The following is a 132,930-nucleotide window of genomic DNA, read 5'->3' as shown; positions in this document are numbered from 1 at the left end:
TTCATAGATGATAAGAAAGCAATCTTTTAAGCAAATCAAAGCAAGCAAAGTACGGGAAAAGACCGAAAGGGTCATTCCCGTTGGAACGAAATGTAGTTTCATACCGAGGCCACATTAATAAAGGCATGTTTCTTCTTCGTTATCCGAAAGGGTTGAGAGGGGAGAGCGTGACATCATCTCATTGAATGATAACTCACATGGCGGGATGGCCGTCTTCTAGGGCGTAATCTAATCTCAACAGCGCGAAAAAGATGAGAGAAAATGTTGAGAGGTAAATATACAGCGCCATCTCTTGTTCAGGCGCACGTCAACCTAACGATTCCTCCCCAGCCCTCACTCGCAAAAACAATCCACCAATCAGTGAAAAGTAACCGGTCGCACTGTTCTTTTGCCTAATACTCATGCCGCACGCCCTCAGCCTCCGATTGGCTATCTGTTGGCGACTGTAGTTACAAACAATGATCTTGCATGTGCGTGCACTTCGAACTCTTCACAGCAGAATTGCTTCAAGGGAACGCACCTCTTTCCAACATCTCGGCACTGTGTAAAGTCAGACTTTCTGACATAATCAACATCCGAGTCCACGAAGAACGTTTTTTCCCCCTCTGGACAACAAGGGACACATCCAAGCACCAATCTTATTCTGCACGGCATGCTAGACGACATGGTGCCCTATTTCAAGAATCTGCGTCAATATATGCTTACGTCACGGGGTCGCAGAGGAGAAGTGTTATGAAATGAAAGTAGAAGAAAAAAAGAAGACGAGGAGGACAGGATAAGTAGCAGGAAAAAAAGAAGACGAAGAAGAAGAAGATGAACATAAAGAAGAGCAGGAGGAGGAGAGGAGGAGGAAAAGGAATGTAGAAGGAGAGACGGCAGAATAGCAAACATTAAAATTAACCTTTAACTTAAAAAGCTCATTTAGTACTGTTCTAATGGACCTGTACATTAAGCTGATGGTAAAGATAACGCCAGTCGTGATCATGTGTCGCAAAGCTGTTACCTCGTAACATGACAACAGCATTTGTAACAAGACATTATTGTATACAACGAAATGCAATTTTCCATGTAGAAGAAGAACACAGGTCATATGCTCGGCATCGTCGCTACTACCACTTTGCCGCAACCTAACTGGGCGTGACGCACACAGCATCAAACCTAGTTGTCAGCTGTTCTCCCTCAACAACCAAAACAATGTGCGGATCACTTATAACCTGTAGGGATAAAGACCGTATTAATACCGCACTTACGATCGAAAAAGGTCTTTCTTGGAATCATCACTGGTATTTCTTTACTGTGACGGCGTCCACTCCAGAGACCATTTTCAAGCAAGGAGCGATATGACAGCGCACATATGCTGCGTCATATTCTCGCTAATCTATTTCGTTTTTATCACGCACGCGAATATGTGCCATTCCGGCTTTCTAACCTTAACCGTGACATTGTCATCTCGGAGGGACAAAAGCTGTCAGACCTGTGAATGGAAGGCGTTGACACGCCGATGCCGATGTTTGTCATCTTCTCCGAGTGCGATCATCGCTCAACATCTCTTCTCTCTGTCTCCGCTGCTAAAATACAGTCAACACAATGATTTGCCCCTCCAATCCCTTTTGCAAGCTGCCTGTAATTAAAGAAGGGAGGGAAGGAAGAGGTATAAGGGACAAATACCAACTGTTCCTTCCTACCAATTCATCACTTTCCCTATTCATGGCGACTCATCCACCTCCTAACAGAGCATAAGTCTCGACAATAGGAAGAATCTGTTCTCCCGAAGATCAGAGTGTTTGCTCAATAGTTAGAGTGACATTTACTTAATACATCTGTGTGATTAGTAGATCAGTATAGATAAGCTTGTATCTTTTGCCTTCTTCTTTTCTTCCTCTTTCTTCTCTTTCCTCCACCTTCTTCCCCCATGTCTTATATTCTCTTCTTTGACATTTATCCCCGATGCCACTTTCTACTTCATCTCTTGACTTCCCTTAGACTTGCTTCTTTGTTCTTCACTTTTACTTCTTCTTTATTACATTATTTTTTCCAGCGACGCCCTGCACTTCTCATATTTCCTTTTCTCAATCCCAATGTTTCGTCCGCCATCTCTTCTTCTTCTGTTTCCACTCGTCCCTTTTCCCTCCTTGTTCTCTGTTATGACTTTCTCAGCATCTTTCTTTTCATTTTAATTCATCTTCTCCTTTAAATACTCTATTCTTCCTTTTTAGTTTTTGCTTAAACTATCTTCTCTCTTCAATTCAATTCAATTCAAAATGATTTTATTTCCATATAAAGTAATATAAAGTTATATACATAACGCTTACATGAATACATAACGTCAAAAGGAACTTTCAATCACGTAATTTTCAACAAAACATGAATACAAGTATCATAATGATATTAACGCTGGTTTGGATAAATAAACAAGTAAGCAATACAATCATAATTTATAACTTTACATGGAAAAGAGGAATTCACAAGAAAAGCATAGCCTGTAAAATTTGTGAATTACTCTAGAAGGTGAGGGCATCTCAAGGTCCGTCAAGGACTCCATGTATAAGATTTTGATATCCTGATGTCAGGCGAAATAATCAGGAAATAAAAAAGATTATGACAAGGACAAGAACAAAAGCATGGACGGAATAGACAGACAAATTAAACTAAAGATAGGCATGACAAAGAAAGGGAGAGAAACAAAACAAGACAATGTCTGCATTCTGTTATCTTATTCTCCTTATCATCATCATCATCATCATCATCATCATCATCATCATCCATTTCCTCAAATTGGTCCTTTATATTCCAACCGCCTTGTTCTCGCTGTCGCTCTTCCTTTCTTTGCATATATGTATATATATATATATATATATATATATATATATATATATATATATATATATATATATTCTTCTTATTCTTCTTCTTCTTCTTCTTCTTCGTCTTCTTCTTCTTCTTCTTCATCATCATCTTCATCTTCTTCTTCTTCTTCATCATCTTCTTCTTTGCTTCTGCATCTACTCCTGCTCCTCCAACAAAGCTAAATAGCGCGATAAAAACGCGATACACAGACCTAATGTTCAAACGTTTAAATCTGTTTGCAATGTGATATTATGATTCTCAATTTTTCAAACCTTTGTGTATTTTTGTATAATTCTTTTCCTCAATTCTCATTTTGATTTCTTGTGTTAATTGTATATACTTTTTATGTTACACTTTGCATACTTTGTGACTTTTTTCACTTTTCTTTTGGCGTTCGAATGTAATTATTATGGCTTTTATTTGTATTTCTCTTCATGGTATGATTTCTATGTTTTTGTTATTTCACGGCCTTGCTGAAAAACAGCTTTTAGCTGATAGCTAGCTTTTTACCGTGGTAAAATAAATAAACTCAGAACTCAAACTCAAATGGTAGATGATAGTCAGATAGACTGATGATGTTCTTCTCACCTCCCTGTTGAGACCAACTGACAATTATGGTTTTGCTGTGTATTGTGGTGAGAATCGCCGTGCTTGCAGCTATGGTATAAGCATAATTAGTAGCAGCAACAGAACAATAATTAGTTGGCGCGATTTTTTCATTGTTGTTGTTTCTGTAAGTACCGGAGGATGTATACACCAAGAGAAGTTGCAAGAAATTTTTATATTGTCCAAAAGAGAGAGAGAGAGAGGTGGGGAGAATGAGTTACAATACAATACAATAAAACACAATACAATACAATATAATACAATATAATATAATACAATACAATACAATACAATACAATATAATACAATATACAATACAATACAATATAATACAATATAATATAATACAATACAATACAATACAATATAATACAATACAATACAATACAATACAATACAATACAATACAATACAATACAATACAATACAATACAATACAATACAATACAATACAATACAATACAATACATTACAACACAATACAATACAATACAATACAAAACAATGAATGTTTGATACGCTCTTCCCACGAGGCTCAGGGCGCTTGCAGAATTACAAAACTTGCAAGTAAATGACCATGACGAGAAAGAGAATAGCAAAAAGAAGAAGATGGTGAAAGATGAGGATAGAGGTATAAACAGAGCGAAAGGCATTTAAAACAACAACAAAGATAAAACTTAATGAAAAACAAACAAAACAAAGAATACCTGAGCTCGGTACAGAAATCCAAGGAAGGGGAGCCAGTATAGTAGGTTAACTGAAATGGCTGACTTGAGCAATCGGGTTTTACACGAACAAACACACACATACACACACACACACACACACACACACACACACACACACATACACACACACACGCACACACACTCGCGTATTTTCCCTCTTTTATTTTGATCTCTCTCCTCTCCCCCCCCCCCCCCCACCTTCTGTCTCTTTTCCTTTCTCTCTCTTTCTCTCGCTGATCCCTCTTGCGTCAAACTATAAACTCAATTCATGCGAATACTTTTACGAGTTGGAGGAACGTGCGCCGAACTTCTCCTATTCATGCAAACCGGGGCAGACTCGCTATTATTTCACTGCGCGCGAAGTTGACATACGCACTTTCGATGTCCTTTTGTACGTTATTATCCTTCTTTATGAAAAAAAAAAAATCAGGACCATACCCATACTCGTGTACGTTTATTCGAGTAGTAAATTCATGGTGTTTTTTTTTCCACAGACATAGAATAAAATACAATGTACTAAAGTAAAATTTCAATAGTATACTGTAAAAAGTGATTTAAAAAAACCCCGCACCTTATCTGATGTGAAATGATCTTCTGTATCATATTCTTCACGACAGACGTATATGATCATAACGCGCCTGGGTACACAAGGTATACACCAATATTGTCAGAGCAGCGGTGGCATAAAATTTGCAGAGGCAAATTTTTGTGTTTTGTGTCGTTGTTGTTGTTGTTGTTGTTGTTGTTGTTGTTGTTGTTGTTGTTATTGTTATTGTTATTGTTTTATGTGGTCGCGTGTATATCTTCCTTTTTGGTCAATTTTCCTGGCATACCCGGCCAAATAGTGTCTGTGCCATAAATGTGCTATGTTATATAGTTTATATGTTTGCATTCATCGTTTATAGTATCAGCATCATATCAATGAGTAAATGTACAATAGTATATAGAAGAATTTGATATGAATATTATTTCATTGGTATAACAAATTGGTGCTGTCGTTGTTTTATTCTAGTGTTCCACGTCTTACAAGCTTGGCTTTTTAGTGGAACACTGTTTTCCACCGTTATGATTATTTACTATTTTTATTGCCATGACAAAGTGCATTGTGTGTTTTTTTTATGACATCATTCGTAAATATACTTTAATTCAATTCAATTCAATTCAATTATAGTTTATTTCCAATCAACGAAAATCAAAACATAGTACAAAGTATACTGAGTAAATGTCATGAAATGATATTGTTCAAACATTTGCAAAAGATTCATGTAGTATACGAGATAAATCATATAACAACATATATATATGTATATATACAATGATTAGGAGGAACAATGCATATATACTTCTTGGGCGTGCGGAAAATAAATTTGATTATGGAAAATAGTGATCCACTATTGTATTTGAAAAAAAAATGCCCTTATCAGACGAATGAAAGACAAATCGACAACTTGTACCGCTTTGAATCATGCATGTTCTCTTTTTCTTTTTTCTTTTTTTTTTGATGATGGAAATGAATAAACTATTGAATTGAATTGAATCGGATTTAAAATTATGATGAGGATGATGATGATGATGATGATGATGATGGTGATGATGGTGATGATGGTGATGATGGTGATGATGATGATGATAATGATGACGATGATGAGATCTAAAATGGTTATCTGGTTACTGCAGTAGAATGAAGAATATCCGTCTGACATATGGAGCTATAATTAACTCCAATTCAAGATTTGAAGACTTTTTGGCATGTGCCTTGACTTTTGTGCCTTGATATTTTTGTTCATCGACCCCTGATCCAATACGAGCATTACCCTCCCCCTCCCACACACCCACACTAAAAAAACAAAAACAACGTTCCGCTACCCCCTATGAAATTAGCGTATAATCATATAAATCTTATAAATAACGTGTGGTATTTTATGCGCGTTTACCGCAACAACCACCAGTCCACATTATCATGTTTTTCCCCTGATAAAAGACTTTTCATCCAGCAGATTTCTATGTTATTGCCAGGCTTAATTAATAGCGCAGATTAATAGCGAGTCGGAGAGCATCCAAAAGACATCATTAGCCGCGGGTTGTGTAACCACACTTGTAACCACAGTCAGCGTTCGCTCATAGATACGTAGCTCGCATTTACGAACTCGTCGCCGACATGCGCACACTCGCGCGCACTTATATCGCGCGGCGCGCGCTTCATCTCTGACTCTGAAAAGGCCGGGTGATGATGAGGAGCGCGGGGAAGGAGAGTGGGGTTGGAGGTCGAGAGTGCGCGCGCGTGGAAGAGGGAGGTGTGTGTGTGTGTGTGTGTGTGTGTGTGTTTGGGATGAACACACTGTCGGAGAGAGATCCGCGATTGCGATTCACACAATAATAATGGACACACTTAAACTACGATTGCTGGGGTCCGAGCTCTACGTCTGCAAAGGCCGAGCTGATTTGCAGCGGAAGACTAACCCTTTGCTTCTTCTTTTCAATCTTTAAGGCAGACATCAACCGCACTGTCGCAAATTGACAGTGGCGAAGTGGTCGGGGGGGGGGGGGGAGGGTAGGTGATGACCAGAGAGAAGGGGAAAAACTGCTTTGGCAGTAAATGAGATCGCCGACAATAATGTGTCCATATGGAGCGTGCAAAGATAATGGGGATTCACAAATGAAACAAAAATGGAAAAATACACGGAGCGTATATCTTTTCCGGAAACTTTGTACCGTAATGATTATCGTCCATCATCCCATCCTATATTGTGACCACAGTCCAAACAATGATGATGATGATGATGAGGGGTGGACGTGCTGGTGTCATATGGGGCTATACCAACCCCCTATCTCTCTCTTCCCATCTGTTCGTTATACTCTAATAAGGCTGATGCGTGCTCGCGCTGACAATTCGGTCAGTGTTGGTTTTGTAGAGGCCGTCAGAGGTATAGATTATGGATATCAATCTAGCAACGATTACATGCGATCTTGCTCATTATTCTGATCTGAATGTTGACGTATTCAATCAAGGTGATTAAACTGTAAATGCTAAAATTCTCCAGCTACTTAATACGTTCTTCTACGGACAGGTCCAGTGGAATGCAAGAAAGCCGTACATATACATGGACTTTAAAGAAACACACCAATCTATGAACACAACTTGGAGTGGGTGCTGTTGTTCGGATTGAATTTATTCGGCGGGGAAACTGAATAGCTGAATGGAAGTGCATTTCGAAATTCGGAACTCTGTTATGATTTAACGATGATTGATGACGATAACAATGATACTAGACGAAAAATACACGGAGTACAAACCGTATTTACTAGTTTTTGCACACGCATTGGCACGCAGATTGATTTACTGATGTACGTCTTTCAGAAAAGGCAAAATGATAGCATCTAGATCATCATTTGCAACTGGATTCCGTCATGAAACAATTTCATCAAAACGACCGCTATGACAAGGAGTGTTCGAGAGAAAGGACCAAAAATATGTGTCACGGTAGATTGATGGTGATACTTATTATTTCGAGGGACTTCCAGCCTAACATTTCAAAAGGATAGCCTAACACTTCAAAAGGAATATTACATTACTTTTTTGGATAAAATTTGAAAGCGGTTATTCCATCATCAACAACTGCAACATGGGGGATGGTCTTGAAGAAAGGAAAGGTCCACTTTCTACGTTAGAGTGAGTTACATGTCCTGAGCAAACACGATGATGCAAAGTATAATTCACCTGATTATGTGCCTGAGAAACTTAACTTGTAACCCTACAGCGATTATAAAGATTCGGACACTACATCAGAAAGCAAGAAGTCACAGACTTTCGCCCTTCTTCCTTCCTCGATGATACAAAATAAAAAATAAAAGATCAATTTGCGCATGTACACTGGAGACGCAAAGATTACCGTAATTAGGACCAAAGTGCAAAGAGACATATCATTAATAAACTCATAGATGACCATACAAGTATCACAAGCGCATAATTATCGATGTTGCTTTCTTTGCAATATAGCTTTCGTTGTTATAGAAAGTTGGTTGCTGTAGATTTTGTTTTTCATTCATGCGATCAAGAGAGAAACGGAAACTGCATACCAAGTATTCAGCTCAAAATTATCTGACTAGTTTACTTAGAATTAAAACGTTTGTTCAACCAAATATGAAAAGATTTGAGTTTTTCCTCATCGAATGTGGAGGGGGCTTGTCGCAAAGAAGTTCGAACCTCTTGTAGCCGGATTTGGTTTCTCGTCTATGCTGCTTATATGCTTCAGTTCAATTCAGTTCATATCTATTTCACTTTCTACTAGAGCGTGATTTACATCACTTTCTTTGGTAACAGAGAATAATGTAAACAAAATAACCTGAAATGAAAGGAGAATACAGTAACTGTGGAGCCTTATAGTATATGCATTGTCATGAAAACTGAAGTGATCAAACTGAAGAGTGTATTTCACCCTAGAGTGTGCATAGAGATGTAATGGTCTATGCAATTCTCGGGTGTCCGTGAGTTCCATTCATATTACATTTTCTCCAGCATGTCTACGGTACCCCAGTCTTGGAAGTTTATTCGTTTTGTTCCACGACATTTCCTCGGTGGACAATTGTTATAGCTATATGCTCTTTCATGCGGTATCATGGTGCATTTCGGATGCTCGCTGATTCATTTCTTGAGATTGGCACTGGGGAACTTCAAGAGTTCGTCTTCCGTATCATAGCTACCTTGGAAAACATAGAGCTCATGATGATTAGATAGATAGATAGATAGATAGATAGATAGATAGATAGATAGATAGATAGATAGATAGATAGATAGATAGATAGATAGATAGATAGATAGATAGACAGATAGATACAGTAGATATTCTGGCCGTGTATCAGATGTTTAGCAACTACATCCGTTTAGAGTAATGAGATAAACTGAATTGAACATACACGACAACACTTTTGCTCACACAAAAATTATGATAAGAGAGGTTGTGTTAAAAATCATTATCACTACAACTTTTATCTCGCCAGCTCTTATAGCCCTTTGGAGAGTCTCGTTTCTATCGAAGAGGACGCCCTTCGAATGAGTATGTGATTTTTTTTTCTGTGTTCCACGTACTGATAAACTTTAACCCAGTCCAGTTCTCTCCGCTCGATTCACCTTTCAAAGTCCACATCACTTGTTTTTAGAAGTATTTACTAACAGTGATAGCACTTATTACTGCATTACAAATATTGCAGAATAGCTTTCCATTAAGAGTGGAAAAGTTTACTCACTCCTTGCCAAGAGCTTGTCGCAGGTCATTTTTTTCACGTTATTTTCCTGTCCCTTTGAAAGTGTTAGGTATTCACCAAAAGGTTTTTAAAAAATGTCATGAAACATGCATGTTTGGCACAGATCAAATGCACAGGGCCTAAAGCCGTCGCAGCTCCTCTAACCCTGTATGTGCCTTGATTGTCGGCTGGCACAGAACCCCCTATAGCGTCGCACATAATGTCCAAAATCCCTGGCACAAAAAGGGTTTATCCGCCACCCTCTATGAGTATGCCAGTGGACATGCATGGATGTAATTTTTTACGATTAGTATATGTATATATGGCTCGGTAACATACTATGAAATATACGAAATTCATACAAACTTTTGCGTATCTGCGTCGGAAATTTATATCCCCTTGCGCTGGATATGGAGATCGTTCCACCTTGAAACACATACACACAGACAGAATGCGATGTTACCCACTGGAGTATGTACATGACGTACAGACGTAATGGAACTGGAGTGATGTTGTCTAAAACCGATCAAGGGGGTCATTTCTGACAAGACAGTCACACGGTTAATTGAGACAGAGCACTGCATGTTACCCAGCTTTCTCTTTACGCATGCGCCGTGTTTGCTGGCTTGCATTATAATGACACCTGCGTGAAAAGAAACTGGAAAAGTGAGAAATGCGCAGCGAAACCTTTTTTTTTTTCATGATAATTTCATCCTGGTACAAGTAGCAGAGTAACTACAACGTGACTTGTTTGCATTTTTGTTGAGAGTTTGTCTTAAATTCATAGTATGCTTGACGTCTTACATGGTGACAGCTAGATCAAACTTCAATTCGAAATTCTTCCAGAACTGAGTTCATCCTCGAGCTGTCTGGCTTTCTGCTCTGTGCAATCGAGCAAAACTTTTCGTCATAAAAAAGGAACAGCAAACGTACAAAATTCAGAATGTTGCATCTAGCATTTAACGTCTTAATGGTTTCTGACTTATGACGAGACTATAGGCGATGTCTGGGCGAAATAAGTCGTCCGTGTCGCCCAGGCACTATCATTAAGGGTTGAAAAGCAAACATGGCGTCTTAGTGTATAATGACTTTATGTGTGTGTGCGTGTATGTGTGTGTGTGTATGTATGCATGTGCTCTGAAGATAGGTCATATAGTAGATTGGTGTATATCATGTCTTTGTGTCTGGACAATGGAGAAATAAACACACACGAAGGGAGCCAACTCCCATAACATCTTGAGGTAATACGCCCACTTCGAGTGCTAGCTGTCTCCTCGGGTCGAGCGGGGAGGCGGTGGGGTCTACGTGCCAAGTTGCTTGTCTTCCGTAATTAAGCCGTCGCCTTGGTGCGCTTCACACGGGCTGACTTCGGCTTAGATCTCGCGACCTCTCAGGAGGAAGGGGAAAAGGAAGTAGGAACCTATGGTGTAGACTCAGGGAATGGAAGATAGATATTTCTTGTCATGATTTATATTGACCGCGTTATGTCTCTCTTGGCTTGATACACATTTTTTTTTTCTGGTTACTGAAAGCGGCAGCTAATAATATTTGGTCAGTATTAGTTTGTATCTAGGTGATATGCAGTCTTTGTGTAGATCAACTTTTTTACTTCATTTTCCAGAATCTTTGTTCGTTTTAATTTTCTCCCTATCTATTTGTAGGTGTTTTTTATCTTTGTTTCGTTTTGGGTTTGTTTTCGCTTTTACAAATAAACTGTCGAAATAAAAATTAAAAAAAAGAGCAAACACCTCAATCACCTTCAAATTGTCACCGTTGGTTGGCCGTGGTAAGAAATTGTGAGCTGCCCCTTGAAGATGTAATCACTCAACTGTAACATCATCAAGTTTCCTTTGTCTTGAAATCCCGTTTTCTCGCTTTTCCCGTCATCTCTTGTGGTTTCTTGTACCTCCTTGACCTATGCGATGAGCTCAACAAATTCAGTCCACCTTGAAATACAGAGACAGCTATCATGAGCACACTTCAGAGTTCGTTTGATCATTTGATTGTCTTTGTAGCAGGTCATCTATTGACGAACAGCAAACATCGAGAACAAACAAACAAAAGTATCGTGCCCAAAACGTTTCTCCTGTTTTCAACAAGGTCTTTTTGCATTTACTGTACACAGTTCTATAAGCATGCACAATTTTAACTCTATAAGCATACAAAATTTAAACTTTGACCGTACTCTATGTGGACAATAACAACGCAAATGTGATGTGAGAAGTTGCGTTATCAACGTCCATGGAAACAATGATGAATATATAATAACTTATGTCTGGAATATGTTAATGAAGATGTTATGAATTCCTACAGAAAATCATCTATATATCCGTATTCTCTCTCTTCTTCCCCCTCCTCTCTCACTCACATTACAATGTAATTGATTGATTGATTGATTGATTGATTGATTGATTGATTGATTGATTGATTGATTGATTGATTGACTTTATGTCATCAAGGATAAAAAACCTGTTTTCACCTGTTAGCTGGTCTTCAGCAAGGCCGTGAACATTAATACAAAGCGTGTGTTTACAAACAAAGTAATGATGAATCAAATGTAATCAGAACGTGTAACATGAAAAGTATATACCGCGTCCATGTCAGGATATTTGTTTTGTTTACGTGCCTTCTACAAAGATATACAATACATTACACGAACAGGATTCAAATGGCATGTAAAACGTTAGAAAAATATCGCTTTTGTCAGCATTGTAAAACGTATAAAATATCATACAACATATCTTATACCAATATCAATAATCGAACATCAATGTATTGGTATATCTCGGTATATTTAATCTGTGAATGCAACTAATTCCACTGAACTGATAACGGTGATTTATTTTTTGTGTTTTGAGGGTACAATAGAATAACACATGTATAAAATTCTACGAATCATTTGGTAACCAGATGATATAAAACACAAAGGAATTTTAATAACATGATTTGATTTGATTTGATATGATATGATATGATATGATATGATATGATATGATTTGATAACAAAAATACCCACACAAACAATTGGGCAGGTGACTGGAGGGTGTGTGAATACTCCTCGATTCACATCCTAATGCACATACACACACGTTACATTCTTTCTCAACGTGCTTGGAGTTCATTGAATTTAATTCATTTGCATTTGGTATAAAAATGCCTTGACTATGTATGATATTCATTTCATTCTGTTTATATGAGCCTATCCCCTGCATACTTGTTCCTTAATACTCAATGTTCACATTTAAAAATCCCAAACATACACATATAAAAGTAAGATTAAAAGGTTTTCTATCATCGGGCAAAATTTTAGGTATTGGCCTTGTTTTGCGTTTTTTATTTCAAATTTGCCTGACAATTCCAAAGGCTCTGACTTCAACCCCACATTCCATCCCCACCCCTCCCTCCCTCTCTCTGCTCTCTTTCAATACATACGCACATACACAGACACACAGACATACACAGTCACACACACACACACACACACACACACACACACACACACACACACACACACACACATATATATATATATATATATATATATATATATATATATATATACATATTACATGAATGCATACATGTGCATGCATATTGATACATTATTTCAGAATAGTCATTGTAAGGAACATGTAAAATTCCACAAGAATACATTCATTATGCATATTATCTTTATAAATAACAAAAGACAGATTTTAACATGTTTCTTGTGCTTCCCTGCATTAAGTGATTTGAAAATGGCTAAGTTTACACGACGAATTATAATTGAATTTGCAGATCAGTAGAAATAAATATATGTACACACACACACACACACATTATACATATGTATTCGACATATATCAGACCTTCAACAACTGAATCCGTTTGATTTGAAACTATCAGACAACTCTTTTGCACACATAAGGTGAGAGTGATAGTGTTAAAAATCAACGTATAGATAAACCAGAACTGACTAGACAAATAAATACAGTCACGGCTCGTAAATCAACTTGTGTGACTTACTCAGAGGGTCTAAAGATGAATAAGTTCCAAATAGATTTTTGCTGCCATTTGACATTTTATCATTTACTCGGTGATTGTCAAAGATTGCTATATAGGGTTCGCAGATTGTCTTATTTCATTTGAACCTACAGTCACCTGATGTTCGTAAATTTGCAGCAGATCTCAACCATGAAAATGGTCCAAACTTTCGTGATAGATGATTCTGATTGGCCAGAGAGGAAGTTTACATCGGGTTTTTGAAAGTGGAAAGTTGTTCTGAGCGTTGCTCTATTGCCCATACATCACGGGTAATACAAACAACAAAACAACATTGTCTAATCATTCACTGTATGTAACTTTGCTCATTTATCTTATGTTATTCGAAAGAAGACGCAATTCTCTTACCGCTAGTTCCTCCTCTCATTATTTGACAAGTTTGAACTCTTTTCCTTAAACTTTATCATTCTTTCCAGCGAGCATATGATGAGTGATATTTGTAAGGGCCAACTTAATTGTCTGTTCGTGTCTCTACACTGCAAAAAGTCCGGTGTTAAATAGTGAACACCGAGCTGGTGTCAAATTTCCGGTGCTCATTTATGGTGTTAAATTAAAACCTCCGGGTGTCATTTCCAAATTTTAAACTGTTTTTTGAAGAGTTTCTTAGTAACTGCACTTCTAGTTGATTTTTAATTTAAACAAGACGATCATGAATTTTATATTGAAATACTAGATTTTTGAAAAAATGTGAAAATAAGTTTACACCAAAGTAACACCAGCTGGTGTGGTCTCTTATTGAAGCCGGACGGGTGTTCAACCATTGATATTAACACCAACAAATATCAGCGTAGGAAATCCTCACTCTTCTTGTTAAACTTCACCAAGAGAATGCAAGCAAAGCAAAATTATTTCTTATAGCTAGCAATGTTTAGATTGTAATCCAGGTTCAATCGTCGTTGTATTTGTAATGATTTTTCGAAATGATATTGATAATGAAAGTGGCCTCTTATAAAGCGCTGAAGTTCGTCAAAAATGATGCTTACGGGGCAGTTACATAACCAACATGAACTACACATCATAAAACAATAAGAAAAATGAATACAATAACATCCACGTGGGATGGTTTCTCTCTTTAAGTATTATTGCTCACACCCTCTTTCTGTTTCTTTTCATATCTGTTTATCTATCTACCGCTCCGATTTTCTAAGATGCCCCTAATCATATGCTTCGTTCTGACCCAGTTCTGGGGCTCTTTGATAATTGCTCTGTTTTATTAATGCGTTTAATCTATCAAATTGCTCGCGTTTTGCCATTCATCTCCGCGTTTTTGACGAAAACGCGGGAGAAATGTAAAGCCAACAAAACGCATGAATTTAACGTGTTGGTCAATTAATCATGGTTTTGATAATGCGCTAATGTCACAATCTGGACCGCTGCGTGTTTATAAATAAGGGATGAGATTAGAATTGCGATAAGAAATTGCTCCACGGTAAGAAATTGCCCGAACGGTCCTGCACCGTGTTGAATTAAAAGCAAAATGTATAAATTCGTACTGAAAAGCTTCGCAGACTCTGTAGCACAAGTCGAAGAATCCAGACCACATCTATTGGATGTTCTGAGTGAGACGTCGAATAATTTGTGTCTGTGTCAGTACCTTTTGCCGTGGATTGTTCATTGGCTATCATCCAGAGATACAGCCTTGAGAAAAGAAGAAAGCTGGACCTGATGTATTCCTCTATCGTGCATTTAGTAGCAGCAGTTCTGTTACGCCACTCATGAGGGAATACAAATTGGTGAAGACTATCAGTGACCAACCGTGGCTCATATGCTGCTGTTTAGCTCGTCTTCGGGATTTCACTCGTTCTTTCATTTTTTCCCGACCTTCTGCAAGAAGCGGACAATAACCTTGTCAAGTTCACTTATTACTTGAAGTCTCTGGAACTCACTGGATCTAAATGCTTTTGTTGTCGGTGCTATATGTCAACTGAATTTAGTTGTTCTTTACAGACAACAACGACTAACAATTATTCTAGTGATTTTATTGAATGTCTACACGCTGTTAAATGACCCCTGCGAGGTACGAGATCATGTCGTACTGGTATCTGCTTCTGCTTCATCGTCAAGCGGGCGACGAGCCGATCGCAGTCTTCACAGCAATGCGGTGTGACTTCAAACGAGCAGTAACAGGTTGGCTTATTGTGTATGGACTATCGGACAAAATGTGTTGCGGCGGGAAGCCCTTTTCAATCCCAGGCAATTAAGGCTTCTGTCTGTAGTCATCTGTAGTAGTATGGAAGTAGAGGAAACGCCTCCCGCTCCACTTTTTCTTCTAGAAAAATCACTGTTATGATTTTTTTTCCGCCAGCCACCAGCCATTCGCGCCGCGCGGGGCTAAAAATAATATGTACCATGCCTACAGGGGCTGAGCGGCGCGCTGACCCGTCTATTTTACTACGCGCACCTCTCCCGGCGTGGCGTTATGAAATCGCGAATATTAAATCGCAATTGTGCTATTTAGAACTGGATTAGGCCACAGAAGTGCGTCGAGTTTGGAAGTTTTCCCCCGAAGCATCCGCGAACCACTCCTACTGATGCTACACTTGAACGAAACCGTCGGCAAAATGACACCACTATCTGGGCTATGATAGCGTGAACTTTGGCAAATGCGTTCCCATTGTGCTGCGGTGATTTTGTTGAAAATCGAATCCACCCTCTCCAATTTCCTGTCTGTCTGTTCCCCTCGTTCTCTTTTTCTCCTTTTTCTCTCTCATTCACTCTCCCACCCTCGCTCTCTTCCATTCTTCTCGTCTGTCGTTCGTCTTTGCTTCCACTCTGTTCCATTTTATTTACACATCTCCACCTCATGCCCGTTTGCCCCCTTTAACCTATTTGTGATATAATAAGTCAAATGACTTCTTTCACTGAACCGCCTAATTTGCATTCTGATATTCGTTTTGTCTATTTATATGTATATCAATTACTTTTCCGATATATGAAACAAGCATGCACGTATAGCCTCCAAGCCTCAAGCTTGTATAATGGACAGTTTATTGGAATTGGAAGTGAAAAGGCATATGTTCGTGCAAAGTCCAGTTTTGACAGGGCTTATGATGTCTTAAATCTGGGTTTGATTAATAATGATGAATAAAAGAAATGTCATTTATTTCGGGAAGGCTGGGATTTTTCTTCTGGATAAGTTGATACTACACATGGTAGGTAAACTCTCTTTACTTGAAATTATGACCCTGTCGGTTTGAGTGAATCAAAAGGGAGATATTCCGAGCTTGCCTTGTTTCGCGACAGATGTTATCTTCGATTTCAAATGCTAATTCATATTTCTATTGGAAACCTTTGTGGCTTATGAAAGTCGGTGATTTGTCATACTTTTGCTGACCGACTGTCAGAGACTGGCCATTATGAATCCTCTTATTGATGTACCCAAGACAAACAAACAAACAAACAATGATGACATTTAGCTTAAGAGCTTCGAAACGTCCGTGGCAAAGTTCATTATTTGGGACTGGGCCATTTTCAATGATGTGCAAAGGAAAGGGCCCTTCGGGGCAGAGGGAATAGAACAGTAATAATACAAACAAATTGTATCCATTGCCTTATTTTGATGTTTTGTCGTTTCTTACGTATGATAAAATGAGGACAACGTCGTCGAACAAAGACTTTATGTGTGTTAAACAGATTGACTCTTGAACACAGACAGGCTAATTAATCGAATCTGATGGGATATATGCATATATATAGCGGTGCACAAGAAATGCAATACACAGTGTTCAGCTTGTTGGAAGTGTTCTACAAGGTATTATCTCTTCACAATCTTACGCTGTACGTAACGATGTGCTTTTTATTTCTCTTGTTGTTGTTGTTGTTGTTGTTATTTTGTCCTTTGTATTGACAAATTGCAAACGTGATACACATAATCTTATCAAAACATGTTAGTGCATTGGACATTAGGAGTGTCTGAATCAAAACATGGTAATCAAGAATAATTTTCTTTTTAATTTACGACAGGAAAGATCACTCTTCCCCCGGAAAGTCATAAAGCATTGTTTGAAAAGTAACACGTGTTTTGAAATACACCAATCTGAATAATCCTGTCTTTGGATGAATAGAACTTTGTTCCACAAGGATAGGACCTGTAACAAAGATTGCGTGATATAACAATTCCACCTGTTGAGCGCAGTTCGCTTATCACGCAAGGTGCAGAGGACGCGTTGCCCCGACCAGGCCTGGTGCGGATCGATCGCAGAGATCTTTATTACGCCTCGCGTCTGGGTTTGCCGTCCGACGCCGCGCGATCTTTGCAACCACAATCTCTTTGTTCCCGAAAAACATTCCAAGTCTTAATTGAAATATAGAAGTGGCCCAAGTCTCCCTGTTACCCTTCTATCACCCGCTATAAGCTCTAAACAGCGTCCGAGTCATAATGTTTGCCCTAAAAGCCTGTAATTTTGCCTTGCAATTGTGTATTCTAAGGAGAAAGTTGTGCCGATTTTGTCGGCCATTGTGTGCGAAAGCAGCGTCATGGGTGTGCCGACGGGAGTCCTGTCATTTCGACACCCCACCGTCCGTGCAAGACCCACGGGATGGGTCCCCCCACCTTTGATTGAACACTGTTTTTTGATCATCTCGCCAGGTGGGAGCGATGCTAGATTTGCCTAATTTTATTTGGTTTTCCTCTGAACCGGGCACGGTTTTGGGCCTCGTAGCGAGGTTTTCAAGCCACGCCCGGTTGTTGTGATTCGAGGCGAGGGGGAAAAAGGGAGTGCCCGGCTGCTGGTTAGTTAAAACTCATCGCTGAAATCTTGGTGTTTCAATTTATGCTTGATGAAGAATGAATTGGTAACGAACAAAAGAGGCGTCAGAGTCGTCCTCGTCGATCTGCTCGCCTGGCTGACTGGATGGTCTCGGTTGGTCGCCAAATCTGCGTCGACAATAAGCCAAATGGCAGGCCTTGCCGTCTCCCATGAGCCGTACACAACCCGGGCCCTGTCGTGACGCTCCGACGCTACCAGAGCGCGAGGAAAACCCAAAAGGCAGAAAGTCTCTTGGGTCCACATGTGCGATTTTCGGGTGTTTTGTGGCATTGTTTGGGCCACCAGCCGGGCGGCCGCTTCCTAGCGGCATTAGAGTGTAGAGCAACCAAACCAGGCTTCGGCCGTGATGCCGTTTTCTGCAAACAGCGTCTGGATGGACCAACCACTCATACAGTCACTAACTGGTGGCTAATGCCACAGCCGCGCAAGCGACACACGCCCCCAAAAACATTTATCGTTTTGTTATTTATTTATATTAATTGAGCTATTAGAACAAGCAGTGGCAGGCAGCCGACGATCCATCATGTTCCCCGCTTCACCATTGAAATCAGAACACACGATCGACTTTTGTCCAGGGCGGGCGTCCGGCTAGAAGCGCACGGTTGGCCGCGAGCAGCAGCTGCGGTTCGCCCGTCAAGAGTACGGCGAGCAGCCAGAGAGCTCGCTAAAAAGGTCTGCCAGTTGATATGCCACATAATAATCATCGGAGACACTTATTATATTCAATTGGGGGGAAACAGAGTTCTTTGTTCGACGCTGCACCGTAGTTTTGGGCTTATTACGAGCATATTTGCCGCTCATTACGCCGTGGTGTGACTGAACGGCGAAAAGGCACAGGTTTTATTGAAAGCCAGATATATAAACAAGTGCTCGACGCAGACTGACTCACAACTGAGCTGCCTTCACCTGGCTTTTGCAGGTCCCACTACAGCTGCAATGGACAGACGTCTAGCCTCCCCCGATTACATCAGCCAAGAGATGCTTCGAAACGCTCTCTACGGCAAGTGGTGCGACTTGAACGGCCGAAGTTTACCGGCCGACAGCAACACCCTGGCTCGCCAGCTACTAGAAAAGAAGAAAGGTAAGTCCTAAACTTTTTTTTCTCTCGTCACACATTTTAGTACCTTTACCCCGTTATCAGAGAAAACCGTCTTTTAAGCAAAAATGACTGACACATGATAGCCTAAATTTCTCAAAACCACTACTTTTTATTCCAAAAAGAAAATATTCTTTGAAAAAGTCTTATGAATTTTGTCAAGTGCGATTTCCTACGATTTTGGGCAAATTTTCATCGCTTTTGACGAGTCAATGGCATGTCGACACCCCACAGTTACAGAAAAAAAGAAGCATATACTCAGTCCAAAATGGCAGTTACCTCACTGTTTTTTAACCTACGGGAAAGTAAAAACAGCCGTAAATACGAAACAAACTATTTTCCCCACCTGTTGCCACAAATTAAAAAAAGTTTCCTTGTGCCGAAATTTCGCCACCCAAGGTTGTCGAAAATCGTCAACCAGCAGACAATGGTGATAATAGTCGTCGTTTTGTCTAAGTAACTTTTTAAAAGTCCATGAGTATATCCATTTCATGTATTACCGTGTTTTCTAGACAGCCTGAGTGTGAGTTTCTTCTTTGGTATCCACAGCATGCATGGTAGCAGCGTTCTTTAAATGAAAGAAATGATATACAAAAAGTCATCATAAACTGTTTATATTGTACTTTGGCACACTATTCGCAACGAAGACAAGACCATGCCTCTAACAGGGGGCAAAGAGGCGACATTAGTAAAATATGTCCTGTTTGCAGACTGGGGATCTACCTATACTCAGAAATGAAAGTTAAGGTGGCGCATGAATAAACCGGGCAGAAGAGCATACTTTTTTATGTTTGGTAGAGTTTTGCAGGCAAAAAAAAAGAAAAAGAAAAGAACAGGAGAGATAGTTTCTACCCGAGATCGTTTGTGTTTCTCTTCTCTTGGACGCGCATGCAGTCGCGCACACTTTCGATGTGACCCCTCCCACCCGGTACGTGCATTGAATAAAAGCTTTGAGATCAAGTGATGCGAACAGCGAACAAATCAACGCGTCCAAATCGGCTTCAAAGTATATTTGAGAAAGCTCCCTGCTTTTTTGTTCCTGGTAGTCGGGACGAATAATTGTTTCTGAAAATGAAGTCAATGTAGCGGCTCCAAAGCAGATACATTATTCATGTCAAGGAATAACACGCCTCAGGCGTCCAAAGCGACGTAGTCATATCTTATGGTCGTTTAAGCAAACTTATTGTAACTGATATGGTCTGGTCTTTTTCACCTGTAATAATGTCCGCCTCGATCCACCTGCTGCCCAGGCGCAACGTGCCATTCCCTATTTTTGCGGGCATGACCAAAAACCTGTATTTATATTGTAATGCCGGCATTGCAGCGATCAGATGTGAGTGGGGAAAGGGGAGCGTCTTAAGAGATGTAATCTACGATTACGCTCGTTCTTCTCGCAATGTGAATTAAATTAGCGGGAGTAGCGTATCCTGGAGCAAGTTTGCAGGGTGTTTGTCGTACAACCGTTATCTCCCGACCAGTTCAGTTCCATAAGTCTTTGTCTGACAAATCCGAACATCAAACTCAGCATATTCTGGAGACGAGGGTGGAAAGGGCAGCCAGCCTTACTAAGCCTCTTGTGGTGGCGGTCCGAGTTACATGCCTGCACCTCCGCCCTACCCAACTCCGTTGAACAAGTTGTGGGCAGACACAGCGCTACTGTGATAACAATTTCCAGCCATATAAAGTTTTACGACGGCAATGTGATTCATCGCCCGTCCTTCTTGGCTAAGATTTTCGCAGGCAGAAATTCGGGGCGTGGGAGGACAACGACAATGCCGCGCCAAAGCAGAGGGGCGGGGAAGCCGGCATTGGATTCGGTGGTAAAACAATATCGTTTTCATTGCCATTACTTCAAAACAAAGGAAAAATGTTCATGGACACCGGGAGCATATGGTATCTAACTTTAAGCTGTTGAATGCAAATTGACTCCGCAGCCATGAGTAAAGCCAAATGTACCCCAGCGAGGCCATGTGACTCTAACCCACATCACTTGTTACAGTACAACACGTTTGTTCGCTAGATGCGCAACAGTCGTGGTCGCCACAGATGCTGAACTCAAATAATAACTCGTGAGTTGTATCATGCTGGTGATACGTTCCTCGCTGTTAAATCCTGAGCAATTCTTGATTACTGACAACTACTAAATATCTAGTAGTCCTGTATTTTGCTGTCTTAAAAACGAACATTTTTAACCTGCAAAATGATGTGCGTTTCGTTGTTATTGTCGTAGTTGCTGTTGTGGATCCAGTTAAGATTGGCGTTTATATGGACCTGATGATATTTCACAAATTATTGCACTGTTCGTTCAGGGATTTTTTGTTTGTTTGTTTAACGGTAGATACGAAAAACAATTTCTTCAGAGAAGATGCATCGGAGATATCTCTTTCTTTTTCTTTAGATTTGTATTTTATTGGGATGATGGCTAGCACCATCCGGGTGTTGGGAAGCTCGTCGATGGTTTCACTAACTTTCTTTTCTGTTGTTTTGAAAGCTGTAACAAATTTGGAAAAAAAAAGAAGAAGGATAATGAGGAATATCAAACTGGCAAATATCAGTCCACTCAAGTCCAATCAAGTTCTTTAAAGGAGAGAAGCTTAACTCTTAAATCTATTTCAACAATTACAACTTATACCTTATGCAATCGCTTTGTTGCATAATGTTTGATATACCATGAATATATATATATATATATATATCTCCTGCGCGTTGAAAAAATGAAATATGCGTGCATATATATTCTAAAATTGTCTGTCACTTTATGTTCATATAAGTTTATGAATTAATCCGTTTATGAATACTGCCAATGAATTAATCCGTGTTGGCCCATTCTTAATGAGTCATTTGCCATCTTCATGCCCCTTTCCACGAGAATGGTTAATTTCAGCGCTTCAAAAGAAAGAAAAATAGTCTTTTCACTGTTTTTAAATCAACTGGCATTACATACTTTTTTTCGCGAAGCGCAGTCTCAAAATATGTCTATCCAAAGCCTACTGTTTTCATATAATTAGCTGAAGCGCTAACGCCCGCTGAACATGACGTCATCAATCCCTGCATTCAGACCCCTTAGCACTTAGGAGGCACTCATCACTGCAGAATAGTATTGCAATATCTTTCCTTTTAAGAAAGAGGACCGACAGAGCGACTTTGCAGAAAATAAGGATGCTGAGCACAGCGGCAATAGATACAGAAGCATCTTTACAGGTGTAGGCTACCAAGACTTGTCTTGTGATATTAGTTACCAATGTTACGTAATTACAATGACGTCACGCGTGTTCTTACCACTTCAGAGCAATTTGTGTCTAGTGGTTTGGAAATCATCCTTTCAAATTTCGAAATCGTATGGGAGGTGAGGTTTTTCGTGAGTAATGGTCTTCAAAGTCTTTTGGTGCGAACTTTTATTAATTGGCTGCAGCACATCATTTCTTCATATGACAGAACAAGATGACGTCACCCTACATGTTACGTAATATGATATATAGATATGACCATAATTGTTATTCATTTTTGTACATGAAGGTTGACCACAGGTGAAGAATAGAATACATCTGGATCAAGCGGTTTTTTCTACTCTTTCGGAATTGAATAATTAAATACATGACGAACGCATTTTCTCATGGTCTGACACTTGCTGGTTTCCACACGAAATTAGAGTTGGCAAGAGGAGTGACGTCACCACTATGGTTACGTAATACTGTACGGTCGAATTGACAGGCATTACTCAAAGAAATGTTACAAAAATCAATCTACACATGTGATCAAGGAAACTGAGCAGCAAAGTTGACCAAAACATTATTCTCTGGCGCTTTTAGAATTAACAATTTTCCCGATAGCATGGTTCGCTATGGAGTTCTCGAATAGTCCAACTAATTGTTATTACGTCACCATAGTTGTTACGTAACACCGTGTCATTTGTCACACTCAATATAAGCCTGAATCTACAACGCAATACCCTTTCTACGTGTAAAAGCGATTTTAAGACACAACACTACTGTAAAATATATTTTTACGGTTTCTTTTTCCACAAATATCATGGAAAAAGCGGGTTTCGACCAGTAATGGATTCTGAAGTAAGTGAAGGCACATGTCATGACGTCACCCCAGTTGTTACGTAATCTCCTACCCGCGTAACCCCTCCAAAAGTATATGAATGTGTGAATTTGAGTTTTTACGACATGTTTATTGTACGAATGATTCTGTATCATCGTTTTCTTGCCAATTTGTTTCAATTTCTAAAATCTCTTCTTATTCCTTGGTTTTGTCACCATTTTCCATAGTTTTCATATGAGAGGCATGGTACCTGTGACGTCACCGTCATTGTTACGTAATAACGCATCACGAAAACCATATCAAAGGAACGTGGTTGGAATTGTAGATTATTGTCATAAGTGTAGACCACTGGACGTGATCTGAATTTTTCTCTTTCATTTTTTTTATTACATTTCTTGTGTGTTGAAATTCCCCGCTCTACCCCATTTCTGCAATATTGCAATATCAGTGCCATGATACTTGTGACGTCACCATCATTATTACGTAACATGAGGTCAAGTAGCCTATGTCAAGTTGGTACATATTTAAACCTGACGTATTGACGTAGGCGTAAGGGGCTTTCGATCACTTGTTTTATTTCTCATTTGTTTTTTAAATCGCAAGAATTATTCTTTTTTGAAAGTACGCTGCTGTTCTATCCACTCTACAGTGAGTAGGAATTCAGAGCTATGTGAATGATGACGTCACCACTATGGTTACGTAATACTAGGTCAAACAAAGTCAATCAAAACCCTATGGGATTAAATGTATTACAGTGACGTACGCGTAGGATACTCACATTCCAGACTATTAATCACTGCTCATTCTTAAATCAAAGTTTATCATTGGCAACATTGACTCGCGTGCATATGCTCTATAAGCAAAAAGAAGATGTAAGCTTTTGACTAGGTAACAGTGACGTCACAAAAGGTAGTTTGCTGTTTTTGATTACGTAACATGCGTTACTACAAAGCTATGCGCAATAGATTTCAAGGTGATATCTATATCACATGAAATCAATCTATTTTTCAGTGATTTTTTCCTGGTATCATCTAAAGGATTTCTTTGAGTTTTTAAGTGTGTTGGAAAGAGATAAAAAGTCAAATCTAAGTCTTCATTGAGATGAGCCTTGACTAATTCAAATTAATAGTTCAAATTCGACATGCTATGATGTGGTATAACCAGTCGTTGCCTTTGCATAATATACAAGGCTGTGTTTCCCGGTTTTTTGAAAGGAAATGAATCTGATGTTTCAATTCTATGCTCAAGAATAAAAAATGTAAGATTTAGAATGAAAAAATTTCTAAAAGTGGTCAGTTCGACAACCTTTTTTTCATCACATTTTCATGCCATTTTACAAACTTTGTCTTATATAATTTACTTGATTACGTAATACGTGTGAGCCATTAAGGAACAAGTCAGTGTGCTCCCGCTTGCAAACTGTATTTTCATCATCCCATCGAAAGTATTTCAAAATTATTCCAATTCTACTTGATGTGAGCCGGTCATCTGTTAAGCTGTCTTTACCATAAAGACATGACTTCGTCACCCTCAGAAGTAAAGGTCGGAAATGAAACAAGTATTTGGGTTATTCACCCTCACTGATTACGTAACACACAATAGATACAAGCAGAAATATTTTAAGAGGTTGATTGGTTTGTAGGTATCGCGAGACTCTTCAAATATTTTCCACTTCAGGCGATTTCTGTCGTAACTCTCGTAGTAGCGAGCTGATTAAAATTGTATTTTAGAATAGAGGAACTGCAGTGGAAAGTGACGTCGTTGAGAAGTCGTGATCACCTGTTTGTTTTACACATCAACACAACAGCTCGTGTTGTGAGTGTTACACCACATCAACCTCCCACCTCAGCTCAAGCTGCTTGAAGTCTAATATCTATCCTTTATCATCCTTCTTCCCTTTCGACGTACCAAATTCTTGAGTTTGGATCAATTCCACATTCGTGGAATTAGTAAGTAATATTGTATAAGAGTAACATTCTTCAACCCTGGTAATTTGAAAAGTTACGGCTTGAGCGTCACTTCATATAATCATTCAATTCTCTTAAAATTTATAGTAGCACATGATTGGAGTTTTGATCTTCGTGATGAATGATTTTACACCTCCGACCAACTTACTTTGAACGTTGCATTTCTTTAAATTAATTCTTCTTTTGTTTTGTTTTTTACATTTAGCTTTCTTGCAGCTTAGAAGCAACAAAACAAAGACAGTACCATTTCTATGTATTTTCCCTACAATACATCGTTGCAACAAACAGTTTGAATGGAACATTAACAAGCTATGCTAACGTGGAGTTTGCTACAGGCAGAAGAGGCGCGAATACGCCTTGGGTCACATTATCATAATTAATTCCATGAAAAAGTGCGATATCGTCCAGATCATTACATTGGTAACGTCCATGAAATAATAGCTCATGAATCGGGACGATAAACAAAATAAATCGCGCAAAGTGAAAATCGCATTTGATGACATGTGGGGGGAGAATCTCTCTGATTATCCTAAAAAGTTTTTTTTTTTTTTTTTTTTAAGCACATTAATATTTTTTCCTTCTTCTTCTCTGGATGAGTAGATGGTACGTGACTTGTCGGGGGAGTAAACAGATACGAAGTCCCAACCCCCATCTGGACTGTAAAAAGAGCGCCAAACAAAAAAAAGGCAAAAAAAAATCCCCAGTCTCCATATGCCGTCTGCTGGTGCCGGAGTTTCCCGAAACAGATGGTTGAAGCAGTCGCTACAGTGACACTGCCGATTCTCTCTTCTGCTCTCTCTTCCTCTCTCCCCTCCTCTTTTTCTCTCACTCTCTCACTCTCTCCCTTTCTATCTATAAGTCTCTCTCTCTTTATCTATCTCTCCCCTTTCTCCTTTTTCTTTTTTCTTCCTCCCTCTCTCACTTTCTATTCTCCCTCTGTATCTCTTTACTCCCCTCCCACTCCGTCTCTCTCTCATTTTATCAAACTCTCCTGCCCCATGTGCCCTTCCTCTCTATGACGATCCATTCTGTCCCCCTGCTTTTGCTTCTTTCCTAATTACTCTGGGGTTGTGTGGTTTTTTTTTTTTAGTCTTACACATTTGCTGCCCCAAATTCCCCCCAATCTCCGCCTTGCACTTTTTGAGATTTCCAAGATTCCTTTCCTCTTTCCTATGTTGCGTTGAGAGTGGTTGCAAGTGTCTATCACTTTAATCCCATGTATCGAGAGAAAATAAGAGAAAAGAGAGGGAGGGAGGGAGAGACCTTTGGCTCTTTCCGAAGCATCAGTGACCACAGATAACGAGCATGTTCTGATTTCATCACTCAGAATATACCGGTGGTGAATTTGTTCCGTGCACAGAGGCTTTTTATCCGACGTTCGTTTTCGATCGAACAGATTTTGCATAAAGGATGTACAGTCCTTGCTGTTTAGGTTGATTCCTTCTTTAATTTCATTACCATCTCAAAAGAGTGCGTATTGCGCGCTAACGACCAATAAGATGAGAGATGTAATCAGAGGCGCGCGGCAGTAGCAGCAAACAATCGCAAATCACCGCACCGGCGCGGATGAGACGTGTGGGGAAGAGCCGTTACAAGTGCACCGTACTCCCTTCGTCAATTTGATGTAATAAATGCTTATTACTTGCAAATATTCTGTGCTATGGAGAGAGTAGCAGAAAGGGAAAATAGAGAAGAGAGGGGGACACGGTAAAGGTGATAGAAAGGGAGAGGGGAAAGGGGAGAGACAGAGGAATAGGGAGGAAGACAAGCGAAAAGAAAAAGGAAGAGGAGACGTATGTGGGGTGCTTGACAATAACGCATCATATTAGTGAAGCGGGCTGAAACACGAAGATGATTTCTTTTGTTGCTCCAAACGGTCGAGTTAATGATGCGAGACTTATCACAAAACAAGGCGTTGCTGCCGTTCAGTGCTTACAAGTCTTGTCAAAGAGACATACTACACAGATCGCCTCAAAACCAACGACTTTTTTGTTTTACGTTTAAATTACCGGGTCCTTTTACATTTTTTTTTCTTCTGCTTTTGTCGCTGATCGAAGTGATTTTTCACTTCGCCAATGTGTGTGTGTGTGTGTGTGCGTGTGTGTGTGCGAGAGCAACTTGACCGCGCGTGTTCATGTGCGTGCGAGGCATTGAGCGCACGCGCGCTCTATTACTAAAGCAAATCGACTTGTTCCCTTCCTCCTTTCGTTTGATGATAGGAACTGTGAGGAATAGACATTCTGTTATCTTATTCTTGTCATTTTTTCATTTCTCTCTCTCTCTCTCTCTCTGTACGTGAGTGAGGGTGACCGCCGCGCCGGGCCTCCGGTTCTGCATCGGCCGCACGCAAAACTGCTCCTCTACAAATCGCTTTCTAACTTACTCCACCCACCTGCTAAACGACACCACACATCAACTCGCTGCGGTCAGCATCGGATATCCATAAACTCATAATTTCTCCCTCATGCCTCTCCCTGAGCCCCCCCCCCCCCCCCCCCCCTCCTCCTTCTTCCCGGTCCAGCATGACCCATCAACATCGATTGTTTGCTCCCACACACCTCTATCGACAAACCCACAGATAGAGCGGCTATCTATCAGTGAGTGTTACCCTTATTCATTGTTTCGACGGACGCGTTTTGCCAACGTCACGTACGAACATTAGACCTACATGTTTGCTCTATCAATGGCAATTGGAAAGGGGTGTGCCTAGGTTGAATAAATACGACAAACCTACTTCAGTTCTGAGCTCCTGTTGAAGTAAGCCCGGATAGTAATGATGAGAAGACAGATATACGAGAGAGTGTGTCAGTAAAAAAAAAAAAAAAAAAAAAAAAAAAAAAACTAGGTCTCTCTGGTCAGTATAGGTGGTATTGCCATAAAAAGTTACTCGTGGAAGAAAACGAGGTTGATGAGAAATAAAGAGGGACGCAATCTCGAGCAACCGGCCAGTGCACGACATCTAAAAGGAGAAGAAGAAAAAACACACACGAACCTCTGAATGCTCTCTATAGTTTGGGACGGGCACACCATGTGCGTTTACGTTCAGCTCCCTTAACGACAATTATTTAGCAACAGAAACTTGTGGTGTTTCCTGATAAATGCGTTGTGAATAACAGTTTATGAGTGTGACGATGCTTGAAATTACGACGTTGCCCTAATTCCGAGCCTAGACAATGCTTATTCGTGTTCACTGTAAAGGCTTTGGCTAGTTCTACCAAGGAGGTACCTCCTTGGTTCTACCAGTATTTTTTTATTGCTGCCCTACGCTGGAATACTACCGTGTGTTCGGTGTCTTTTTTCAGAGTCTTGGTGTCTTTTGGTGGGAAATTAACATTGCTATTGATGTTTGACATCATAGTCAGTAAACCTAACTACTGCTGTACCATGACTACTACAACAGAGTTCTTGGAAGACACAAAAATGCTCGTATTTGTAGGTAATACATCTTATACACACACTGAGACATTTTCTAATTCGCGTTTCACAGGCCACATTAGAATATCACTAAACCACACGATCGACTTACGTCGCTAGTTGCCTAGCGTACCTGAATTCCCCTTGCGTCACCTATGACTTGCACTCTTTGCCCTATATACGTGCATGCAATTAAGACGTAAAATGGAAACAAAAGAGTCGTCGACTTTCACCGCTTGGTGTGCAAATTTGCGTTTATGTGTAAAGAGGTGTTTTGATTTTATACCAAAGATGCCATTATTGTCAGGGAATGTGCTGCGGGCAGCGTTTAAATGACTGATTCGTTAACACTTTGCTCTTTCCAGATGATCGTTGGGGTTTTTTTTTCTTCACGCAAATATACAAGCAACAAGCTCTTTACCGGACTTCAGGAGTTACGAGATTTTGTTTTGATTTTGATCGACAATTGCGGAGGAAATTTATGAGCTGGCACAAGTTTTATCGTAACGCAGGTCGTTTTGACCGAAGATGGCGCTCTCGTCATTGGCCAATTAGTTCAATTAAAATCTTATCGTCTCGAAATATCGCTTATCCTACGGTGCGACAACAATTCTTAACAGATGGCGAGTCCTTTCCTAATCAGTTTTCACCCTGCAAGGAAGATGGAGATCAATAAAGTGCCCGTGTGAAGGAATCAAGGGTTGCACAAGTCACCACTTCTAAAAACAATACGAGGTATTGTCCACGTGGCCGGGCCGCCAGCGAATCCATCGGGGAGAGCCTATCCGCACGGCAAAGTTTCGGGACGTTCTACCGTCGCGACACCGTAAACAATCACACGTGCTCGTCCACTTGCAAAAAGAAAAGTCCAGGACTGTGGTGTTATGACAAGTACCCGCCTGATTGTGATTTCATGACGCTTAGCTGACCAAGTACACGTAATGGTGCTCGTCTGATGGACAAAACAAACTCCCTTCACGCTCAGCGGACCGTGGTATGGACACAGGAGAAAATCACTGACAGCAAATCCATCTACAAAGCAGCGTTCTCAAAGAGGCGTTTTGAGAAAGGGAGGAAAATGCATGATCTTTTAAGAAACGGAAAAGACAAACAAGACTCTACAAGAGGCAATAGACGGTATCTCAGTAGGTAGTCGTGACATATTGTGAATAATCAAGTACAAACTTGTCCGAAAAATATAATCATGTATATAAAGAAAGAGAAATTTATAAGAAGCCAAAGAAACACAAGCAAAAGACGAAAATGTGGGTATCATGATCCTCCCCTGTGCATGACTCAACAAAGAGGGCGGGCTAGCACAGCTGAGTCCCAAACAAAAGACTCGTCGACTTACAACGTGATACGTGGGAAGAGATTTTGGCGAGGTGAAACACATGAGATGTCGCAGGACTTCATGATGCGCTGCCATGGTAACCAAACCCCACTCCTTCAGTTTGGAGTCATACATTCTTGGGTGGGTGTATTTTTTGTTTTTAATCACCATTACAATGCGTAGGCTTAAATTAGTTGCATAATATACACGCATTCTAAAAGCCGTAATTGTAAAACCTATCACGTCGTCTGGACAATATCTAATTTAGCACTGATTGAGGTCACCGACTATAACTGGTTCAGACGCAGTCACGTACTCACGTGTCCGCTTGGAAATGTTGTTAAGATGTCGACTGATCATGTGCGAAATGTCTAAAGTTTGAGAACAATAGAAATATGTTTATAAAGGTCACCTAACTAAGATAATAATCACAGTCGTGTTTATGGGGATGGGGTGTTTGAAAATACGTCCATTAACATCTGAAAAACTCTGAGAGGAGATTGATGAGAAATGATTCTATACTGATCAGTTTGTCTCGATGGTCAGGTGGTTGCTGTAGGAGGTTTTCCTAAATCTTTATATAATTCATATTGTTCTCGTAGAAGTGATTTCTCATGATTACCACATAGTTTGTCTTCTTTTTAGCAGCTTCTCTTTCTAGTGTTACTCTTCGTGCTTCTGTCTTCAAAAGCATTAAGATCCACAATTGAATTCAACATCGTCCCTGCAAGGACGTTGCGTGCTTGACTGGAGCTCGGTTTAAAACCGTTTCGATCTATACGCGGTTGCTGGCAGAATCATACTAGGATGTTGAGCAAAGCAGGCTCTTCTTTAACATTTAATGGTGGGGCTTGATCTTGGGCTAACCCTAGTACATCCCCTTGGCACTACTGAGCGGATTTTACCACAATTTTCATTGCAAATTCATGTCGTAACTCTCTGACAATCTAAAGACCCCTATAAAATGTCGCGCTACCTGCTCAGTGCGAAGGTCGGTACGGGCGCTGAAGGGCAAGTTTATTGAACTTCTTTGCGCTGCCTTCTCCACGGGGAGTCCACATGACCGTGGAAATACTCGTGGCATAACGCAACAACTTGTAGTGAGGTGTGCGTAGGGTAGAGCCGCACGCAACGTGTGCAGTCTTGTTAAAAGCTGCCTTTGTTTAAAAAAATACTCCACGGTATCGTGCCGGAATATTTACATCGCCTTTCATTTTGATCTAAAGGCGTGTTTTTGAACATTACCGAGTGTAAATCGTCACAAAAAAAAAATCATGATCATACATAGCTTATTGTAGGAGAGTAATAACATGCATGTGAGCCTCCAACAAACAAACAAGCTTTTTTCTTTGCCTGGACAAGGAGACTAACAATTCCAAATGAATGTAAAAACAGGAAATGTGTACATAGAAAGCTCGCAAAAATTTACAACGTTTGAACCATTACCGGCAGCAGCTGTACATTTGTGTGTGTCAGTGTGACCAACGCCAATCATTCTACTTGTTCCGCTTGCAGAAGAAAAAGAAATTAAGCTATTGGCATCATTCACAACGAGAGCAGCAAAAATGTTAGTATGCAAATTCCAACGCCTTTAATTCTTTCCCTCCTGTCGTTCGTTTAAATTTCCTTTCTGAGTCACGTTCGCGATCGTTATCGTATCCAATCTCGCTCAGCAATCTCTCACGTCTTTGTGTTGCGTCAATTGTACGTATTGGCAATAAGGGCATAGGACACATAAAGTAACATGGTACATAACCAAAACTAGACCAGTTAACAAGTAGTCTTTGTTGCCAGACTCTATTTTGTATCAACTCGTCATAGAAACCACTGCATCATTGTCTCCGAAGACCGGTTAGACGCGAACTACGAAATTCATCATTCAAGAACAGGATATCGAACCGGATAGTTGGAAAGTCGAGTGGTAGTCATTGTCAAAATACACTTTGTAGAGATTTAATTCTTGCTTTATAAATGCAAGTGACCTGAACAATGCCAGACTACAAGCTCACATACATCTGGAATAGATGCGTTTTCCGCCATTGACAATCTTGTGGGCACTTCCTGTCGAGTTGGTACTCTCCTACTTGTACACTCATTTTTTACCGTACCACCGTCGCGTCTCATTTAGAATTGCGTAATTAACATCAATCATATCACAATGATAATAACAAAGGCATATTATGGCCTGTGTGCTACATGTCAAATGATTAATTCGCATAGATCATCCCTTCAACTTTCTCTTTTACGGCCGATATCCTCAAAGAAATTCAGACAAACAAGGAGAAGTAGTATTGTGGTGGATTTGAGTCTCAGTAATGTTGTTTCATCATTCTCAAAGTTCCATCTACTTGTATTTTTTCAAGTCAAAATTAAGTTTCTTATCGATCTTGGTTATATCATAGAAATGGGAGCCTCAATCATGTGCATTTGGCACTGACAGGTAATTTTCGGATTTTCGGATGTCGTCATTTCCAATATATTCGCCACATAAGTCATGTTTAAAAATTGAAGGTGTCATCACAGGTGTGTCGAGCCAGTACAGGAAAAGGGTTTCTGTCTGTGGTGTCCAATTTTCATGTATGTCAGTTTGACAAGAATGAAGGGATTTTTCCCCCAACAGCCTAAAACAAACAAAAATATTTGTCATTTCTAAGTTGCACCGAATATCAATACGGCGGAGAGCTACTCGAGCAAGAAAGTGGATAATAATCTCAAATTCTGGTTTCGCGCTCCCCCCCCCCCCCCCAAGAATACGTTGAATGCATTTGGCTTCTTTGAGTTTACTTGCTACAGACATAAAATTATGCTAGCAGCGATTACCATAGCAACAACGAATCGGCGTTCATAAATCCTCTTTACACTACAGGTTGCTGTCATTGTCGTGCGCTACTATAAGGGGATTCGATCGGACACAAGGCGGGGATCTATTGTCGTATGTTCAATTCGAAATGAAGAGTACCTCCCAACGGACATGACAAACATGCGAGTAAGACGATTGGTTTGATTAGCTCACATTCGAAAATTCATAACCGTCTTTCATTTTACATGATTTCCCTGCATTTCACTTCTATTGCTCTCCCTCCCTCCCATCCCCACCCCCTCGTCTAATTGCGACAACCGACCTGTAGCGTAAAACTGGGAAATTAAGTTCTACATATTTTATGCAGCATTTACTTTCACTTTCGACGCGCTAGCCGTACGGAAAAAAGGGACGCCTGGCGGAGCGGTAATTATGGACCATTAGGGTTCAAGTGTACTTCACCAAGGTCATGGAAGAAACGACACGTAGTCTTTACACCACATTCATTCAGACCTCGCGTTGCTCCTAGATGGGCCTAGTAGGGCCCGCGATCTGTTGTGCGCGTGTCATGTCCATTCAATGTCGTCCGCACTTATTACAGATTGCATAGGTTATGTGTTCCGCACTACCCATCACGTTTGATTTCAACAAGCCTTCTCTGCCCCACACTTTTATCTCCCCTCATCCCCTCCAAAAAAAAAAGGGGGGGGGGAGATATAAGTTCATACCCATCCCTCCCTTGCTGTACTTCGCATATCTTGGCAAATGCCTCGTGTATAGAGCAGTCTTGCTTTCAACAACTTCTGCATGTTGTGAGAGATAACCAATCCTTTGATTCATGTTTTAGATCAATTTAGAGTAAAGTGAACTAAGTTAAACGTTTTTGCATACATTCGTAAGTAAAAAGTTGTTTATGACAACTCAAAAACATAGAAATCGTACACAACAATATGATCATAGATCCAAGATGAATCTTAAGAACTTGCGTACAACTAGGTAAAGGTGAACATACGCCAGTAGAGTATTAAATTCGTGATGGTGGCGATACCAGAGGCAAGCAACTCCCTTATTGCCCAATTGCTGTCGAAATTCGACAGCACCGTCGAAGATGCGCAACCATGTATGGTGTGCGCGTTTTTATGTACGTCTGTGTTTGTGCGCACGCGTGCAACCGGAAAGAGTGTCTCAATTATTGAAACAGGTCAAAACAGACAAATATACGCATCTGAAAGACATACTGAAAACAGTCACATAATCAAAATGATTGATCGTTATTTGACTGTCTGTTATAACTATGATACTTTACCATGTCTGTTATAACTATGATGCTTACCATGGCCTGATATTGAGGTGTTGCTTTTTGCTATGAAATGTTGGGCTCTTCTGCATGTTGGCCGAGGGTGTTCATTAACAACGCGCTTTTCAATGACGTATGCACTACGTCATGAAACTGCTCTGAAGCTGATTCGGTTTATAGTTTGCTGTATTCACAATTATGACTGCTTCCGTTGCAATTGAACATAATCAATTGCTCAGTTACAAAGAGCATCAGATTCGATTCTTTCATATTTTCTTTTCTTGTCTGAACGACTTTAAGGCAGCCCGCCCCTTATTATGTTCTTTAATGAGGTCTCCCCCCTTCCTCTTCCTGTAAACACACACACACACACACACACACACACACACACACACACATAAAAATCATATACCGATGCTGCTGTAAAGAGCAAATGCCGTGCGTGGTATTCCAGTGGATTGAATATAAATATGAAGCCGATCGATCTTTCCCTGAATCTCTCCTTTCTCTCTCTCCCTCTTGCAAAACAAAATACAAAATACAAAACACAACAAAAGAAAACATACAAATTAGGAATACATTTTTCAACATCTGAACACTGCCCTCAACGCCAACAATTATACTGCAATACACGCGATTGCTCCTTGCGCCTTTGATCTTCGGCAGTCGCGAAACGGAACACAGCCGCCTTGTACACCGTACTACATATTATTTCCACTATCACGTCACAATCGATTGACCTTTTCCACTCCATTTAACTATTTTCATATCGAAAACGCAACAATCATAATTTCCTAGCTCCAGCGGTCCCTTGCTTTCAAAAAGAAAGAAAGTAATAAAGAAATCGTGTAATGGCAAACCCGACTGGCAGACGTGTCTCCTATAGTGAGTAGAAGCTCTCGCTGTCTCGCGTTCGCCACGAGCTTCAACGAATGGCGTCATGATCAGACATCGTACCAAAGTATCGCATCGCTCTTTCAGTGTGAACTCGGCCCTATATCATAACAAACTTACAATTTGTGTGCCCTGCTCCTATCTCCCATCTCAAGAAAACAATATAAAGGAGCGAGAAGGGCCAACTTTAAGATAGTGTTGGAAGCATCTTTCTCACGTTTATCCGTTCGACGAATAACCAGGTCTGTTAAAGATGCGATGCTTGAAATTTTGTTTACAGTCAGAAGGACTCACCCAGGAAGATAATCTGAAGGTAGACAAGCTGTAGAACGTGTTCCTTCCAAATTCATCTGTCACACAAATGATAATAACGCGCCAGAAATGAAATGCTCAAAATCATATCGTCATAAATAAGAGCACCAGCACCAATAACAACAACAACAACAACAACAAAGAGGTCAACAAATCACATTTTAACAAGCCCCTGAACAAAAGCGTGAAATTATGATAGACCTGAAAAATGGAGAAACGACATTAGATGTATGACGGAGCAAGAAAAACCGACAAAAGAAGAAGACTAGAGGGCAATGATATCGAATATCATAACTCGCCCCCACGTAACATGAGTAAGGAGTCAGACCGAATTATCGTTCCGAGATTCAATAAATATTTACTATCCTCCTGCGGCGAGTTAACCGATACCGCGCAATTTTGTCGTGGTACAGACAGCGATCCGGACAAAAAAAAAATGATAGCAGCGTTGTTTAAATGGCCGAAGCAAATTGACAATGACACCTTATTGGTTTGTGTCACACAGGAGAAGACAATTCGGGCAAAGACAACAAAAGAGCTTAAGAAGAAGAAGAACAAAAACAAAAACAAAAAGAATAGGAAGAGGAACAAGTATAAGAACAAGAAGATCAAGATAAGGAAAAAAAGAGAAAATAATAAGGAAGACGGGAACTAGATAGAAAAAAAAACCCAATAGATACGGATTGACAGGAAGGAGAGAAAGAAAAATGTAGAAGGGAAGAAGTAATGATATTATCGTCATTCCTGTAGTTCTATTCGGGAGAAAGGAAACTACAAAAGACTACCAAAAAATAATTGCAACAATATCAAAATAACAAAATCCACACGATAACATTCACATATACAACACATGCACGTAACTTCAATGATCTGCTATTACGCCTTATATTTGTCACAATATATGAGCAGCAAGGACTGTACACTCTTGAGCAATTTCATCTTAACCTTAAAACCTTAAAAAAAAGAAACCCGATAAAGGACAACCGAAGAGACTGGAAACTCGAACTTCCTTTAATTTTCTTCGAAATGCGTCCCACCAGCATGTCTGTTCCTTGTTATTGTGCCGCGGCATTATCCCCGTACGTGAAGTTTATAGCATGAGACATCCCCCTTCTTTCTACCTTTACATCTAACAACAACAACATCCCCCTTATGTGATCTGACCAATCATGTTCTTTTGTTAGAATGTCATTATCACCTCAACTATCGCTGACGCTGCACGAAGCCTTTGTTCGAAATGACGTATTTAAGTGTTCCTCTCCTCATAAATGTTGCATTTTCTCTCTCTCTCTCTCGCTTGTTTCAATGATTAGTATATACCTAAGGAGCAGCGCTTCACACAGAGGTAAAACAGTAGTTCCTGTGCAAAGATGATGTCTATGATATCCATATGCCATCAAAGGTAGCAAAGTGTACTAGTTCATCAGTTTTTGTTCATATGAATGACGCCCAAACTGTTCATCAAAATACGTTCTTGTCAACGGCCTCAGTGATAATGAAATGATCGAGAGAATATTGATGACTTTTGAGAGAGTGGTTGAATCGTTATCACTAGTGTTCACCACGGGGTAAGTGAAGTTATAGTTCATTGTGCTCTGGTAGTTAAGACTAGAACAACCGCGATAATTATACCCTCTTCACTTTCTACTCATATGCTACTGTAGTCACATAATGTGTAGAAAATGTAATACCCTACAAGTTCTCCTTAAATGTGATCTAAAAAATACTTCCAGTAATACGCCCACAGTTAAAAACAAAAGGAAATGAAAAACTAACTCAATGTCACTCGAGAATACTCTGCTTTTAATTACCTATGATAACTATTGGAATTTTCTTCGGGATCCGAATAAGTTCACCAGAAATGTAAAGTATATCATCCCCGCCATCATAATGAAGTTTCAAGTTTTATCATTCTAAGGAAAGGTCTTAATTGCTTACCTCTAAAATATACCAGCTTATGAAAGGAACCTATATGTCAGGGTTGCAAAATGGACCAACTTTAAAGATGACAAACTCATAAACAATGCAAACTCTTCCATGCTTCGTAATCATACCGCTGCGATGCCTCAACAACGTAGATTTCAAGTCATGTGCAGTAGGATCTTGAACAGCGTCTTTAAGAGATATTTTATGATATTTATTCACTATTTCCTCACTTAGAATACAACAATCAGTAAGTGTAATGGTTACTATCATTTATAGCTTAAAACAACAACGTGGAATGGTTACTTAAAGAAATAATCGGCGTTGCTTGTTTGTTTGTTTGTTTCTTCGTTTTTATTGTCCTGATGATTACAATAGATCCACAAAGTTGAAAAGTGGAACTTCCATTAAGTGGAAGAGAGTATATACACATACTTCTTTTACATACACTCATAACTACACAAGTATAAGAAGAATGTAATGAAGCTATATTCATGAAGTTCAGTTTATCTATATCTATCTATCTTTCTGTCTGTCTGTCTCTCTCTCTCCATAGATAGATAAATAGATAGATAGATAGATAGATAGATAGATGGATAGATGAATAGATGGATGGATAGATAGATAGATAGATAGATAGATAGATAGATAAGTAGATAGATAGATAGATAGATAGATAGATAGATAGATAGATAGGTAGGTAGGTATAGATACGTATCGTAGTACACAAAAGACAGAAATATTTGACTCTCTGACCTCAAGAAAAGCAGGTCATATGCCAGCATGTGGCGGGTTCCCACCAGACTTCCCATCTCCCTGTAGGGAGAGACCCTATCAGCTTGAAGTGTTCACACTATTCATCAATCTAATTGGACTGCCGGGATTTACTCCGTGAAAAGTTCTCTCTATATTTAAGAGTGACGAGTTTCCACGAGTCCGTAAAGTAACAGCGGTTACTCTGACTCTATTGTGCACAAAGTGAGCTCTATCTTCTTCTTTTTTTATTATTCCTCTTGTTAGATGGAAGGGTAATGCGTCATAAGCTGTTTCAAGCCTCTTTAGTGTCTTTTCTTTCCTCTGCTTTCATAGGACATTTTCCGCACTAGACTATATTTTATTTTTCTTGACTTAGAGTGTTTCCTAGATTTGACTTATTCATTGCCAATTAGTGTTGGTCACTCCAGTGGAAAACGTTAGTTGGAGCTCACAAATTGCCTTAGTTTGGTAGTACAGTAGTAGCATTTATGGGTTTTGTCAAAAATTGGAAAATCTCACTCGTGTGCAGTGTACTCCATGTTCTTATACTTGGAACAAAACCGCACAAATAATCGTAGTGGTTCTTTGCTACGTGTTATTCATTGCTCGTACTCCATTGCATTCATCTTTGTTTCTGATCTGATAATTTGCGACAGGCTGACCATACATGGCGCCATATAAAGCGTTATAATTTTCAGCCCTTGTTTAATAGACACCCCTCTCCCCTCGTCCTGTCCCCTATCCCTCCCTCCCTCGCCCGGCTGCCAACCTGCTATGTTTGCATTGAACGACGGCGTTACGGGAATATTGTGGCCGTCGCTGTGCGCCCTTCGCGGGACAACCGAACGTCGATGTTTACACCCCTCGGGAATCGCGGGAGCAAACAAACTCCCCCGGACGTGCCACCAACGTGCCGCACCGGTGGCCGAAGTTCCAGCGTCGAGCCGATGTTCGCGGCTGTCTCTTCCCACACGCGAACCGTAATCCCCCTCCTAATGTGACTGATGGCCTCCCGGATTCGTGACTTTTCCTTCGGAATAATGCATCAAAAGTATCTTTATTGGCCTCGGTAGAAATTGAGATCATTCCGAAGCGCATGCCACCTTCCTGTTAACTAGAAGTAAATTGTCCTTAGATTATACACACAAAGTAGGGAGGAGCTATATCATATGTACATGGTTTTTTTTTTCAACACAAGAGGTGTATATCTTCCTTGATCAAAACAAATGCTAATTGTTCTTTGCTCCTTTTCTTATTTTGTTTTTCTTTTCTTCTTTCTTGTTATATCTAAACAAGCATCAATATTTTGTCTATCCAAATATCCACTGTCCACTTCTTGATCCGTCTATTCAGATGTGCGGAAACGAGCATTGCTATTATCCTTTATCTTAACGTATGAATGAATGACGCATTCATCAATCCATACAATTACACTGAACTCCCCTCCTCCCTCTCTCTACACCTGTTCTCAGTCTAGTATTGTTCTTTCTCCCACTTAGTGTACCAATTTATCTATCTATCCATCATCCAATTGTTCCATCAATCAAATCCATCATCGTGATTCATTCTCTGATACCCCATCCAGGTCTCCCAATGCCGCCGCAGGTCACGCTCTGTCCCTCTTCCCTGCCGGGTGTCATCCTAGGTGTCTTCTCCACAGACTGGATCAAGGAAGGGACCGAAATGGGTCCCTACTCAGGCCGCATCGTCAGACCGCAGGACATCCCGACTGACCGCGACAACAGGTTCATGTGGGAGGTAATATGATGTCACGCTGTTGCTGCTTTCCACTGAGGATAAGGGCGTATAGGGAGAGTGGGATGGGGTTGGGGAGGGGGGAGTAAGGGAGGGGATATGTACCTACGTGCCTGCAAGAAATCACCGATGAGTCCAGAGAATTTCCGGCGAAGTGTCGACACGGTTGGTAGAGGAGATCAGAGAAATATGCATCGCTTTGAACATGTTTCCTGCATGTGTTATTTTTTGTTCGCTTGTTTTGCTTCGTTGATTTTCTTTTCTTGCCCTGCGGTAACATCGCGGTTACTTAACAAACAAGTAGCGGTCATTTTTCGATGCACCACATATAGTTGCAGGACCGATCGAGAATATGACAATGCATCAACATGTTTGTTACTGGATCACGTCTATTTTTTTTTCTCTCTCTCTCTTCTTCCCTCCTTCTCTTATTCTCCCCTTTGCTAATGACTGCGCCGTTGACAGGTCTTCGACGACGAGGGAAGACTGGTCCATTTCGTGGATGCGTCGGACGAGGCTACACAGACGTGGATGTCGCACGTGAACTGCGCGCGGAACGAGCAGGAGCAGAACTTAGAGGTCTTTCAGATGGGATCGGAAATCTACTACCGAGCTACAAAGGTGATGCACCTGCCTTCCTGCTGCCCCACCCCCCCCCACACACACACAGCCTTTCTTTCCTGGTTCGAATTTCGAGACACATTCCAAAGTTTAGATTGAGATGGAACTTTGATTTGTAAAAGTAATTGATGACTATGGCAAGACAATAATAATGCTAATAATGACGATGATGATAATAATAATGATACTACTACTACTACTACTACTACTACTACTACTACTACTACTACTACTATAATAATAATAATAATAACAATAATAATAGTGATAAATTATGGTGATGCGAGAACGGACTGATGAGATATCTTTGACAGTAAGTAGCGCCCAAGTGCGTGGAAGCGAAATTTGTCCTCATTTTATTTTTGAATACCATGAGGTTTATGGAAATCTTATATGATAGTTTTCTACTTCTGAACTTCAGCGTTGGGCAACTTCCCTTCAACTTCAACTTCAACTTGTTCTTTTCCTTTTGATTCTTGTCCATGCAGACTATTCCACCAGACCAAGAGCTCCTGGTGTACTACGGGTCATCGTTCGACCTGTTTCTGGGCATCCCCTGCGGGCCGCTGGTTCAGGAGCAGCGCACAAAGCCAGCAACAGGTACGGTGCCGATTGTCACTTGCCGGGTAGGAAAGGGGGGAAAGAGGACACGAGAGACCCGGTTGATGGATGACTTCACTACGGCGAGGTGAAGGGGTGGGGCTAGGCGAGGGTGAGAGGGTGCGGTTGACGGACAATTGAAATCGAGAGTGGCAGCGCTTTGCTGCCACCAGATGATTTGAGGGCGCGACGTATCATTTTAAAATTTATTTGATTTTAATCATGATGAATAGAAGGACTCTATTAAAGGGCTACTGTAAAGAGATTTTAGACGTGAATATGATCTAAATGGGACCGCATAATTGCCGATTTCTATATCTATTGATATTCCAAATATACTGCAAGTTGTTCGTATTTCTTCACTAAGTTCTTCATACAAATTCATTCTGTCAATTCTGTTGTAGGGTCCTATAAAGGTATATGGACTGTTTGTTGATAGGGTTTGAGTTTTGTTTTTGCTTTTTTGTTTGTTTGTTTTTTTCAATTCTACGTTTTTCATCAACATTCGAGTTGAACATGATCGAATCGCCAAAACAAACAAATCCACAACAATGGATGAAAACAAAAGCTGGAGGCAAACAAAAAAACTACGATGCAATACTAGGTTGATTGATGTCAGATTAATTATCATGATCAACTTTCTTATCTCACTCGACGACAGATTGAGTTTGCAATATCTGCGAGTGGTAGGAATTCTCTCGCTCTAGAAGTAAAAAGACAAGATGGATGGAGGAAACAAAAACATATATATTGAGGAAATTCTACGAAACCAAGTAAAGAAAAGATAGACTAATAGATGCAGTTGTATACAAATTCATACAAAGATAGATCGATAGATAGATAGATAGATAGATAGGCATATATGCAGATATATATATATATATATATGTATATATATATAGATAGATAGATAGATAGATAGATAGATACACGTAGATAGATGGACAGATATAAATAGATATATAGATATAGACAGATAGATAGATAGATAGATAGATAGATAGATAGATAGATAGATAGATAGATGATAGATAGATATGGATAGATAAATAGATATGGATAGGTAGATAGATAGATAGATAGACAGATAGATAAATAAACGGATAGATAAAAGAGAGATAAGGTGAGATGAATACGAAGACAGAGAGAGAGCGCGAGGAAACGGGAAAGACATTAAGTGGGAAATATAATAGACTTGCATGATACTGAACAGAATCCCATAATTCATTGACCTTCCATCTGTATTATACAGCTTTAGCTCATATATCTTTTTTTTTTCTTTTCTCCATCTCTCTGTTGGTGGCAGAAGATTTTCTATTTGTTCTCCATTGATAACCGGCGACCCTTTGTACCCCCAGACAATGCCCCCTTGCATTTATAAAATATTGACTTTTGATGACATATCCCCATTCTAGCGGCTCTGCGTTTGTTTGTTTTGGGTTTTTCATTTCTCACCATAACTAATGACATACAGTGATATGATATTAGAGCATATTTGCTTTGGCTGCTATAACAAAGCTTGAAACTTTCCCCCCATCTAGCGGATGCGGTGTGGGTAAAATATGCGTAGCGAAGGGAAGATTGATAGATTTCGCCATTTTTCAGTTCTTCGCAATAAATCTAATTCATCTCAGCTAGCCCGTAGTCGATGGGTTTATTCAGTTACACTGTATATGTCATGCACGCGGTCAAACCCATTACCAGGTGCCAAGGGTTTCGTTTGTTTTCACACCTACTGCAAAAGCACACACACGTGATATAGATAGATAGATAGATAGATAGATAGATAGATAGATAGATAGATAGATAGATAGATAGATACATACATACATACATACATACATACATACATACATACATACATACATACATACATACATACATACGTACATACATCTGTACATAGAAAAATAGAAAGATACATACAGTAGATAGATAGATAGATAATGAATAGATGGACAGATAAATAGGTAGATAGATAGATAGACATATAGATAGATGGATAGATGGATGGATAGATAGATGGATGGATAGATAGATAGATAGATAGATAGATAGACATAGATAGATGGATAGATAGAGATGCATACACTTCAAACATTCATTAACACATAGGTGTCCTACATACACGCTTATACACAATCGTTACTGTTTTTCTTGTCCATCTCGCATTAGTTGTCATCTCCTTTCTGTAGTTATTCCTTCCCTCTCCCTCCTTCGTCCCTCCCCCCCCCCCCCCCCTCCCCCCTTTCTCATCACGTGACTATTGAAAAAGCCTCTCAATTTTCTTTCCGTCCAGCAGAAGAGACGATGAGCGAGCACCCTCCTCCCCCGGCCACGACCGGCAGTAACTCGAACCGGCTGCACTGCGTGGTGTGTCGGCGCGGCTTCAACTCGCGTAGCAACCTCCGCTCGCACATGCGCATTCACACGCTGGAGAAGCCGTTCATGTGCAAGTTCTGTCACCGGCGCTTCAGCCAGTCATCCACGCTAAGAAACCACACGAGACTACACACAGGTCAGTTTCAAGCCTAGCCCGGCTAATTCCACCTCTATTATCACAAATATGACTTTATCAGTAGCAGCAGTGGTAGTAGTAGTTGTAGTAGTAGTTATAGTAGCAGTAGTAGTAGCAGAATTACTAGTAGTAGTAATAGTAATAGTAATACATGTAGTAAGTTAAAAGTAATAGTAATAGTAACAGTAATAATAATAGTGATAGTGATACTCATACTGATACTAATACTAATACTAATACTAATACTAATACTAATACTATACTAATACTAATATTACTATACTAATACTAATACTAATACTAATACTAATACTAATACTAATACTAATACTAATACTAATACTAATACGAATACTAATACTAATACTAATGTCAACAGATAGTAGTAGTAATACACTATAGTAGTAATAGCAATAGTGATAGTAAAGTAGTAGTAGATGTTGTAGCAGTAATACAGCACTAGCAACAGAAGCAGTGATATCATAGTTATCATCATTATGATTATCAGTAACATCATTTTTCTTGTCATGTAGCAACAGTATATAGCAGTCGTAGGATGGAAAAAAAAAGTTTCCGCAGATGGAGATTGTTGAGTAATGTTGATGTCAATCACAATCGTCAGTACTTGTATCATCATCATCATCATCATCATCATCATCATCATCATCATTATCATCATCATCGTCATCATCATCATCTTATATACTTATATATCATAATCTTGGCTTTAAATAATTTTTTAGCCACGACCTACTTATCTTGAACCTCGGGTGACATCTACATAACAAAACAAAACAAAAACAAAACAAAACAAAACAAACATCCAATGAGATTACATGCACATATTACCATGGCAACAAGTGGTTGTGGGGAGGGGGAGGGAGTCCTGTGAAGATTTCAGTACTGTAGTGTTCTTCTTCGCGACTTTATAACTAAGTCTGGACATATAGGGGTGGAAAGGGTACCCCCCTGCTCCGTGTATCTCCCCTTTCTCCAGTCATTCCTCATGAACCTTTGGTAACTTACAATTGGCGTTCAGGGTAATAGCTTTGGAATTACTCTTTTAGTGCAGATTACCTCTAAATTGAATCCTGAGTATGTGTGTATGTAAGTGTGCGTGTGTATTGGTGTATGGGTGTGTGGGTGCGTTACTGGAGATCGCATCATCGTCCGCCCGACGGCAGTAGATTTCAATCGGGATTACGAAGCGCACACAGCTGCGGCAAAAGAAGCCTTTCCAGCGGAGGAGCGAACCGATGGCTCCCCGGTGGATGGAGTCCGGTAAATCCCTCCCAGCTACCCCTCTCGGAGCTTTCATTCCTATCGTTTATCTTGGACAGGTGTCATATTATTAACACGTTTCAATCCATTTAAAGCCCAATTTCTTACCCCTCTTGATAAATTGATTAATCCGCAATGCTCCCGGCACTGTTAGCATGACCTCTCGCACTGGCAAGTGCGCCTGATCTTTCCCTCCACCCAACTAATTATCAGTGGTCAAGTGGCGCGCAGTTGGGATTTTGCAGCTCGGAGTGATCGGCGAGAGACATCCCGTTTTTTTCGGCGAGAAAACCGCCTGTCTTAAACGCGTCACCGCCAAATCTTTACCAGCATCTGTGGCTTTTATCTTAGTTTTATCGTGGTCTTATTTGATATCATTGTGTGGCGTGGGGCTGGGGGAGGGACACTGAGTCACGCTATTTTTACTCAATTAAAAGATCGTAACGTAGTAATACCAGTGAGGTGGGATGCACCTCCCTGACAGTACTTAGTTTTTCAGCTCACAAATCAGGACAGTTTGATAAATGTACCATAGAATTTACCAGCTCGAAAATATCAAAATGATGCATAATGCGCCACACTACTCGAAAAGATGGGAGTCAAATTATTGGTACAAAAGAATGGGAAATTTAGGTACAGTCTAAATATATCAATACTTAATGAACTTTTTTTTTCTTTGTAAAGTTATCTAATATGACCATTTACTTGCGTCTTTACGCGGCCGTATATAGCATTTGTTTTGTACGTGTCCTCTCGGCCAGGCTGTTGTGTAATCCTTCCTTAACGAAACTCTTTGATTAACTTTTTTTTGCAGACTTAAAAACAAGGATATGTTTTGTAAATGACGTCACAATTTGGAGTCAAAGTGGCTGTGATGATTGACCAATAGATGACGTCACTTTGCACTGTGTGCTAGCATTTAAACGGTCACAAATTTGTTTGGGACGTGTCATCCATTTTGCTTCGGTGCAAACCAATATCTTGCTTTTATATACTCAGTGCATTTGCCATGGGAAATTGCACAAAAGTTGGATAAAATCATCAACAGGTTGGACGCATTTTGGAAAGCGGGGGGGGGGGGGGGGCTCTTTGGACTCTTGTGACGTTCCTATCGGCAACTCGTCGGTCCAAAATCAACGCTGTTTTGAGATGGTGGTTCCATGAGTGTTAAGCTCTCTTGTTTCTGCTCTGACGGGACTTTAATACGACGGTGATTTTCTGACCACTTCGTCACCCTCTTTTGAAAGGAGGTCAAAGGGCCGAACGTAGAGGGACGAACGTTCGCCGCTGTCGGCCAAGAGACCATAATAACATAGTAACAAAGGCCGAAACAAAACAGGCGCAAACTCGAGCTGGACAGAAGCTAGGACACGCATTGATGAAGGGGAGGGGTTAAAAATGGTTAGCACTAACAGAAAAACAAAGCACGACAAAACAAAACAAGAGAGGGAGAGGGAGAGGAAGGAGAAAATTGAAGGAAAGACGAGTTAGTATTAACCCTCTGTGGGATTAAAAAACAGGCTGCCACCAGCTCTAAAACCACTCTAATCCGAAAGGACACGGGTTTTCTTACGGCACGCGACGACCTCGCCCCGCGGCTCTGCTGGCGAGTCGCTCGTGACTGTTCGCTGGTCGAATGTACACCAAAGCTAATGAGCCGTGCTCTTGGAATAGTATTTATCCAAAAATTGTGCGTACCCTCACCCCACCACAGAAAAAAAGTACTGTAAGAATATAGACAGGTTTCCATCCCCTTAATAAATGTACATTTCTGGTGAGCAATTTGAGCGTAGGGAGTTTGACTGTTTCAATTTTTGTGGTCAGTAACCGTGTCCAAGTAGTCGCTCAAAACTATCCGTGCCTGTTTCGGTCATTGTGGCAAATATTCTTGACAGGTGCCACGTACAGATATGAAAGACAAAAAAAAAAAAAAACAACTCACCGTCCTAAGCTCTCTCTTTCTTTTTCTTCATTTTTTCATGCCCTTCATAGATACGAAAAGTATCAATACAACTATCAGACTCGTTAGAGTATTGTTGATACCAACACAAATGCCTTTGTTGTAACGTAGTATGAATTCGCCTACGCAAAAATCGCAGTATAATATATGTCCTGCATTATAATTTATCTTGTGTTTTTGTTTTCTTTTCAGTCCTTATAACATGGTAAGACGTACATGAATCAAACTTTTGGCGAATTGCTGAGCCCTTGGCTGTCACAGGCATGACATGAAATCACGATTTTCAGTCAAGCATAGTGGGCCAAACATTTCGAAATAATTATATAGATATCACTCAGTTCGGATTCAAATAAGTAAAGTTAAATAAGATGCTGATGATGTGCATGATGGGAGACCGCTTTTAGCCGTTTTGGGTCGACTCGGTCAACTCGGGAGGCATTTCGCTGGACCACAATTTCTCTACAAGCCAGGAATAACAACAGCCCCAGATGATGAGCTCGATAGTGATGATAATGCCGCTGTCAACCTCAAGTAAAGTCCTCTTCTTGTTTAAGTTAAAGGGGCTGTACAGTAGAGGTGGGGATTCGTGTTTTTTACATTCCTAAGTGAGATAATAAGAAACCTCTTATGAAATATGAAAGAGCATGTAATTTCAAGAAGGATTCAACATTTATTTGATGTAAATTGGTTTTCAAATGGCTGAGATATCCAAAAAAGTGATAATGATAAAAGACTACAGGCCATAACTTTATTAGGATCTTTTTTTTCACCTTGTTTTTGGATATCTCGGCCACTTCAAAACCGATTTTCATCAAATAAACTTTTGATACCCCTTAGAATTGCATGCTCTTTGACATCTCATAGAGTGGTTTCTGAATATTTCGCAAAACGTTAAAAGCTAAATCCTCACCTCGACCAGAACTGTACACACCCTTTAAGCTTAACTAAAGATAGAGGCTCCGAATAAACAAAACAGTTATTGTTTCAGCACATCTGGACTATAGAAATCATAAAGATTCTGCAGGTCTTGTAATATCTCTCATATTTTTCTCTCATGTCATCACGGAACAGTCATAATGATGATAGTTTTATGCAAATCAGATGAGAAGACAACGTCATCTCCTCATAACTATACAATATCTTTATATTCTTCTCTGCACATCGAACTTAACTTGAAGGGGAGTTCGAGTTGAAGTCTTTCATCTTCGTCAATGTCATCTCCGTGGCCGCTGTTCCTGAAGACGACTTCACTGCGCCCCTCCCTCTCCCACATATAGGCCTTTTTTTTTTGGTACTCTGCTAAAACCCTGTCGTGAAAGTTTATTCTCTTGTTGTATATACTCTTCATTGATAGTTCATCTATCCTCTCCCCTCCTTCCTCCTGTATCGCTCCCCTTCCCCTCTCTCTCTTCCTTCATCTGCTTTGTTGTCGTCCCGTCATCAATAACTGACCACTGATGCGACTTGACAGGCGCCCACTCTTTTCCCCCTGAATCTGGTTCATCCCACTTGACCTCCTGACCCTATCCTTCCATCGTCTCTCCATTTCCCTCTCCACTTCTATCTCTCTGTTTCCCGTTCTATCTATCTGTCAATCCATGCAGATAGTGATATATGAATATGTACATATATATTCATATGTTTATTCGACTTCATCTTTTTTCACAAATTTATCTTATTTCTTTTTATTATCCTCTCACATCTTCCGTGTATCTGGAAACTGTTTCAATTGATCATCTATCAGTGGAAGACTTAAGTTTTTCTCTGATCAATTTCGCATCAACATATAAAGCAATGATCTTTTGTGGTCTATAGGCATAAGAATATAATAAGAATGTTTAAGCCATTCATAAAGTGACCCATAACCCTTTGAACGGGAACGGAATTGATATCACAGCAAAAGAATTTGGCGGTCAGCTGAGATGTCATCCACGCGCCTTTCTTTTGTCTGGTGCTGACCTGAGGTCGATAGAAGTGACCGAACAGACAGTCCCGACTGAAGACGGGCAAACAATGACATGGTCAACGCCCACGTGTCGGTCGGAACACTAACCCACTCCCTGCGTGGAGAACGCTTTCAAGTTGTGCCCTGATGCCGACCGACAAATGCCCGACCGCCGAGTCTGGACAATAGTAGCCACCGCCCCTCTGGCCAGTAGATCACCCACCGGCTTCATTTGGCGGCAGCGGACAATGATGATACTAAATCGCGAGAGAGGAAATATCAATTCAACTCGCAGAAATCCAGTTTTGATTTCAGGCCATTCATATAAGAGTACACTTTCCTTCAACAAAAACAAAAACAAGAACAAAACAAAGTGACGGCGAGAAGAAATTAAAAGCGGAAAGAGACAGAAGAAAATAATGTTTGGGAGGGGAAAACACGATCTTGTCAGGCGTTTCGGAGGAGACCAAGCCGAGAGTCTCCTGCCGGAGGACACGGCCAGACAAACGAAATTAGAACAAGTAGGACAGCATGCTCGAGGGAAATAGTATACAATTATGTTTCCATACGTGCGATGCACTGGTTTTTGGAGGAGGAGGAGGAGGAGGAGGAGGAAGGGGAGGGGATGAGGAGGGGGAGGGGGAGGGGGAGGGAAATGTAGAATACTACCATTTGTTGAACGTCAAGATCGCGCACGGAGCTGGTGGCAGATTGATGGCAGTCCCGGCGAGAAATCGATCCGGCGAAATTGGAAGAAGAGAGAAAGAGAGGAGAGAAAGAGATAGGGAGGGGGTGCGTGAGAAGAGAAGAGACAAAAAGAAAAGAGAAGAAGAGGAAAGGGGAGAGAAAAGAATTGAAAAGGGGTTGAAAAATACACGGGTATCATTTCCTCGGGAAAATAAAGTCACAAAACATGCCGGCAGCTCTTCCGTCACTCCGGTACCTGTGTGTGTTTTTTGGATTTGTTTGTTGACGCGGACAGTTGTCCATTATGAGAGGCGGGGGGAAAGCCGTGCGAAGGTCTGGTGTCTTTTTGTATCAGGTCAGATTTTGCTTCCAGCCATCCTCCTTATTATTCTCACTGAAACCAGAAAGCACTGATTAACCTGCTTTCTTGAGGGATATAGCGCGAACGACTGCTCAAATTAATTACAGTTCCCGAGTTATTATTATCAAATCAACTAATCGTGGCAGATCGAAACATCATCTCACTTGAGGAGTTACCCTCCATTTAATCCAAGTCCTTTGCAACATTTTGACAACGATCTTCAGCTCGGCCCCTCCCATATAAAAATAGAATATTAAACAGTGTTAAAGAGAAACGCAGCGAAGAAAGAGCCGTGGAACGCAAAGTAATTACCTGATTACCGCAAATTCGTTTGAACCAGTTCTCAGATGTAGTAATGGGAGCGGACAACTCTGAAGAATAACAAGACTTCTTTTGATGTCTAAATGTGATTCGGAGAACACCAGAAGGTTGAGATGTTGCGTATAGGCTTGTACTCTTTAATTTATTGTGTCATACTAAGAACATTCTGCCCTAATTGAAAAAGCACAGAACCATGTTTTATTTGCTTTTTAACAGAGAGTCATGAAATTGCATAAAGTGAATCCAACGTAAGTTTTCTCCTTGGTGGAAAGTTATCAAGTATATTTGTAACTGCTCGATGATGTGTTCACTATCCCTGCACCATAACTATAATAGCTGACTATCGAAAGAAAGATGATATATCTTCTTTTAACTGACAATGGTAGCTATTGAAAAATACATTTTCATTTGTATTTGGTATTATTTCGGAATCAAAAACATCTCGCCTAACAAAGACATATAGGGAGAAAATCGAATCCTTCAAAGCATTAGTGTCGCTGAAATATGAAAGGACCTGTCAAACAGAAATGATTAGATATGAAGTGGTTCCAGTGATTTGCGGTTCGCCACACACCGCAAACCTCCCGCCACGATACGTTCAGAAAACATGAAATGAAGAGACTTTGTACTCTAATTGTCACTGCTATCATGTCGGGGTTTTTCTTTCTGATTTTATTTCCTCCACAGGCGAAAAACCGTATCGATGCAATGTCTGTCACAGTGCGTATTCGCAGCTTGCCGGTCTTCGCGCCCACCAGAAGAGCGCTCGTCATCGACCACCGGTCTCGAGCTCGACGATCACTTCGATTCCAGTGTCCATCCAGCGACCGCCCCTCCAACCCGTGCCCCACACCGTCCCCGCCTACAAACCGACAGAGGCGGGCAAGCTATGAGCAGTCGGTTCTCTAACACACCTGCGGTGGAACGTACGCGCCACTCGGTTCAACCCCAGAGGAACTCAACGTTTCGACGGTTCAACGGATGAGGCATGAACTATCCATCTAGGCGGTTGCAATACATGTACGTGCGAAATGTCAAAACTTACGACGAACTGTTGGACCAGCGGGGAAATTTTTGTATAATAAAAGCTACAAAGCCGATCGTGACAACATAAAGCGAGCGTGTCTGATGAGAGAAGTCAAGGATTCCATTCAGGTCTTTCGCCCTTCCTTCCGTTAAATGCACGTGTGAATTGCCCGTGTCGTCACTCAAGCGTCCGCCGTGGTTGGGTGGGCGAACATTGTGGTGGAAAGAAAGAAAAAAGGTGGACAGTTTTCCGCTCTGATTGAAGACATGAAAAGAAACCTAGAACGGATTTGGTGTCGCGGCAATTGGGCAGATATGGTTTTTTAACACCTATATTTTCATTTTTGGCGAAGAGAAACCTTCGGTGCGTGCCTGATATATAGATTTCCGCTGTGAACATTGCGTCAAAGTTTGCATCCCCAGTAAGAAAGAGAGAGCAGGTGTGTATAGTTTATTGAATGACTCCTTGAAGCCATTTTTCTACGCTCATATCAGTGTTCTATATGTTGCTACACTGCACATGCACTGAACTGTAACAAAGGGGACTTTGATATTTTTTTTTCTGCGAAGACGGAACACAACTGTCGATTGCCAGTATATATTTGACCACTGTGTATTTCCATGTATATAGTTATGTTGGATGTAATTTATTTTCATACTGTATACTGAGAGAACTTAAAGTGCAAGATTCCATGATGAAATGGTAAAGTTGGACGATCAGTTTTTTGTTTTTATTTCCATGATATATGTGTAATGTATTTATTTGCCCCGATATGAGACATTCCAGCGACTTGATTCGCTTAATTTATTTCTTTCATTTAGTTTTGTTTTGAGCTCTGCGCATGCGCCGAGCATCGACTCATGCGTAATGACTGCAATCAAGTATAGAATAAGCAAGCATTATATTATATATAAGAAAGTGAATCGTTCTTTTCCTTTTATCTTGTTTTCTCTGTATATTTTTATATTATTGTCTATATTTTGTTGGCAACGGGTCAACAATGTAGATACACAAGATTTCATATCTTTCTACATAAACCCCAGATCATGTTGTCTGGTGAACATATTTTTGTGCCAAGATTAAGAGGCATCATGCTACTTAAAAAATAAGGCTCCTCTCGATTCGAACGCCTGTAGATCCAGATGACGGTTTCGTAGAGTTTTTATCGTTATTCTTATCATTATCATCATCATCATCATCATTATCATCATCATCGTCATCATCGTCGTCATCATCATCATCATCATCATCATCATCATCATCATCATTTACGCCCATGGAACAATCCCTGGCCAAAATCGTCACTTAGTATACTTTGTATGGCATGCGAATTATGTTTGTAATGTAGTATGGTACAATGCATTCTTTATTTTGTTTTTATTCGATGAATGAGCTAATGATATCAACCGACACCAGTTTTGCCAAGGGTATTCTGCATGTCAACGATACTTAGTGACTCTGATATTTAGTGAGCATCTTCATAATCGAGTTATTGTGTGATTGATCACAATGATACAAATGTATATCATTTATTGTAATTTATTGCAGCCACTCAACTGAAATTTTGTATAGAATACTCTTTTGAACACGTACTGAAATGCATATTTGGATAAACATTCCAGGTTTCTAGTAATTTATTGCGTCAGGTTTAATCAATGACATAATTATTAACATATTGCTTGTTAAATCATGTGCTCGGAATAATGTGAAGTTTTTACATAAAGTTATGTCGATATTGTGTAAAGTTTATGATGTGCTGGGCGTTTGACGATAAATTGACGATAATACTCCAGTTTTTCTAAAGAAACCCACGTATGGCTAATTTCAGGCTGAATTGGAACTGTCCTTGTGATATAATGTAAACACGCACTTCAGGGTCCTTACGCAAATGAATCATGTGTAATAGTCAGCTGCAATGACTTCGCTAAGCTATGCATTGTTGTAAACAAACAAACGAACAAACAAACAAACAAACAAACAAACAAACAAGTTTTGCTCCTAAAGCAAGAGAACAATAAGCAGTTTGTCTACCTCTACAAATGAAATTTGTAAGACTGCTGGCCGGAAAGCAGAAGATGACGGACTCGAGTCCCGTGGTTCTTTTTTTTTCTCCGAAATGTTTGTTTATTGTAGATCGGCAGACGCTATCTTAAAAGATTCATTTGTAGAGCAGACAAATTGAAAGAACTCCACACCTCAAGTTTTGCTATCATTATAGCAGCAGTCAACTTCACGACAGTGTAACCACGAAGCTCCATGGTGTAACGCAGGGTTTGTTTGTCAGCTGTTGTTTGCAGATAATATAATACACATCATGAGCATACCGATACGATACGGTAAAACTGAGTATAGCCACGTGACTATTTCTTACTGGTCTATCTTCCATGTGGTCTGACAGATCACATTATTCTTCAAGCATGCAAAACGTCGTGACGTTTGTAAATGGGAGTACTGTACGACCTTCCAGTCTGATCGAAAACTTTACACCCTAGAGCTGTGAATTCTTTGTAGCTCGACCGCACAGACAGAATTAGACAGTAGGGAAATAGGATTACACCTACATGTACTCGCTATTACCTGATTCTGTGTGCTCTTCCATACAGCTATAGCTTTCGTTTAGTATTCGCGAATTTCTCATGTTAAAGGCGTATTCGTGTATTCTTAGAAGTAGGTCACCCAAGAAGATGAACCGTTCAATACAGTAGTTGAAAAGGTTACGGTACAACAGTTGACCCCTTCTCTGCAAGGGATTTTGGACAGTATTTACAATGTCACGGGGTTTTCTGCGCTAACCCGTATAATCAGCAGTCAAAGCATACAAAGGGGTAAGGAAAGTTTTTCCTGCGAGTTTAGGGCGCATACAACTTTATATATATATATATATATATATATATATATATATATATATATATATATATATATATATATATATATATATATATATTTACCAATATCATTTTTCCTTTAAGGATTGGGTTGAGATATCAGTCCAGACACAGGAATTCTAGTAATTTAACCATTAAGAAAACAAATACACAAATCTCTTAAGAAAATAGATTTGCAAAGCTTTATCAGAGTTTGTTAAAAGAGAGTTTTACGCCTTATCCAACCAAAATATGCGTATTCAAGAAAATTACTCTATGAATGAGAGAGAGAGGGGAAGATAGAAAGAGAGGGAGAGAGAAAGAAAAATACTAGTTGTTTGAACGATGGATCGCTTGCACAGGTTCATTGATACATGTACTTCTTTTTCGTATCATTTATTCGAATTTCGTTCAATGATGCACAAACTATAATGTATATTCACTCTAAATCAGTAGGGCCTATGTAACAGACAAGTTCACGCACAAAGCAATGGGAGGTTTAGAATGCACACATACACACATGCTTTGATCTCATCTTTGGACTGACCTCGTATGTATAACAATGACCCTAACCGCCACCACCACCACTCTGCACTCACACATACTCTACACACACGCACACACACAATCAGATGCGTACTCCATGAAATGAACAAACCCGCAACTAGTCGCTTGGCATTAATTGCAATACCGCCATCTCTTGTCAGATACTTTATAATTTTTGTTCAGTTTTCATGCCAATTCATTTCGTACACATTCCCGGATTGGGAATATCCTGCAATAAATGATTTGTATTCTTGCTTCAGAAACCATCTTGCGTTGGCTCCTTTTACTTCGTCTTATTTCGTTTGCTTCCATTTTGTTTTCCATTCTCATGAATACCAATGTGAATAATACTTTCCTCATTACATGTACAACAAAAACAGTAATAAAAAAATCCTACAAGCTTGTCTTTTACGTGGGTTCCTCTTTGAACAATTAGTTCCATAATATTGTATATGCATATTCTTTTGTTGTAATGCATGGTACATTTTGTTTTCTTCAAATCTGAAGCGATAACAAACATGTGTTACATGTAATTTAAATTGAACTGAATTGAACAAGGCACATCACTACACGACAAAATATACTGACTTTTATTTATCTGCATTTGCATTTACTATGATCTTTCAAATCAAAACAGAGCAATCTTAGTATGAAGGATTCTTGGGACAAGAGAATTTGAGGTGAGTTGTTACATTAGCAACAAAAAGGAAAAATTAGAAAAAATATATGTATATCAATATCTACATTTTTTTCTTCTTCAAAATTGGAAGTACAGCAAAAAAGTACATAATTTTACAAATTGTGTTAAAGGGATGAAATAGTATTAGTGGAGATGAGAATTCGGCTTTTAACTTTTTGAGAGATATCAAGAAACCACTTATGAAATAGTACAGACCATACCATTCTATGAGGAATTCAAAGTTTATTTGATGAAAATCGGTTTGGGAGTGGCTGAGACATCCAAAACAAGGTAAAACAAAGTGATTGTAATAAAAGGTGGGTCCCACCTTTTGTTAGGATCGCTCTGTTTTGGATTATCTCAGCCATTTCAAAATGAATTTTCATCAAATAATCATTGAATTTCTCTTGGAATTATATGTTCCTTCATATTTCATAAAAAGTTTCTCATCATCTCCACAAAAAAAAAAAATCAAAACCTGAAGTTCGGTCTTGGCCAAAAACTACAGGGCCTTCGGTCCCTTTAAACACATAATCAGACCTCTCTTCCTCCATTGTATTCATGTTAATACTTGGTGAGCAGCATATGTATCTGCTGTAAAGGTTAGGACAACAATATTATTGTCTTGTAGCCCCCCCCCCCCCCCCATCATTTCAATAACACATTTCATCCTTTACATATCATTCTTATTTGATTTTGATTTGATTTGATTTGATTTCAACATTTCTCTTTTTTTAACACAAGAATATTATATAACACAATGTCAGTTGAAAAAAAACATTGATTCATACAGTGACATGCTTGCAAATTGGTAAAACATTGACTCATACACAAGAAATCCTGTACAAAGATTACTGGAACCAGAATATTGTATTTGTTACAACAGATGCTAAAAAAATCCCAAACAAAACAAACAAACAGACACAACAAACAATAGGACTAAAAGGAAGAATATGCTAATTCGGATGACTTTCATCGAAACCATGACACCACTGCTTTCCAGGAGGTATAAGAATCTCGTGGAAAAGTTGAAATCTCTAGTCAAATATGTCTCAGCAGATCTTTCTTTGCCAATCCAGAACGTAGTCAAACCTGTTTATAGCAGCCACCCAAGAGAGAAAAAAAGTGGCCTCTACAGACAGGTGGCCACTATACATAAGGTCTCTGATATTTCATGTGCATCACACACATGTACATGTATATATTATCGTTGTAAACTTGCACAAGTATCTATACTAATGCTATCACCTGGGACAATAATGGCATTGGCAGCATTGTATTCAGTTGGTACTTCTAAAGAACATAATTATTTTCGTCATTCTTACTGCTTCCATTGATTACTACTCACATGATCATTCTGTTGCTTATAATGGTAATAATAATAATAATAATAATAATAATAATAATAATGATAATAATAATGATAATAATAATAATAATAATAATAATAATAATAATAATAATAATAATAATAATAATAATAATAATGATAATAATAATAATAATAATAATAATAATAATTAGTGTCCTATTTACCCAGAGTAGCCTCTTCAGTGTTGCCACTGCTCTACCAGAAGGCCCTGCTATCATCATTACCCTAGCATTGCCAGGTACCCATTTATACACCAGGGTTGAAATGGACACAGTGGGTAAAAACATCTTGTCAAAGGACGTAAGCACAGGGTGGGATTCAAACTCGGGTCCTCCAATCAGGAGTCGTGAGTCTTATCCACTATGCCACAGCGCCCCCATGGTTTCTGATCATCATCACAATTGCTAGCTGGATACATTTGCACTGTTTACATGACATACATACAACCCTTTAAGGGTTTTAGCTTTAATAAAGCTAAAACAACTTCTCAGAAGGGCTAAAAATTCATCTTTCACCATTTGGAATTTGCTTGCTAAATATCGAAAGGTTCTACAGTACTAAGAAACTTATCTGGTCAGGAGATTGATTTGTTTTGGAGCATTTTGAGATCAAGAGTTAAATAGTTTCAGAAGTAGTACTTGGATTTTATTCGATGGAATTGTGCCCTGGCAATAGTACTGAATTGTATGTAGCTAATAAGCTGTGTGTGATTCAATTACATGATGCATACCGCTATGGCCCAATATGTGTAATTGATTTAATTGACTATAAAATATCACAGAGCAACCATGATCAGGTATGCTCTCAGACTGTGATACTTCCTGTGTACTTTTTCTTTTCTTTTTTTTTTTTTTTTTTTGGGGGGGGGGGGGGTAATATTTCACATTTTTGTCATTACTCAACTGATATGGTGTTAACACAGTGTTACGTCACACATTTCATGTGCATATGTCTCCATTCCAGAGCCAAAAATCAAGTTTATGCAGTAAAAAAAAAAAATGGTAATAATAATAAATAACACTTGTATAGCACTTAATACTGACGTTTCTAAATCATGTTTTTCCCTTCATGCTACCAGACTAGATTCAAAGTCATGAAATGCATTCAGTAACCCTTCCAGGGTGTTCCACCCCATGAAGTGGCAATAAATTCAATTCAATTCAATTCCAAACTGACGAATAGTAAAGTTACTCAGGTGTTTTAAAATACTGATCACAAATGACCAACTCTCAGAGGATTATAATCATGAAAGGCATGCATGCATTGCACAAAATTACAACAAAACTTCAGTAGTTTTAAGACAAGTCACATTTCATATCAATTCTTTTATCTTAATCAACACCAAATCCTTGTATGGAAGCCATATTGCATTCATGAAGGAAACAAGATATTCACAGCTAGAAGAGATATTGTTCTAACATCGTACTACTGTCAAATACTGGTAGTATAATAAATGATGTAGATTTGTTTTTCATACTGATAAGCTCTTGTCCTGATTAATGATGAATACTTTTCATTCATCTCATGATAACAAATATAACTATGACAATGGGTACTGACCAGCTAAATGACCACGCGGCCAACAGATTGCCGGCAATCTGACCGGTCACCATATGAAAATATTCTGGGTTGTTCTCTGTAATGACCAGTGCAAAGTCGCAGTCACAATCAATAAAGTCTATACACATACATATGAACCGAACAATATATAAACATATTTTTGGCAACCAAGTATGGGACACAAATACACACACACACAAACACACACACACCAACACTTGGCCTATTTGAGCAAGCCTAACAGATGAGGTTTAAGTCAATAATATATAGAAAGATATCATGTGTCTGGTTTCACAGAGCAGTCAGATAAGTCTGCTGCTGCTAAAATTGAGAAAGAAACCAAACGTACATGAACTGATGAAGGCCAAGTTGAAAATGAAACAAAAGTGTAGGTACTCTCAGAAACTGTCGAATACAACATGCATCTTCTGGTACCCTGGCTGTCTCATATATGTCTTGATCTAATGGAAGAATAGAGTGTCTTCTTTTATATGCCATGCGTGTTGCCAAAAACAAAACAAAACAAAACAAAACAAAACAAAACAAAACACCATGGCAGAGCTGTCTTTTACATTTCTTTGTTCTGCAGGATGCTCCCTGATTGAATAACATTTCTAACAAGACTAGAGGATATGACAGCCTTGCTAAATTGGAAGTCACTGTTGCCTACTGAAATGCATGTGACATGCTGGTATCTCTGATCGACTTGGAACCACCAAGACTCTTGTTGTTTGACTGTTTGGCAGCCATGCTGAGGACCCTGTTTTCAATACCTCATCAAAGAGGAAATAATATATACTGTGACAAAATTGGTATAGAGACACCCCTCTCAAGATAATGGACCAACCCAGGGTGTGCAGTGTGTGTGCACACGAAAGTGTGTACGGGGTATAGACGATGTCAAGGGACACACGCAGCGGGTACAAAGGTCCAAGTGCAAGAGGTATAAAAGGACCCTGCTCGGAGAGGGAAGAGTGAGATAGATAGTTGGAGAGTTAGAGTTAGAGTAGTAGATAGTGAAAGTAGATAGCCAAAGAGCTGTAGGGAGAAGGGCTCTGCCCTGGGGTGTAGATAGAGCTGTTTGGGAGATATGTTTTCCAAACTTTCGGGTGGCTTGGCTTGCTATCGCACACATTGCTTGTATCTTTGCTTGTAATACCGCCTTCTCGGAGGACGACTGCACAGGCTCTGCTTAATAAACACACAGTAACGGTATGTTATTCTCCATGACTCAGTCTTTGATGTCAACTTTGTAGTTGTAAGCACTGTCGCTGATTGTCTGCTGTGCGATGTTTGTTTATGGTTAGTGATGTGCGGAGTGGAGAGTGAGGGTGCGCTGGTAATGTGCAAGATCACAATATATTTTTGTGAAAATGAGCCTACAATCAACCCCGTAAGGCCAAAATTCGCTACAAATGGTGGCAGCGGTGGGATCTTTATACATTACTGATATGCTCGAAATGTACCTCAGCTCATCTCGACCAGGATATGATATGGAATTGGAAGTGCTCAGAAGTGAAGCAAAGTGCTCTGAAAGATGCCTATAGATGGCTCTAATTGATGCAATATCACAAGTGGTGTGTAGAGTGAGCTACCCCAACGTCAGAGCTCAGTTTGTGAGCTAACTCATTTGAATAGCTCAAAGTGCAAGAGTAATAATTTGTGAGCTCATTTGGCAGCTCAATTTGTGAGCTGGAGTGATTAGCTCAAATGGTAAGCTCATTTTGCAGCTCAAATCGTGAGCTCATTTTGCAGCTCAAATCGTGAGCTCATTTTGCAGCTCAAATTGTGAGCTCATTTTGCAGCTCAAATTGTGAGCTCATTTCGCAGCTCAAATTGTGAGCGGGATCCCATAGCTCAAAATTTGAGCTGGCTCAATTTGTGAGCTGGATGACAAAGCTCAATATGCAAGCTCAATTTGTCTGCTTGTTTTGACAAGCTCAATTTGTGACCTCAATTTGTCAGCTTAATTTGCGAGCTGAAATAGGGAGCTGGAATTATGAGCTCGATTTGCTAGCTCATTGTGCAAGCTTGATTTTCAATTTTGGTTTACAGGATCAAATTACTGACAGCTTGTTATCTAGTGAGTAGGGTGCAAAGTGTGGTGCCCTAAATCCCCTAATGGACATCAATGAATTTGGAAGTGTTGATTTATGTTTTGATTATTGGATGGATGCCAAAATGTGTTTATCAATGTAAGTCGGTAAAAGTGGACACTGTGTGATAGCCAATAATCTACTTGTCTGATGTGTTCCAAAGTTGCTCATGTTGTAAAGTTCATATGATTTGAAACAAACATGGACAAGAAAACAGGGCATGTGGAGGAGCTTGAGAGGGAATTGGCTGAACTAAAAGAAAAGATCAGTCAGTGTCGACTTGAAATAGAATAGCTGGAGTGGTAGAAAGTGCAAGCTCAGGAAGAGTTGGGAAGGAGAGGTGGTACTGAAATGAACCCAGAGTGTTCAGGAGGAACCGTGGGAAGTCCACGACGGCCTGACACGTTGACACAGGTTCAGTGTCATGACACGGACTCTGAGGATAGATTCAATGTACCTGGTACTCCCAATGCTCAAAGAGAAACTATTGGACTTGGTTCAAATGCGTCGACAGTTCCAATGGGTAGGAATGTTACTTTTGCACCACAGCAACAGCAGTTGTTCCCTATTTCATCGACTCCCCAAGATTTGCATGTAGCGCAATTGGACCTGAACAAATCAATGCTGCCAGAATTCAATCTGCACCCAATGTCGACCATGATGTCCCATGCTCCACATGGCATGCAAGGACATGTTAAACCACAGCGACCTCTTTTGGTACCAGACAGGAGCTGCTAGCCCTCATTCCTGGTCTGAAACAATTCAGACAGTATTTGTATGGTAGGAAGGTGAAGGTAAGGACTGACCATGCCTCTTTAAAATGGCTCCTCCACTTCCGTAACCCAGAAGGGCAATTGGCTAGATGAATTGAACAGATCGCCGAGTATGACATTCATATCGAACACAGACCAGGCAGGAACCACTCCAATGCTGATGGACTGTCTCGCATGAGATGTAAGCAGTGGAAGACAGGAAGAGGAAGACGATATTGGAATCCTGAACACTCAACTTGCAACTCCCTTGCAGGAGCAGGTAGGATCAAGAGTCAGAGGTATCGCTACTCAACCGTCTATGAGCACAGCAAACTTGCGAGAAGCTCAGCTTGCTGATGATTCCATGCAGTGGATAATAGAATTAAAAGAGAAGGACCAGGCTAGGCCAGAGTGGGGAGAGATTGCACAGAAATCAGCAGCAGTGAAAACATACTGGGCCCAGTGGAGCCAGCTAGAAGTTAAAGATGGGGTACTATGTCGTCGATGGGAATCCGACGACGGGAGAACCATGAAGAGGAAACTTGTTATGCCAGAGAAGCTCCGGAAGGATGCTATTAGGGATGTGCATAACGGCCCGTTGGGTGCACACCTCGGGCAGAGGAAAACGCTGGCAAACGTGAAGAGTAGATTGTACTGGAGCGGTATGGCTGCTGATGTACGTTCGTTCATTAGAATGTGTAATTTGTGCGCAAGAAGGAAAACCCCTACTAAGCAACGCCGAGTGCCACTACAATAAGGGTGGGTATGACTGCCGTCAATGTAATTATTCATCAACTAAGTCCAGTAATCTAAGGAGGCACATCCACCATGTGCATGAAGGTCTCCACAGCCGAGGCAGGAGCAGGTCCCCCCAATCACCACGGCGGACGCCACGACCAACCACCACCAGATTGCCAAGTGAGAAACAGGGCAGCCCGGTATCAATCTCTGTGGACTGCTCCCCCATTTCGACGTCGCCACCGATGACGGGAAAACCCCTGGCAATGATGCTCCACGAATTAAGTAGTGTGGAACCAGACCCAGGCAGCTCTTCCGATGAGGATGGTTCCCCACCACCAGCCCTACCAAAGCCCACCGTCGACGACTCAACCAGCAACCAAATACCGGGTACAGATTCCTCGCCAGAACTAGATGATTGCCATGATATGACAACGGGAAAGCCGATGAGAATGCGTGTGAGAATAAAATTTTAGTATCCACTGTCGAACACAAAACGATCAAGTATTTTTCTGGCAATATTTGTACTATGTATTAAGCGATTTGAAACAACTCATACATATCCAGTATGTGTACCAGCCAACTGGGATAAGTCAGTCCCATGCAATTATGGAATGAAAGATTAAGGGAATATTTTATTGTTTCTTGGTTAATTATAAGGATGAGGTCAGAAACCAGTCGATGATATGTATGGTAATTTTTCAAAGAAGATAAGCACAAACAATGATTGATAAGGTACGCCAAGTAATGAAGAGGGCCCTTGTATTGTTTTTATTACACATAATCTTGAAGAAGGAAAAGAAAAGAAAAACAAAAACAAGTTGTATTCATGTGGATATTTCATATCAATGTATTGGTACGACTGTCCAAGTGTGGTAGGTACAATATACATGACTTTTGCCAAAGGAGGCTATAGTGACAAGGAAATAGACATTGTCACTTATTTTGTACAAATTTTAGGTTAATGAATGAAGTATGTTAATGTATACTTCGGCATTTTGCTTGTTTTGATATGATTCAATTTATATGTTATTTCGCTTTGAACCTTGATGTTGTTTTCCGTGAAAGAGAACAAATATGATATTATACTGTGTTTTGATATGTTTAAGATTAAGTTGTTATGCGGTTGGGGCGCATTCCTCGACAGTTAAACGCAGACTATTCATCTTACTGACACAGTGTGTGATTCAAAGCATGGTATTCACATTATGCCATTGTACAGTACATAAAAACTCTTTGACCAAAGTTTATTTGCAACTTATGAGGGATGTAATTGTATTTTTTTTTTGTAAGACTGATAGACCGTTTGTGGTATATCTTTGCATGGAAAGTACGGCATCTTGCCTATTTTTATAACAAATTGAAGTTGAAATATTTCATTTAGGTAATCTGTGAACTTGATCTTGCCTTTGGTTGTTATGACAATCGAAAAAAAAAATGCAATAACAGATGCTACTTGCTGTAAAGGTTTACTAAACATTCAACTTTGTAACCGCGACAGTATTAAGGTTAAGAGACATGTTACCTCAGATGTTCATAATTGCTGTCTTCATTATGTAAATAGATGAGTTCGAGTTTCTGTTGTGTTTGTGTTGTTTAATAAGTAATATGAGTAGTTATACCTACTTTTGCTTATTACCTCTTTTTCATGTAATCAATTGTACTTACGTAACAGGAATCGTATTCGAAGAGGAACGAGATGAAGGAAATTGCCCTTCGTATTGATTTGCATGTCAGTACCTTTCTATAGAAATATAGAAATGGATAATGTTTGTGTCTGTGTATGTTATAACAATTTAATGCTATAGTCTATTACACGTACAGGTTATAAGATACACGACACCTGTATTTGTTTTTCAAAACTGCCAATGCTTTTGTATTATTTGGTGCCTTATAAGTGTAACTTTTAATGCACGATGATATAAGCTTAGAAACCGTGCCAAAGACATTTTAAGCCTCAGAGTACTTGCCATTATATTCGTCGATTTTGAAGATGGTATAGATTATATACCTTTTACTTATCAGTTTACAGATAATAAGTGTGGAAGAAAGGAGACATAAATAGCCTTTTGTTTTCTTCCGTTTTGTTCCGTATAACGTTCGCACACGTTCTCAATTTTTTCTTCAATAATTTTTGTATTTCTTTGAAACGGGGACGTTTCAAACTTGGTTGGTGGTAATGTGACAAAATTGGTATAGAGACACCCCTCTCAAGATAATGGACCAACCCAGGGTGTGCAGTGTGTGTGCACACGAAAGTGTGTACGGGGTATAGACGATGTCAAGGGACACACGCAGCGGGTACAAAGGTCCAAGTGCAAGAGGTATAAAAGGACCCTGCTCGGAGAGGGAAGAGTTAGATAGATAGTTGGAGAGTTAGAGTTAGAGTAGTAGATAGTGAAAGTAGATAGCCAAAGAGCTGTAGGGAGAAGGGCTCTGCCCTGGGGTGTAGATAGAGCTGTTTGGGAGATATGTTTTCCAAACTTTCGGGTGGCTTGGCTTGCTATCGCACACATTGCTTGTATCTTTGCTTGTAATACCGCCTTCTCGGAGGATGACTGCACAGGCTCTGCTTAATAAACACACAGTAACGGTATGTTATTCTCCATGACTCAGTCTTTGATGTCAACTTTGTAGTTGTAAGCACTGTCGCTGATTGTCTGCTGTGCGATGTTTGTTTATGGTTAGTGATGTGCGGAGTGGAGAGTGAGGGTGCGCTGGTAATGTGCAAGATCACAATATATTTTTGTGAAAACGAGCCTACAATCAACCCCGTAGGCCAATATTCGCTACAATACACATACTGTAAAACGAGGAATGTTCGCTAGCATTTTAATTTCGCGAATTTCGCAAGCGCCAAGATTCGCGACATTAAAATGCACGTGAAAGTTGATGTCTACACTATATGGATTGAATGCCAGTGGCACTTCGCGAAAATTTCATGACGCAAAAAAGGCTGTCAGCTCCTATTCGCGAAATTTTCATGTCACGAATATATCATGTTTTACAGTATTGAGTACAGTGCACACCCATTATAATGAACACGGTTATAATGAAATTTCGGCTACAACGAAGTAAAATTTCGGGCCACAACATTATCTGCTCTTAATTCTTTACTGTTTATTTGTTTGGTTATAATGAAATTTCGATACAACAAAAGAAAACTGTTAACGGTCCCAAGGACGTCGTTATAACGGGAGTCCACTGTATTAACAGTCATGACCTGAGAACTTAGGAGAATACACTCACATGGAGTTTGACAATGCAGCCAAAAAGGGGGCTGAGCATCTTGCCGAGAAGCACAGAAATTGGGGGCTGGTTTTGCAACCCCACCACTCTGAAACAGAACAAAGGCGCGAGCTATCGACAGATGTTTCTCATGCAGAGGATGTGGTCGACATCATCTCCTTGACGGCTTGGCAGAGCTTCCTGGTGCCGTCAGCCAGCTGGCCCGGCGCGTAGTGGGAGAAGGCGATGCGGATGCAGTGGTTGAAGTTGGGGTTGACGGAGAAGCTGCGAGGAGGTGGATTCAGGAGGAAAAGCAGACACTGGTTATTAAAGGAGACCTCCGGATGATTTTCCAACTTTTACATTTGAACAACTATTAATTTGTTATACTAAGTACAGAGTTTCAGAATCTATCATGATTGTGACATGGAATAAGAATTTTTTCACAATTTAGAACAAGTTGCGATGAACAAGGATGATGACACCGTGACACGGCAGCCTCAACATAAGAATGCATGAGTTGGAGCTCAAGGAAATAGAACAAAAGAAGAAGGCATACATAGATTTTACATAGGGGAACTTGTTGAGCAAGTGGTATTGTATTGGAATTACAGAACTACATTTCTGAAATATGTGAGCCTCCTATGTCATCAACATTGTTCAGTATAATTTGTTTTTTAAAAATTTTCAGAGTATTGGTTTCTCTGCTCAAGGGTAACAATAAATTCCACAAATCTACCTGGTATACATGGAGCTGTCGAATTATGTACTACATGATGTGAAATTATGAAAAATTGTCTGGAATGTCCCTTTAATGTGTCAGCTCTGTATGGCAGTCACCTGAAATGCACATCCAAATCCATTTTGCAATGGGTATTGAGTATCAAAGCTACAACTTCACAACAAAAGGGTAGTGCAAAGGTAACGATATCAAGACATGGATACAAATGTATCCGTACGAGGAAATTGATATCTGAAATGGATACTTGGGGATAACTATCAAGTTATGGTTATCAGGATGTGAATAGTTTAAGATGGGTTTATGGAGAGGACTGTCTCACGATGGATATCTAAAATGGACATTGGAAGGCTATCATTATTGGGCAACTGGAGATAACTACCTGGAGAAGGGCATCTGAAGATGGATATCCAGTAATGGATATCTAAAGATAGATATCTAGGATAGATATCTAGGGACAAATATTTTGGGATGGATATCTAGAGATGGATAGCTGGGGATGGATATCCTGAAATGGATACCCAGAGGCAATATTTGGAAATTTACACCTTTGGATAGATATCGAGAAGTGGATATCTCGAGGCTGATTTTTAGAAATTTATATCTAGTGATGATATCTGGAAATGGATACCTTCACATAGATATCAAGTGATGGATATCTAGAGATGATATCTGGGTATGGATACCTTAAAATGGATATCCAGAGATGTATCTGGATATGGATACTCTCAAATTGATATCTACATATGGAAATGGATGAAGAGCTTACTTCTTTCCTTGGGCAAAGTTGATTTTGTATTTCTCCTGACACAGCTGATACAGCTTTGGGACATCAATAGATTTGGGGAGCTCCATCCAGAAGAAATAGCCACCCTGATGAAGACAGCGCAGAAGAAATACAAATGCAACAAGTCTACATCTACTGTAATAAAACTGATTGGACACCAGCTGTTTTAAAGGGATAATATAGTATTGGATTGGTTGAGGTCACAATTTAGCTTGTAACTTTTGCGAGATACTTAGAAACCACATTATGCATTGTTAAAGAGCATACATTTCTAAAAGGAATTCAAAGTTTATTTGATAAAAATAAGTTTTGAAATGGCTGACACATCCAAAAACAAAGTAAAACAAAGCGATCCTAATAAAAGGTGGATCCCACCTTTTACACTTTGTTTTGGATATCTCAGCCATTTTAGAACCAATTTTAATCAAACAAAACTTGAATTCCTCCTAGAATTATATGCTCTTCCATATTTCATGAGAGGAATCTCATTATGTCAAAAAGTCACCATCAAAAAACATTTGAAAACTTGAAGCCCCATTTTGACCAAAAATGTACCATCCCTTTACAGAGAGTGAATGAAATGTGGTGCCTCCCACTGAAAAACAGAGCCAAAATAAAAATAGATAAATAAAATGAAACATAACCAAAAAAGAAAAACAACAACAATAGCAAACACATCTGATGGAAAAAAAAAAAATCATTTTTGACTGGTTTGAAACAGATCTTATTCAAGGTTCCAATGGCAGGTCATCTTATCTACATATCACAGTATGCAATAAATGATCACAATGAAACTCATAGGGTGGTATTCTGAAATCCTTCCTAGGAAGAAATTTCTTCCTATGTCAGGACTTTTTCATTAGTGGTATTCTGAAAATCTCCCTAAGTTTCTTCCTAAATCTGTTCCTAAGTTTTTCCTAAACTTCGGAAGGGGGGTGGGAGTATGCAAATTTCTGACTTAGGAAGTAGTTGGTATTCTAGAATGCACTTAGGAAAGAAATTTAGGAAGATATTTAGGAAAGCTCCACCCCTGTCCTAAGTACGTTGTTAAGAATAGCAAGCTGCAGACATCGTGATAGGTGCCCTTGTCATTCACTGCGCGCACATGTACTTTGATGCGCAAAATGAGCTTGAGAAAGGGGACATGCCGCGCAAACGTATATTTGACCCTACGTCATAGTAATATGCAATTGTCATTGGTTGGTTCCTTGTGATACTGCATTTCGTATTGGCTTAAGAAAGGATGTGGGCAGGGATAAGGATGGCCTAATTTGCACTAAGAAGTACCTAGGAAGAAATTTCAGAATACCAATTCTGTCTTTCCTAGGCACTTCCTAACTTTCTGACTTATGAAGAAACTCAGGAAGAAACTTAGGAAGATTTTCAGAATACCACCCATAGTCTTATTCATGAAGTATTACTGCACTTGTTGTGTAACGATAACAGGATGCCTCATGTATTCACCAAATTGAAACGAAAATTGTCAAATATTTTCATTTTCTAACTGGTATAACTTTGATTATTTGAGCTGAAATGTTACACACAGTATCCCGAGTTTAAAGAAGAGATCTTTCCATACAAACTTGGACTGACATTGCCTGATATCTCAATATCAATTGGTCATTCCAGATTGACACACATATTTCTACAAATATGACCATAAAGATCAACTACTCTCACTCCTCTCATGACCTTCCCATGGCGTTTGGCAACACCACATGTTGAAAGTTGATATTCAAAACTTGTCACTTATTTCTAGAAGAGAGCTAAACATGATTGGAACTTTTGAGAACTCTATCAGTTTTTACCCCAAGTATATGAGTGAAAATTCATAAGGAACAACGATTCTACTGTTGTTTGAAACAATGTTTTTGAATCTTTGCAGGTGGTGGTCACTACACGTGGAGGTTTCTAGCCTATGCTTGTGAAATACCAAAGGGCATCTCAAGCAAGTAGATGTGAATTCAGAAAGGTAGTTTGAATATTAAAAATCCAAGGTTTGGATTTAGTCTGCGGACTAGGACAAACTTGGAATGGGCATTCCCAGCCAAGTATCACACACGTTTATGCAATCAAAATAGACATAATTCATGGACTAATCTATATAAATAACTTTTATGTATGTACCTGTAGAGTCTGGCCAAAGAAGCTCAAACCAGCTCATGTTCATTACTAATCGGGCCATATTTTAAAGTTTGAATTCATGGTCGCATCGTGACGATTGCACAATAAATACTACATTTGTGAACCAAAACTAAGTGAAAGATATGTCAAGGAGTCAAAAACGAAAAGATATCTGAGAAACAATACTGTAAAAAGTCAAAATTTGGCACTCGTTACTACAATGCGAATTTAGATATCACTGAAGGGAGATAAGGAAAAGAAACTCCTTGAAGAATTAAATGGGAATATTCCCGACAAACACTTTCACCTCTATGGCTGATAATTTCTATTGTGTAGTCTCTCACTTGAGGCACGCTGTATTTCACTTCTGGTGGCATCTCCTCTTCCAACACCGCAGCAATGGCATCCACAGATGTCTGCCAGCAAGAGAGAAATATTATACTCGGGGATGAACATAACGATATAATATAAATGCAGGTTTGTTTGTTTGTTTGGGTGTTTTGGGTTTTTTTTTAAATCTGATAAAATTCTAATTGCGGTGATTGTAAATTGTTTGTCTTTTTCCCTTTTAGAATCAAGTCATTTCTGGTCCCGAATTGTCCTTCACAGCTAACGCCCACTCCTGTCATACTGTAAACCCAGATATTTTTGCGCGCGTGAAACTTTCACGAACTTTGTGAGGAGCCAAGATTCATGGAGGTGAAACGCACGCGCAAGTTTTTGTCTACATAATGCAGTGAATGCTGTTGCATGTTGTGTACTCATAATACTTTCAAGAAAGGCAATTTGTAAAAGCTTCATGCCATGATGAAAAAGGCCATCAGCTCCATTCTGCAAAAGTCTTATGCCACAAAAGTTTCTGGTCATATAGTTAGGTTATAGCCTCTTCTAGTGGCTCCAAGGTACCCCAAACAAGCAATTCACAATCCTCCTTCCCGTTCTTAACAGCTTACCTTCAACTGTAACTGCTTTTTATGACAACACACGTCTCAACTCAAAAGATTTTTCTACTGCTGATATGACTTACACATACAAGTGTCAAATAAAAATTGTATCAGAATGTCACACTAACTGATATGTTATTCTTGTGCTACAAAGAATTTTGCACAATCAAGTATACTTTCCCCTCTTTTTCCCTGTTCTTTCTTTTCCTTCCAAGAATTATTCTTTAAACTCTTTTACACCTAAAAATGGGAGGCACTCTATGAGAGTATGCTCCCAATCACAAACTTCCAAAAATCTGCCAACAGCAAAGGAAATCTGAACATTAAATATACACTCCCATTCTTTCAAACATCAAGTATTTGTAAAACTTAATGTTACCCCCCCCCCCCCATCAGAAATTATGAATAAAGCAAGCACAGGATTGCCTTCAAGCATATCAATTCATAATGCTTGTTCTCTTTTGTTAATTGTAAAGTGCAAAGAAACATTTCCGTCTTAACCCTATTCTAATTGGGCTATTTGAGACCAAGTTTTTACTGGGGGAGGGTCAATTTGACCCCCCCTTCAGATCTCGGCCGCCGATCGCGTGACCGCCGCAAAATTTTGCCTGAACATAGAGCCGGATGTCAACTAACAGATTACATGGTCATACAATGGAAAAATGTTGATTTTATATTTTTTAATAAATTAATTATGCAAATTTACGCATGAAATCATATTTTCACCTATAACTCCATCAAAAAGAATGAAGGATTGCTAAATTTTTGTGTCAGAGTTCCTCAAGACACATCAAACAATTTTCTTGAAAAAAAATAGCGCAATCACAATCAATTTCTTTTGTTTTTTATTGTTTTGTTAATTTTTCATGTATTTCATTGTTTTTTCGACCTTTTGTTTTCTCTTGTTTTTTTGCCAAAATTTGTTGCAGGCACTTTTTCAAGCTTATCTACATTAGAATTGATTAATTTCAATGTTCAAAAGTTGAAATAATTTAATATATATCAATAAAACAAAAAAACACAATTTGCATTGGATTTGCACACGAAATCATGAATTTGAGCTGTTTTCGGGTTGACATGCATATGCAAAACATTGCGTAACTTCAAAACGGTGTACCCGAACGTCACAAATTTGGTCTCAAAATATGCGGGAGACTATAATGAAAAAAGTCACGAAACGACGCGGCAAAATCTTTGCGCGTTGCAGAATCGTGGCGCGAAATGTCGAGGGGGGGGTCAATTTGACCCCCCCAGTTAGAATAGGGTTAAGTACTGTATAAATTTTACATATTATTACTATTATTATTATATCAGTGGAATAGAAAATTAAAGTTCTAAAATAACATATTGATGAATGTGACCAACCTTAAATGTGTTGATGACGTCGTCCAAATGGTTATCGAGAAGACCACTCTTCAGCAAGGTACCCACAATGCCACTGGTGAAATGGTTGAACGAGCCCCCACTGTCAAGCAGCTGGCTGCAGAGGTTGAGAAGCATTCAGTGAGAAATTTTAAGGTGAGTCATATTTGATAGGAAAAATCTCCTTTTTTTTACACTGTTGACACAGAGAAACATGGAGTGCCACAAAATTTTGAAGACCTGTACACATGTGTAGATAGTACTTGTCTATTCATAATTTTGATCATCATGTAGTAACAGTACTGTTTTCTTCATCCTGGTAGTAATCTCTGTTGGTATTAAGCACTGTTCTTCCAGGGGACCGTTTCATGAAAGTTGTCAGCCCTGAAAAGTTGTCAGTCACTGACAATTACCATGGTAACAGTCAGTGACAAGAGCTTCTCAGCCAATCAAAACCGAGGATTTTGCTGAAATTGTCAGTGTTGACTACTTGTCAGCGCTGACTAAATTGATGAAACACCCCCCAGGGGACCTTGCCAATATCACACTGGTATATTTCTAGGTGCCGATTTACATTCCAAGGACATGAAGGACTCACTGAGGAAAGAATCTCGTCCAGGGATTGTACCGTCTGCATGGGAATTGAACCTGGCAGCTATATTCCTTAGGATGCAGCACCTTGTCCACTGTGGCACTGTGACAGTTCTCCCTCTATACATTTGATCATTAGTCTGTGGGTTCTTTTGTGTTGTTTTTGCATTTTATTTTGATAAAAGACACCTGATATTGCAGCGGTATGTTGTCGCTAAACACTACACTGGCAAGGGTAATGGGATTATCTCACTGGAGGAGACATCGCCACAACTTGTGTGACTTGAAAAAAAAACCCCAAAAAACAAAAATAGCTTGTGTCGTCACCAAGAAGGCAACTCCAGGGAAATATCCGAGACATCTCCAAATAAGGTGACAACTAATTTGCCCAGAAGTCACCACGACATCTCCTACATGTCTTCTCAGTCACTATTCTCATGGTCAAACATTCGGATATTCAGCAGTGACTGGAGTGAAAACAAACCCATGATCAGTGCACGCTCGGCATATTTTTTTAGATGAAATTATCAACTTTTTTTCCAAACCCGGCTTTGAAATTTGAACGCTGATGCTGTGCAGATTCGTACACTACATGCACAGCATTCAAACCGATTCACCACACTCCTGCTCCACACATATTACAAACAGGTGAGCTGTTTGTTTTCACTCCAGTCATACTGGAAGTGAGAACAGGATGGCATGGGTCTCTGCAAGGTCACAGAGATGTCTCGGAGATGTTGCTGACAAAATTAGTCTATACAACTTGGATGCAACTACAGAGACGTCGCAAAGATGTTACCGAAACCAGCTGGAGATGTTGCAGAGGCATCCCCGAGACCAGCTGGAGACTGGAAAAAGTCTCCACAAAAAAAAAAAAATTGAACATGCTTGATTCTCTTGCAACTCCCTGGAGACCTGACTAGTCTCCAGGTGATGTCATGGAGGCGTCATCACGACCAGCGAGACTCAAGTCTCCATCAGGTTGCCATCTAGTCTCCAAGCCAATGAGATACCCACTTTAGAACAGAAATTTATTGATGGCAATAAATGAGAGGTCATTCAATCTACAATTGAAACAAATAATATGACATTTCAATACCAAACTGCAGAGTGATTTTCCATCCATTATACTTTAAGCATCTTCTTACTTCTTTAAGAGCATTTTCACAATCCTGTCTGATGCTTCAATCCAGCCTAGTCTCATTCCAGGCCCCATGAATTTTGACACACTGCCGTTGGACACCACATGACCCTTGAAGTCCGCATCCTCGGGATTGTCGTAAGTGAGGAGTCTCGGCGGGGACTGGTACCGCTGCCCGCTGCCTTCCTCAGCGGGTTGCCACGACAGGAGATTGTAGACATCATCACAGATGACCAGTAGGTTGTATCTCCTCGCAATCTTGATGATTTTGTGGGCTCTCTCTGCAAAGGTGAATGGCATCAGCAGATGAACTTCCGAGTTACTCAAGTAAAATTAGCTAGGAGAAAGCATGCAAGCAAACTTAAGGCACACTTTATCTTAGCACTCATGATGGACAAAAGAAATAAAAACACAGATATGTTCCCTGTTTTCTGAAAGTTTACTTTCATTTCTCATTGCTCCATGAAGGAAACCACTCACATCACACCTAAGAAATATGGTGACACCATACAATTTGCTATTATAATTCCAATGAGCTGCTACTTTAAGTAAACAGAGCAACAGATGTGACATGAAAAAATGAGGGATGTCTACATAGTCTGAAATAGAATAGAATATCCAAGTGAAATTTGAGGTTGTGTGGTGTACAGTCAGGCTGGCTGATTACCTTACCTGGTGATGTGCACGTCGAGGTAGGATTATGGAAGGTGGAGACGAGATAGAGCATGCAGCTGAATGGCCTGCCCTCTTGTGGTGACCCTTCACCAATGACCTCCCTCAGCTTCTGCTCCAGCTCCACTGTATCGATGCCATCTTCATCCTTGGGGACTGCGGGCAGGGGGAGGGAGGTTGAAATGATAATTATTAATCCTATTACCATGGTACATGCCAACTGATTTGTAGCACTTATTCTTCATGAATGCCCCCCTAATAGCCTATGTATTCCACGAGCATCTAGACATTTGGCTCGGTTTTGTAAATCTGTGACATCATCAAAATACAGATGTATTTTAATACTCAGATTATTTTGTCAGTATGCACCCAACATTGTCTTGAAACCACATTTCCAGCAAGAAAAATACACACTCACGGCATCTGTTTTCTCTATTTCAGATATATGGCATGCATATTAAAATATCATGCACTACGAGAAAGGGAGTTTATTTCTTTTTCTATGTATGAAATACAGACATTATCAGTCCGAATGCACAAACATTATATCAAATCCAATAAAGTCCATGGACTAAAAGAAATATGCGTACCTTTCAACAAGTGCATGTCGGCGCATCTTCATAATAGGATGTCTGTTGATATCTACTATCTGTCATGCACATTTACACAGGTGAAACGTGCATAATCCACAGACTAAATTTAAAATTACCTTGGTGAGTTTTTTGTTTCTTCTGTATATTGCATATTGTACAGCCTTTCTGTGTGTGACGCATGTAAAGACGTCCATGCTGTGACATCAAGGTCATGTGACCAAAATTGCCATTTTAAAGTGAGGTACCCAAAAGGGCAACATACTAGTACATAGTGTATGATACCCCTTTCAGTAACCCTCTTGGCTCGGACCAGGAGCAGGCCAAGTCAAAAAATTTTGAGTTTATGAATGGGTCGGGCCAAAGTGGCCCGCGCCAGGAGCGGGCCAGGAGCGGGCTATTTTGGCGCTGCTGCAGCTAGCACCAGGTGCGGACCAGGCACGGGCCTGCCGCTGATCGAAGAGTTTATGAATGATAGCAGCGCCAGGCGCAGGCCAAAATTCCTTTCACAGTCAAAGGTCACAGCTTACGCTGCTCATCTCATAAGCACGCGGCATGCACATCAAATATCGCGCAAAAATGCACTTCCGCTCTGTCCATGACGTGTTCAGTTACCATGGCAGTTATCTCTTATGTGACCAAGTTTATGAATGGGTCATCATAAAAGTAGCGCGGCTCTGCTATAGTTACTGAATGCAATTTTTACTGCTTGGCGCAGGCTAATTTAGCTCGGACCAGGAGCAGGCCAAAAATGTATGAGTTACTGAAAGCAGTATGAGATAACCTAGCAAAATTTAAACCACTGCACCATTTGGAGTCCCATCAACAAATTCCTTTCACCCAACGTTCTCCTTTGGATAAATTTTTCCTCGAGTTTGGGTGAACACTCACCTGGAACCACTTTCAACTGCTGATCCAAGCGGAATGAGGCGAGAGCTAGGAAGTACGTGGGGTCTTCTACAAAGACCACATCCCCCTTATTGAAGAAGTGTGAGGAGACAAAACCTAGACCCTGGCTGGCTCCTGCTGTGCAGAGTATGTTATCACTGGAAAGAAACAAATTCCTCTCTCCTGGTTTACATGATGTATTGTAATTCGTGCACACACTTCTCTTTTTCTTCTCTTTTTAAAGAAAACGCAACAACATGTCTTATTTTTATGAAAATACTTTGCATGTTTGTTCCAATAAACCATTATCAATCAATCAAAAAAAAAGTACACATTCCCTCGACTTGTTACTGACACATATTAACCTGTTGAGGACGAGTCCCGAGTATACTCGGGCAAGTGTCTGTGGGAAATGTGTGTTTTAGCAAATCAACCCGTCCTGAATGGATTAAAGACCCCATAGTGTGGGGATTCATGGAGAGAGAAGGCTGGCCCTGTTTGGATATAAATATTTGAGAATCCCAGTAACGAATAGTGTACAGCGTTATCACAGATCTCTACGTAAGTACACACACGGCCACAGTATCTTGAGTGGAGTCAACCTTTACTGACGAGTGTGCACTTCGATGCACATATTTGCTGACACATGGCTGACTGGGGCTATTTGTGGCTTTCGAAAACCCTTGGTGGGGAGCGAATTCAATCGGTCCATCTATGTTTCCCCACATTACCATGGCTGTAAGGGTAATATATCAAATTCAAATTTTCACTGATGTGTTCTGTTAATATTGCTGCATTCACTCATGCAATTCACACATGTATTTGGGTGAACATGTCCTTTAACAAAGGCTCCCGTTAGAGTCCTATATTGGCAATATTCCATGCAGCTGTGTAATACTTTGTTCAATACTGAGAATGTCCAAAACTAGCCATGTCACTGAAAATCCATCTCTTCAATTCATAAAAAATGTTAAGAAGAAAATGTCTAAAGACACTATATACACATATATCTAAATCTTACCTTTTCTTTTTTGGAAAAAAGCCCGAAACAAAATCAAACAAAAAACTAAATACAATCGATGAAATGACTTGAACATCTCATTCCAAAGAATGACGAGTGCAAGAGAGGCAACATAGACTAACCTGTGAACTGGAGTGCCATATCTCCGTGTCAGAAACTTTGCAAGCTGGATGCGAAAGGTAGGTTCTCCCTGGAGCGCTCCGTACTGCAGAAGGTCACAATCTGCGGCAAGTTCCTCAGCCTCAAATATGCAAACAAACAAACACGACAAAACTTTAATGACGTCATAGTTGCAAGATCATATGACACTTTTTCTAAAGAGGTATCTCATGTGGTTGAAAGAGTTCTTCATTGGGGTTAAGAGTTAAAAGACAGTGGAGAGAAAAGGATAATCCAGTAGTGCACCAGGTGACAGCCTAAAATCAGCTCCCTCAGCTAAGATTACAGGGCTGCAAATCTCAACAGATGAATATTTTAACTGCTGCACACTATTAAAAGGAAAGAAATTTTAAACAAAGCAAACATACAAGTACCTTCAGGACTAAAAACAAGTCTTAAAGAGCAAAATAATATGGTACAAAATGCGCATAGACAAAATCACATTATTCTTAATACCGACATGACTACTTCATTTCAAAAACTTGTTTCTTTTTATAGATAAAGATTAAAAATATATAAATGTCATGAAAAAAAAAATGTTGGCAGCTTTGCTGACCGAAGGAACCATGCTCAGTTTGAGGAAAGCTAAAGATCAGCCCAGTAGTGTATCACCACGTATAGACATTGCATTGACTGGAATGAGGAAAGAAAAATGCATAATCTATATAAATGTCACTTGTATTATCTCTCTGTGTACATAAAAAAAAAGAGCATACACATATTTTGAATATAAATTGTATTAGCAAGGTAACACTACAGTTTGTTATTGTTGTTGTTGAAGAATGATAAATGGCATCCATGGGAAATGGTGAATGCTCACAATAGTAGTAATTTAAGGTATATACATGTTACAAACATATCCATCAGCCATGGGAGAAAATAAAGACTTGTGCATACCAGGATGCATAATGTACTGTTGGTGGACCAGTGCCATCACACAACGCAGGTCATTTGTGTTTGTCAATGTGGGGGGGGGGGGGGGGGGGGGTGAGGAATCACTCAATATTATTCCTGTGTCCTGTTGTGGAATATTTATTGTGTTTCCTCAAAGTGCATTACAAGGCTGTAATGGCATCCCCTACCTACAATTCTATCATCAGGTCAGTTAAAGTTCTGGGCAATCAGTTATCATCCTAATCAAACTGGACACATTTCCTAACCCATTGAATTTCAGGGGATCTTGTCGCAGAAATCACCAGGTTGTCATTATATATGAACCTCTACTCTTCGCTATTCACTAGCTTTTCTTGGAGAAGATTATTGGTACTAGCTATTCAAGTAGTTAAACCCAACTGGGTAAAATCAGAAAGAGGCAAGCCAAATTTGCAAATTTGAGAGAGAGAAAAAAAATTCAGTCTTCTAAAATGTGCATTCATGAAGGATCGGTAATGGATTTAGCAAATCAAAAAGATTTTGAAACTTCTACAACTGAAACAAACAAGATTTGCAGTCAACATTCTTCATTAATCAAAGTTGTAAGTATGTGATAAAAGTTGCCACAAAGAACAGTGCTTTATAAAATCAACCTGAAATTCCACAGAATACATTACAAAAGCGGGTGTGCATTTCTCTGCAAGGTAATGAATGCTTTTCAGGGTGTCAAAGCCGGAAACTACTGATCGTAACATCAGTTGAACCTGTGCCTTGTCACATGATCTTTTTGATATGAATGAATCATTCATCCCATGTGAGATCCCAAACCATAGCTAACACTTTTATCAAGCCCAGACTGGGCAGAAATATAGGCAACTCCTGTTAAAACAAAGTCCTTGGTACCAGCAGTCTTCATTTTTTTTACAAATGTACATCAAAATTTGCTAAAGCAGAACATAATGTATTATGATATCTAAAAAGATATACATATAATAATTTGGGGTTTGGAATGTGAATTTTTACTTTGTTGAAATGAAATTTCATTATATTCTACATTTGTTATAAGGGGCTGCAAGTGCACTGTACAGAAAGGATGGAAATACTCATGCTCCAGAAATGCATAAAAAGGGGCAAAGATAGATAATTGTACATGTAGTTTTAACCCTGGAAGTATGACAGGAGATGAATCCACAAACTATAGAAATATGAAAAGGGATGAGGGATTTCTTCCTGTACTGCACTTAAGTATACACTTAGCAATTAAAGAAACAAAATTATGATAAATTGAATAAGTTTTGAGCATTAACTTAAAAATTGTCTACACTTCAAGTGTTTTGAGCATGAGCGGGGCCTTTGTTCTCGAGAAAAGAGCAATGACAGAAAATGCCCCATAACCATAATGGGTACAAGTGCAAGGACCATCATTTCAATTGCAGAGCAGATGAAAAATGGAGAGATTAGGAAGCTTTAGATTTTGAGGCGCGGACGTTTGAGACGACGAGTGCGCTGGACGTTCTCCTCTCCCCTGCATCGCGTTGAAAAGTAGCTTTAGATTACGCTGGGGACGCAACGTAGAAAAAATAAAATCGCGCCCCCATATGATCAGTACATCAAGTAGCTCTCTACGTTGCAAACTGTGCGGACGTAAAAATAGTCCAGTACGCGTAGTGAAAAACTCAGGCGACGCAAGCTAAACATAGATCGACTTGACGCGCGCTTCTGCGCATGCTCAGAGCATGTTTTTTCCCTCTGAACGTCCGCGCATCTAAAATCTAAAGCTCCCTATTGGGTTGAAGTAGAGAAGCGGGAAATAATCAAGTCTTTGAGATAAGATGGGACAATGTTGTACCAGGGTCCCAGGTTGTACATACATCTAAAACCATTTGAGGAATTTAAAGGTGATACCCTGAGGTACAAAGAGCCAGTGAAGGGAACAGAGAATTGGAGTAAAATGGTCAGATCTTTTTGGTAAGGGTCACAAGCCCAGCAGCTGCATTTTGAATTTTTTACAGCGGTGCAATATTTGAGGCAAGGAGGCCAGCAAGAAGGGAATGACAGTCCATCAAGATGAAAAGACACAGTGCAAACAGGTGATATTCCACCAGATGATATCATTTTACAGTTTTGATTTAAATAGCAAATGCAGAATTCCAATGGCTTCGCGGTCACATTCTCTCTAGAAAGAAAAGGTTCTTCCACCAACCACACGTTCAGCAGGTTTGATTGCACACATACTCAATTTCAGCTTCCCATTATTTAAAAAATAGAAGAAGTAAGAACAGTAAGAAACTGCACGGGATGTGGTATTTAGTACAATGAGCAAATCAGCATCACATCAAAGCAGGTGGATAATGGCCTTGAAATTACCATCCGCATCTGCACCGCTTTCTGCAGCAGCCCAGCCGCGCTTCTGAGAATGGCTTTCCCCGGTGCCCCGGCGAACATGGCGGTCATGTCGTCCGACATGATGCCATGGTGACGAAATTCGTGCACGAAATAGCCAAACTTTTCTCTCTCCTCCTTGGTCATCGCCTCCAGTGCCTCAAGGGGCACACGCCCACAGGAACTCATAGTGTCTTGTAAACGATGGTCCCTGTTGATCGATGTAGGATGGTGGTGTTTGCAGAAGATAATGGGTCTTTCCTCGTCTGCTTGGTTGAAATTATCGAGCTGTTCACAAAGTAAGGAGACTCCTTACACACCACATTTATTTTAATATCATTATCCAAAAAAAAAAAAATGCTGGTACACCGTTCCAGACTGGAGATCATCAATGGTAGTTCAAGGACTCAACAGTCTATAAAACTACAATGCACGCCAGTCTCACCAGCTCTAATTAATACCAGTACCACTTACCAGTAACTTGCAAATACTCTGTTATAAAATGCTGAAAGATTCACCTAACACATCACATACAATGAATGCTTTGTATATGTGCATTGTACAAATACAATTCAGCCCCCAATATCATAACATCTGGTTTACACTAGTTCATGGAAAAAGCATACATATAGTATGTTTGGCTTCAAAACATTGCGAACTTTGTTCGCTCTTAAAATGATTGAGTCAAGGGTTCAGTCTTGTCATGTGAGGAATCAAACAGCCAGGATCTCAGGGATTAAAAGGTGAGAATGAGCCTAATAATAAAAGAACACCTCACATTGTAAGATTTGTAAGATTTTATTGACTCTATCGACCCCCTCTGAGAGTACAAACATATTTACAAAATACAAAAATATAAGTGATAATGTACATGTACATGTGAAAATAACAGATATAATATAAACTAGAAAAGCACTCTGAGAGCGCAGACCAAGCATGCAGCTCATTTTCCACCACTAATCTTGTTCTTCCATTAGAAATATCAGTGATTTCCACCCATACGTACTTATAGGATTGTGTGCTGAAAGTCTCCCGATTTCCCAATATAGAAGCCTTTGTTACGTCATAAACCCTCAGCTGCACGGCGCGCCTCGTCCTAGCAGAAACTAGAGCACGCAATTATGTGCGCGCATGCAAACCTCAAATATGCGCAGCCTGCACTCCCAAGTTCATTGACCCTACCTGCCAAAATATCAAAAATCCTTCATAAATTCCCCAAAAATTTTCGGATCACTACCAAAAGTTAATCGTTTGTTACTTGTGTCATTCTCAACCTTTCCTGCAAGTTTCATCCCAATCCGTTAACTATTTTTAAAGTTATTTTGCACACAGACAAACTAACTAACTAACTAACTAACTAACTAACTAACTAACGAACAAACAAACAAACCAACGGGAACGAAAACATAACCTCCTCCCTTGGCGGAGGTAATAAATATGTTTACAAAACAAGGCGTAAAGGACTTTTAACTACTCTACCACTACGTGTACAAACATTCACATATAGATCTACTTTACTTTAGTACAAAACTACTGTCTTTCTTCTTTGGTATTGAAGAGAACTGAAACATAATAATTCTGACAAATTTGGCTAGTTTTTTCAAATGGCAAGCATTAGCTGAATAGAATAGTTTGGCCGTATGTAATGCAATAGCATACAATATGATTTAAGAAAATGAATATGAACATGTTTACTCACACTCGTACAGTGGTGTGTTTGCTTTGAATTATAAACACATTTATCACCAATGACTTTTGGCTTTCTGTCCTTGTCATTCAATAATTTCCCCATCCATTCCAGAGACTCCAACCCCAAGCACCTTCTGATCTGGAGATTCTCCCGCCCGAAACCCCCAGCAAACGGGAGACTCCAAGTTGATGTGTGCGAAGCGCGAAGTTCCTAGGGTTCTAGATGTTCTCTGGTGCTATCTAAGGCTTATTTTTTCAACATACGATAGCAATAAGTAACAAATCCTTTCCACCGGGAGACACAGAGCCAGGGCGGGAGAAATCAAATCTCAAACGGGAGAACGGGAGATTTTGCAAAAATGGGCTTTTGGCGGGAGATCTCCCGTCGAAAACGGGAGAGTTGGAGTCTCTGCCATTCCCCCTCCCCCCCCCCCCCCCCAAAAAAAAAAAAAAATATATATATATATTTATAAAGAGACATCAAGCAAGAAAAGAACATGCAAGTCATTAAAAGCATAGTTTTGCATGGTACCAGTAATCATTCTCTCACAGCAAAACATTGCATGATCAATACCATTGGTACTCTAAGTGTGACTGATCATGTTGATCAGGTGTACATGTAAGTACGGCATAATTCATTGCCTTTTGAATTTGCCCATTAACAAGTCTTGCTGGCTTTAACTGCACATGCTATAAAATAAAGAGCATTTATTTCACTGGTTCAAATACCTGCTTTAAAGGGATGATACAGTATTGGTGGAGAGGAGGATTGGGCTTGTAACTTTTTGCCAGATACCAAGAAAGCACTTATGAAATAGTACAGAGCATGCCATGCTAAGAACAATTCAAAGTTTATTTGATGAAAACCAGTTTTGGAGAGGCTGAGCCATCCAAAAACAAAGTAAAACAAAGCAATCCTAATAAAAGGTGGGTCCCATCTTTTATTACGATTGGTCTCTTTTGGATTACATCTCAGCCATTTCAAAACCAATTTTCATCAGATAAACGTTGAATTCCTCTTGGCATTACATGCTCTTTCACAGTTCATGAGAGGTTTCTCATTATCACAACAACAACAACAACAACAAAATGTTAGAAACCTGAAGTTAGGTCTCAACCAAAACTATACAATCCCTTTAATACTCTTGATAGCATTGAAGGATTGGAGGATAGGATTGGAGGATACAACACTAGCTAGAAACTCTGTGGGCACATCAACGTACAAACTAGCACTCCAGATTCTTATGCCAAATGTCATGATGATTGCACACAGCATCTAATATCCATGTCTAAACATGTGTTTTCAAGATTGACCTAGTTGTAGCAGCGAAACAACTTCCCATCCCATGAATAGCAGAAGTCTCGGTTTTGACAGTGATTCAACTGAAATATCACTAACCTGAAGTATCACTGACCTCTACTCTAGTACTAGGTAACATGATACTGTAGGTGGCAGTTAACCCATGCAGTTAAGGAGTGTGCAATACTTTTGTATCTGGTAAAAACAAGCCTAAAATTGGGAAGGCTGATCTTGTATAAGCATGGACCTACTGCACATATGGACATTCATCATTTCGTTAATCAATGCATGTCTCTGTCGATGGCAAAAGTGTCCCATAAGCATTTTAAATATTCTTCTCTGAGTTTGATCGTATGAGCTCCACCGCCGGCAGGCCGGGGCAAAACACAATGCAGCTTTGAAAAAATCTATCTAAAGAATAAACTAAATGCACAGAAGATATCCGTCTTAAATCAAGGAAATTGCATGGGCCGTTGTGGTATATCACCGCTCAGACATTCATTAGTGAAATGCTGGTATTTTTAAAAGAAAGATACGTTTTTAGCTAGTTGATTATGATTTATAATCTCATTTTCCACCTTTTCCGCACATATTTCCAGAGAAAAAAACAGATAGTAAGGGGACAGGATATGTCTGTCTTACTATTAGGCAAGGTCATACGTGTGAGTACCAGTGAGGGAATCGGTAATTTCCAACTCAGTGACACCAAATCAGTCATATCTGAGGTTGGCTGCTTTAATTCTCATCATTGGCGTTAATTCAAAGAGGTTTCAGTCTGAAAAGGCGCATCAGCCAAATAAGACCGGAATTAGGGAAACAATTCTTTTGTCACTAATGTCAGTGACAATGCACGATTATGCAATCATCATTTTTGAGACATCTGTATTGGTACAGGTACTTAATGAAATGTGCATAATCAGGTGGTTGCGGATCTCGTACTTAAAAGTGGTTCTTGTCCTTGAAAGTCCACTCGTCAGTACGTCCATGGTCTAAGTACTAGTAAACATCTTACAGTCACTGGCGTTGTCCCACTGGCCCCATCACACATGCTAAAAACCGGGGTACCCAATAACTTGAACATGCACACAGGGTACAATGGCACGACTGTGAAGAATTTCTGTAAATGCCCTCATAATCTTTGAAGCTACTGTATACGCCATATATTTCGCGAGTCTAAATTTTCACGAATCTGGAATTCCAAACAATTTCATGAGTGGTTAAATTCGCAATCGTGGAATCCTGTGACTCCTAGTACGAACGGTGAAGTGTAAACGCATACGTCACATTCACATCGGGATCAGAGTCAATATTTTCGCATGTCTTTAATTTCGCGAATAGCACCTGACTCGCGAAATTCACGAAAATAAAGACCATGTGAAATATTTGGTGTATACAGTATTTGACCACGAAACAATACAGTAAATAGTATGCATTACTAATGTCATCAGTGCAAATACAATACAAATAATAAGCATTTTTACACATCAGAATGACACAGGACAATGAACAATGAGAAATGTAAAATAAAGGAAAATGCTACAAGGCCGGGGGGGGGGGGGGGGGGGGGGGTGTTTAACAAAGTCAAACTTGATTTAAGATCGACTAAAAATTATGGCATGCCACTGCTTTCCCTGTTCAATTTCATGAGCCTATTCACCATCCACTTCAAATTATCATTAATGTTTACAGAATAGAGCATCGTCATTTATTTTATCAATGGCTATGCATAAGAAAAGTCTCCAATATCTTTATTTTCATTAGAAAGTTGAGCAACATTGAAGACATATAACGTTACACAGCATATACCATAATTTTTAGTCAATCTTGAATTTTAAGTTCGACTTAATTCTTCGTGAAACACCCCCCTGTAGCTGTGCTAGACTAAATCTGGGTTGACTGGAACAGGAAGGTCTCTTCCCACCTCCCATAACTGCGACCAGCCCGAACACCTCCATGCTCGGAAGCATGCCAGCCCAAACATGTAGCATTGCGGGTTAAAGGGTGTGTACAGTTCTGGTCGAGGTGAGGATTTAGCTTAACATTTTGCGAGATATTCACAAACCACTCTGTGAGATGTCAAAGAGCACGCAATTCTAAGGGGTATCAAAAGTTTATTTGATGAAAATCGGTTTTGAAATGGCTGAGATATCCAAAAACAAGGTGAAACAAAGAGATCCTAATAAAAGGCGTGGCCTGTCGCCTTTTATTATTACCGGTATCACTTTTTTGGATATCTCGGCCATTTGAAAACCAATTTTCATCGAATAAACATTGAATCCTTCTTAAAATTACATGCTCTTTCATATATTTCATTAGACTCGAGGTTTCTCATTATCTCACTTACTTACTGACTTAGGAATGTTCAAAACATGAATATGGTAATCCCCACCTCAACCAGGCAGTACAGTAACTGTACAGTCCCTTTAACATTTCGAAATACAATCATGGTTTATGCATACCAAATATGACAAAGATAAGTTTACATCGTATAAGATTAATGATAATATGCCAAATACTGCAGTCTGTACTGATAATGATATGATCCCAACTGCTCTCTGATCGCACGAACGTCCCGTCAAAAGGGAGCCTAGCCGGTACTCACGATATTCCACCACAGACCTCTAATTAGTGTGCAGTATCCTACGACTGCTGTACAAAAACAGCAGCCAGCCCAAGGCGGCCCTATCGCAACTCACCAGTCGCCGCGAAATAGCCTCCTGCAAGCCCCTGGTAACACTGTGCAAGATTTTAGACCCTGGACGGCCAGAAGCAAACGCAGTGATATTGCCTTTGTGGTATTCCATCTCTTTCTGCTGACTGAAAAAGTAGCCATGCTGTGCTAATTCTGATGCCGGCATTTTTTCTAGAACTTCCAAACTAACGCGAGACTGCTCCATTTTGTACGAGTTTCTGTCGATTACTACTAAATACTAGTGACTATAACGAAGTACATTGTACCTTGCATGGTAGTCAGTCAATCGACTGGTCATTCAGATCTCAGGGGGTTCAGAGGGCCGGAGCGTATAGGGGTGCATCCATCCAACCATTCTATGTCCCGTCCCCCGCCAAGAGTGATCACAGTACATCGTCCAGTAAACTCGTACAGGTACTTGTCAACCTGTCACCCTGTTGTAGCTCCTCATAATCTTTGGCCCCTGGGAGCAGGAGGTGCTGCATGCTTGGGACCGCACTGGCCACTGCATACAGCACCCACGATGAGGGGATGTGGGGGTAAGGGGGAGGGGGGGGGGGGGAGCATAGCACCCCTGTGAAAAATGATTGAGGTATGGTACCGGTAGCAACTGGAACTCCAATGTAAATGTGTATACTACAGTATTGGGTCCGTGTATAGTAAGTATTACATGCATTACATAAGTGTCATTCCGGTGAAAATCTGAAAGTATGTTGCACCCCCCCCCCAAAAAAAAAGAAAAGAAAACCGTTTATATTTGGATACCGTATTAGATTTCATAATAATTTCATTAATGAGCAATGACGCAGCAATGAATAATTTGTTTGTAGGCCCTATTATTTTTATTTCCTGCATTGTTTGCTAAGTATAGTGGATCTATACATTTCCTTTATGCTATGGTGTGAGAAGAGAAAGCACATGGCATTTGACCCGCCCATATCTGTCACCCCTCCCTCGTTATTAGGCCTACTATCCTTTGTTTTGAAACTGAGGTAAGCTATAATCTACCTCAATGGACTCAGTACACACTAAGGATGCACACGCGGAACAATTAGAGGTAACAGATAGGCCTACATTTTATAGATTCAATTCAATTACAACTACATGGTTGGGCGTCACGGGGATGAGGGGGTGTGCATTGGTGCGAACGCAACCCCCCCCCCCCCTTCAGACCCTAAAAAAAAAAAAAAATAATGTTTTACTTATCATAATATGCACGCACAATTTAAATCTCCATGGTCTCGGAGGTGCTTGTCCAGCTAAAGAAACCCGGCCGGAAGAGCAATCAGAAAGTTGCGCTGAAGGCCTTTTTTTTTTCTTTTTGCTTGCTAGCTGATGAAACCCAGACATGGAGCCAGAAATAAAAATGCACACCCCCCCCCCCCGGGCCCCCCCCCGAAAAAAGCTGGTGACGCCCCTTGAATGTCAATATATATTTTGAACTTTATGCATTGAACATAATGCATAAAGGAACACACAAACAAACACGATATACACATACTTATTGACGAACTGAAATAAGTCGTATAATCTGTGATTTTCATTCATAAAACGTATTTACCCTCTCTTTTCCGTATTTATGGCAGCTTTCCAATCCTGTGTGTCATCATCAGGATGAGCCATGTCACGTAGGCCTATAAACATTTAAGGTCACTCAAAGGGAAAAGAAGAAAAACAAACACATTTTATTCGACTTTCGAAAAAAAAAGTCAATTTTTGGATTTCTTTGCGAACCCCATTTCATTTTAAATCATGGAACCATATTTCATTTTCGGATTAACGAACCTTCGAAATAGTGGTATACCTTCGGAATAAAGAACTCTTTTTCATATTTGGATTAGCGAACCTTCGAAATAATGGTAAACCTCCGGAGAAAAGAAGTCTATTTCATTTTCGTATTAGCAAACCTTTGTATTAACGAACCTTATTCTACTATCCGATTTAGAAGGAACCATATTTCGTTTTCGTAACGAACATTTTCATTTTGGAATATAATATACGAACCTCTATATTTTCATATCGGATTTAGAACGAACCATATATCGTTTTCGTATAACGAGCCTTCGGAATAACGAACATCACCCGGGAAGGTATAAAGGTGGGCTCCGGCTTTTATTAAGACCATTTTGTTTTACTTTGTTTTTTAATATCTAAGCCATTTCAAAACTTATTTTTATCAAATAAACTTTTAATTCCTCTTATAGAATCATATATCGTTTAATATTTCATGATTGTAAGAGATTTCTAATCATCTCGCAAAAGTTAAAGCCTGAATTCGAGTCATATCAACCAAACTATTTACTCATGAATTTGAACTCTAAATTTCTAAATAAAGCTTAAAAAAATTGTCTGTAGTACTATTAACGAATCCACTTATAAATACTGTTTATAAAAACGAATTTCTTATTTTTTTTACATTCCTTTATGTTCTTTGTTTTATATACGTTTGATTCAGTTGATGATAACCAAAAAGGATGTTATCTGAGAAAAAAAAGGGGGGGGGGGGGGAGGGAGAACATTGATCTTACACTTAATGCAAAACCCATTTGTACGCACAAAAGCAATGGAAACTGCAATTTTTGTGATATTTGTCACGGGAAAAAAATTGCCGGGCATGGCGTAGGCCTATCCACCCGCCCCCTCCCGATGTTCGCGAAAAAAAAACCACCGAAAACATTTTGCGTTGTAAAATCATCGCGAAACTAAAATGTCGAGGAGGGGGAGGTTTCTTTAGCCCCCCCCCCCCCCCCCGTTACATAGGGGGGTCATTCTTCGCTAAGTGTATATTTTCGGCATTACAAATTATTGAAAGAAATAGTGTCTCAGAAATAGAAAATCTTTCATAAAGTGGGGAAATACCCGATGAATGTTGACTTCATTTAATACGGGCGCAATCTTTATGGGGTGTTTCCTCATTTAAAATAACTTTCAATTTTTAGTGCTGCAGTAATAAATATAATACTATGCAAAATGTGACGTGACGGAGATGATGTGACGGAGATGACATTTGGTAATCTAATATAACATAAACAAATTTAAGGATAGAATGTATACAAATTATAATGCAACTGAACAAAAAAAAATAGCAGTGGTTAAAGGACTTCCAATATGATTAACACCATGCATTTTTTATATCACTTTTATTGCTATTTTGTACTAAAGAAAAAATTCCATCAACGTCATCTCCGTCACTTTTCGTGACGGGGATGACGTGACGGAGATGACGGGTTTACAATTATTAATGGCCTCATTTTTTTTATCATCTTCCTAATCCTTTCACCTGCGGTAATCACCGTGTGTACCATATAGAGTGTACTATCTTCTCTACCGTTGATATGCCACCAAAATTGTAAATTGATTTGATTTGATATGTAATCTTAAAGGACAAGTTCATCTTCATATACATGTGGATTGAGTGTAGGCAACAATGTTAGTAGAACACATCAGTGAAAGTTTGGGGAAAATCCGACAATCCGTTCAAAAGTTATGAATTTTTAGAATATCTGTACAATCACTGCTGGCGGAGAAGACTACTACAGTGTATGGTGTCACATGTGTACAACGACATAAGGAGAATAAAGAGAGAATTTCACAAAACTTGACTTTTGGAATAAAGTGCACATTTCCTCGACTTGTTACTGACTTATGTTAGGGGTAGTGTCCCCTGACTTCTGAAAGAGAGAAGTGTTCTTTTATTATGTGAGAAAAGTGAGAATATCTTGAATTTTCTTCATTATACTTTCTTTATATAGTTGTACACATGTGACATCACAAGCTATAGTAGTCTTCTCATCCAGCCGTGACTGAGCAGAAACTTCAAAAATTCATAACTTTTGAACGGATTGTCCGATTTTCCTCAAACTCTCATTGATGTGTTCTACTAATATTGCTGCATTTACTCAACCCACATGTCTATGAAGGTGAACTTGTCCTTTAAGCGTTCAGAGAATGATGACGCTGAATAAAGGTACGACCTGGCTTTTGTCACAAATTTCAAAAGAATTATAACTTTCTTGATTAAACTAGGGGAAAAACCAGGTGAGTTCTTCAACTTCCGCATGTAACCGTCTTGTAGCACTCACACAAAATCGATACTTAGGGTACCCGACATTTTTCGTTAATGGCGTCCTAAATGTTCGTGACGGAGATGACGCAAAATGGCGGGACACACAATTTTGAATTATTTATTTCATTTTTTTTCTTAAATCGTTTGATGTTGGTATATCTTGTGCTAATATTTCAATAGTACGCTCTGAAATGAAATAGAAAAGCATTTACAAACGTTTCAACATGATTCCATCTTGAAATGCGACATAAGGATATTTATTTTTAGTATCACCGGGACATAGGGTTTTCAGTGGTACGGATACGGGAAAATTAAAATAATTATCATAGGTCATGCAGGATAAACAATTCATCCCTCTTTTTTGTATGTTATTTTGATTACATGAATGTAAGTATTTTGTAAACAGAACAGAAAGTAATGAAATGACCTTTTATATTTGTACATATAACCTTTAAACTGGTGGGACACAGAAATATACACTTAGCGAAGAATGACCCAGGGTTAATGCACATATTGGAGACTCTTTATAGATATTGGTTTGGAGGCCTACATATAGATTATAACTCATGGAAAATAAAATGCAATCATTAAATGTTGTCATTTTACCCATGCATTTTACTATGAGCAAAAGGTAACAATGATTTCTCTCGAAATGTACAAATTTGCAGTCATGATTGTCGACATATTTAAACGCATTTGTTTCAATGCTGAACAGTAAATACACATTTACCTTGTCTATATTTTTTCATTGATTGTATGCTAAACTCCTATCAAGTACATAATGTGTCCTGATAAGAGACTAACCAGTCGGGTAATTCCCCTTTCAAGTGTGCGAGCTTGTCGAAACTTGCTTGATAGCGTCATGACGCTTCTCAGGGACGCGATACTTGGCTGTTACGTAGCCAGGGCGTACTGTATGGACGGACACGCAGTGCCACGATTTCCGCGTGTCCAGCGCACAGCCACATGTTCCGTTATTGAGTGAGTCTGTTGGTGTATACTACAGGAGTACACCCACCATGACGACGCAAGGTGCGGAAAACAAGTCTGATATGGCAGGACTCGTGTAGGTATATCACACGAAATGACGAATTTTACACATTGTCATTATTGGCTGACGATGTGAGAAGGTAGCTCTTTAATCTTCACTACCATAATTTATGCTAATGACATGTTCTAAATGTATGAAACGGAGAGATTCGTGAAACGGAGACACATGCTCTTTCATCTGGCACTGCGCCCACTGTGAGCTCCTCTCACCAGGCAATCCACCGTATAGCACCGAAGAGCCGAGCCGAGCGAGACGAGAAGGCAGTTTCTCCCGACCCCGGCTCGTCATCGTGCTGATTGACCACATATGATCATGAATGTCGCAGATGGCAAGAAACTAGCGTACGGCGGAGATTGTACAATCCTGATCCGATGAGCTTGTAATGTAATAGTAAGTAAATAATTGAATGAATAAGGCTAAGCTGGGACATACGGCTCATGCGAATTTGACAGAAAGGTCGGTCTGTATCAAGCCTCGCTCGGCGTAGAGTCGATATTAAGTCTACATATTAAGTTGTAACCGTTTTGGTTAGATCCAGACTCTATTTAAATTGTTGTCGGGATATTTTTCGCTGAGACTACGTCTGGCTTCACGGAAGCCGTAGGATTTATTTTGGCGATCTTTAGTGCACATACAATGTCAATGTTCATATTTCTGTCATAACCTTTTTTTTTTGTTTATGCTATGAAATTCTGCACCAATGATTTTAACATTAATGAGAAAACTTGACCGAAAGATCGGTCTGTAGGGCCTAGATATAGTATCTGGTAGTCGGTGATATGTTCCGCGGAGACTGCGTCTGACTTCACGGATCCCCTTGAGAGTGATAACGTCAAAAAAAAAAAAAGAAGACTCCGCACAGACGGATCTTTCTGTCGATGAGAAAACCTGCTGTATTCAGGTATTTACATCACAAAGTGTCAGGTGGTGGGTGTTTCTCAGACAGCTAGAGGAGCAAAGATCAGTTAAGGTCTTCTTTGGAGTCTTTTTACATTGAGGCACAAAATTCATCTGCCATCAAAAAACATAGGAATTTTTTAGGATCCACTGGCATCGCATGCAACCAGTCACTGACTCGACACAAGACAAAATGTCAGGGCTGCTATCTAAATCGACTCTCATTGTGGATGACTTTGACAGTTACAGTCAGACAAAGAAAATATTTGCAATGCTGTTATAACATGTGCAAGTTGGGAATTCCCGGTTCGAGCCAGACGCACTACACCAAGACCTTCTGTTCATGTTAAAAAACAACAACATTTAAAAAAAAGATCAGAATGAAATTGAAAGGACGTCTGAAAAGAATTATTGCTAGAGCTATTGTTCAATTCTAAGGAGTGAAGTTGGAATTCCCCAGTGGCCTTGTATTTTTATTATTCCATGTCAAGCCCAGAGATAAATTACCACAAGGGGATGACATTTTGACCAGTGAAATGCCTTGGGCTTACAATAGTAGCTCTCTTAAAAAATGTAAACAGATTAAAAAAAAAAATACGTTGACTGATTACCTCGTAGCAGCAAAACACTCAAAAGAAAAGGTATGGAACTTGCAATGCATTTCCAACATTAAAGGGACTGTACAGTACTGGTTGAGGTAGGGATTCATGTTTTGAACATTCCTAAGTGAGATAATGAAAAGCCTCTTATGAAATATGAAAGAGCATGTAATTTTAAAAAGGATTCAACGTTTATTTGATGAAAATTGGTTTTCAAATGGCTGAGATATCCAAAAAAGTGCTAATAATAAAAGGCGACATGCCACAACTTCATTAGGATATCTTTGTGTCACCTTGTTTTTGGATATCTCAGCCATTTCAAAAGGTTCCGATTTTCATCGAATAAACTTTTGATACCCCTTAGAACCGCATGCTCTTTGACATCTCGTAGAGTAGTTTCTGAATATCTCGCAAAACGTTAAAAGCTAAATCTTCACCTCGACCAGAACTGTACACACCCTTTAAAGCAGTCAGTCAGTCTTCCTTTAACACTTTGTATTTTGTACTCGAATGTCTGCATCAGAACATATTTTATCCTTTCTCTCCCTCAATCTTTCACCTGCTACAGACTGCCCATGTTGACTGATGATTCTGGTGTGAAAATGGCTGTAACAGGTACCTCTGGAGAGAATCATTTTGCCACGGGCCAAGAGTTGCCTGCTGACTGTGCCGCCGACTCTGGGTGTAGAGTCAAGAGCTTTGTTTTCCTGGACCTCGAAACCAGCCACCTCCACAGTTCTGATCAGCCTACCATCATGGAAATCAGCCTGATAGCAGTGCATCGGCTGGCACTGGTCCATCCGGATGTGCTGACGTCAGTTCAGCATGCCTGGAAGGATGATGGCACCTTGGACATCTCAAAGATCAGGATGCCACGAGTGGCCGACAAGTTGACCCTCTGCTTGGACCCTCGCAAGCACACTAGCCCGATGTCCTTCGCGCTCACAAAGCTGGACAATCTGAACTTGATCGAGAGCAAGAAGATGCCCTTCGACGATGGCGTCATCTCGATGCTGAAGCTTTTCCTGGCAAGGCAGGAAGCGCCCGTGGGTCTGGTGGCCCACAACGGCAACGGGTTCGACTTTCCCCTCCTCAAGACAGAATTGGCAAGGCTCACTCTTGAACAGCCCCTGGATGATATCTTGTGCATTGACTCCCTGGATGCTTTTCGCTCAGACTTTGTCACAAATCCTGTGACATTGGGTTTGAGAGACAATGCATGTACATCTTCCTCCTCTCTCAAGAGGAAAGCCATCTTCAATGAGGAAATGGATTATGTTATACCTGACAAAAGGGAAATGCTTCAAACTGACACAGCTGGAAACTGCAACCTTCAAAAATGTAATCATGATGATTCCACTGCTGTTTCTAATGTATCAAGAGATGACCAAGATTCAATGAAACATGGAGTAGACGACAGGACTGCTCATTGTGAATATAATCATTCAAACACAGTCCAGCAAAAAATGGATAGTGATATCGAGATTTCTTCTAAACTACAAATGGGAGAATCAGTTGTGCTGCATGAGTCCAATGGAAGGGTAGCCCCTTCTACCACCTCAAAACCAATAGCAGCCCCACATTGCTGTGTGTCCAGTCTACCCACGTCGTCGTCTTCGTTGTTGTTACCCCAACCTGATGTTTCTACCAATCCCTCATCTGGCCCCTCCACTTGCGCACCAGCAGCAGCTTCAATGACGCTGCCATGTTCATCATTCACCCCGCCCTCTGAAGGTGCTCTCCTAACTGGAAGCATACCTCAGCAAAATTCCATGGATGGGGCATCACATGGTCTGCTCTCCTCAACCAGCGCATCCATGCCAACAGATTCAAGCCAATGCTTAGTAACATCATCTACACCTGACTCAGAGTCTAGGCGTTCACCTCCTCCTCCCCCAATTAAATCCAAAAACATGCACCCAATATCACATTCACATGAAGGCAAGGCAGCAAGGGTTTCTTTCTCCTTAGTCAACATCTTCAAGAGAACTTTTGGGATGCCACCTCCGAATTCTCACGCTGCTGAGGATGACATCATCGCTCTCATGCAAATCATCCTGCCCAGAGCAGAAGAGTTTGCTGCTTGGGCAGATGAAAAGGCAACAGAGTTTAAGAATGTCGGACTGTACTACAAGCCACTGAATCCAAGACGCAAGCTAGAATTCTGAGTTGTGATATGTGTGTCTGTCTTTCTCAGTTGTAAGGAATGCATAATTATTTTTCCTTGGTAGTAATGAATTATGTTTACAGTGAATACGAAATCAAGACTATAATGAAGAAGTTTTCGAATGAGCAAGCTTGATGTTACACGTAGCACATTCTGATGAATAGAAAAAAGTTATTTTTGTAATAGCACTAGCAGGCATAGTGGTCTTGGTTTTTAAATTCACTGATATACATTAAGCATCTGTGATGACATGATTATTTGTATAATCCTTTATATACAATTGTAAATTGTGCTTGTCAGCACATTTTCTTGATGAACTCAATAAAGAGATTGTTAAACTCTAGTGCGTATGTGTAATAGAAAATTTTTTTTAATGCGTTCAATGCAAAACAGTGAAATGGATGTTCCCCCAAGTGTTAATTGATAAGCCATTCTGGATGTCTGGTTTCCACAAATAAATTCTTTGTGCGAACATGAATTCCATGATTTGTTCCATGAGGCAAGCTTACCACTACGCATTAATGTCGTTTTGAAAAATGAGTGAAGTGCCTCAACTTAGTACCAACTTACATGAGCTTATTACAAAATGGCTTATTGGAATGAAGCGAGAAAATTACACTATTTTGTTAGTGACTGTTATTTTGCGAATTTCCTTGTATCGCAAAGATTTATATCATATGGATATCAGAATTATGTACTGTATTTGGCCCTCATCCTATTCAAACACATAAATCTCTGTGATTTCAGTAACAGCTCATGTTTTCACATGTCGGTATAATATCAGCAACATTTTGCTGATGTAAAAACATGTATCTTGTACTTGTTTCCCTCAAATCATGTGGACTTCAGAGGTGAGGGAAAAAATTATACTGTGTACCAGAGACACTGTGTAATGACATACAGACGGCAAAGCACTAACTGTGTTAAACTGGACACACTCATATGAAAGAAGAATACATGTAAGTGGGTGGGGAAAAGGTACGGATTGCATATAGGGTACTTTATTTGTGGAATACTTCGTGGTGTGGTAATTTTCATGGATTTCAAACCCTGACTGAAGTATCAGGAATCTGATAGCGTGCCTACAAAAAGAAAAAAAAAAGAATGTTGTTATTTTTTTATTTTGTGTTTTGTTTACTGTGTTTTGCTTGCCTGCATCATGGCAGAATTGTGCAAATACATGTAGATGTTTTAAGAAAATGTCATCACATCAGTGTGTGTCGAGTTTGCTCTGTTGAACTGTAAATCATGTAATATTTGCATTGATGCACATTTTCCATAGTTGTATTTTAGATTTCGTTAATATAGATTATATCAATCATGAATTCAGCAGGCAAGTGTAACAAATGTGTGCACCGTTGAGCTGAATATGTGTCTTGTGTACCAGAACCATGAATTGACAATTCTATTTTTTTTTTTTATGTAGATTGAGTCGTCTTGTAGTGTATTGAATTTGTTCTTGTACAGCTGTATTCATAAGTGTTCTTTTTAGAGAGGGGCTAGTTTGTGTTATTAGGTGTTTTCTTGCCTGTAGGTGCAATGTAAAAAGATACACACTGAAATAATTTTATTTACTGTACAAACTGTATGTGAAGAATGTAGGCTCATTAATCTGAGATAATGAACATGGTACAGTGTACTTTAGATTTTTGATAGAAAGAGGTTGGCATACATTTTGTACATTGTATTAAAAAAAACCCTCATATAACAAGCTGATTGTGTAGGTTCAAACTATTTGTACTTCTTTGTACATGTGTATCCCAGTGTAGTGAGAAGCCTCATCATAACAAGGTAACCCATAGGAAAGAAATCAGCGTGCCGCATACTGCTGCGGATGCCTTGCCGCAGATCTGCCGCAGACAGGCATCATTTTCACATGCAAATTGTAGCTGCTGCCGCAGACTCTTCCAGGCCAGTGAGGGAGACTGGAGAGTCTGCGGCAGATCTATGCGGCAGACTGTTAATGATGAATATTCATATAAGTACGATTTCAGGAAGGTTGTGGCAGATCTGTGGCAAGATTTCTACCGGTATGCAGTAAGTATAAGCAGGAAGGCTGGGGCAAGTCAGCAGCAAGTCTGCAGCAGACGCCTATTAAATATGTATAGATCTAGTAAATGACCTAGCTAACCTAATCGGCAAGTATGCAAGTAAGCGGCAGGTCTGCAGCAGACCCTAGTATTCCAACGCTTAGACTCAGCTAGTTCTACATACAATTTCAATGCATCACATGACTTATATACCCACAAAAAATTTTTATGTTTTATGGCACAGTTACTAAACTATCTGTGGCAGATCTGCGGCAGATCTGCAGCAGGCTGTTAATGATGAATATTCATAAGTACAATTTCAGGAAGAGGTTGTGGCAGATCTGCGGCAAGATTTCTACACATGCAGGCATGCAGTATGCGAGAAGTCTGCAGCATGTTCCTCTCTGTGGCAGCCTTCCCGCATATCTGCCACAGACTGTTCCTGCCGCATACTAACAGTTAGTATGCGGCAGGTCTGCAGCAAAGCTTGGTTCTGCCGCATACCCCCGCTTACTCTTGCCGCAGACTAAAAACTATGCCGCAGACGTGCGCTAAGTCTGCCGGAGATCTGCGGCAGACTTTTCTTTTTCTTATGGGAAACGTCATGATTTGGAGGTATACACTGTAGGCCTACTTTGCAAACTCTTGAAGCAGGTAAAATTTTGTCATAACATGAAGAAATTAGAAGTTTGACAGCGACCAAGAGGAAGACACTTGTAGTGTGCTTGCTTTTTGTTTTCCCACAGAATATCTGCAAGAGGCTTCCCAGGAAATGCAAAACTAAAGTTCATTTAATTGATTGTCCATATTTTCTGTCTTTCGGCCATTTTTAGAGGAGATTCCTTTTCATTAGTTAAAAAAAAAAATAATAATTAACAAATTCTGTGAAATCCAGAACATTCTTTGGCTTATCAAACATATCTCACATTTTATATCTGATATTTTTACACCAAGATTGGTGAATTAGTAATTTAACTTCAGTTTTAAGTTGTAAAAAGGTAATGTTACCTTATTATACACTCTGATACCTGCAGAGATAACACAGTTCCAACAATGCAAGATCACTGGAGTCCCTCTTGAAGTCTGAAGTACATGTAATGCACTGGATATTTGTGTATGATGCTCTCAATCAATGCATTATGTAATTCTGCACCCCTGCTTGAAAATGTTCATTCCCAATGTATGCATAATGTCACACATGCCCCCCTGAGTTTTGGATTGCAAGGTCTGAGGTGCAGCTTCCTTCTGGTGTATAATTTTTTTTTTTTTATGCTGGCAGTCTCTTGGAAGTGCAGCAGTATTGTAATTTGCATAACTTGGAACCAATTATTACTCTGTACTCCTACACTGTATACACACATGCACAAATTGCACTGTACACTGGACAACATTGCAGTGCACTTCAGTTATAACGAACACGGTTTACATAAAGAAATTCTGGTAACAACAAAATAAAAATTCAGGCCTCAACATTATCCACCCTCTGCTTTTTATTATTAATTTGTTCGGTTATTAAGAGATTTCAATATAACGAAAGAAAACGGCTGGTCCCGAGGACTTCGATCGTTATAACAGGAGTCCACTGTACACAAAGAATGTATGATCGTGAGGATTGTTTTCATTCTCAAAATACTGATGCTTGAAATTCTGTCTCATGAAAACTTATGCATTTTTTTGATACTGTGATTAGTAATCTAATACAACAATTTATGGCACTGCATATTCTAGCTTGAAATTTGAAATCGAGTTGGTTGTAATATTTTGACGAACCTGTTAGTATCTAGTAAAAACAATACTAACAGGTATAAGAATGTTAAAGAAAGTTGGGATTAAGGCTTAAATTCTTTCATTGAATTTTTTTTTTCATCATTATCTCACATGTAAATTGGGGTTTTTGCTGCAGTTATCATATCCATCAATGACCAATCTGTACAACAGTCATTGGTGTCATGACTGTCATGAAAATTGATATTTCTTTCTCTAGAGAGAGAGAGAGAGAGAGAGAGAGAGAGAGTTGCATTTGAGCTATTCAGAAGAAAATGTTTCAAGTATTATGCATGACAAATAGTTTCAACAGGAAATTATTTGATGTAGTCTGTATAAAGCATGAGAAATGAGAAAGATTTTTAGGGGTATTTTTTCTTTGTTGTTTGTTTGTTTGCTTGCTTGTTTATTGTCGTTGTTTTTTTTTTTTTTTTTTTTTTTTTTTTTGGGGGGGGGGGGGGTAAGACCCCTCTCCCCTCCCGAAGAGAACTTTGATGCTGATATGATGAATGTATGATGTCATACCACATGGCATGCTGGGATATATATATGTATATACATATATATATATATATATATATATATATATATATATATATATATATATATATATATATATTGACAGCAAATCTTGCACATTAATAGACGTGGCTGGTGTTGGGTAGCACCCCTTTAATCATCGAGCTTTCGGGCGAAAAGCCCTTCTTCAGGATCTATGCAGTCAATGACAACAACGTATAAATGAAATCAACCTAGGTATAAAATCATACTAAACTCAACTAACCTCATATACTATACATTTCAAAATATACTCAACATAAAACATACCTCAATTCAGCGCATTTTATAACAAAAAACAAATCGGCATACTATTGCTAAATACAATCTCAAAACAAAATTTACTGTGTTGGTGCCGAGTGTGGTCTTGTAGTGTTGTCTGTGTGAAGGTTGTGGTCGGGTGTATCTTATATGTATTTGTTTTTTGTTTTTTGTTATATAATGCGCTGAATTGAGGTATGTTTTATGTTGAGTATATTTTGAAATGTATAGTATATGAGGTTAGTTGAGTTTAGTATGATTTTATACCTAGGTTGATTTCATTTATATGTTGTTGTCATTGACTGTATAGATCCTGAAGAAGGGCTTTTCGCCCGAAAGCTCGATGATTAAAGGGGTGCTACCCAACACCAGCCACGTCTATTAATGTGCAAGATTTGCTGTCAATAGATTTACTGTTCTTGCACCGCCCCGCCATGTTGTGGTTAAGTCTTTTGATGTCAGTATATATATATATATATATATATATATATATATATATATATATATATATATATATATATATATATATATATATATATATATATTATATATGTATGATGCATCACGCGTTACCCGGGGTACCACGTTGTGTGGCGACACCTCACGTCCACTCGAGGACAGCCGCAGAGAAATACTGCACTGTATGTGCGTGTACACAGTCATTCCCAAGTTCTTAAGAAAACTCTGTGCAAGACGTAGTTTTAACAAATTTTCGCCCATAGGGCCTATTCATAGGGCTTTGTGTGTGTGTGTGTGTGTGTGTGTGTATACATAATGTATATATATATATATATACACACACACACATGGTATAGGGTCTTATTGCATTCATTAAGGGTAAACTTTTACTTGTGTAATGCATGTGTGGTGGTGGTGGTGGTTGTTTTTTTCTCTCAAAAAAAAGAACACACACACAAAAACCCTGCCTCAGGGGTAAAACCATTATTAAAACCAAACTCGTCTCCATAATTGTGTTGAGAGGTTAATGTTATACGAAGTAAATCTTGCACATAGGAGCAATTGCTGCAGGAGCAAATGTCATGGAACTGTATAATAAGCTTTGAAACGACTTTAAATGCACAAACAAGAGATTGAGTATGATTTTCAAGCTGCGAGTACACATGTTTGTCAATCAAATCAGCCGGTGATAATATAAGTAGGAAGGCAAAGACTACTTGTACCAACCACCAAATAATGCACCAAAAGAGAAGAGACAGGAAATATGACATTGTGATAGAGCAAATAATGCATCATAACCAAGAGCTAGTTGCTTGTAACATGTATACATGACATGCTTTTTTCAGGTGTACATGCTTACATTTCATTTTATACAGTACAGTACTGACTAGAATTCATGGTCCTTTACACCAGAGTGTGTAGTGTCACATAGATTTAACACATTTAAGCCAGTGATTTTGCTGCCTGACTGGTCACACAACTGTACCACTCGCTGGTTGTATATGAACAAATATTGATCTTAAACGTCTCTCACCAGTACAAGTTTCTTTAAATCGCTGCATTCGTGGCAAACTTGTTGGAAAGAGAAATGGCAATAAATTTACATCCACAATTTATATGTGTACAGAGAATACATGAAGAGCTCATTTACCCAATCACTTGACATACTGGACTATCCTTGTGACTTCAAATATCCCACTATCCTCTAAAGGCATAACAAATGTACACATTGATATCCACAAATGGGACTAAGCATCTAAACAGAATGCACTCTGAATTCAAATTACTGTTTGTTCCTTATTGAAGATGCACAAAGAAAAAAAAAAATCTACACAGCACCACTGCATTTAATGTGGGAATCCATCAGAGTAGTTCAAATCATTCTGTGACAGTGCTAAGAATATCAAATATGCAAGGCAATGGACACCTTTACTGCACACATCAACACAATCCTTCTACTGTGTCAACTCAAGGCTAGAGAGTTACGTCATCACCTGGCTTGCGGTACCCGTACAGCAAATCTGATTAAATTCTAGAGTCTGCAATTTTGTTGTGATTCAGTCAAGTGCACAGTTTGAATGTGGCAAACAGTTGAATTAATTGAATGGATCCAGGGAATGTTACATTGTATTAAGTGGGGTTTGGTCTTTACATATGAAGCACAGTCAGCATGGTACATACTCGTATAATTCTTGGATTGGCAAGTTAACACAAATTTTGGGTTCAGAGCAAGCTAGCTGACCTCACAATGCTAACAATTTCAGAAGTGATATTACATCACATTGACTGATAACAAGTGTTTGATTCACATCAATTGTATAACTGTCAAAAATATCTGAACGATACTGGTATTAGAAGCATTTTCAAAAGCTTGGCTTCAAAACTACTTGGCTTCAAAACTGGATGCAAGATCATTATGATATACACTCGTGCCTGTATCTTTTACAGTCGTGAAAATCATGTATAGTGGATGTGTTTTATCTTCTTTGAAAGCATCAACATTCACTCAAACACATCAGCAGTCGTGCCCCAGCATCTCTGAAAGATTCTACTTCATGCCCTTCATGAATAGACTTCATACGACAAGGTACCATGGGATGAAATTGGAACTATCGTGTCCCAGCATCTCTGAAAGATTCTACTTCATGCCCTTCATGAATAGACTTCATACGACAAGGTACCATGGGATGAAATTGGAACTACTGTACCTGTAGCCTCCTCCAAGAACCAGTGCAAATTTTGCGGATAGTTTTGAGATTGTTTCAGTCAGGTAGAAAAAGAACAAGCCAAATGTAAATTGAATCAAGTCGCATCAAATTGCATCAATTCTTATTAATTGTGTATTGCACTGGCACATGATTTTTTGTTTCAAGGTGAAGAACATGGAATACATCGAAATACATGAATAAAACTACACTGGTATGCAACTGCATTGACTATGTCAATATCATCTACTGTACATGTAAGTTCCCCTACAGCCACTAGACAGCACACAGACTAACACGTTTTGATCAAAACTAATCATGCTATCACCTTGATTTATGCCAAATGGTCAAGCATTTGTTTTTCAAACATTGATCTTTAGTCCCAGCTACATCATTTGTAGATATACAGTAATGATCAATTAAACAAAGATTACTACATTTGCATTTCACATCATGTAAATACCAGAATATCTTTTAATGATTAGACACAGAATTGATTCAAGCTTATTTGCTAAAAATCATGCATGCTAAACACTAGAGTACTTATATAGGCACAGTTAAGTATAACATCATGTAAGCTGGAACCCACAGTAGTATAGAAACTTTTTGACAGTCAAGGTGCCATGAATATATCACATATTTAACATGGTACTCGGTACGGTATCTCAAGGAAAATGAAAAGGCCAGTTACAAATGTACTCAAGCGAATGGAGGTTTTTATTCTCTGTACTGTTATCTATATATCCATAGCTAGAGAATTCATGTAATGTCCATTTTTCCCCCACTGGAAACGTTCACTCTAAACTTTGCAATATTTGACTGATATTATGTAATACATATTTTTAAGCATTCCGGTTTGGAACTTTATGCAAACTCTGGTAGAAATTGAAATTATGACGCAATTTTGGCCTATGCAAAGCTGACTGCAAGTCAACATGGTGGGGGGATGGAAAAGAGATCGCTTATCAACTGCTGTGATACTCAGAATACAACTACATAATATATGTTATTAGGCTGTAGAGACTACCCACACACATTCTACATTGTTCCCCAAACTGAACGGAGCTGGAATGTCTCTTTAACCCGTTGAGGACGGACTGATTTTGCTATAACACACATTTCCCCTAGACACCTGCCCGAGTATTCTCGGGACTCATCTTCATGTGTTTAAGGTCATAATTTCTCCAGTACATCTTTCCCTCCAATATGCACCACACCACTGTCACATTCAAAATGGTACCCTGTGTGCATCATCCCAGCAACGCCAACAACAAAAAGTTATGATGCTGTGGCTATTTCGAAGGAACAGCCTGAACAATCCATTTTCCTCCCGCAAAAAGTAAGGACATGAATAACCTCTTTTCTGGATGTAGTATAACTCATTTTCAGCTGTGCCCTGGTGTTTGAACTTGTCCCTCCATCACAGCCACTGCATACATCATACTTTAGCCAAAAGTCATTAGCACCATAGGAGACAGGACGGTGTAGGGCAGACATCCTCTCCTACAGATGATACATTACTGTTCATAATCACAGTTGAGCTATTCCAATCCTGAATCAAAGGTCAGAAGGTCAAATTCAAGGTGAGAAATGGGTCTTCTTGCCCGAAGACACCAAGGCGGTATAACTGACAGTCTTCAGATGACTGGTGGCCTGCTAGAATTGACACACAGCACTGAGGTCATGTGTTCCACTACCGGATTCCTGCCGTGTCACCACGTGGACGCCAGTCTCAAAACTCCCCACGCAGATACTGGTTGGTGAAGAGAGCAGTGCAAGAATGACAGAAAAGTTTTCGGTAAAAAGAAAGATGTCACAAACTTTGAAGTGAGAGATTGTTGTTTTTTTTTCTTTTTTTTGTGATGCATGGTTTGTGCATAGGACCACCTCCCTACTGTGAGCAAACAAGGATAGTGGTCTGTAGTGTACAAACAAGTCCTCAACAACTCTCAGTACAGTATGCTCGTGAGGAATGTTCACTGTGACTGCTGCAACAGAAATCACTAAGACCATGTTTTCTATTAATACAGAAACAACCAATTCTGAATTTTCAATTCAACTCATACATAAGTTCATAAATTAATCAGTCAAATTCAGTGATAAAGTGAAAATTATCTCCCAAACATTTTGTTTAAATCTAATACATTACACCAACAACTGATTAATTTCTAACATCTACATACAAAGAAGGAGCAAAGTTTATACTAACATGTCCAAGACAAGCTGATTTTGCTATAATGCGCATTTCCTGTAGACACCTGTTTATGTATACTCATGACTAGTCTTCCATGGGTTAAAAGCAAAGGCAAATCTCTGAATGCCTGGGCTCTCAAGCATGCACGATTAGAATACTTCCCTCTGGAGGGTGCTTGAGAAGTATGTTAACAGGAAATAAATGACAGGAGGATAAATGCTTACCTGCCATCTCTTTGTGCTGCTATCGACGTCAGCTGCTTTGAACCAGGTAGGGTCAGTGTAGACAAACACGCTGCGAAGAAATAAGTATTGAAACAATTTGAAATTCTCAGTGGATGGTACTTCAGCAGTGGGGCTTTCAACAACAAACATTAGTATTATGGGAACTACACGTCAAATACTGTATACTATAAAGCAAGATATTTTCACGGCATGAGAAATTTTTCGCGAATTGGAGCCGGTGGTCTTTTTAGCTGCAATTAATTTTTGTGAATTGTCACTGGCATTCAATACATACAGTGTAGACAAGAACTTTTGGGAGGATTTTAATTTCACGAATCTTAGCTTTCACTACGTCCACAAAATTACAATGTACTTGAATATTTCTGATTTTACAGAATGCCATATTTTAAGTGAACTGGGACTTGTAAGACAATTTTGTGAGTGGTTGAATAAGTGATCAACAACTACATTTGCGAAATGAGATAGAATTATTACACCTTTTCAAGAAAAAAGATTAGCCATTTCCCACATTGAGACAATTTGCAATGGATTGTATTATGTTCAGCAACAATTTTGCAAGTTTTTAACTCGTGCCATTTCCAAAAATAAAAACACTGCAATATATACCACACATACAATTCAGTACCATGAAATAAGCAGACATAATCAAGAGAATGATTTAGATAATTACCAAAATTGTGAACACAAAATATGAAGATAAAAAGGCTGCCTACCTCCTGTGTTTTGATTCCAGAGCCTGACTGTCTGATCATGTGAACATGTGACAAACATTTGAGGGGAGCTGGGAAGGAAGCAACAACCACTGGCCGTCTGGGAGTGACCTTTGAACTCTAGCACAGGATTTTTAAAGTTTCTCACATCCCAAATCTGATGCATAGAAGAGAGAGAGAAAAAAAAAATGATGATGCAGGAGGCAAAAGAGAGATGAGTGGACTACAACCAAATCCAAATCATAGGGAGCAACTGAGAAGTGTTATCACGATTGCAACTGCACATGCTTTCACAAAATAAATACATAGCCATCATTTTGCCTGTGACACTGCATTTTTCCCACAGGGAGATGTAGAAATAGCACCGACGTCATTTGAAATTGATTCAGCCAAATTGTTGATTAACTAAGCGCAAAGCATAGCAAACCTCAAACATAATTATGTCTGTGCATCACACAACTGTAAGAATCCTCCGGGCTGGAAGCACGGAGGCAAACACTTTGGGTATCTTATCTGCATGGCTACTGTCTGTTTGGATCGGACAGGTTCCTATGTTCTCTGAGGCTGCAGGACTAAATCAACATTAATGTGTAATTCCATAAATCAAATATACTGAATTTGTAGACAGCACGTTGCTCCGTCATTGTTACTCCTCTGGATACTTCAGGCAAGTTTTTCATAACACTGCAGAACTTTGTGTGAAGTGATTGTCAGTTTTATAGATCTTGGGATGCGCGAGAGTCTCACCGTGGCTTCGCAGCCCTGTCCACTGAAGCCGTTGCTGCAGGAGAGGCAGTAGATCCCGTCCGGAGACACATCACAACACGTCTGGATGTAGCTCTTCTTGTTGGAAACGCCCTCCTCTTCCAGTGTTCTGGTGTCCCACAGCCTTTGAGGCAGAGTAGCGGAGCAGAAGCCAAGAATACACATCCATGACATTTGATGGCCGCACCTTGCCAAGCTCTTACATCTAGGCAATAGCTTAGATCAACCCGGGGTTCAGACAACCCAAAAACCTGGTCATAGTCTCCAAACATACCCACTTAAAGGGCAACACTACAATTTTGTCAGCATTTGTGTTACTATGCAGACTGGGATAATCATATATCGATATTCATTTAAGGAAACCAAAGCCTAAATATAAATGTGGGTTGACTGAAAGCAGAAATATTAGTACAATACATTACTGCAAGTTTGAGCAAAATTGAGCCATTGATATAAAAAGTTAAAAGAATTTTTAAAGTTTTGGTGCCATCATCACTGGATAAGGAGACTACTACACTTCATGGCATCGTTATGGAAAACAACATTGAGCAAATACACAGAAAATTCAACATATTTTCATTTTTTCTAGCAAAGCGGAAGAGCACTTGACCAACCTCTTTAAAAAACCAGGGGAAATGATACTACCCTTATATGTCAGTAATAAATCTATGGAAAGTGTACTTTTCATGACAAACGAGATTTTGTAGAATTCTTCCTACACTGCCAATCTTGAAAGGTCATCACGTTGAGGATGAGTCACGAGTATACTCGGGCAAGTGTGTATGGGAAATGCGTGTTCTAGCAAAATCAGCCCGTCCTCAACAGGTTAAAGGATATAAAGGGAAATCAATCAAATCTGACAGGATAGAAAATGAAGGTCCTTCAGTGGCTTTACAACCTCACCTCATTGACTTGTCCTCACTGGCTTGTATCACCGTCTCTGTGTTGGGTATCATCACCATGTGTGTCACCAGATTGCGGGAGGTCGTGACCTCTCTGATGCATCCCCCGGTCTCGGTGTCCCACAGCCTGACAGAGTTGTCACGCCCACCCGTGCACAGTCGTCTCGACACGTCAACTGATCGGGGCAGAGTTCGAGATTATGGTAAAACCGTAAACACTAAATCTGAAAAGCAGTTAAGTCAACATCACCTACTTCAAGATCACTATTCCTAACCTTACTCCACCTCCCCCACAACATTGTACTACACTTTGTCTTTCATGTATATATTCAAGAAGGTAGCATACAACACTCGTATCATATATGTATACATACATACTGACACATATATAAAACAGTAATTTATAACAACAAATGCATAATAATAATAATAATCATAATCATCATCATCATCATCATCATCATCAACCCCACCATCTTAATCATAATCACACCACAATCATATTCATAATTTTTACGCATTACCTGGTGCTATGCCAGTGACCACAAGATTGTGGCCGGTGAACGTTAGGTGGGCATCACCGACCGACGAGCCATCTGTCCCTCTTCTTTTCCAGAGTCTGGCTGTTTTGTCACGTGACCCACTGCACACACAGTCCATGGACGGACTGTAAACAACCTTGTGGTAAAAGACAAACATACCAACAACTGCAACTGATTGACAAATTGCTCTACATTGACATAAATAAGTACTGAGTTGATCAGTGTTTTAGTAGTAGCCATGATAAAAGAAATCATGGGCATACATACTCGAGCATGATTTGAACCTACGACCTCCTTATCTCTAGACAGGTGTTATCTCCACTACACCACCGATCTTCCGCCTGACAGCAAGTGCTGGTTCTAATCCTTATAGCAAGCAGCGGGTACTGCATAATTTCATGAATTTGAATACCAACAACTTAACATTTATTTATCCCTGCTATACTTAGTTTGCTAATCGGTACAGATGTCTTTGAAATGCATCACCTCAGTGATCCCTTGCATTTATCCCCAAGTTGATTTCTATCCTTGGGTTTATGTCAAGTTCATAATAGCTTCTGACAACAAAAGCAATGAAAACTACAGGGTTTCAGGGATGAATACCTTACTATGGCTTTCCATAGCTCAGTTGATACCAGCATCGGTCAGAAATCCAGAGGTTTCACATTCAAATCATGAAAGAATCACATTTTCTTTGCTCATTTTCAGTCATATTTCATAAACATTTTTGGTCAGATTCCTTGCACATTTACATTCATTTTACCTTCGTTACATCCCTGCTGTGTCCAAGCCACTTCTGCAGAACTTTGCCCTCTCGCCACTTGTATGAGACTATAACCTGTGAAAACAAAGACGACAGTTTGAAGATGAATGTCGAGATGAGATTCATCATGGCTTCATCAAGAACAAGCATAAGATAAAATACAGCACAGTCACAGTGTTGTGCCACAGGATTTCTTTGGGTTCCTACAGGTTTTGAAAGAGAAGATCTAATCGTGACAAACTGGAAAAGAATAGTTAGCTAATAATTGGCATCAAGAGCTGACCTGGCACTTTATACGAGAGAGTCAAGGGGGACACTGATAGGGAAAAAGTGGGATTCAAAGACAACGCATAATTTCTGTTCTTACGCAACAGAGTACCACTAGTTTGCAGCTTGAGCAATGCAAGGGTCCTTTTGGCATTTCTATGATATTTCATTCAACTGGCTTCCATGTCTGCAGCTCAGAAATGAAATGCCGGCCAGAATAACAGTATATAATTTCTTTTTCTCCAATGTAAACATGTTCATGTCACACATGTCTGAATTGGCTTTGGTAATTGCCATGAACATATTCTAAATGGCCGCTGAAATATTTGTTCCCCAATACTTTCAAGGTCGTTGTGTGTATGATTTCTTCAGTGTGCAAAGGAGGTGCACCTTTTTATGACTTTTTGCAATGAAAATATATTATATAATGTGTCTACCTTGTCAGCCCCGGCCGATAGGAAGACATCATCTCCTATAATGCCGACTGTCAAAACAGCATCACTATGAACCGGGCTATGCCGGACTACCCCATCTGGTCTTTCCACTGGTGTAGACGTGCTGCAAAAAACGACAAAAGAAAAACAGGAGACATTATTAGAATTACAACAGACGCATCATGATGTGCCAGTGATCCTTATCGCCTTGTGTGACTACATGAACTTCAGGTTTACATGGCTGTCTTGCTTCAGAGCCATGTAAATACTTTCAAAGTTGTTTATGTTTGATCATGAATTTCATCCCGATCTACACACTAATGCAAACAAGTTCACCAGTTATCAAGGAGTTTCTCACAAAGTGTATAGACATACAAATAACTTGATAAGGTTACAAATTCTACTTTGAGAAGCATACAGTGTATAGCTTGTCATTTAGCCTTCTTATATATCTGATGCACTTTACTGCAACCAGCCCGAACATGAAGCGCTCCCACAGGTAACTGTACGATGGATTCCCCTGGGGATACTGATGCACATGAACTTGGAATATTAAAGATGTGCTGTACAGTTGATACTCAATATCATCACCTTTGGCAAACAATACAGATTCGATGGTGCAATGCAAATAATCAATATGAGCTGTACTTACGCATACGCATTTGACCTGGCATTACTGGTCTTTGATTTACTGTGACGTAGACCCATGACATTCGCTATCTCCAGGCAACCAAACATTCCCTATGAGTTGATGCAGCGTTATATTTGTCCTCTCTCGGTCAATGTTGATGAACCTTATCTGGGAAGCAAACAGACACACATGCCAGCTGTCAAAAATACCTCTAGAACGAATATATCTCACTGAGAATTATTCACAGGGAAGTTTTTATAGATTATAACAATGGCAATGATGATGATGATGATGATGATGATTTTAATAATAATCATCATCATCATCATCATAACCATAATATTATTTAATAAATAACACTTACATAACGCTTAAAAGCCCTGGCATTTCTAAGTGCAGTAAATACAAGACAGAAAAGTGAATTAAAATACAGAATATGACCAGACATATTGTGATATCACATGATTTTTAAAAAATATCTCACAATTGATTGAATAAGCAAGTTTTGAGCATAGATCACCCACAGCTTTGGATTAAAGAACCTTGTTGACATGATTAGACAAAACACATCTGTCTCAGAAATCCATAACTTAATTGATAAATCAGAATTCGCTTTCTATACGGAATAACAGATTATATCACATTTTGTCTTAATTGGGTAGTGGAAAGTGGCCATCTTGCCACTCATGGCAGCCCAAATGAAATTATTGATTCCAGCAAACTGATCATTACAATGCTGTCCCATGGTTTAGCAATTGAATATTTAAGTTTGGCACAGTTGTTTTGTTTTACTTGGAAGTAGACTTTGGAAGGGTTTGCTAGTATAAATGAACATTAATAACTGACAACAAACATGCAACTGTATGGTACAATGAAATTTGTTGTTATTTCATTTTTAGATGATTAAACTGAATATTTCACTATCCCTTCTCAAAAAGGGTAATGAACCAATATGGGGAAGGGAATGAATTGAGTCACCATGGTTTTCGTCATCAGTTCTAATTAGTTTTATGCTTTTGTTGTTTAAGAGTAAAACATAATATAACAAATAAAATAAAACAAACAAACAAAAAACATGCTAGCCTATTGCTATTGTCTGCACTAGCTGTCTAGGAAAGTTCCACTTTCTACATCTACGATAAATCTGGCCAGCATAGAACATATATAGATTCTACCTCACTTGTACTGCCACTTTGCCTCTTCACATCCATTCACAACATATATATTACTTATTAGTAATTATTACAGACTGTTCAAATGTGACATTGATAATTGTTTTAAGATTTATTCTCGGTACAATAGTGAAAACAACATAAAGATTAGTTACATGGTAATTGGTGTGATCAAGGAGGCAAATACAGAGACAACTGAGAAATTATTGTTTTGTACATCAGTACCGGTATAATCTAACTGTTAGACATCTAAGTTAGAGTATGCCTACTAACAATTATTAGCAGAGGCACTATCATCTGCAACGAGAACATATGTCCTACAATACACACTTGCCCAACAAAAATGGAAGAAACAAAAACGAAGCAAAGGTCAAAACGCGAACAAACACAGGTGAACGAAATGTAATCAAGGCGAAGCATCCACTAGAATCCAGGCGACAGGTGCATCACTACACCATCCCGAGTACTGTACAATTTGTTGTTCACTTCGCATATGAAGAGAATCCGAGAGCAAGACTGTTGCGTTGCGTTGCTACGAACGCTGCGAGCTGCGGAGCTCTTACGCCACTGCCTGCGCCTGCTGCCCGCCCAACCTCCTAGGGGCCGCCCCGAAGACACACTGCGCTGCTTGCTTGACCTCAACCACAGGGCTACAACTCGCTGCAACTAGCGAGCGATGTCAATGAAATGAGGAAGGAAAGACAAAAATATTACATTTCCAAAAGTCATACATGTCTAGATCTAGTCTACAGACCACACAGTCAATATCTATACTAGACTGAGGAGAGATTCTAATGCTATTTTGGATGTTCTAATTCTGTTGAAAATTGAGGATGACGGGAGGCCTCCATACCTTTTGGCAGGCAAGTTGATGGTGTCCTCGTCTTGGAAGATTGGAAGAATGGTTGTATTGGGTCCGGTATTCACACTTACTCGGATAAGATCGTCATAGTATGTTGCCCCCCTTCGGCATAATCGTTCCTTCAAGGCATTTCCGCTAAAAAACAACAGCATTCAAAGAGGTTTTACGCTCACAATCTACTGCATCTGCACTCATTTAGGATCATGAAAGCATACGGGGGAAAAGTAGGCGCTAGGCTTTTGTATTCCCGTATTTGCTGCCCTCAATGTTTGTTGATACTACAGTCGGTTCTGTGCTGACAGCCGGCCACTGACAGCCGGGTCGTGTGATTGAGTACACTGCCTGATGTGTTTGAGTCAACTACTATAAGATATTAATCTTGCTTGTAATATTGTGTCATTTCCCCGTGTGCTTCACGATTATTCTTCTTCATCTTCATCATCATCATCATCATCATCATCATCATCATCATCATCATCATCATCATCATCATACCAGCATCAGCATCAGCATCACAATTATCATCATCACGACAATATTGTGTACCATATTAATAGAGACAGCATACAGTACTTAGCAGGCGCGCCGGAAGCAGTTTTGGATTGGGGGGGGGGGGGGGGGGCAAACATTGGAGGGGGCTCAAGATTAGGCCATGCATATGTTACACAATATACACATACACACACACGCACACACACACACACACACACGCACACACATCTATTATATATATATATATATATATATATATATATATATATATATATATTTTGGCCAATGTTTCGGTATTTCATATTTATTTTGGCCAATGTTTCGGTATTTCATTTTATATATAAGATATATATATGTAAAGTGGCGTACGGTGGGTCGAAACATGGGGGGAACCATAAAGTAATTATGACGGTCTGTATGCTTGTGCGTGTGTGCGTGAGCAATAATGGGACTACAATACATTACGGAATGTGATACATTCAACAACGCAGTCATTGAGGAACATTGTAAGTTTCCCTTACATGGATTATGGAATAACGGTGTGAAACGATCGACAAATTATATACTGTCAGCAACATAAGGTGAATGGCATAACAATAAAATGCGAGCGAGCGAAGCGAGCGAGCTTGAAAATTTTGATATTCTACAGTTCCAAAACTGGAGTTTTAATTGTAGCTACATATTTCGCTTTGAAATAAATGGGGGCGCATCGGGCGCAACTGCTGGCAATTATTGGCCGCAACATTAGGAGAATGGCATAACGATTCAATGCGAGCGAGCAAAGCGAGCGAGCTTGAGAATTTTGACATTTTACAGTCCAAAAACTCCCGTTTGTAGCTATATCTTTCGCTTTGGAAATTAGGGGGGGGGGGGGGCATCGGACGCAACTGCTGGCAATTACTGGCAGCAACATTAGGAGAATGGCATAACGATTCAATGCGAGCGAGCAAAGCGAGCGAGCTTGAGAATTTTGACATTTTACAGTCCAAAAACTCCCGTTTGTAGCTATATCTTTCGCTTTGGAAATTAAGGGGGGGGCATCGGACGCAACTTCTGGCAATTACTGTCAGCAACATTAGGAGAGTAGCATAACGATTCAATGCGAGCGAGCGAAGCGAGCGAGCTTTAAAATTTTGACATTTCACAGTCCCAAAACTCCCGTTTGTAGCTATATTTATCTTTCGCTTTGGAAATTAAGGGGTGGGGGCATCGGGCGCAACTACTGGCAATTATACTGTCAGCAACATTAGGAGAATGGCATAACGATTCAATGCGAGCGAGCGAAGCGAGCGAGCTTGAAAATTTTGACATTTTAGAGTCCAACAACTGCCGTCGTAGCTATGTTTTTCGCTTTAGAAATTAAGGGGGAGGCGCACCGGGCTCAACTGCTGGATGCGAGCGAGCGAAGCGAGCGAGCTTGAAAATTTTGACATTTTAGAGTCCAAAAGCTGCCGTTTGTAGCCATATTTTTTCCCTTTTATTCATATATATACATATTTATTTTATTTTCTTTGTTTATTCATTTATTTTCATTATCATTATTATTTTTTTTTTTTGGGGGGGTGGGCTTTTTGGGGGGGGGGCAAAAATGCGTTTTGCCCCCTCACTTTTTGGATTGGGGGGGGGGGGGGGCGGCTGCCCCCCCACTTCCGGCGCCTATGGTACTTAGTGAAGATGATGATGAAAATTATTACAATTTACACACGTATAAAGTCATTAACACATAAAATCTCTTACTGATAATATTGAGTAAAGTAGCCATCTAAATCTTTGTAACTTTTCCTTCGTTTCTTTTTACTTGCACCTTTTGTAAATAGGGAACTGAGCACTTCACTTTCTTTTCGACACATATACCCACTTTCATCTATAAGGATTTTCAGGAGTGAAGGAGGAAGAGGAAGAACAAGAAGAAGAATGTTAAAGATATTGTGTGTCTCCTTTTATCTCACTCTCTTTTATTATTATTATTATCATTATTATTACTACTACTACTACTACTACTACTACTACTATTACTACTACTACAACTACTACTAACTACTATAGGGAGTATTACTATCAATATTATTACTATTATTATTATTATTATTATTATTATTATTATTATTATTATCATTATTATTATCATTATTATCATCATTATTATCATTATTATAGATGCGTCCCTCTGAAAGAAAAAAAAATATTCTTAGTGATGATAAACTCGCAAATTCAGAAGATGATTTTGTGTGGAGGCCGCATGCAGGCCCGTGTATTAGCACCTATTATGCATACCCTTGTGAGGTAGTGACAAGTCTTCGGAATGAATATTGTATCATTCAGACTACTAACTTTCATTCATTATGGCATTCAGTAACTTCAAAGGGATCGTGTATAGTGTTGGTTGAGACCTAACATCTTGTTTTAGCATTTTTGGTGAGATACTGAGAAACCTTTAATAAAATCTGAAAGAACATAAATTAACTTTGTTTTAGATGTCTCAGCCATTCCAAAACCAATTTTCATCATATAAAGTTTGAATTCCTCTTAGAATAGTATGCTTTGAACTATTTCACGAGTGATTTCTTGGTATTTCTCAAAAAGTTAAAAGTCCAATCTTCCTTTAATCCAATTCTATATGCTTCCGATATGAACGACTAAAATTTTGCCAGAGGAAATGCCCGACAGAGCAATACAAAACATTTTAAATTGAAATACATCAGCGAAGGGCACGGAGAAGGTGTCGAACTGATGCCGGCATGCAGGTAATTTTTTTTTTTTTTTTTTTTTTGGGGGGGGGGGGGGTGATTTGATGAAACTCACGACGATCTGTTTTGTAGATTTTGTTGGTTTTTGTCATGGTGAACCTGAACATCAAGATTCAACATCAAGATGAGATATGTGTGTACCTCATGGTGAAGATAAAAGGATGTTCATCAGTGGCGGATCCAGAGAGGGCGCAACCGGCGCACTGGCCCCCCTTTATTTTTCATTAAAAACAAAAGAAATAAAAAGGAAAAAAAGGAAATAAAACCCGGAAGTGACACCAAAAATATTAGTTGCGTCCCCCTCCCCCTTTACAGAAAGAATCCGCCCCTGATTCATCTTCGTGAGATGGGCCTATTGTTCTCTCAGTTCCTTCTAGGGAGGGAGGCTTTGTTTATGGGGTTTTTTCCTCTCACCTCCAGACTGAGGGCAGAGAATCCCCATCACTGCACACCCCTCTAATGGACCATCTACTGGCCTCAGATAGATGAGCACAGTTATTGTATGCCCGGTATATCCGGCCGGCCGGCCGCGGCCGTGCAAATGAAGCGCGAGCCTTTAACACGTGCGACACACACTGCTATAGCCACTGGCTCACATTATCGCCTGACTAGTCTACTTGTTGTGTTGGGGTAAGGATTTGCAAATTTCTCGAGTTTGTTAGAGACATTGTGACTTGCTGTTTGAGTATGGCAATTTCTATTTTACATCTAATCAGTGAATAACTCAAAGTGCTGATCTGCAAGGCAGTTTATTTCCCATCACTTTCGAAGCTTGACGACGGAGAGTAAAGTATAGTCCCATATATCTTATTTTGTGTTAGTCTTTTTTTGGCGTTGTATTCATGATCAAGACTCGACTAATTTACTTAGTTTGAGTATTTTTTTAGTCTTGTAATTAGTTTGAGTATTGTAATATTTCTAATTTACATCTATTCAGGTAATAACTCAAAGTACTGATCTACAAAACAGATATTTCCCATCACTTTCGAAGCTTGACGACGCTAAGAGTAAAGTTCAGTCCCACATATCTTATTTTGTGTTAGTCTTTTTTTTTTTTTGCATTGTATTCATGATCAAGACTCGACTTCTTTAGTAACTGCGACCAGCCCGCGAACGAACGCGAAACAGAAGCGTTTGTAAAGTCCCTGTGTTTATAACTCGTATTAATGATATAAAAGTGGATGTCAGGAAGTGGAGGTACCATCGCCTTTTAAAACTTTATTTCATGTATCGATGGTGATATTAATACATCATCTACTACTAGACTAGTGTCAAGTGATGATAATTCAATTGTATTGGAAGTATAAATATTATTAAAATTTAAATTATATCTCATGATGGTTAACCCAACATTCCAGTCTCTCACATACCCACAACTTCCTCAAGTGTTTGATATTTATCATGTACAAACTTTGATATTTTTTCTATTGCACTTTAAAAGATTTTCTATTGCACTTTAATTTAAAAGAGCAATGAAGAAGAAAAATATGGTCTGCAGTTGTAGATCTCTAAATTAGATGATTTTATGAATATAGCTCTTTCGTCTTTGGTGGAAATTAGAATCTTTAGATTGTTAGTGTTGTGCAATTATAGAAATAAGTTTAAAAGGTGTTCATTAAACAGAGTATAGATTGAAATATAAGTAAGCTACCGTTGGTACCCATTGAATTTAATAATTTGACCAGAAACACCTTCCAAAATCCAACCACCGGTTTAATACATGTATTAAAATCTATGCTTTTGTGTGTGGTTGAATTTTGGCATGGGCAATTGAACCTTGGTTCAGGTTTTGCTTGTATTCATACTTTGAAAAGACTTGATGTAAACAAATTATCTTTTTTTTCGGCCTTTGTTTAATCTTCTATATGATTGATATGGTTTTTTTTTTCCTGATGAAATGAAATTTAATTTTGTTATCATCATTTGAAATATGGATGTTAATTTAAAGAGGATAGCTTGTAACTGATCAATGGGAATCAGTGTGAATGCTATGGGATGATCATATATGCCAAGTTCAAAAAATTTTCATGAGTGAGATTTTCATGACTCAGCATCTCGGCGGGCGCGCATGTGCATGAGCGAGGGAGCGAAGCATCTGGGCGAGGGGAGGGTGTGGGAGGGGGTGTCTGCCCTCCCGCGGTTTGGGAGCTTTTTTGTTTATGGTGCAAGCTGATACATACTTCAGTTACTATTTTTCACTTATTTTGAAAGACAAAAGGGAAATATGCCTTCAATTGCAAAATGCGTAAGAAAAATGGGTGTCATGCGTGAGATCGTGAGACAGACCCTAAATGCTTGAGTCTCACTCACAATGCGTGAGACTTGGTAGCTCGGGATGATTGTTCCAATTCTTGTGGGATTCATTTAAGAGTACATTATATATCTACTGTTGTGTGAAAATTATTTGCTTCAGAATGGTCTCATATTCAAGTAATGTGCAGTTTAATGCCCTGTCACTGTACAGGCATGCTAACCTGGAGACATTAAACTGCACATTACTTGAATATGAGACCATTCTGAAGCAAATAATTTTCACACAACAATAGATATATAATGTACTAATAAACTAATCCCACAAGGATTGGAACAATCATCCCCCAGCATTCCCACTGATCCCCACTGATTAGTTACTAGCCATCCCCTTTTAACTATCGTATCCGTAATGTAGATATCTAAAATTCCACCAAACAAAAGTTTCAGAGGATCCACGTTGGTAACGCTTCACAACATCAAAAGAGGGGCTTATTTAGACTCTATGTCCTAACACATTCGTTCTGTGCATAGCAATGGATGCCCAGGAGAAATCTTGTGACTCTGAAAGCAAGCCAACTCCAAAAAAGGGAACGAGGTGAATGTAACATTTTGAATGCTTTTCTGACATTGAAATTGGTAAGGCACATTACACTCTTTGCCCTAAACTACTGGAATACATCACAGGCATGCATTTCATTCTCAAGAGTGCAAGTAATCTAGTATGTCATATCCATATTGTACAGAGTAAAAAGTCACTAAGAAGTGTGCAGCCCCAGTGCACTTAACACTAAACTGAGAATCCTTCAAAGAGCTGAGCTCTATGCACACAATATTCCATATTCTTCGGCCACCCTCCAGGAAAGGACACTTGATGTGATATCATATAGACATTCCTGCATGGATTATAAAAATCAATTGGTGCATTTAGTAATCGTATGAAAAGTCATGTATGAAAGTCATTTTCAATTTTGTGGCTGACATATGTTGCATAAATTAGGTTTGAACCCCCTATATGTCATCCAAAATTAAAATTTTCAGGCAACTAGATGAAGAAATGGCTGAACCACCGAATGTAGCCACCTCTGCCGTCTTGGTCCAGAGTGCAGAAATGCCAGTGGATGCAGTCAAGGTCAAAGGTTATGACTTCAATGAAGGCATCAACTACCGCAAGCTGATGCAATCATATGGCACCAGTGGCTTCCAGGCTACAAATCTGTGGAAGGCAATAGAGGAGATCAACAAAATGGTTTGTAAACGTGCATCTGTGTTTTGAGGTAGAAGAATGATATACACAGTTGTGTGAGGTAGCAGAATGAGTGTGTGTGAGTGATATGTCCATGAAGCCATTGAGTCCTTCTACACAGTACCTGTTGAATGTTAATCATTATTTGTTTCAGTCTAATTTGGCTTTGTCTTTCTCGGGATATGAAGTCACAAACGTAAATTTGTGAACACAGCCTTAGTGAAATATCTGGAACATTTTCAGCTCAGCACAATGACTTATGAAGTGTAATAGTCCAGACATATTATGAAAAATAGGGAGGAAATATATATCTAATAGTTTAATGTAATATGGCTCACATAATCTCTCTCCCTCTCTCTGTCAGTGGTGTATTGACATGCATTTATTATTATTTTTTTTTTTAGTTCATAATGTTTACCTGGTGCTTTAAAATGACATTTGTATGTTCATGTATACTACTGTTTTATCTATTCATATTACCACTGGTGACCTGCTTCTCTATTGTATTATTTCGTGATGACATTTGTATATATGTTTATGCATACTGTTTAATCTACCTCATCATTGTTATTTGCAATCTGCTTGTATCAAAATTCAATGCCATTTGAGATTATGGCCCTCAAAGGTTTAAGTATGTACATGTTATAATAATACTTGAAGCCCTTCAAACTAGTCTTCACTGCTGGAGATGTTTTCCCTATGTTGTTGTGTGATAGATTGCCAAGAAGAAGGAGCCATTGGATGAGGAGGAAGTGGCTAAGGGAACAGAATTGAACCCCTGCGGGCGGGTCAAATCCAACTGCACCATATTTCTGGGCTTCACCTCCAACCTGATATCTTCTGGACTACGGGAGGTTCTCAGGTTTCTTGCAGAACACAACCTGGTGAGTTACTGTCTGGGTGGGTTATTCTAAATTACAGCTTTTTAAGACCCTTTTGATTAGTTATGAAGTTGATGACCGTAAGTAAAGGAAAAGATGAACAAAGTTTTAAAGTGTTTGCTTAATTCAAACAATATGAAATTACTTTCAATGCAGTGCTTTGTGTGAAACATTCTAATCACATTACCTTGAGACATGACATGAAAATAGAATGCTCCTCCATCCCACCGATCATTTTATCATATAGCAACTTCTGGTATGTGAGAATCAAGACTTTAATCAGATTCCTGGTTATTTTACTCTGTCCAAAAACTACTTTTCAGACTTTATGGCAATTCAAATGCATTGAAATGTTCACAGCTTAATTCACTTCAGATTTTTTTTTTCACAAGTTTCAGATTTTTTTTTTTTTTTTGCGAGTACTCTCACACCCTTGCAACTTAATATTGATATGAATAGAACAGAGAATGGGGTTCTCAGAGGTTTGTTTATGAATTGCCTTGGTATTTCCAACATCCTGTTTAGCCTGGCGATGTTGCTTAGCATGTACTTGGTGACAGGCTGGAGTTTTTGTTGTTTTTTTCTGGAATGAAGTTTTCAATCTTGATGGATTTCACAGATCAAGCCTCCACTTTTTATTACATGGTCAGCACAGCAAAATCTTTCTGTATTTTGGATTATGATCCCCCCCCCCACAAAAAAAAGATAAAAAAATCCTTCCTAAATGTACACCTCAGTTGAGTGTTCTTGCAGGGAGTTTGTAGTAATAACTAGGGCTGCACACTAACTCATTTTTTCTACTGGTCTGACATTTCTGTCAGATCAGGGTTAGGTTCCCAGTTTGTCCATTTTGTACTGGTCCATTCCTGAAATAGTTACTGGTCCGACAGTGATTTTTACTGGTCAGAGACCGTCGGACCAGTGCTAGTGTGCAGTGTCGTAATAATGTACATCAAGACATGAGGTCTGAACGAGAGAGAACCTTTCTGATTTGACCCCCAGGTGGACTGTATCGTCTCCTCGGCCGGCGGCATCGAGGAGGACTTCATTAAATGCCTCGGCAGCACCTACCTTGGGGATTTCTCCCTCAGGGGTCGCGACCTCCGCCAGAAGGGCATCAATCGGATCGGCAACCTGCTGGTCCCCAATGACAACTACTGCAAGTTTGAGGACTGGCTCATGCCCATTCTGGACCAGATGCTGATAGAGCAGAACACCCAGGTAGGAGTCTTTTTTAAACCAACCTTAATCACATGGCATTTTGACTCAAGACTAACCATTTTTGAGATGTGCAATGTAGTCAGAGCAAAGGCCATTGTCACCATATTCAGCAATTAGAAACTAATTTTGAGTTATCACTTTGCATTCTGACTTATTTTGAATTGTGGCTACTGTGGAAACTATGGAGGCTTATAAGCAAGTAACCTAGGGACCAACACCTTTTGAGTATCCCCTCCCCCCCCCCCCATCCCCCCCAAAAAAGGACAAGGCACTTAGGAACTGCTCTTTGAAAGCATCTTCCAGTAGAATCTGTCAAAAAGGAGTCATTGGATGTGATTGAGACCGAGACTTACTCTTCACATACAGCAAGGAGCATTTTATCTTTCTTCACCTCTTTTACGCTTGTAAAGTGGACTTTTTAACAGTGCATGATGGGGGGGGCATCATTTAGCATTTATAGTCCACTGTTTATGAAATTACAGAGCTGATATCTGGCCCCTTACATCACATATCGTCGGGTGCCCGTGCATTGGCCGCTAACGCAATACAAATTGTATTGCGTTAGCGGCCAATGCACGGGCACCCGACGATATGCACTGCCTGCAGGAAACTAACACACACTGCTAGTATGATGACGAAGATATGAAATTGTGTCCAAGATTATAAGTTTCTTTTCTTTTCTTGTTAATATCAACATATTATTCTGGGCCCATGCACAACTGTCGTAGGTTGTTCTTAATGTTGAGTGTTTTCTATTCATTTTTCTCTATTTAGCTGTTAACTTTTAGTGACTCCCTTTAATGGTAGTTACTCCTCTCTGATTTATTTGTTATTCATTCCTTCATAGGCTCGGGGGTTGGAATCAAAAAGTCGTCATCATCTTGAAAGTTTTGATCTTTGCTCTTTCCTTTGCAGGACATCAACTGGACTCCATCCAAGATGATTGCAAGACTGGGAAAAGAGATCAATGACCCAAGCTCTGTGTATTACTGGGCATACAAGGTATGATGGCAGAAGGTTGTAACTGCTTATTGCAGGTTGTGTAAAGTATGAGGACAAAATGTTTGTTTGTTTGTTTGTTACATTTTTCCATGTGAGGAGATGGCTGGATTCAGCTGCACTAGTTGGTCTTCTATGGGGTGCAGTTGGATGTGAGGCTGGACCACTTTACCAGGTTATGCACCCTGCTCTTTTCGATGAATGAATGAAGTGGGATCTTTGTATGCATATGAGTTTTAACTCATTTACACAGTACCTCCATTTTATGTCCTATCCGAGGGAAAGTGTTTTTGCCTCTTACTAGAAGGGACGGTACAATTACATGCAACATTGATCAGTGAGACTTGGAATTTAACCCGGGTCCTTTATGTATAGAGGCAGACATGCTACCGACTGAGCCAAATTGCTGCTCTTTGTTATTGTATGCAGTATCCTCAGCAGCATTAACAACTGCTGCCATTGATGGAAATGCTAGCACATAGCTTTATGCTGCCATCTATTGTGATAGGAGGTAGTATTTCCAAAACAAAAAATTCCAGCGAGACTGTAATGTGAAATACCGTGATGGTGTCTTCCTGTTTTGTATGTTATGTCATGCACTTTCCTTTTTAAATTTTGTCATTGCACAGAATGTTTATTACCTCCGCCAAGGGGGGAGGTTATGTTTTCGTTACCGTTGGTTTGTTAGTTTGTTTGTCCGTGTGCAAAATAACTCAAAAAGTAGGAAACGGATTGGGATGAAACTTGCAGGAAAGGTTGAGAATGACAGAAGTAACAAACGATTAACTTTTGGTAGTGATCTAGGGTCAATGAACTTGGGAGTTCAGGCTGCGCGTATTGGAGGTTTGCATGCACGCACTAAAGTGCGTGCTCTAGTTTCTGCTAGGGCGAGGCGCGCCGTGCAGCTGAGGGTTTATGACGTAACAAAGGCTTCTCATATATTGGGAAATCCGGCGACTTTCAGCACACAGTGCTATACTACTAATACATATGGGTGGAAATCACTGATATCTCTATGGGAGAACAAGATCATGTGGTGGAAATGAGCTGCATGCTTGGCGGAGGTCTGCGCTCTCAGAGTGCTTCTCTAGTTTTAGTTGTTTTACAATCACCTTCTTCAGTCAGAATGTGGTTTTGCATGATAACAAATATATGACCGTGCATCACAGAACCAACAAAAAGTTGCACCCCTGGATTTTACATGAGGACTCAAAAAAGATGAGATGGGTCATCCTAGTCAATCTTGAGTTTTTCATACTTCTTGAAAGAGCTATTCTTCTTTTTCATTATTCCTGAATTTGGGATCACAAAATGAAAAGGAAAGTGTGTTTTCAGCAGTTTTTCTACAATCCTACTTTTGTAAAGTAGTGAAGTCAAGTATGTCTTAGAGGCTACTTTTCGCTTCTTGAAAATCCTTTGCACACTCTTCACTTTCAACTCTAGTAACTTTTGAAAGGATAATGCTACTGCTAGAAAGTTGGCATTAATCATGGACAGAATGTGTTAACAGTGCATGCTTAATTTCCGCTTAATCTGATAATCCCTACATTGTTGTTGCTGCGGTGGTTTATATTATGTTTTTTTGTCCCATTCATTGCACAGCTAGCACCCGTACGGTTCGTAAACATTAAGCGCTTGAATAGACACTGTACTTCAGAGCCACTTTTCTCAGTTCACACTTTTCGAGAACGTGTGCTTTCTTTCCAATAGTTAGATAGGTTTATAGGAGAGTCCATTTGTATTGAGTCATACATCATTTTAAAGCTTACAGTCTGCTCTTTCAAAATCTGCCCTTAACTAAAAGTGATGTCGGGCGACTTTGACATGATCCAGCTCTATTCAGTGTTCCAGCAACTGACATGGGAAAGTAAATCATCCATATCTGATTTTCAAACACAAATTTAGTATGTTACATACTCTTTTCTAGTCCTATTTTTTTTTTCAGATTATGGCACTGTCAAATTGTCATTTTGCCTCTTTTATTCTTTTTTTCCTTATCCTTAGAATAACATTCCGGTGTTTAGCCCAGCCCTCACAGATGGATCATTGGGGGACATCTTGTACTTCCATTCCTACAAGAACCCAGGCCTCAAATTGGACATTATTGAGGGTTAGTTTCCAATAATATTCCCTCCGTGCTGGCTGTGAGGAAATCCCCCCAAATATTCCTGTTACTCCTCATATTTTTACTCACAACTTGTCAAATTGTGATCTAAAACTTGCATAAGTTTTCCAGTACGACTTGCCCTCACTTTTTCTATCCTTTCCTTGTAATCTTCCTAAGTCCGTTGACCCCAGAGTTGTCACTGCTGACTACACAATGCAGTTCATTTGCCTTGTAAACATGGTTGCATGATCTGTTACCAGCACCGCTGGGCTCCGTAGAGAGTGCACAGTCAGTTTTATTAGTAGGGAAATTCCATTCTGATATCCTGTTACTTTGTATGAAAACAGAAAAATAACAAAAAGGATATCAGTGAAAATTTGGGGGAAAACAAAAACAGAAAAAGGTTAGGAATTGTGGAAATTTAGAGAGAGAGACAAGCAGGCACCTCTGCCAAGTAGGTGTTGAACAGCTCTTCATTTGTGTTGTACACTAAACTGTGTTATTTTGAATTTTTCTTACATATGTGGGATGTGGGCACAGACTGAACTTATCTGTTGTGGAGAACAATAAAAATGAGAAAAAAAAGGATATCAAAAATCATATGACTGATATTAGAACAGGCATAAAGAACAGGTCTGAAAAAAAAATTTCTCTGGAGAGAAAATGAAAATCAGTAAACTTGTGTGTACAAACCAAATGAAGAGTCAGTCGACACATATATGCCACGCAGAGTTCCCAATTTGTCCTACTCCCTAAACTTTGTAACAGTTATGAGTTTCTGTTTTGTTATCATATTTCGCCCCCCAGACGTACGGAGGATGAACAGTCAGGCAGTGTTTGCGGCACACACTGGTATGATCATACTTGGAGGAGGCCTAATCAAGCACCATATTTGTAATGCCAACCTGATGGTGAGTATGTCTCCCCTTCCTCGAACAGTACATCATTGTCGTTTTAAAATCACTGCACTTTTATTGGAAAACTTACCCCCACCCCCCCCACCCCTGATATTACCAGAAAGCATATGAGATTTGTGAGTTTTTCTAGTAAAAAGAGATAAAACTGCTTTTTCGAAATTGCACTGACACAACCAGGATCAAAGTGCCATTCAAACAATATACTGGCACTAAGATGCTAGTACTTTTGTAGCATAAACAATTTTGCTATCTTGTGAATGATTTCTTGCCTTTTCTTAGATTTTTTTTTTTAAATCAATCATTTCTTTCATGCACAAGTACCTCCTTACCATGCGACTTCAGTCCTCAAGTTAGCGTAGACTTGAGATGCAAAATGAATGTAAACAAACATGTGTTATCACATCTGGTTCTACACCTGAAAGGATTTAACTGTGTACAAGATGTATGGAGCTTTGAAGCTTCTGTTGTAACACATATGAATCAATCATTGTGGTTCATTCTACAGAGGAATGGTGCAGACTTCAGCGTCTTTCTCAACACGGGACAAGAGTTTGACGGCTGCGACTCTGGAGCCAGACCTGATGAAGCGATCTCGTGGGGCAAGATCAAGATGACGGCAAGTCCGGTCAAGGTAAGATTTTGGGGTGGAACACCAGTCTATGGGAACATACATTTACAGAAACTATGTACAGTGCTTGCCCGATAATCATTGACTGTATGAGTGGGAACATAAGGGGAGGTTAAAAATGATTGTACATTTCTGCCCCATAGTTGCGTCAGTTTAACCCAGTGAGGAAGGACTGATTTTGCTACAACACACATTTCCCATAGACACCTGCTCGAGTATACTTGGGACTCATCCTCAAAGGGTTAGGAGAAAAAGAGTGAGGAGCTTGATCTGCAGCCCACATATAGACCTAATGTTAGCTGATGTTTCATTTTTTAGCGTACTTCTTCTTCAAGTTCAAATAATGGGGCTCATTAAAGGAACTTCTTGTGGCAATTCTGATTTGTGTGTGTGTGTGTGTGTGTTTTACAGGTCTGCTATATGCTTATAGGCTGTGTCAGCAATTTTGTGAAATTAGGGATATATTTCTTGATATCATGGTGTGACCTGGTATTGATAGTATTGTCATCTAATCTTATCATGTTCTCTTAGCAATAGAAAGTGTATATTGATTCTTCTACTGGTTGATCTTTTTCAGTCGAACAGATAATTATGGTAGTGATTGTAATGATGGTAGATATATTTATAATGGTTGATAATGATGGTGGTAATAATGAAATAATGATGATATCAACAGTAATAAAAATAACCAATGATAAAATCAACAATAACTTGGTGCTTTTGTTCCCCTTCCAACTTTGTGGTTGGCCTCGCTATCTGAGCAATTCCTACATGACAAGACCATGCTTTTTACAGAGCATCCTCTCTCTACTTGTCTTTCTCTTCATAACTCAGGTGTACGGGGAGGCCACTCTGCTGTTTCCACTGATCGTCGCGGAGACGTTTGCTCGCTGTGTTCACCCAGTGAAGGAGGAGGAGAAAGAGGACGCGCATCAGCGCATTTCGCAGGAGAGCAGTCGATAATGCAGAGATGCCAACTAGTATGTCCTCACAATATGATATTATTTTCTTTATCAAAGATAAACGAAAACATTTCGTTTGACATGAAAAATATGTTTCTTTTTCTGAAATTTGATTTAGCATGCTTAATATGTACAAATTTCACATTTTTAAAGCAAATTCAGTGTTTTTTCCCTTACAAATATTCTGTTTTCGCAAATGGGGAGGTCAAGGACATTTCCGCGAGATGCTCTTTTCGCGATTTGACACCGGGGCTTATCGTAAGTGCACTATTAGCCTAGTGTATGGTGACATTTTCATGTGTCGTTAAATATGCAGTCCAGCAGTGATTTGCAAAATTCACGAAATAGCAGCTTATACAGTATCTGTATCTTTTTCTTCATTAATGTTTTGTGATCCACAGAGGTTGGCACTCCTGCTAGTAATTCTGACATTTCCGGCAAAGGGGTATGAGAAAAGATCAGGACATCAGAGAAATCCTCATCTTTTGAGGGTCAAGATCTCCAAGAAGGCTGGCAGCTGTAGTGATCACACCATGCAGTCAGACTGGAGGTGAAGCTGATTTGGAGGAGCTGTGAATCATCTTGCATTGATGCCCCCCTTGATGGTCTACCCAGATCACGCTGCTACAAATGGCATCATGAACGCGACATGATGAAAATTTTCTAAACCATCTGGAATGGTGCTTTTGCCTATCATGTTTGTATCATGATCATTTTGCACTGAACGTATGATGGGTGGTGAATATATCCCTCAAATTATGTCTTCGAGTGACCTGATACGTACCAATTTGAATGCATCTATGGATGAGCTTGTATATACCATAGCACAGCGAGGCATGATGTGCATGTGATTCAGCAGAGTAGGAGTGTAATTTGCGAGCATTCAGTACAAAAGTTTCTTGTAATGTCATTTGTCTCGACAGCAAGTTAGGTACGATGAAGAGAAATGTTCAAAGGGAATTTTTTTCTCTCATATTCTGGACATTTATTGCCTATAGAATAGCCAATGTGAAAAGAATCTGACTGATTGCACTTATTTTGTGGCAAGATGTGAGCCATCTGTAACAAGAAACAGACAAAACAAGACAAAATCTGCTGTTAGAAGTGACAGTATTAAAGCTGACCCCTTTCTCTCTTCATGGGAATTGCAAATATTTTCACCTAACACATATAAGATAAACAAAAACCGCCATCTTAGTATTAGGGGCGTAATATATCGTATCCAACATGTATTTTGAGCATTACTGAGTTTTTTTGTTTTTTTTTTTTCCACTCGACATGCATTTTACTTATTTACACTGCTGTGCAATATATACAGTTGAACCTCTCGTATCCGGACAAGTCGGGACCGGGGCTCATCCGGATAAGGGATTTGGCCGGATACGGGAGACTCAATGCTTTATACATGTATCATACATACACATGTACTGATGTAGCCCATTGTAGTGCCACATGTAGTAATGTGTATACTGCAACCTTTTCATTGTTACATTTGGGGATGTTTCGGGATGTTGAAATGTCTGAAGGTAAGCAATTTGGAAGGAAATTTGATGCAATGTATGTTAATCATATTGGAAGTAATATGTAATTCATGTGTGTTGGGTAGGAGTTCTCAAGGAGTTGGGAATCCCCCTTTCTTCCCGTAATTATTAAAAAAAAAAAAAAAAAATCACGGCGAGATTGCGTCCGAATAATAGAGAGATCCGGATAAAGGGAGGCCGGATAATAGAGGTTCAACTGTAGAACAAACAGCCATCTGCCGTGTAGTGTACACAATGGCACATATATTGTTGAGATTGTTTAATTCTAATAAAGGGTGTTACATATCATTGCACTCAATCCCCAAAAGTGGTAAATAGTTATTGTTCTTTCTTATAGTTTGTATTACAAAATGTGTATATATTTTAATGTACAGGCAACTCCAGATATAGCAAAGTCCTCAGGAATGGCAGTTTCCTTTTGTTATATCAATATTTGCTATAGCTGAAGAATGGAGTATGTAAAGATATTATTAGTTACCCCCTACTTGTTCACGAAATATGGGCAAATATCTACGGTCTGGTGCCATATTATATGTGGCACCAGACCATAGATATTTCCCGTATATCGCAAGAACAAGCAGGGGGTAATGATTTTATCTTTTAGTGTAAGTGCTAGAGTTGCCAATCAAATGATGACAAAATCATAATTTCTGTGGCAAAATTCCCCATGGACTTGATGGGTCAAGAGCTGTTCAGGTGAACACATGTTTGGTTTTGGCAAATATACCCAGAATGTGAGACTACTGACTACATACTGTATAAGCTGTTATTTTCGCTTACAGATATTTTTGCAAAAGAGGTCACAGACATTTGCCATGGTATGTTGTTTTTTGCAAATTGACACCGAAACTATCATAAGTGCACTATTTCCCCAGTGCATGGCGACATTTTCATGTGTTGTTAAATTTGTGTTCCAACAGTAATTCGTGAAATTCGAGAAATATTAAACCCTCGCAAAAATAACAGCGTATAGAGTACATCATACCCTATTGGGATGTGATTCACCTCCTGGGTCTTACATGAATAAAGTGGTAGTTATCTCAAGTGAACTAGCTATATGTTTCTTTTTGTTTTGTATTGTTTTGTTCATTTAGCCACTATATACATGTACAGATGTACTTCCAGGGTTTATATAAAGTGTGTATTCATGTTCATATAACTTGTAACACTTTACATGATGAACATAAAGCAGTCAGAGAGGCAAATATTAATTTCAGTATCAAGAATACCTTTATTGGTACTTACGTGACATAACTTTCATTTGATAAATGCTCACAAAAATGGCTGCAGTCACCAATTTTAGAGTGATAATAATTCAAGTAGCATTTGAAATGCATTATAACAAGATACTCAGAACTGTAAGATTTTTCTCAGATTAACACAGGAGTAATATAAAGTAGAGAATATTCCACTCACTTCCATACAGGAGTAAAAGGTTAATACGCTTATCCACACCCTCTCTCCTGTGACTAATCATAAACAATCATAACATAAATCAGCAGTTAGTTGCTATACTGCATGCTATAGTAGCAAATAAAATGTATCCCTTTTCACACAATCAAGAACACTGCAGAGTACACAGTAAGTGTTGGGTCTCTGCTTCTTGAGTGTGATGAGCGTGCAAGGTGTGTCATTTGTGTGTGTGTGTGTGTAATGTGTACAAGATGTACGCCTGGGTGTGAATACTGGGATCGAGGGATCGTACAGTTTTGGTTGAGACATAATTTCAGGTTTCTAACATTTTTTTGTGAGATAATGAGAAACCTCTTGTGAAATATGAAAGAGCATGTAATTCTATGAGGAATTCGTTTATTTGATGAAAATTGGTTTTGAAATGGCTGAGATATAAAAAAAAAGAGCGATTCTAATAAAGTGTGGGACCCACACTTTATTACGATCGCTTTGTTTTACTTTGTTTTTGGATGGTTCATTCATTCCAAACCCGATTTTCATAAAATAAACTTTGAATTCCTCTTAAAATGGTATGCTCTGTACTATATCAAAAGCGTTTTCTTGGTATCTCGCTAAAAGTTAAAAGCCCAATTCTCATCTCCACCAATACTGTACTATCCCTTTAAGGTGTATTGGGTAGGTGATCATTTTTCCCCCACTGTTACTTCAACTGCATTTAAATGAACAATGCACACAAGGGAAATGCTGACTGCTTTACATATGAATTGTCTTGTACTGTAATACCAAAATCTTACATGTTCTAAAATTAGCTTGCCATATTGAGCAAGCTATGCTGTATACAGCTGAATGTTAGAATATAAACAAACAAACCTGTACAGGGAAATCTTGCAATCATGAAATCTTGATGTATCTGTGTAGTGTAAAGATATTCTCCTGTGTATTACAAAGATACAACTCTTAGATTAAAGTATCAAGATGACTACAGAAAGACTCAATAACAAGAAACTTTGGTACTATAATTTCTATCATAATTACAACAAAAGATCTATTGAGAAGGAATCAATATTACACACTATGTAGTGGATATATTGCTTGTCTATTGTGAGAGAGACACCAAAATTAAAGGAAACCAAAACCCAAAGAGAAATGTGGATTGAATGAAAGCAGCAACATTAGTAGAACACATCAGTGAAAGTTTGAGGAAAATCGGACAATCGATGCAAAAGTTATGAATTTTTAAAGTTTTGGTGTTGGAACCGCTGGATGAGAAGACTACTAGAGATTATGACGTATGTGTGGACAACAATACAAAGAAAATATACAAAGAATTCCACAAAAATTCATTTTTCATGAAAATTACACATTCCATCAACTTGAAACTGACATACATATGTATGTTAAGGGTAGCAATTACTCTCCCTGCTTTCTGAAAGCAGTTAGTCAATTGCTCTTTCATTATGCTAGATAAGTGAATTTTTGTGAAATTCCCTTCATATTTTCTTTATATTGTTGTCCACACATGCAATACGTCATAATCTCTAGTAGTCTCCTTATCAAGCAGTTCCAACACAAAAACTTTAAAATTTTTAACTTTTGCATCTATTGTCCGATTTTCCTCAAAATTTCACTGATGTGTTCTACTGATGATGCTGCTTTCACTCAATCCACATTTCTCTTTGGGTTTTGGTTCCCTTTAAGCACATACTGTGCACAAGTACCAAACATATACCGTAGGCCAGAAACACATGGGAAATGCATGCATTTCAAATATCAAGACACAAAGTGACATAAAATTGAACAAGTTTCGGTGTGACCAAGGTACAGCTGTATAACATCCCAATTGGGACACATATTAATCAAGTCACTTCAACCAAAAACTCTCTCATGGGCTGTAATAGCAATCATTACAATTCATCATTGCTGCCACAAGATTTAATGAAGAAAAAGAATTCTACAAATTTCTCCCACACTTCAGTTAGACTGTGGCGCTTTTGGAACAGTCGCAAACAGCTTACCATGCCGCACACGTCGTTGAGCACAAGACACACACAAACACAAACACATTTCGCATTTGACACGATCACTCGTATACTTCAAGGGTATCTGCACACAACACATTGATTTTAATTGCATTAAACAATGCAATTTTTCAACTTGAGCGATGTCAACTTATGCAAGGTTTACTGTATTTTGCATAGGATTTAGGACAGATCTTATTCAGTTCAGCAGAACATAGATAATACAGAGGTAGCTGTGAAAAAGTACAAGCAAAGAAAGCTAACAAATAAATCAGTGTGAGAAAATAGAAAGTACTTCCAAGCAGTTTGTGCATATATTGCTGCAAATATGAACTTCAACACCTTACCTTACATCCTTACATTAATCAATTAATGCTTGTAACATAAAAATTAGTGTGAATTAGTAATTTTCACAGAATTATGCAAATGCACTACAGTATCTGGAATGTTATCTAGTATTAAGTATTGCAGAGAACAAGAAAAAAAGTAACTAAATACATCAGCTACTGTACATAAACTGATGAGGATTAAGATAGCTTGAGTAGACAAGAGCCCACCAAACCAAAGTATGATTTGGGTCTTATCTGTTTCTACATCTCCGCCAAATGAAGTTTGAAGGGGGTATATAGAAGTCAGTGCGAGGTTAGTCAACCGGACAGGCTGTCGCTCCTGATGTGTACAGTATATATTGCAGATAGACTGAATCCTCCCACTATTCAAATGATTTAAAAAACGTAATAATAAAATAGAAAATAAAACATATATTGAGCTTGATGCAAAGTTGAGCAAAACATCTTTTTCAGCTGTAGCTTGGTGTGTTGCAGGTAACAGCACATTATGGCCCCCAAATCTCGCAAAATGCTATGGGATGAAACTATTTCTTCAGTTTTTCAAAGGTTCACAAGAAATTTGGTACATATGGTGACTGTGATATCAAGTGTGCAGGACAAATTTCTGGGAGTAGCAGAAGTGTGTTGCCATAGTAACAGTGTGCTATGCTCTCTATATCAGGAAAAGGCCTTGTACAATGTAGATGGAACTTCTCCTCTTTAAGTAGGCATGAAAATCAAATTTGGTACACTTGTTGACTTGATGCAAGTTTAGCAGGATAAATTTGAGAGATGAGCAGAAAAATGTGCTTTCCTAATGGCAGTGCATTGTGGCCTAAAAATCATGAAGAGCCTGCGGACTGAAATTCTCTAGTTTATAAACAATTCCGTAAAAATTTGGCAGTAAAGTTGTGCAAGACATACGCATCTTCCAGAGTAGCAGACAGTGTGTTGCAATGGTGACAGCACAAAATCGTCCTCAAATCAAGAATTAAGAAAAAAAAAAGCAGACACAATTTATCCAGTTTTGAAGTGCTTTGAAAGAAATTTGTTACAAATGTGATGTCTGTGAGGCAACATTACACTCATTATTCACAGTACTATTTTTGATTATTCTGGCCAGTGTACCTGACCTGTACAGGAGTATTCAGATGGTATTCATTCTCTTTTTTTACTGCCCATCAGTATTTTTCTTATCTGCTGAAGTTGGCAGCCCTGTGCATATGAATAGAAGAAAAGTACAAGCAAACGATTCCTGTTAAACATATCAATTCCGGCCTATCAACATTACCGGCTTTGAGCCAACCTTGACAATGACTTTCACCTTTGTCTGGGCAAAAATCACAACTGTACAAAGAAAACTTTGGGGTCAACCATTAAAAACAAATCACTTTCTACATTCTGCTATTGGACTCAAAACACAGTCTGTAATGTTAATTACACAGCAAGTGCTTGCTTCTGCCCCCACCCCCCCCCCCCCCCCCCAAAAAAAAAAGAAATAGAGATTGCCATCAGGTTCATCAATACGCAAAGGAACAACAAGCCAGTTCGGGGTTCCACTCTGAGCATGAGCAGAAAAAGGTCATCTGTATCAGCAGAGCATGTTAGTTTTTAAATTTACTGAGATAAGCATCTGTGATATAATGATTATTCAAATGATCCTTGTAAGTGGTGCTTGCCAGCACATCCACCTGACAGCAAAAGCGGTATCTGACAATATCAATAAAAAGAGATTGTCAATACATTTAATGCAAAATGTTGAAATGGATGCTTTCCAAAATGCCATTGGAAGGATCATTCTGGTCACCTGGTCTACGCTAGTTCATCCTTTGTTTGAACATGACTGATGAATTCCATAAATTGTTACGTTGGGCAAGCTTATGCCTTCTGTCGCTTGAAACTAGTGGAGTGCCTAATCAGCTGAGAAAGGAGAAAGGCCATTTGTACCCATGTGCCCATGAGCTAACCCTGAACTGGCTTATATCCAGGTGGCATGAGGAAAGTGTTAGAGAAAGCACAGTGCTACAGACAAGAAACCTAACAAACTTATACACCACCATCTCACACAGGAAAGTAATTAGCACAATTCTGCATGACAACGAAATAACAAAACACTCTACGTTCTTTGACGACCCAACAACAGCTTGTTGTTGTTTTAAAGAAAGAAGAGAAAGAGAGAAAAATTGGGGCCCTATACAACAAATAATTTGCCCCCCAAAAAACAACAGCTTCAAATCATCGTCACCTTCAAAACTTTAGGCTCTATAGATGAGAACCTACATAGCACATATATTCGTCTGGAAGTCTGGAATGCATCACTCTAGCCATGAATAAATGATAACTCTACACTACTTCAACTTTCTCCTGCACTTTGAACAACTTTCTCTTGCACTTTGAGAAGCACACAATTTGATGTTACAGCACAAATACTACATTATTTTGAAAATAAACATTCTCTTTCTTCTAATGCCCTGCTTGGTTGGAACTCTTCACACAATTATACCATTTTCAGTAAACTCTGCCTATTTATGTCTTCACCAATTACAGTATTCTTGTGCAAAATCTGATAATACATTTCCAAGAATATCTGTAAATGTGTTAGTACTTTAGTGACAGTTCAGTCAAAACATGAAATTCAAACAAATTTTCACTCTGCTATACATTTTACACTTACAGTAGACTCTAATGAGATATAAAGAT

General features: G+C 39.3%; 5 protein-coding genes across 5 annotated transcripts; 3 read left to right on the top strand and 2 right to left on the bottom strand.

Annotated features, from left to right (window-relative positions):
- The first annotated feature begins 19,168 nt into the window (after nucleotides 1–19,168).
- LOC139743973 (PR domain zinc finger protein 12-like) lies at nucleotides 19,169–51,013 on the top strand. The gene is made up of 6 exons (XM_071654443.1): nucleotides 19,169–19,313; nucleotides 39,657–39,829; nucleotides 40,292–40,447; nucleotides 40,936–41,047; nucleotides 43,350–43,565; nucleotides 50,808–51,013. Exons 1-6 carry the CDS (start codon nucleotides 19,169–19,171, stop codon nucleotides 51,011–51,013), a joined length of 1,008 nt encoding a protein of 335 aa, XP_071510544.1.
- A 13,971-nt stretch (nucleotides 51,014–64,984) lies between these two features.
- Nucleotides 64,985–85,260, bottom strand: LOC139743962 (2-aminoadipate transaminase-like). The gene is made up of 9 exons (XM_071654431.1): nucleotides 84,941–85,260; nucleotides 75,964–76,082; nucleotides 74,824–74,978; nucleotides 73,343–73,498; nucleotides 72,678–72,951; nucleotides 70,942–71,056; nucleotides 68,977–69,048; nucleotides 66,491–66,594; nucleotides 64,985–65,267 (listed from the first exon to the last, which is right to left on the bottom strand). Exons 1-9 carry the CDS (start codon nucleotides 85,139–85,141, stop codon nucleotides 65,132–65,134), a joined length of 1,332 nt encoding a protein of 443 aa, XP_071510532.1. The 5' UTR covers nucleotides 85,142–85,260; the 3' UTR covers nucleotides 64,985–65,131.
- A 5,070-nt stretch (nucleotides 85,261–90,330) lies between these two features.
- Nucleotides 90,331–93,851, top strand: LOC139744703 (uncharacterized). The gene is made up of 2 exons (XM_071655130.1): nucleotides 90,331–90,443; nucleotides 92,118–93,851. The coding sequence occupies exon 2, from the start codon at nucleotides 92,125–92,127 to the stop codon at nucleotides 93,715–93,717; it is 1,593 nt and encodes a 530-aa protein (XP_071511231.1). The 5' UTR covers nucleotides 90,331–90,443; nucleotides 92,118–92,124; the 3' UTR covers nucleotides 93,718–93,851.
- Nucleotides 93,852–102,648: 8,797 nt separating this feature from the next.
- Nucleotides 102,649–110,638, bottom strand: LOC139744692 (WD repeat-containing protein 31-like). Its single transcript, XM_071655118.1, has 10 exons — nucleotides 110,471–110,638; nucleotides 108,467–108,613; nucleotides 107,818–107,938; nucleotides 107,114–107,188; nucleotides 106,333–106,486; nucleotides 105,810–105,984; nucleotides 104,889–105,030; nucleotides 104,145–104,298; nucleotides 103,411–103,480; nucleotides 102,649–102,745 (listed from the first exon to the last, which is right to left on the bottom strand). The coding sequence occupies exons 2-10, from the start codon at nucleotides 108,550–108,552 to the stop codon at nucleotides 102,649–102,651; spliced, it is 1,074 nt and encodes a 357-aa protein (XP_071511219.1). The 5' UTR covers nucleotides 108,553–108,613; nucleotides 110,471–110,638.
- Nucleotides 110,639–114,307: 3,669 nt separating this feature from the next.
- LOC139744683 (deoxyhypusine synthase-like) lies at nucleotides 114,308–124,930 on the top strand. The gene is made up of 9 exons (XM_071655110.1): nucleotides 114,308–114,348; nucleotides 117,010–117,217; nucleotides 117,931–118,098; nucleotides 119,098–119,316; nucleotides 120,232–120,318; nucleotides 122,320–122,425; nucleotides 123,230–123,333; nucleotides 123,845–123,970; nucleotides 124,802–124,930. Exons 2-9 carry the CDS (start codon nucleotides 117,026–117,028, stop codon nucleotides 124,928–124,930), a joined length of 1,131 nt encoding a protein of 376 aa, XP_071511211.1. The 5' UTR covers nucleotides 114,308–114,348; nucleotides 117,010–117,025.
- Nucleotides 124,931–132,930: the final 8,000 nt, after the last annotated feature.

The sequence above is a fragment of the Diadema antillarum genome, unplaced genomic scaffold (assembly GCF_040938485.1).
Source record: "Diadema antillarum isolate AM-2024a unplaced genomic scaffold, OU_Dant_1.0 scf00000035, whole genome shotgun sequence".
NCBI lineage: Eukaryota > Metazoa > Echinodermata > Echinoidea > Diadematoida > Diadematidae > Diadema > Diadema antillarum.
This window is presented reverse-complemented; position numbering and strand designations above follow the sequence as displayed.

Coding starts and splice junctions, on each gene's coding strand:
- LOC139744683 (XM_071655110.1), top strand. CDS start 117,026: ATGGCTGAACCACCGAATGTAGCCACCTCTGCCGTCTTGGTCCAGAGT. Junction 119,317..120,231: donor TGATAGAGCAGAACACCCAG/GTAGGAGTCTTT, acceptor TTTCCTTTGCAG/GACATCAACTGGACTCCATC. Junction 123,334..123,844: donor TTTGTAATGCCAACCTGATG/GTGAGTATGTCT, acceptor TTCATTCTACAG/AGGAATGGTGCAGACTTCAG.
- LOC139744703 (XM_071655130.1), top strand. CDS start 92,125: ATGTTGACTGATGATTCTGGTGTGAAAATGGCTGTAACAGGTACCTCT.
- LOC139743962 (XM_071654431.1), bottom strand. CDS start 85,141: ATGGAGCAGTCTCGCGTTAGTTTGGAAGTTCTAGAAAAAATGCCGGCA. Junction 73,499..74,823: donor GCAGTTGAAAGTGGTTCCAG/GTGAGTGTTCAC, acceptor CCCTGCCCGCAG/TCCCCAAGGATGAAGATGGC. Junction 66,595..68,976: donor TGAAATACAGCGTGCCTCAA/GTGAGAGACTAC, acceptor TGTCTTCATCAG/GGTGGCTATTTCTTCTGGAT.
- LOC139743973 (XM_071654443.1), top strand. CDS start 19,169: ATGGACAGACGTCTAGCCTCCCCCGATTACATCAGCCAAGAGATGCTT. Junction 41,048..43,349: donor GCGCACAAAGCCAGCAACAG/GTACGGTGCCGA, acceptor TCCGTCCAGCAG/AAGAGACGATGAGCGAGCAC. Junction 43,566..50,807: donor CCACACGAGACTACACACAG/GTCAGTTTCAAG, acceptor TTTCCTCCACAG/GCGAAAAACCGTATCGATGC.
- LOC139744692 (XM_071655118.1), bottom strand. CDS start 108,552: ATGTTTGGTTGCCTGGAGATAGCGAATGTCATGGGTCTACGTCACAGT. Junction 107,939..108,466: donor GCCAGGTCAAATGCGTATGC/GTAAGTACAGCT, acceptor CGTTTTTTGCAG/CACGTCTACACCAGTGGAAA. Junction 103,481..104,144: donor CTGGAATCAAAACACAGGAG/GTAGGCAGCCTT, acceptor ATTTCTTCGCAG/CGTGTTTGTCTACACTGACC.